At 36.1% G+C, this 140496-nt stretch overlaps 12 protein-coding genes, 1 long non-coding RNA gene and 1 pseudogene across 41 annotated transcripts; 6 read left to right on the top strand and 8 right to left on the bottom strand.

Moving 5' to 3' along the window:
* Window positions 1-7380: 7380 nt before the first annotated feature.
* On the bottom strand, window positions 7381-22525 carry LOC113069943 (cryptochrome-1-like). 3 transcript variants are annotated; one of them, XM_026243095.1, is made up of 15 exons: window positions 22342-22525; window positions 20236-20408; window positions 16206-16314; window positions 15880-16022; window positions 15389-15573; window positions 13894-13982; window positions 13545-13685; window positions 13042-13353; window positions 12414-12565; window positions 10293-10495; window positions 10059-10145; window positions 9410-9520; window positions 9216-9302; window positions 8927-9081; window positions 7381-8840 (listed from the first exon to the last, which is right to left on the bottom strand). In XM_026243095.1, exons 2-15 carry the CDS (start codon window positions 20391-20393, stop codon window positions 8832-8834), a joined length of 1941 nt encoding a protein of 646 aa, XP_026098880.1. In that variant the 5' UTR covers window positions 20394-20408; window positions 22342-22525; the 3' UTR covers window positions 7381-8831. The 3 variants fall into 3 exon arrangements, with proteins under 3 accessions (XP_026098880.1, XP_026098882.1, XP_026098883.1); XM_026243097.1 differs by having other exon boundaries at window positions 8927-9078; XM_026243098.1 differs by having other exon boundaries at window positions 9410-9514.
* A 2459-nt stretch (window positions 22526-24984) lies between these two features.
* Window positions 24985-45327, bottom strand: LOC113069942 (collagen alpha-1(II) chain-like). 3 transcript variants are annotated; one of them, XM_026243092.1, is made up of 54 exons: window positions 45012-45325; window positions 42743-42952; window positions 41382-41398; window positions 41229-41261; window positions 41102-41134; window positions 40870-40923; window positions 40584-40685; window positions 40400-40477; window positions 39576-39620; window positions 39347-39400; window positions 39122-39175; window positions 38967-39020; window positions 38801-38854; window positions 38663-38716; window positions 38145-38189; window positions 37983-38036; window positions 37828-37872; window positions 37482-37535; window positions 37268-37366; window positions 37121-37165; window positions 36919-37017; window positions 36712-36765; window positions 36492-36599; window positions 36355-36408; window positions 36172-36270; window positions 35976-36029; window positions 35300-35398; window positions 35133-35186; window positions 34704-34757; window positions 34528-34581; window positions 34311-34364; window positions 34175-34219; window positions 33976-34074; window positions 33439-33546; window positions 33273-33326; window positions 33129-33182; window positions 32970-33023; window positions 32771-32824; window positions 32080-32187; window positions 31793-31846; window positions 31597-31650; window positions 31319-31480; window positions 31089-31196; window positions 30697-30804; window positions 30459-30512; window positions 30001-30108; window positions 29728-29781; window positions 29288-29395; window positions 29139-29192; window positions 28924-29031; window positions 28517-28805; window positions 28183-28370; window positions 27530-27772; window positions 24985-26853 (listed from the first exon to the last, which is right to left on the bottom strand). In XM_026243092.1, exons 1-54 carry the CDS (start codon window positions 45103-45105, stop codon window positions 26707-26709), a joined length of 4476 nt encoding a protein of 1491 aa, XP_026098877.1. In that variant the 5' UTR covers window positions 45106-45325; the 3' UTR covers window positions 24985-26706. The 3 variants fall into 3 exon arrangements, with proteins under 3 accessions (XP_026098877.1, XP_026098878.1, XP_026098879.1); XM_026243093.1 differs by lacking the exon at window positions 42743-42952 and having other exon boundaries at window positions 45012-45324; XM_026243094.1 differs by lacking the exons at window positions 29288-29395; window positions 29728-29781; window positions 30001-30108; ... (5 more) ...; window positions 31793-31846; window positions 32080-32187 and having other exon boundaries at window positions 45012-45327.
* Window positions 45328-51083: 5756 nt separating this feature from the next.
* On the top strand, window positions 51084-60366 carry LOC113069941 (glutaminase kidney isoform, mitochondrial-like). Its single transcript, XM_026243091.1, has 18 exons — window positions 51084-51421; window positions 51536-51623; window positions 52908-53029; window positions 53559-53688; window positions 53780-53859; window positions 54897-55060; window positions 55463-55521; window positions 57250-57282; window positions 57376-57434; window positions 57543-57609; window positions 57690-57740; window positions 57853-58029; window positions 58206-58337; window positions 58425-58517; window positions 58624-58685; window positions 58764-58840; window positions 59276-59339; window positions 59412-60366. Exons 1-18 carry the CDS (start codon window positions 51249-51251, stop codon window positions 59599-59601), a joined length of 1821 nt encoding a protein of 606 aa, XP_026098876.1. The 5' UTR covers window positions 51084-51248; the 3' UTR covers window positions 59602-60366.
* A 1270-nt stretch (window positions 60367-61636) lies between these two features.
* On the bottom strand, window positions 61637-63208 carry LOC113069939 (SPRY domain-containing protein 4). Its single transcript, XM_026243090.1, has 2 exons — window positions 63012-63208; window positions 61637-62461 (listed from the first exon to the last, which is right to left on the bottom strand). Exons 1-2 carry the CDS (start codon window positions 63139-63141, stop codon window positions 61923-61925), a joined length of 669 nt encoding a protein of 222 aa, XP_026098875.1. The 5' UTR covers window positions 63142-63208; the 3' UTR covers window positions 61637-61922.
* Window positions 63209-63297: 89 nt separating this feature from the next.
* On the bottom strand, window positions 63298-68862 carry LOC113069940 (protein-serine O-palmitoleoyltransferase porcupine-like; annotated as a pseudogene).
* Window positions 68863-69114: 252 nt separating this feature from the next.
* On the top strand, window positions 69115-73139 carry LOC113069936 (carnitine O-palmitoyltransferase 2, mitochondrial). Its single transcript, XM_026243089.1, has 5 exons — window positions 69115-69500; window positions 70421-70501; window positions 70605-70711; window positions 70797-72101; window positions 72526-73139. Exons 1-5 carry the CDS (start codon window positions 69316-69318, stop codon window positions 72852-72854), a joined length of 2007 nt encoding a protein of 668 aa, XP_026098874.1. The 5' UTR covers window positions 69115-69315; the 3' UTR covers window positions 72855-73139.
* A 621-nt stretch (window positions 73140-73760) lies between these two features.
* LOC113069935 (protein mago nashi homolog) lies at window positions 73761-75376 on the bottom strand. Its single transcript, XM_026243086.1, has 5 exons — window positions 75149-75376; window positions 74737-74795; window positions 74526-74636; window positions 74337-74419; window positions 73761-73991 (listed from the first exon to the last, which is right to left on the bottom strand). Exons 1-5 carry the CDS (start codon window positions 75237-75239, stop codon window positions 73892-73894), a joined length of 444 nt encoding a protein of 147 aa, XP_026098871.1. The 5' UTR covers window positions 75240-75376; the 3' UTR covers window positions 73761-73891.
* Window positions 75377-75613: 237 nt separating this feature from the next.
* LOC113069933 (uridine-cytidine kinase 2-A-like) lies at window positions 75614-86955 on the bottom strand. The gene is made up of 7 exons (XM_026243084.1): window positions 86802-86955; window positions 81130-81289; window positions 80616-80712; window positions 79959-80101; window positions 79755-79852; window positions 78735-78783; window positions 75614-78470 (listed from the first exon to the last, which is right to left on the bottom strand). The coding sequence occupies exons 1-7, from the start codon at window positions 86904-86906 to the stop codon at window positions 78334-78336; spliced, it is 789 nt and encodes a 262-aa protein (XP_026098869.1). The 5' UTR covers window positions 86907-86955; the 3' UTR covers window positions 75614-78333.
* Window positions 86956-88045: 1090 nt separating this feature from the next.
* Window positions 88046-93672, top strand: LOC113069934 (calcium load-activated calcium channel). Its single transcript, XM_026243085.1, has 7 exons — window positions 88046-88242; window positions 88392-88469; window positions 88556-88615; window positions 88823-88869; window positions 88993-89060; window positions 89201-89345; window positions 93311-93672. The coding sequence occupies exons 1-7, from the start codon at window positions 88173-88175 to the stop codon at window positions 93407-93409; spliced, it is 567 nt and encodes a 188-aa protein (XP_026098870.1). The 5' UTR covers window positions 88046-88172; the 3' UTR covers window positions 93410-93672.
* Window positions 93673-95622: 1950 nt separating this feature from the next.
* On the bottom strand, window positions 95623-99223 carry LOC113069932 (uncharacterized). Of its 4 annotated transcripts, none has more exons than XR_003279829.1 (6): window positions 98999-99223; window positions 98838-98906; window positions 98421-98492; window positions 97618-97645; window positions 97305-97408; window positions 95623-96278 (listed from the first exon to the last, which is right to left on the bottom strand). It is a non-coding gene; the product is annotated as an uncharacterized LOC113069932 (long non-coding RNA). The 4 variants fall into 4 exon arrangements; XR_003279828.1 differs by having other exon boundaries at window positions 97305-97401; window positions 98999-99221; XR_003279831.1 differs by lacking the exon at window positions 97618-97645.
* Window positions 99224-99828: 605 nt separating this feature from the next.
* Window positions 99829-104839, top strand: LOC113069931 (aldehyde dehydrogenase family 9 member A1-A). Its single transcript, XM_026243083.1, has 12 exons — window positions 99829-99989; window positions 100324-100484; window positions 100845-100990; window positions 101258-101387; window positions 101489-101623; window positions 101747-101943; window positions 102204-102344; window positions 102672-102860; window positions 103374-103461; window positions 103596-103737; window positions 103987-104099; window positions 104256-104839. The coding sequence occupies exons 2-12, from the start codon at window positions 100334-100336 to the stop codon at window positions 104348-104350; spliced, it is 1527 nt and encodes a 508-aa protein (XP_026098868.1). The 5' UTR covers window positions 99829-99989; window positions 100324-100333; the 3' UTR covers window positions 104351-104839.
* Window positions 104840-105704: 865 nt separating this feature from the next.
* LOC113069927 (torsin-1A-interacting protein 2) lies at window positions 105705-121518 on the top strand. 20 transcript variants are annotated; one of them, XM_026243063.1, is made up of 34 exons: window positions 105705-105863; window positions 106098-106147; window positions 106617-106712; window positions 107236-107320; window positions 107473-107520; window positions 107800-107928; window positions 108346-108480; window positions 108964-109092; window positions 109486-109620; window positions 110103-110231; window positions 110624-110761; window positions 111252-111380; window positions 111842-111931; window positions 112099-112143; window positions 112438-112470; window positions 112724-112858; window positions 113341-113469; window positions 113870-114004; window positions 114495-114623; window positions 115083-115172; window positions 115340-115384; window positions 115680-115712; window positions 115966-116100; window positions 116591-116719; window positions 117184-117273; window positions 117441-117485; window positions 117781-117813; window positions 118067-118201; window positions 118693-118821; window positions 119281-119370; window positions 119538-119582; window positions 119878-119910; window positions 120164-120298; window positions 120401-121518. In XM_026243063.1, the coding sequence occupies exons 4-34, from the start codon at window positions 107281-107283 to the stop codon at window positions 121189-121191; spliced, it is 3666 nt and encodes a 1221-aa protein (XP_026098848.1). In that variant the 5' UTR covers window positions 105705-105863; window positions 106098-106147; window positions 106617-106712; window positions 107236-107280; the 3' UTR covers window positions 121192-121518. The 20 variants fall into 20 exon arrangements, with proteins under 20 accessions (XP_026098848.1, XP_026098850.1, XP_026098845.1 ...); XM_026243065.1 differs by having other exon boundaries at window positions 107233-107320; window positions 107473-107505; XM_026243060.1 differs by having other exon boundaries at window positions 107233-107320.
* A 161-nt stretch (window positions 121519-121679) lies between these two features.
* LOC113069930 (torsin-1A-interacting protein 2-like) lies at window positions 121680-125340 on the top strand. The gene is made up of 8 exons (XM_026243082.1): window positions 121680-121853; window positions 122521-122652; window positions 122753-122929; window positions 123017-123172; window positions 123281-123388; window positions 123569-123703; window positions 123869-123928; window positions 124029-125340. The coding sequence occupies exons 1-8, from the start codon at window positions 121787-121789 to the stop codon at window positions 124817-124819; spliced, it is 1626 nt and encodes a 541-aa protein (XP_026098867.1). The 5' UTR covers window positions 121680-121786; the 3' UTR covers window positions 124820-125340.
* Window positions 125341-126637: 1297 nt separating this feature from the next.
* LOC113069926 (uncharacterized) lies at window positions 126638-139327 on the bottom strand. 3 transcript variants are annotated; one of them, XM_026243057.1, is made up of 16 exons: window positions 139162-139326; window positions 138918-139039; window positions 138705-138796; window positions 138505-138629; window positions 138281-138369; window positions 138061-138176; window positions 131221-131337; window positions 129762-129869; window positions 129564-129601; window positions 129036-129125; window positions 128784-128861; window positions 128551-128675; window positions 128256-128314; window positions 127906-128043; window positions 127700-127728; window positions 126638-127443 (listed from the first exon to the last, which is right to left on the bottom strand). In XM_026243057.1, exons 2-16 carry the CDS (start codon window positions 139037-139039, stop codon window positions 127339-127341), a joined length of 1431 nt encoding a protein of 476 aa, XP_026098842.1. In that variant the 5' UTR covers window positions 139162-139326; the 3' UTR covers window positions 126638-127338. The 3 variants fall into 3 exon arrangements, with proteins under 3 accessions (XP_026098842.1, XP_026098843.1, XP_026098844.1); XM_026243058.1 differs by lacking the exon at window positions 131221-131337 and having other exon boundaries at window positions 139162-139327; XM_026243059.1 differs by lacking the exons at window positions 129762-129869; window positions 131221-131337.
* Between the last annotated feature and the right edge of the window lie 1169 nt (window positions 139328-140496).

Raw genomic sequence — 140496 nt, 5'->3', positions numbered from 1 at the left:
AAACCCCACTTGGATTTGCCACCTTTTCTTGTCAATGTAGGAATCAAAGAATTCGTCAATAGTTCAACATTCGTCGCTGTGCTGAACAGTACAAGCTTAGACACTGAAAGGAGTCATTAGTCATATAAAAGATGTGTTTTTTTTTTTCAGATGGGCTCTCAAAAAACTCTTCTTAAAATTGATTATCTAACATTCAGTCGGCCGTGAAAGATAATAAACTAAATCAAAGATACAAATGTTTGGGTTAGACTGACGTGTGTTGTTGGAGGGGTTGTTGGGAGGGGTCTGGACCTCTTCTGTCTTGTGGTTTTGGCTTGTGCTCAGAGCCTTTTCAGAGATTCAAGTGAGAGAGGTAGAGAATGGCCTCATTAGAGAATTGAGGAGGTCCATAATGACTGCAGGAGAACAGACGAGGCTCTGTTCTCTGTAATGAAGTTTGTGCCACAAATCAACAAATCTCTTCACAACACTCAATGCCAATATGACAGGAAGCATTATACTGCAGTAAAAGTAGAAAATAAAATAAAATAAAAAATACATGAAAAGAGGTAGTACTGATGTTCACATTTTGATTTGGAAAGTACAATTGTGATTTACTTCATGTTAATTCAATTGCATTCAAATTTACTCTATTTCATTGTCCAATTAAGCATGACAGCTCACATTAGATGTTCACGGTCATGAGTTCTTATTGAGGTCACCTCCAGGACAATCTGATTTTGAACAAGAGATACATCTGCCACTAGACAAACACATATTTGACATCATGCTCCAAGATAAAAAATGAGACTGACTGATGTATTTATTATAAATCTATTTAAATTCCAGACTTGGAATACACTTGAACTAATACCAAGTGTTAACTGGATACAGTTGATGTGCCCTGGCTATGCTCCGTCTCAACTGAATTTTAGTCCGTTACTAATCTGACACAGCAAAAGCGTTAACAAGGATACAGCAGTAATCAGTGTTGGGTGTAACGCGTTCAACGTATCTGAGCTCACTATATGCAGTCACCTGCGCGCAAACCCAAAAAAATAGATAATAATTTTTTAAGTCCAATTTTAATCGTTTTTGAAAGAAGTACTGCTATAAGGAATTTACTTCAGAAGAACAGCGTGATCTGACACCGCAATATTCAGCAGAATATATCATTTATGTAATTCTTACCTACATTAGTAAACGTGTTATTTTTACATAAACCTGTAAGGATTTTCCTAGTTGGGCTTTTCTTGCCAAACTGCAATTGTTTAACTTCTCTTAAGCTTTTTTGTTATTCAAATATGTTGTTTTTCAGAGTATTTCTATTTGTTAACCAAAGAAGGTTAAATGTTTTTATAAAAATGTTTTTTCATAAAAGTATTACAGTTGCAAGCTAAAAGGCTAAACTATTGTATGTTTGACTCAAACCGAAAGAATAAAGAGTTTAATTTCTATTAAGGTTTATGGGGATTTTAAGATGTAGCCCAATTAGCCCAATTTAATAATTAAGTTACTTATTGAATAACTAAGTTACTTTTCAGACAGAGTAATTAGTCAAGTAATTTAAATACAATACTGATGATGTAATTAGTAATAGTAATTCATTACTTTTTGAAAGTAACTTACCCAACGCTGAGTGTTATCTACTAGATTCAATAATTACAGAGTAAAACAGATTAGAATTAAATGTAACAATTTATTAACAGTCAGGTAAATATGTATTATGCCAATTACAAAGCCAATTCAATGATATCAAATCAATACAAGACAAAAAATTCTCAAAGATTAATTTAAGAGTAAGATGCATACCTGGCTTTTAGAAAAATACATGTTATGAAGGGTGTGTACACACTTCATGCTATGGGCTCATTCTCACTACAGTAATGTTTTGCCACTTCGCCTATGTACCAGAAATCTTTAAATCAGTCGTAAAAACATAAAAGACCTTATGGTTGTTAGGGTCTTGTAACCCCAAAAGTCACATACCTAAGTATTGGGGATGAAAACAAATGGTAATCAAAGACATCTCCCATATCAGAAGAACAGGTTTTGTTTTGTTTATTCTTGCCTATTCTGTTGATGCAAGAGTGAAACCACCTGAAGTATTTATAATGACCACACTTAAAACAGCATGAAACAAAAAAAATGTGTGAAATTCGCATGACTGAATGAGTCCTGAGGGGAAGAAGAGGGTGTGAGGAATCATGAAGGGAATGAGGACGAACCAGTGCATATGTGAAAGGTGTTTTCCCACATTTTCTCTGAGTGAGATGTGGGAACAGATGTCTGGATGTTAATCCACTGGGTGTCTATTGTATATCTCAGAAGATCAAAGTGTCTGAGGTTCTGTAATTCTTACAATATAGACTATATAAACCTAACCTAAACATAGGAGCCTAATAAAAATGCCAATTTAAAAGAAAGATTTTTTTTAAGCCTTCATATATGTAGTATAGAAATTAAATAATAATATAATAATAATAATATTAACACAACCCCAAAAGATAAAGGAATGAGCATTGTGTTGACACGCTTATGAGGGAAACTCCTGTTTACTCTTATACTGAAGCCTGCTTTGTTCACATTCTTGTAGCTGCACAAACCAATGGCACTTCAACATGCTAAAAGTGGAGGTTAGACCTTTATATAAGACAGCTCTGAGCACCCTATTCGTCAGAATCTTTCAACTGAAGCAGCAGCATGGCAGCCTACACAATGCTTGTTCCTATATCTCAGAGAACCGAAGTTACATAGCTGGGTGTTTCTTTTTGAATGGTCTCTCCCGTTGCATTGTCACACTTATTGGTAACACATCCAGTAGTGCTGTGCAATAAGCAAGTGCCAAACAATACCGCTCTGCAAGCCTGGCACAGACACTCATACTGAGTGCTCCTGTAAGCATGAACCAATAATGAGACCCAAGCCACTTACATTTATCAGCAACTTACAGTGCATTCAGGATATACTTTTTTTTAAAACCGGTATGTGTGTTCACCGGGAATTGAATATGCAGCCTTTTGTGCTACAAACACAATGCTCTACCACTGAGCCACAGGAACAGTTTAGGGTGAAGAATACATAACCCTCTCCACTTACAAAGGGGATGAGTTAAAATTAAGTGGATAAAATCCATGCCTGCAGAGTTGTTCAACTTGTAAATCCTGGTGAAAGTAGACGATAACAACCAGCTGGTAACTGCACAAATATCAACAATAGAAATCCCACTGGACCAAGCCCAGGAGCAGGGCATTCCTCTGGTGGTGGTCACTGACTCGCTTGACCCAAGTCCCAAATTAACACAGTATGAGGGCAAGCGAGATTAAATCTCTGAGCTCCCCTTAGAAATTTAACGACAAAGTTGTTTCTGCCAACTGACTGGCCAGCCACAAGAGAATGACTCGCCGCGATGGCTACTGCATATACTTTGAGCATGGAAGAGGTGCGCCCCTTATCCAGTAGCTCTTCTAGAAAGGTTAGCACTTGGGACACTTCACAAGAGCTCCTTGCTGGAAGAGAAGACTGACTATTTCGTCATGTAGACAGAGCTCTAGCCTCAAAAATTATCACATTGAGAGGCCAAATATGATTTGGCTGGGGATTTCAAATCATGCCCTTCGTTTGTGAGAGAAGGTCGTCCCCCAGTTTTATCGGCCAAGGGGCTGCTTATAGCAGCTGAATCAACTCTGGGAACCACATCTGATTCCTCCAAAGTGGAGTCACCAGGAGGACTGAGCATGTAACTTCCCTGAACTGTCTGTTGACCGGAGGAAGCAGAGCAACCAGGGGGAAGACATACAGGCAAGCACAGGGCCAATCGTGGGCCAGGTATCTCACTGTCTTAAAAAGTAGACTGGGCAATTGACAGTTAACGGCAGTTCATCATTGAATTCAGTGATGTCATCATTCAGCTCAGTTCAGTTAACCAGGAGCCAGACATCGGTCTGCCCTCGAGCAGAGCTCGACAACCTAGTTGGAGGCACTTGGCGTAACCACCTTCCTACTGGAAGTCAGTCCCAGGGGAATCCCCTATTGAAACAGGCCCAGAGGTATTCCAAGGGGCTATGGTCTGGAGCAGCAGTGGGTTACCCTGAGATGAAAACATCCTAGGGCCAAGCATAGTACAGAACATGAGCTTTGAGCCAGTACTGAAGGGGCCGCATGTTGAGCAGGCTCAGAGGAATCACAGAGGAAGCTGTTGCCATGAGGCTGAGCATCCTCTGGAAAGCCCTGAGGGGACGTGAAGTCCCTAATTTTAATAGTGCCACTAGTTGCTGAGCAGTCAGGGAGTGCACTGAATGAGAAGGATGGGCCCAGCTTGAATGGAGCTTCCATCGCTTGGTGTTGAGTGGAGAGAAGGAGAGCAAGCGCAAGATTCTTGGAGGGAGTTCTGGGCTGGATGAGAACTGAACCTCTCCTCTTCTTCTTCGCTCTGCAAAACCATCCATGTCCCTTAGGAGAGACTGGCGAGTCTGGGAAGGCATCCCTGATCTCTGTTGAAAAACCGGTCAAAGGTGGCACTCCAGCACCACCAAACTGGCCATGGCCTTGCTGATCACCTGCGCAGTGGCCTTAGTAGCATGCAAAGCCAGGTCAGTTGCTATGCAGAGCTCTCTAAAGTTATCAGAACTCTGGCCAGATTTGTCTACGATGCGGATAAGTTTGGTCTGGAACACTTGAAGCACCGCCATCCTGTGAAGCACTGAGTCAGCCTTGCCAGTCGCTGAGTAAGCCATGTTTGCTAGGGATTAGTCCCACATGGCTTAGATGGATGCACTGCATGGGCTTTCAACTCATGACATAGAGGCTTCCTCCTCAGATGCACCAAAGGAAATCAAGCCACTCACAACCGACAAGGGGTGCTGCTTCTCAAAAGTGAAGCATACAGGAGAATCACGATGTAGGGAAGAGAAACCGCGAAAGCAGAGTGGGTAGGACCACCTTCATTAAAGAAGCGGATCCATGAGTGGAGAAGGGCTCTTAAATGTGCTTGATGGCCACAGAGGAAGACTTCTTGCTTCTTACGCTGCTGGGGGCGCCTTCTATAGCAGCAAGCAATAGGCTAAGCTTTTTTCTTCTTTTTTTTTTACTTTGATTCAATATTTACATGGTCAATGTACAATACATTCCAGAAATACAATCATTTATCAGCAAGTCTGTAAAATATTGTATAACATGAATTTTGCTTCAAATAAACTACAGAAACAACTCCAAAGATAAACACACATGAATAAGCAAGAATAAACAAACCCGAAATAAATTAAAATAAATAAATAATTATTTTAAGAATAAAATAAAATAAATAAATAATTATTTTAAGAAAAAAAAATTTAATAAATAGATACATAAGAATTGTATATAACTGCATTGTTTGACTAGTGATGTGATCTGTGCTCCCTTGAGAGCCAGTCCACTTTCCATACTGCATTGAAATTAGAGTATTAACAGATGAAAGCCCCAAGACAAGACAGAACCTGCATCAGAATTCTAACCTCACCTACTGACACCTCTTCCATTCTGAAGGATGTACTCAACAAATATTTGTGTACCTTTAAGAGCTATCTTGGCATGGGCAAGATGTCAGTCTGGTGAGGTGAATCCAGGGCTTCCCGTTTCAAGTCACCCTCAGCAGACGTGAGAAAGTGATGTGTGTCCTGTGGGGGGACTCTCTTATTCTCAGACTAAACTCAGTGAGGAAGGACTAATATGACCTGAATGTCCTGCACTTCTGAACAGAACGCGGTCTCTCTGCGCCTTGTTAAGGGACAATGTTTGTTTTGTTTCAATGAGTTCTGAGAGGAGAGGCTGAGAGAGGGTGGAAGGGGACGGGGGTCCGTGAGAGATTCAACACAGTTGCTGTGGCAACTAGTTTTGGCCCCTTGAATACACTAACATACAAATCAGGGTCTGGACTGAGGTCCTGGGCACACAAAAAAAAAAAAAAAAAAAAAAACAACCGGAGCTATGGACCACTAAGAATAGAATGCAGGAAACGCTAGTGAGTTTTATTCTGATTCACTAAATCACGATGCCAGTTTCAGGATGGAAAAGAAAAGTTTTCCCATTGTATTATTTGTTGTACTTGTGTATTCAAAGCACATGGCAATCTAAAAACAAGAGTAGATGTTGCAGTGGCTCCTGGAGAGGCCAAATTTCCCTGCTTCTCGAAGGCCTAGGACATCTTTTTCTTTTTTTCCCCTTCATGTTGTGTGCCAAGCCTCTGATGGAGAACAAAATTGGGCTGTGTGAATGTGAATAGTCCCGACAGTTTCTGACAGTTACCTTTCTGAGAACAGAACACAAAACAGAAACAATACTGAATTTAAAATCATTAAAAATGTCATTGCTCAGTTTTATTTTATTTTATCAGTTTCTCTTATTGGTCAAATGACCTACTAAATCTTTGCAAACTGCATTACGTTCACAGAACAGCGACAGCTGCGTGAGAAAAACAAATTTGATTTTCATCACTTTTGTTGTTATTAGAAAAACTTAACAAATCTCAAAAACTACGTGGAAGTTTAACAAATAAACAAAGCGATGCACGGGACAAGCACGCACAATGCCTAAAAGCGGAAATTATAAGCATCCATGACGCCCTCCAGTGGTCGTAGATACTCATATTCCCACAAGATCTTCATAAACTACAAATAAATAAATAATGCAACAATAGAAAATACTTTTTTTTATATATATAAGGAACAAATGAGAAACTAATTTCCAGTTAAATGTAGTCATTAATTTTTGTATTAGTTTCCCTTTATTACATGCTTTCTTTATTTGTAACTTTCTTTTTCATTTTCCACTTATTTTTTATATTTATTGATTTTTTTTATTTAATTGTTGTAAGCTTTGTCCTCCATAATTATAATCTGGTCAGACACAAAAAAAGACTCAGAAAAAATCCAGTTCAATCAGATTTACTTTTACAACTGTTTATAGAATTCAAGGACAATATTTAGACTTGACATCAAATTTACTTCACAAAGGACATAAAAAAAAAAAAAAAAACTTAAATGGGGAGAAAACAGATATGTTCACTTCTGCTGTGACAAACTATTATAGCACAGATACTGTATATTACAGTCAAAAAGCACTGAGGTTTCTACAATTGTGGTATCAAAACATTCACATTAGAACTGAAAATTTCTGGTCGGGAAAAAATACAGATGTCACCGTTTCAAAGCAGATCCAGCTATACAAACAAATTAAGACCGAATAGCTACAGTCCAGTTCAGACATAGGTTGCCAGATCACCATGATAATCAACCGTACATGAGCTCAGGGACCCATTTATTTATATACAATAGTATATTCACAATAGTATACAGTTGTCATTGAGAATCTGTGTTAGTGACACTGTAAACGTTGTTTTGGATTTAGAAGTCTCAGTTGTTGTTGAATAAAAAAAAAAAATGTAAAAAAAAATTCAAGAATGAGCTTTTTTCAGATAGCATATATATTCCCAAATTGATAATTTAATTTAATTAGGCCTACATTTGTACTTTGCTTGGCAATATGGTAGAAAACCAACAGCTAAATTAAATTATGTTTGGTCTGTGGGGGCATTTGGTATAAAGCATTTGTGGCCAAATACAGAGGTTAAATATCCCCTATATTTAAATAGAAGAATCCTAATTATTGGTTAACCCATCCAGTTGCACACACAGTAGTGCACACACATACATGGTAAACAGAAATTAAGAACAAAAAACAACCAAACAAACAAAAAAATTACATGTATAATCTGCTAAGAGGTTTTAAGAGTCAGAGATACAACAGGGTGTCTTAATTTTCCATACATTTCTTTCCTAAAGATCCGTAAAGCTTTTTTTTTTCAAAAATGTACTGTAGTGATCAATGTTGAGCTAGGAAAATGTTCTTTTCCAGTGTCATTTCCTGGCTTTGGCAGAGTTTAGGCTGGCGTTTTGTATCAGTGTTTAAGGCCTGACCATGAAGATCAGCTGTCTGTGTGTATCGGCCAAGCATGACAAAGAAGAAGATACTGTCTCTAATCTACAGGTGCATTTAATGGGCCATTGTAGACCATTTAAAAACATTCAAGAACTGCATTCCAACGCAGCTCTGTCCCTGATAAAATTTACAGATGGGTTCAAGGTTAAAAACATGAATTTAAAACCAGTTAAGCAATATCATTTTATGTAAATGAATTTAAAATCTAGAAATCTTTAAACCCTATTTTAAAATGTCAGCTCTGCTGGTATTTAATATTTATTTATATATGGAATTTCTGAGTAAACACTAATACATTGAACTGGCAAAGAAAGAAACACCAATATATAAAATATACCTGTAGAAACTTTTCTGTTTACAAAAAGTCGCACGTACACCACTCTACTGATAATAAGTGAAATTGAAATCGGCTGGTACTGGTGCCAACCAAACTGTAAAAATACTCAAAATCCTAGCTGCAATAAGAGTTCAATGAAGCTCAGCTTTATCATGCTTGTTAAAAGCTGATAAACATATCCACCTTGGTACAGTATGGTTCACTCAACAGTAAATAAAACCCTAACCTGTGCAAAGATGGGCAAAAGAGAAAGGGGTTTGCCAAGGAAACAAGGAAAAATCTTCTTATGCTTGTTTTGTCTGTCAATAGATGTAAAATCAGTGACTTATTTTTAAAGCAACTGAATTTCATTAAATGATCAAAATATTAATATCAATTGAAAATAAGAAAAGGGAAAAAGATATGAGGAAAAGAAGGGAAAAAAGAAAAGAAAAAAAATCCCAAAACATGAGTTGTTTAAAGAAAACCAGATTTCAAGTCACTCCATTTCAGACTGTGCCTTGTTTTGAATCGGTTCTGCTCGGTACGATGATATGTCCATCTAACTCTTCTGGAAAAAGAACAGAAAAATATCGATCTTAATTACAATGTATGATTTCTTAACATTTATACATCAAGGATTTATGTTATATTTACCATACTTGACTGCTTCCCGCTGTGAACCGAAGTGACAATTTGCCGCTGTAACTTGTGAGAGGTGGGGAGGGTGTCATCTTCACCGTCAAGATCTCGTTCCGACTCTCGCTCCCTCTTACCAGTCACACTTCCTCCTGAGTGCAGCAGATGTCCTGCTGAACACCACACAGAATATTGTAAACAAACAGGAATATATTAGCACACTTAATAAAGCAACTTTTTAAAACATTTGGATATGTTGTGTTTAACTATGATATTCATGTAACACACAGTACACATTGTCCGTTACCTGAATGCTGTGGGCCTTTCATGTCGTGTGTGACATTACATTTGTAAATTCGACTACTGTGCCCGTTGTCGGTCATGTGATGGTATCCTGGAAAACAAGCAAGAGAAAAGAACTGTGTGAGATCTTATTTGCTAAAAAAAATGATTCACACCTGTAAATCTGTAAGCGTATTAAATTAGTGTGAAAGGTGACACCTGATTGCTGTTGCTGCTGAATTCCACTTGGTCCCTGCTGCTCTTCACTGTCAAATTTCAGCAGAATACTTCCACTCCTTTTTCCACTGGAACCACCTGATACAGCTGTTGCTTTCAGGATGTCAAAAAGTCAGCAACAAAAAAAATAATTTTTAGCCATAAATTAAAAATTAGTTCCCATAACTCAAGACTGTTGTAAATTATAAATCATTCCCTGTTTTAGTTACTGTACATCGTGACTACGAATTTAGCTAAATTATAACGAGTGAAGGGATTACCACAATGTGGACATGATTTAACTAAAACAAGGGAACAAATAGAACATTGCCACAAATTAGTATGAACAAATTCATAATTTGTGGCCGTGATATCTATTTTTATTTCCCCATGTCATGTGTGGGCATCTGTAAATCAGTATTTATTTATTTTTTAACACACATTTATTTGTATATTATATAATATATTACATTCTTCACTTTTTCTTCAATTATCAAATATATTAGAGATAAATTCCTTGGTTAAAAAATAATTGCTTTTAAATGAGCCAAAAAGTTGTTATTTATTAACCTTTCTTAAAAAAAAAAAAAAAAAGGCTGATAGGCTTTATTTGTCTGTAATTTCAAATAAAGTGGGGAAAAATGTAATTCACCTGGTGTTTTGGTCCCTGACTGCTGTTCCCCTGGCGAGTACGCCATCCCATTCCCGTTATGTGTGGATGGTACAGAGGCCAGAAGTCCTGGTAAAATAGAACGTAGGATTATCTTTTACTGCTATAATGCACAATTTAAGAATTTGCTAGAACTTCAGACAATTATACTCTTCTTTTCACTGATAAATGTGATTGCATGCAAGCTAGACAGTTGCTTGCTCATAGAAGACTTGCCGAGTCCTCTGTAGCGTGAAAGTTGTTGGTAGATCTGCTTCATCCTCTCGATGTTAAGGCGGCTCGCTTCAGCGTGGTTCACCATGGGTTTGGGGTAGTGGACGCCGATGATGCACTTGGCAGCAGCCTGCACAGAGTCTGGGGCGTTCCATGGGTCGTAGATATATTTGGCAGGGAAACCTCGGAGAATAGGTAAATATCGTCTGAAAGAACAAAGAGAGATTAAACCAGTCTCATCATAAACACGAGGAAGGTTACGCGAGATGGTTATTTGGTTTTGTACAAGTAGGTACAAAAAGTACAGGACAGTTTCTCGGATTACAAAAAGCGTCAGACTGCAGTTTCAGTTAATGATTAATTTACAAGGATCTCAATATGGTATTTTCTTACACATTTAACTGTGTAAGATCATAAACGTGAATGTATAGATATGTGCCATGTCATACTACAAATAAAACTGTCAGCACAACACCAAAACAACAAAAAAAGGAAGAGAAAAAATAAAATAAAAATAAAGATAAAAATCAGGCTGTACTGAAATCAGGACTTGCATCTCTCCTCCAGGTCCCAGGGACAGAAAAGGCCACCTACCTAAGGTGCTCCACCTTACCAGAGCGTAGGGACAGAGGGCTGCAGGAGGCACGGCTTGCAAACAGGTGGAGGCACTTTAAACTGGGCAACACGTCCCGCCTTTGCTGAGACACTACGGAGATTCCTACTACAACACGTATTAGAAAGCAGAGGCAGTGACCAGGCCCTCCCAATCCCTCCAGATCCAATGACTGAGCACCCTCCCACAACCCCATCCCCACCCGCTTCAACAAATCGAAACTCAGGGCTGAGTGAGAGGTTCAGGTTCGCTCCCAGCCCCTCGCACTGCCACTGATCGCTTTTGAGACGACAGTGATCCCAAGCCAAGGCAGAGAAACCTGCTAGCCGCCAAAGGAGAAACGCAGTATACTGTCCTCTGCTGCTGGGTGGCCCGCTCATTTTGCCAAAAGAGACCAGAACCCTTTTGCCAGGAACAGTTACATCCTGCCTAAACAAGCAAACAGCCAGAAACTCATTACATGTACAGGAGCAGATTTTAAAAACTGCTGGATGACCTACGGACCGTGAGTGACTTCATTGGAACAAAGGTATGACTCTCTCAATGCCAGGACTCTCGTTCTCTTGCATAGGCAGTGCTGCATTCAATGCCTAGAGGACCGCTAAACATTTAAAAAAGAGTCTGATAAGGAGGAGTTGTCCAAAGGTAGACTGAAGTCATTGGCTTTGGGCCCCACCTCCCATCATGCTCTCTGGGAAATGCAATGTGGCTCTCTATGCATTGAAAACAAGCCAGGCTTCATATATATTTTCCCTACCAAGCAGTTAAAATCCCTTTTGATGAAACGAGATGCAACCGAGCTAAAGAACAGGCTACTGCATTTCCCACTGATAAAGCATCAAGCTTCAACCACATTCACAGCTAACAGGTTTCCAAATGCATTGGCTAAGAATGGCTTTCGTCTTAAAAGCAATCAACCACAATTCACAAAGAGGAAAGGGAAAGCTGAACTTTTCACCCAATCCATGAGACGACCACAGTCAAAAACACAAAAACATACAAGGTTTGGCCTAACATGCATATGAGCTATGGTATATTCAATGACAGCGATGTTTACAAGCAGACAGCTGCTCCTTGAATGGCCCAATAATAAGGACAATGTGTTGGGAAAATAACATAATCCTGGAACACCAAATTCTGTAACTGGAAGGCCTTAGCTGGAAAAGTTAGAACACAAAAATACTACATGGGACATTTTTGCTTTCTTGACTTATTCATGTTATAATTCATCTCTAAACCTCAACTGATACTATTCTACATCTCAGTCAAATATACAAAAACAAATGAAATTAAAATTCTCATGAATGTATGAATTACCTTTCCAAATAACCCAGAAATTCTTTACATTCCTCTGATGGAGCTACTTTTAAAAAAAATGTTTCCTCATTCTGTTAAATTGTCCTTCTGTGTGGCTAATCTTTAATGCATTCTAGCATTTAAACAAGGGCCTTTAAGTGAAATGCAGGACATTCAGCCTGGAATGAGTGTGTATTTTTAGGAACGTTACCAACCTAATGAAATCGCCGTTAGGGTCGGTGCGCCTGCCGAAACCCACTGGACAGTAGCAATGAAAGAACTGTTGAAAGAAAGAGCTACAGGAGAGCCACATCCAGCTGCCTGCATTTACACTCCAGTCAGCATCCAACAGGAGCTCCTCGAACACCTGTCAATCATAACTACCATTATTCTCCAGCCAATCAGAGATGGTGGTTATTAAGAAGTCAATTAGGCCTATTGAAAATACTTTTACACTACAGTTCGAAACTTTGGGGTCAGTCTGTAATTTTTTATACTGAACTCTTTTTGCTTTGATGATTTTTTTCTTCTTAAATTTGCTTTTTATTTTTATTTTTTTTACATGGAAAAAAATACCTCCCCAACCACGGCTGATAAAATATAGGTCACTCTATTATCATTATTAGTGTGACTTAAACACTCAAGGTCTTTAAACTCAAATGTATCCATTCGGCATATTTTATATTCCTCCATAACATGGGCTGGCAACCTTTCTGACTTGAAGTGCCATTTTTAAGTCTCCCTTCAAACATGTATATACAATACTTCTTACAGATCATTCTAGGGCTCTGCTGTATGAAATAAAACATAAAAATATTTATCCCCCATGTGTAAGATCTGCACCTTCATGCCCTCTTCCCAACTGATCCACAGGTCTCCACGAGTGAGAAAACAAGCGACAGCATGACGGGCCAGGTGGTGGATCCAGCCCTCCTGCCTCAGCTGGGTCATAATGGCATCAATCCATGGAAAACCTGTCTTAGCTTCAGCCCATTTGGCTAAAGCCTCTGGGTTCTTGTCCCAGGGGATGCGCACACAGATCGGGTTGCCTTCCATCTTATCAAATCGTGGGTTGTTGGTGGCAGCAGTGTAAAAAAATTCCCTCCACAGCAGCTGACCATAGAGGGAGAGTGGAGGAGTGCTGGTTTTCTTTACCTGCAAGGAGAATTTCGCACAAATCTAGATATTATGTTCATTTTTACTTATTAAAAAACAGGATACTACCACATGATTAATTTACAAATAATCTTATCTACATCTTATCATAATCTACAATATATACCATTTTAAAGTACAGTATTTATACTAGTTTTACACAGATGGATAGTGTAGAGTCATGTCTGTACCTTCCTGTAGAGGTCTGTGAGTTTGAAATAGAAGAGACGGCAGGAGAGGCAGCCAAAACGGAGGTAGGGACTCAGGCCAGTCGGACTGGCTAGCAAAGAATTGGCATTCATTCTGGGTCTTTCAAAATTTGCAACCCAAGCCTGCAAAAACATTTAGGAAGGGAAAAGGTAAAGTATGTTCTATTAATGAGTCCACTTTGGACTAGTAATTGTTTGCTATTCATTTTCAATTTAAGTCTGTCCTAACAACACTTTCTGTTGTATTTGTTTTAGTTGTTAAACACCACCAGGCATATGGCCACAGGTAATCGGAGTTTGAGACCACTGATGTACATCTATATATGATCACCTTTCGCTCCAGATGCCTTTCAATCCTTGTTAATGCCTCTGTTTCACCTCCTGGCCAGACAGCAGATGATAGTCCCTCAATGTCAAATCCTGAGTCAAGATTATGTAGGTTAAAAAAAAAAAAACAATACTAATCTTGCATAACTTGGTGGGTTCTTGTATTGCAGTTTATGAAACTCTTGCATTTGTGTTAGGCCACAGGAAATGGATACAGTGATGTTATCATTTAGGTCTACTAGTTCATTTTAACGGTGACATTTATTCACCCTCTTCTGTTAAACACAAAATAAAATATTTTAAAGAATGTTGATAACCAAATAGCTGCTGGTAGCCATTGACTTCCAAAATACAGAAAAAAAAATGTAGTCTCTAAAAACACCACACAAAACGTTAAAACTTGTAGAGCTAAAACATTAATAGAAGTTGCTGGAGGGCAGAATGGTACTGAAGTCTGAAAAGTTATTCTTGTGGACCTGCTATGTATGAAGGCGATAGGGAGCTTTAGTCAAGATCTCATGCAAATGGATGCCCCATCAAAGTTCTTTTTTAATTTGAAGAGGAATCGATACAATCACTCATTACGCTAAGAAAATGAGCAAGAGCTGAGAGCAGCATCTGAAATAAGACAGCAGGATGTAAGGTTCTATAATGAAGAAAGATAAGGAAATGGTTCACCAAAGTTACAAGAAAAGTCAAAGGCAGTGCTGGAGAGGCCTATGTGTGAGCAAGAGCTGCAGAACATGGAGAACGGAAAAGCTCCTGGCATTAATGGGCTTATAGTTGAGTTTTATAAAGCCTTTTGGGAGGTGTTGGGTGAGAATCTCTTAGATGTTCTCAATATCAGCATAGCTGCGGATTCTAGCACAAGATTAGAATAATATCATCTGTACTGTAATTGAAGAAATCATTTGACATGTTATTACTTTGAAGCTGTTAGTACATATAATTCAGCGATTTTGTTATGTTAAATAAAGTTTGTTTCTTAAATCCTAAATCTCTCAGTGTAATTTTGACTGCTTATGTGTAGCAGAATTTTTATCAATACAGTAAACATTTTTAAAATAGCCGTGGGAACAAAAAACAAAAAAAACAAAGTGTTCAGCTCATATGTACATTGCGCAAGCTTATTTAACAACATTAGACAGAAAGATCAGAAAAAGCACACATACACTAGCCAATAGACTCTCCCCTCAAAAGAAAACAGGATATGAGTGGTCGAAAGTGAACAGAAGAAATGGATTAAAACGCCAGGTGTGAACAGGAATGTGTCTCCCATCTACTTGTGATCCGATCAACCAAATCTTAATACTAGGTGTAAACGGGGCTAATAGCTACCAGCAACTGATTAATTACAAACATTGTTCAAAATATATTTTGTGTTCAACAAAAGAACGAAATCTATACCGATTGGGAACAACTTGAGTTTGAGTGAATGATTAAACAAAATTAATTTTGGGTGACCTATTAACTTAGGCTCTTAATCTCATTTAGCTCACCTAGTTCTTCCAGCGATGGCACACCATATTTGTCCCCATGGTCTTCAGAGACAGGTGTGACACAGGAGCCCATAATACTGCTGGAGAGGGTTTCCACTGGCATCTCTGGCGGGTCCATTCGGCTGATCAGTGTCTGGAAACGTTTGTAAGTGAGGGGAGGCTGACCACCATTTAGTTCAATGATCCTGAAATGATGTTGAGGGTAAAGTGTCAGTGTCCTGTTTGCCACCATCCTTCCCACATGTACAATTCACAAGTATTAAAACTTTTTAAGATCGTAAGGAGACAGCAATTTCTCTATGTTCTTTCAAGAATTTCATTTCAACAATTAGCAAATAAATATCAAAATTAATGGTGCAGCTGACATTAGATATTAAACAGGTAGAAATCAACCTAAAAATTGATTTTTTTATAGTTGCACATTAGGCAGGCATAGGAAACATAAAAAAATTTACATTTTGGATATAAGGAAATAAGCTTATCAAGCTTACTTATCAAGGTTGTAAAGGGTGTGTGAAATCTTGACAATGACTTCAACACCAGCCTCCATCGCAAGCTTTTTAATAGCTGCATCCCTCTCCTTTCCAAACGGTTCTGAATCATACTCGAAGGTCAACCTGGATATTTTCCATTCCTGTAGGAAAGATCACAAACACTAGATAGTTACTCAGAAAAAGTTAATGCAGTGGATTAAACTAAACTGGAATTTGTCTTTCAGAAACGCTCATGAAATCAGACAAATGAAAGAAATACTTGTAAGTTATTTTGTGATGCCATATTTAGATTGATAGCGGTATTTTAAACCAAAGTATTTTACCTTGAAAAGGCGTGGAAAAACATTGGCTGGTTGACCTCGGATGACAAAAAGGCGGGAATTGAGTTTTCTTAGATTGGAATCAAGATCATCCAGGCACTGCAGGAGAAATCTGTCAGGAAAGAATTTAAAATTTAACAGTAGAATTATAATTAAAAACACTTATAGTTAAGAAAAGTAAGGTAAAGTCTAGAACATTTAAAAATTAATACAATTGAGCAGATGAGGTTTCTCAATCTGAGTTTCACCTAAAAAGCACTACTGACCAATCCTGACATAGAAACTATTGCCATCTACCATTTCCATCTACAAAGTCCTGTATAGGTAAGGCATCAGATCCACATTCCATGGACTGAGTCTAATAAGCCAATATGCACATATGTTTATAAAGTATTTTATTTAACATTTTATGATTGTGTACAATGGCTCAAATTCCAAAATAAGGTGTACAGTGTAGAGACTTGGTTGTACTGAGATGTCCTGATTAGACTTTACCAGTTCCTTGCCCTGAAATGTTTGGGAACTACTGATCTAAAGCAAAGCCCTGAGGCTTTACCTGATCAGCAAGCTGTCCCTTAAACCAACAGATGCTCTGAGTTTCCATTCACAAATCTGTTCATTCACAACCCGTTTAAAACATTAGGAGCTTAACTGCTATTTCCTCTCTACACATCTGCCTTACAAGCTGAAGGGACATTAAGTACTACAGCCTTTACGGAGAAACACTGCTCCATCAATAAACCAACATTTGGTGTACTTGAATCAAGAGGTCAGATTATTTTGGATTTCACTTAAAAATAAATAAATAATTCTAAATGTAAAAGCACTAGTACGATATTTAGTTAAAATGAAATAATATAAGAAAATGTTTATCTTTTTTCATATAAATATATATTTTTTGTATTCTTCCATATTTAACAAAGATCAATATTTTTCTTTTTAACATAAAGGAACACATTTTAGTACTGTGACTGTTTCTTGTTGCAACAAACAAAAGTGATGTTTTAATTTTAACTGCTCAAAGTCCTTTCAAAATACTTTTATTTTCCCCCCTTGAGAGACTTTCTCTGTAAAAGCAGAACCCTTTGCTCCAGACCAGTAACTATGAGTCTGCAATCATGTTAACCCAAATACAGTAGACACTTTTGAGTTTAAAATAGGAGTAAAGAGCAGACAGGACAGAAGTTTCCAAAAGACCCACGGTCACAGTAGTCTTACTCTACAGAGCACTTTCTTCTTTCATTAATGAGGTTATAGTATTTATCTGAAAGGCCCGTCCAAACTTCTACCTGTGTTTGTTATTAGGTCCTAGAGTCCTGACAGAGTCCACCGAGTCAGACTGTATGCAACCAAAGCCCTGATTAGAGAACAGACAGGGAAAAAGCTCCCTACGCTCCAGATACTGGCTGACCGGTCAACACACTAACACACGCAACTGCACCAACAAGACACACATATAAAGGGACACATTAACACCTACATTCGTGAAATCCAAAAGAACACAAAAACTAATAGCTACTGGGAGCACAAGAATGGAAAACTCAAACCTAATTTTTCTAACTCTGGCCTTTCATCCATTATACCTTATGTAACTGGCCTGGCCTGGATTTGCAGCATGCATGGTTTTCACCACTGGAAGGCATAAAATTAGCCCAGTGACCTCTTTTCAACCATAACAACACTCTTAGCACCTAGTCTTAGAAAAGAGCACACTTGTATTCCCTTTCCCCCAGAACACGTGAAAACAGACAGGAGACAATAAGGTTCAGTCTTTTAAAATAAAGTCTAGAATTACTGGCCATGACAACTAGTGAAAAACTATCCGTTCAGCTTCTAGGAATCCAAGATTATGGGCTACAGTTCATATTATCAGTTGCTAAACAAGATGGGTAACTAACTAGGTACACGTGCCTCATCCCTTAAGGTATATACATGTAGTGTGCTGAAGTTCAGCAAAAGCAAACAAATCAGGTCTGTTTCACACATTCTGCAGAGTGTGCACAATAAAATAACATTCCTGTTCCATGGTCATGGGTTAAAAATACTAAATAAATTACTACATGAACTGATTAAATGTAAATGTCTTAAATGATGTAAATGTAAACAAATAAATCCAGTCTGGAATTTTCTGATCAAAAATACAGTAAAAACAGTAATATTGTGAAATAGAAGTACAATTTAAAATGTGTTTCCTGTGATGGTAAAGCTAAAATTAATTCCAGCTGAATTACTCCAGTCTTTAGGGGTCACATGATCCTTAAGAAATCATCCTAATACGTTCACTTGGTGCTCAAGTAATATTCCTTATTATCAATTAAGAAAAATTGTGCTGCTGAATATTTTTGTGGAAACCATAACTTTTTTCAGGATTATTTATTGAATTGAACGATCTAATGAACAGCATTTACTAAGTATTACTTTGTAATACTGTATATGTCCTATAAACACTGATATTGAATAACTTCTAGAACTACTACAATTTAGTTTATATAGGGAGGGGTAATGTACATTTGCTTGAATGGCAAAAATAGAGAATGCTGCTTCAGTAATGCTTCTGCTGCAAGTGCAACATAAAAATTATAATGGGTGCAAAAATGTTTAATTTTGTCTGCCACTTACAATACATGCTGCAGACACAAGATGCATAACCTGGCCATTCCAGTTTCGCATCTTAAGTAAAAAATAATTATATTAGTGTTATGTGAATGTCATTACCATCCCAAAGCATAATAACATGAAACACTAGTTATTAAATCAATCAGTTAAATCAGTTCTATCGTTGTCGAGTGACCGGTCAAAATCAACTGCATGACATGAAGCCTATTTTTGACATGATGCACTGACAAAGTAGCACGTCTCTCTTGAAGATGTAATGATGCAGTGTAGCGTGTATTATAGCAGTGAAGACAAAGAATCCTAACAGCAGCTTACTCATTTACACCACTCTTTTTAAAGGCGACTTAGAGCAGAGAACACAATGTGACCTGCAATCTCCCTGCATTAAAGTACCTAAACTTGGTGCACAACAGGTGTTTTAAATAAAACTGCAGAGGCCACCTGAACACTGAAGCCGACAATGACAAATCCAGTCACAGTTGCTTCATCTTTTAATCTGGTGAGTTAGCTCTCTTTAACATTCAGTGAATCAGATCAGAACGTATCCAGTAGGTGAGGAGAGCTGAATGACAAGCTCTGTGAGCAGACTGTCTGCTTGTCTTCTGAGAGCAAACCATCTGCTGATCGGCGACTTGGCCTACTTTCCCCTTAACTGACTGTTATGGCACTGGATCAACCTGCATACATGGCCACGTGGTCAGATTACTTCATGTGTGGGTATTCATTGGTTTAAAATAGAAACACAAAGACATATCTGACTGATATATGCGAAGACAAAATCGAGATACTTTTAGTGAAACTCAAATTTAACCATTGTGTAAATCAGTGGTTCTCAACTGGTTTTGCTTCAGGATCCCAAGTTTACATGGGCATAATATGGTCACCCAACATAATACTAGAATTGTTTATGGTACAACCTTTAATTTTAACATTCATTCAAATGCACACAACATAAAGTGACATAAGATGGGAGATTAGTTATGGATTGTGATTTTAAAAAGTACCAGCTAAATGACAAGCATGTAATAGTAATGTGTGAACAGGAAAAGCCTTTCACTTCAGCAAGTTTCCTTGCAGTTGTTATATATGTCAAGGCTACTCAGCATTTTCATGTTTCATAACATATCACACAATAAAACCTAGATAGGGATAGTTTTTGTTTTTAGCTGCAACCACATTGGAGTGTGTGTTAAATAGTGGTCCTAATCAAAAACATTTATGAATTAAAAAAAATGTGCATAAAGCCAAGGCACTGCATACGATGGATCAATAGCATATTTTGTTTCTATCAGGCACTTCAAAGATTACACTTGATGTCTTTTACAAATTTTGGGATACTCATAATTGACAGAGACTTGCTTAATGAAACATGGGATGAAATTATGGTTTCTTATATTTCTAAAAGAACTGCACTGACCTCCACCTGTTGACCCCAAGGTTGGACGACCCAGCGAACCAGGGATCCAGGAAGTAGACACATCGAACAGTGTCTGCCCCACGTACTGCCTCCTGAAGTGCAGGGTTGTCATGGAGACGGAGGCCCTTCCGGAACCAGTGGATGGAATTTGGGGCCATGTTCACTGAGTCACCCTTCAAAAATAAATGAATAAATAAATTCAGGACAAATACATCCATTCTAGAGGCTTCTGATTAATTGGAGACAATGTCATTGGCAGCAGTTTTCATATGCTCTCAAAGAGCAAAACAAAGAAAGAAAAGAAAAGCCTTAAAACACATAAAAACATATACCACTTTTTTGAGAATTTTTTTAAACAGCCATTTAAACTGAAAAATAAAATAGATTAAAAAATACAATTACTCCAAGAAAGGACCCTAAGATAAAAATTGCACACTTTGTCAGCATCTTATTCTGAGCATGTTACTGTTGCCATCATAACTAAAACATATTGGGGACCATATCTAGAACATCAATAGTAATATAACCGAAATACAATTAAGTTACATATTATATGAATTGTCTGTGAGACTTTTCCATTCTTATTTTACAGACATTAGCATCATAATATCCTAGATTGAGGCAGAAATTGGGTTGTTATTTTTAACTGTTCCTCAGAGACCAATTGGTTAAGATTTCATTTTTTTTCCTTCCCATTTCCCCTTCATGACAGAGAATCCTTCAAATCTGGACTTAAAACCTGTCAATCTGACGAGTCATTCATGTGGCATTCAATTCTTGGCTTTTCCTCGGACTGACTCAGGATGTGTGACGTCTGCACTGTTCTGATTTACTATATATATATTCTTGTCATATATGGCAATGCCATACTGTCTCTCTCTCTCATGAGCGATGTGACATTCATTGAAGTCTACCTGTCAATCAAGAACATGTCTTCAGACCCTGCTCAAAAAACAACCATCATACACACATGCAAAGAAAGTCTCAAGGAGGCAGAGGATTTATCTTGATTAATCTATGCACGGATAAGCCTCTGTCTCTGAGGCAACCTATTGGTTGTCTGTGCTCTGGGAATTACAGTAGGCCACCTCTATTGATCCAGCAACATGTAACATCTGCTACAACTGTCCTGCATGTGCATAAAATTGTAAAAAGGTACTCGTCACTTTTTTTTCCCCAAAAAATATTTTAGCCAACAAACCCACATTAGTAATATATGGGAGTACGAAGAGGACAAACACTCAAACTTATGCATACTGACATACAGAGCACTAATGTAAAAAGCAAATGTGTAAAATAAAAGTTATTTATAGAGTACATGGTTCTCATTTAAATAATACAGGACTACTGTAATATCACCACAATGTGTTAATTTCCATGCAATCTCAGTTTAACACACATTACCTAAAAAGTGCATTTTATACACCAGCAACTATTACACTGTCACAGCAGGCTTTGTGAAACAAATTAATAGTTTTTTCACACATTGGTCTATTTAGAAATTTTGGGAAAATTTTGCTTCAATAACATGAGGTAGGACATCTCAGGGAAAAAAGGAAGAAGAAAAAATATTGATTTTGTACCAATTGCACCCACAAACAAACTCCAAAAAACATGCTGTGTGCAGGAATGGTAGGTCAGATGTTTATGATTGTACTCATCTCAAATTACCATTCATGACAAAGAGACCACAAAGACTGGTACATATAGCATTAGTAAACAAAGCAGTAAACGGTATAGACAAAAAAACAGGGCATACATAGTTTTGTTTTGCATTAAAACACCTTACAGGGGCGCGCTATGCTGCTCCACAGACACAATAAGCATCCTGGAGCAGAAATTAGGTCAATTCCGAGTAGGTGAAACTGGCGAGACATTATAGTTAAGAGTCAATGTATACATTTTGGCTTACCGGCTACGTTCCTAAAACTAAAATGAGATTTTCAAAATAACAACATTGAGACAAATGTAAGGAAAACACTTGAAGAAATTTCAACAGCAAAACAAACGTGGGAAATTGGGTCACCGGCGCGCGTTATGTAACGCGTTTTTTACAAGGCAATAATAAAGCCTACAGGAGCAAAATACACAGTTGTAACGCATTACCTTTAACCGTTATGTCAGTTCCGAAGACAGGGTCATCTCTTCCCGCGGTAAAGCGGGATTCTCAGAGCTGAGAATCTGTCCTGTTCCCCAATTCGGTCTGGCGCACAGACGGTCAAGATGACTTCTTGAGACGCTCGTGCGCCGCGCCTGCTCAGTTTGGCTCTCTGCTCTGTGTTCAGCTCAACTCTCTCAATGTGGATTTCCTAGTAAGAGCAATGGCGCTTCTGATTGGACGAGACGAGGTCACCTGGTACGCGGACGCTCACGTTTGGAAAGCATGGATAAGAGAGACGTGGTTGAGCAGATGGTGAGGAGGATTCATTGAACTGCGTTTATTGAACAGATACGCAGTTTGAAACATCGCAAATAAGACTTTGTGTGACAAAAGATAAAGTTTAGATACTACAGACTGCTTGCTGATTTCTATTAATGTCATGTATTTCCATTGACACTTTTGTTTGTTTCACAAATTACCATCTTTAATTGACCGTTATGTTATATTGGTTGGCTTTAATCATTTAATAGTATGAGAACCACGAGAACAAATCATAATTATACAAATGATTGTCACAAGTGTTGCCTTTTAATTTAGGCTACATTTCTACAAATATATAATGAAACAGGTTATAATATATATATATATATATATATATATATATAGGCCTATATATAATCAGACTACTTTTTGATTTATTTTAGGTTACTTTTGACCAAACTCATTTATATTTTTTTTATTAATAATTAAAATCAAACACTTTAAAATGATAAAATACTTTATTTGTTTACCTGCATGTACCATTGTAATATATAATATGTTACCATTTTTGTAAACCCAGTGGTCAAATTCTGTGTCTTCCACAAAACTGGACTTTCTGAGTGTATATAAGTGATAGGCTATTTTAGAAAGGAACATTTTAAAGATGAAAAAGGGAATTAGGCAGAATCAATAAATTATAAATAATGTATTGCTATTGTGTGTATAATATGTAATCAATAAAAAGTAACTTTAGTCTGATAACGAGTATTTTAAAATGTAATTTACTCTAATTACGGGAATCTGAATACATAATACAGATTAAATGTAATCATCTTTGCCCATGTGTTGGGGAGTCACACTATTATCATCATCTTTTCATCTTTTCTTAAAAGTAATAGTCAGGGGTGTCACGCACCTCATTTTTTGAAGGGGCGTTCCTGACAGTTCTTGTACATTTTCATAAGACTGTTATGATAGTCTAGTGGGATAATCTTATAGTTTTCATGTAATGTAAATTTTAAGAATGAACCAAGTTAAATTACAACTGAACTCGACTGTGGTGAATGGTGATGGCCCTGCATTTTCATGTATGGAAAACAGCATAATGTACTATTTAATAACAGTTTGTGCTTCATCATGGGAAAAACACAACTCGACACAATTATAATTCTGTTTGAATCACGTAGGCTAAACGACATAAATTGGATTCACAAAAATTAAAAAATGTTAATTTCATGTTATCACCACAGGTGACGTTTCAAGCCTTATGGCTCGTCATCAGACAATGAACACATATACTAATGAGACCACTAACAGAAATTACATCACATGAAAAACCATATGACACACACACAAAATAAAAAAACACTCGGGCAAAAAATTACATCAAGTCAAAACATAAAATACCAAGAACAAATCAATCTAACAAACACCTGATTAGAAAAAAAATCTAATGTCAACATACAAATACAATAAGCATCATTAATGCAGAAAAGGATAAATATCCTACTCTTTGTTAAGTGATAATTTGTTTAATATATAAATCTGATAGGCTTCACATTTCTAAAAGGAAATTGTTGATATCACCCCCTCTACAGGGTAATTTGACAGCTTCAATGCCAAAATATTGTAGTGTAGAAACCAACTGTTTAAATGTAACAAAATATTGTTTAATAGAGTTTTTTTGTTTGTTTGTTTTGTGTGTGTGTGTGTGTGTGTGTGTGTGTCGTGGTTTATCATGTGATGTAATTTCTGTAAGCATTTAAGGGCTCATTAGTATATGTGATCATTGTCTGATGAAGAAGCCATATGGTTTGAAATGTCACCTGTGGTGAGAACATGAAATACATTTTTTTTTTTTTTGGAGCTGTGGTGTGCCAACCTTACAATAGTTTCGCAATTTGTCTTGCCCGTCAGATGCGCAATTTTTTTTTTTTTTTTTGTGGTTAACCAAAATTCATCAAAAGGTGATGACATAAGCCACTACATTAATTTTGTACCTAGGCTTCAATAATCGTGGACCTTAATTATCACATGTAAAAATATAGTTTTGTGTTTTGTCAGTTTGAATGGGCATGATGCCTCCTGCTCAAGGTTTGACGCCCCTTCTACTGTCCCTTATGGTTTTGGAGCCAGCTGTGGATCTGGGGTGTGAATGTCATTTTATACTCTTTCCCTAATATGTGTTTCTTCTTTTTGATCTCTAACATGCTCTTTAGACTTTACAGCTATTTATAAGAATCACAATGATTATGATAATGATTTCAGTGAGAATGTGATTTGTTTTAGTGACTGACATGCTGATTGTGAGACAACTACATCCTCAATATACAGAGGTAGATTTTCCTCTTGTGAATGACCACACAAGAAGTCCACACAGTATGTGTACCTTGCAAAATTGTTTAAAAGGGAATAAAATCTAAATTTTACATTCTCACATACATACATACATATGTATGTATTATTAAATTATGTATACAGTAACTTACAGTATTTCCCATTTTCTAAAAGCCTTAAGGGTTCAGATGCCTGTTGTTATCATAGTTTAATTCTGTTTTATTTTTAGAAGTCTAAGGAAGCATGTTATACAAGCCTTGTCTGATACCTTGTAGGCTTCTATTTCAGAAAATCCAGAAACATATAGTACACACACACACACACACACACACACGCGCGCATAAGCAAAGTACTAGTTTCATACTCCTGTGCCAAATCCATACATTTAATTTGTTGTGCTCATGATGATTAAAAACACAATTAAAATCTGACTTCATAATTCCTGTTTTTTCCTTTATTTTCAATTTACATTAATTAAAATTGTAACAAAACCAGAACCAAAAATAGAGAGAGAAAAAAAAGACCAAGATCATAATAATATTAATTATAACAAAAATATACACACCCTCTCACACCCACACATCCTGTTCAGCGATCCTTTGGGAGCAAAATTCCGGCATTTCCAAAAGAGTCCCTCTGTCTTTTGATCATCCCGCATCGTTCCGCATCCTCTGAGCAGGCTGTGTGTGTTGAATGAGGCTAGTTAGGGAGTGGGATGGTCTGGGAATTGTGGGAAATACTGGCTGATAGATCAATACTAATAGCACCTTCTGTAGATGGACCGAGCCATGCCGGGGGGGTTTTCTTGACGCTTCTCGAACCCCAAGCTGCTCTCATTCACATCCAGATTTTAACTTAGGTTTTTTTTCTGTGTGAGGTAGCTTTTCTTGAAAAATGAAGATCATGCAAATAAACAAAAATAAAAACGGCTTCCGAATTTTTTTCTTTTCCTGCTGTATTGTTAAGGGACCAAAACTTCCTAGTTTGGGCAAAGTGGGGGAAAAATAATAGTATCATTGACACATACACACACACACACACACACACACACAAAAGGAATGGAACTGCACTTTACCCAAAATATTGGTGTGTAAAGGCACATGCTTACACACACAAACATGTATAATTGTGAAAATATATAGATCTGGCTGCTTCAGTACAGACTGAATCAAGACTTTTGTTACTATACACAGTAAATATTAACTTATTCCCTCCTCAGGTTTAATATTTTACAAAATCTTGCATAATGTGATGTTTTCTTCTGAGTCACAGTCAAGAGGCAGAGGGAAGGGTGAAGTGGGACCGGACATGGCCTTCTTTCTTCTTTAGTGGGAGGGACTACTGTGGTGTCCAGCCATGACGCTGTACAGCATCACCCATCCACCCACCCCCTGCAGGATGTGATGACATCAAGCCATGTTTCTGTCTTTCTTTGAATCTCTTAATCTTTTGGTTGTGCTCGCTCATTCTGTCCCCCTCATGGCTCCCGTCAGGAGGAGGTGCTGCACTGAGAGCTTGTGAGAAACATGGCTGGATTTCAGAGGGAGAGACTATTTGGGGCAATCCCATTCAAAGATGGTTTTCCTGCACACTAAACGTGGACAGCACGACTTTTTTATGTTTTTAGAGAAAAAAAACTTGCGTCAATTTTCAGATTCTTTTCTTCCATATTTCGTTTTTTGGAGAGTGTATAGCATCCTCACAGTTATTGCTCATCATTAGTATTTTTCCGTGTCTTATTTCATAATCCACATGTGTTATATTTTGTTTTTTTACAAGAAGCAGACTGCACCAACGTCTAGGCCAAACTCCTGATCTGCTCCTCCGATGTCCATGGGAGCAATGTCCACGATAGGCAGCCTGGATGTCTTCTGAGTTTTGTACTCAATCACAGTCTTGGCCCACTGACCTGTGTGCTTCTGTAAGACAGCAAAAAAGCCATGTAAGTGGATATAATGTATAAAATAAAAGTAAGTATATATATATATATATATATATATATATATATATATATATATATATGAATAAATATTTTTTTAATTGGTGTCATTAAGAATTTTTATGTTTTTATAAGAAGCCAGGCAGTTATTTGATAAAAAAATATTTTTTACAATTTAAAATAACAGTTTTCTATATAAATATACATTTTAAAATGTAATTTATTCCTGTGGTGGCAAAGCTGAATTTTCAGCACATGATGGGTCACATGATCCTTCAGAACTCAGAATAATACGGTGATTTTGGTGCTCAAGAAACATTATCTACAAGTTGAAATCAGTTTAATATTTTTCTGGAAACCATATTTTTTTAGGATTTATGGATAAATAGGAAGCTCAAAAGAACAGTATTTATTTTTAAAAAGATGTTTTGTAAAATTATGAATGTCTTTACTGTCACTTTTGATTTAATTTTGCTGAATAAAAGTATCAATTTATTCTAAAAACTCACACTGACCACAAACGATTGAATGGTATTGTATATAATTTAAATGTATTAATCTATTAATAAAAAGTATTTTTTAATTCATTTTCAACTTATTGATTTTATAACTATAGCCAGTATTTTTTGAAAATGCTATTTTATTGTGTGACTCACCTTGCAGCCATCCTCAAGTACTCCATATGTAAAGCGGCTGTTGCCCTCTGCTCTGATCTCCACATCATTGGAGCCCTGCAGCAGAATGGCCTTCTTCAGGTTGCCTGTGGCTTGGTCCATGTAAGCAACACTGTTCTTGCAGTGGTAGGTGAGGGTCTGAGTGGCCTCAGTAGACAGCAGTCTGAGGAAGTTCAGCTGGACGCTGGTAGTACTAGAAGTCTGGCTGCTATCAGCATAGCTGAACTGTTTGAGAAAGAGAAAATGTCTTTTAATACCTTTTTTAAAATACGTTCATTAATATCACTGAAAGAAAAGAGAGCTGATTAATTGTAACACTAGGAAGTGACACGGGGGAAGGAGAGAGTATTTCAGCAACAGCTCCTTGTCTCGGCTGGTTTATGATTGAATGTTACAGAGCCTTTCAGTACCATGGACCAACAGAAATTCAGAACTGTGAACAGCTCCCCAAACTAACTGCCGGAATTTGCAGGCACTCAAGCTGACAATAGAACAGCTGTTCATTATCAATTTCACATGTGCCTTTTGTTGTACTGCAAACTTTTAAACAGCTTTTTAATGATTTGTTTTGAGGTTTGTGGTCACTTTACAAAAATTTTAAGTGTACACCTCCAAAATCTAAGGATTATACTCACGTGGAATCCACCGTTCATGCTCTCTCCAAACCACACGTGCTTCTGCGCTTTGCTCTTGCTGCTCCACCAGTTCTTGCGTGGGATTTTGGGAGTGATGGGCTTCACACAGGTCTCTCCGGTCTCCATGTTGCAGAAAACTTTGATGGCATCAACACTGCTACCAAGGTTAGGATCCACCCAGTAGTCACCTGTGGATAGGGACCAAACACATTCAAGTGAGTGAGTATCATACACACAAGTGCACTTGACTGTTTTGAGCATGTGAATGTGATACCTTCTTACATTTTCTAATGTTAGATTGTCAGTGAATCTGTTTTTTTTTTTCACTTCTTACCGCTCTTCCATTCAGGGTGGCAGAGTTTCAGGTCTCTGCAGGAGCGTGCAGGGTTCTTGCGGGAGCCATCTGGGCTGCGGATGTCCTCGATCTGGCTGTTGATTGTCTTCAGTGTGGCGTCCACCTCCACATCATGTTGTCTTAGAGAGCTGGAGGCCTCGTCAGCACGCATGTAACGCATAGGATCGGGTCCCTTCTCAGACCGAGGGAACCCAGCGAAGGCAGACATGTCAATGCCAGGGCCAGGGGGACCAGGAGGACCAGGGGGTCCAGTGTTACCAGGTGGACCCTAATGAGAGCAGACAGGAAGACAAAATGAATCAGAGATCTTCTTTTCATGTCGCTAGACCTGATGTCAGTGAATATTTCTGGTTTTATGTGCATGTTTCAGAGTAAGATGCACTCACAACTGGGCCAGTCTCTCCAGAGCGTCCACGAGGTCCAGGTGGTCCAATGGGTCCAGGCTGACCATTATTACCGTCCTTACCAGCTGGTCCAACAGGTCCTGCAGGTCCCTATTGCAAGTAATATGGGTTGAACAGACCATTAATAATCCATCTGAGCATTTAATGAAGTTGTCTGTCCTGTTGTCTCAGTTTAACTTGCTGAGAGTCACACTCACTTTAGCGCCACTAGGTCCAGAAGGTCCAGCAGCACCCTGGTCTCCAGGAGCACCCTTTTTTGAGGAGACACAACAGAAGTGTAAGCTGCTATCTCTACTTTACAACTGCAACTTGTTTATAAAAACTAAGACTTGTAAAAGAGACTCACAGGAGGTCCAGGCAGACCCTGCAGACCGGTGAATCCTCTGTGTCCCTTCAGACCTCTTTCTCCAGCTTCTCCTGCCTCACCCTTATCACCACGAGGTCCTTGAGGTCCCTGATGCGGAGAAATGGAAAAGCTTCATCAACATGTGAGCATCTAAGTGATATACAGTAAAGCCACAAAAATGACCTGGTGTGACTTAATTCATATTTTTAACCTATGTATATCTATATATATATAAAAATATAAATAACAGGTTTTGCCTTATAACAAAATGAAAAAATAATGTTTTTCTGAAGTCGTATGGTCAATTTACTGGATTTTCTTTTTACTCATATAGTGTATGTGTGATTAACACATTGATACCGGCTATTCAAGATTTTTAAGGCCTGATGTGTATTTTTAGTGTTCTGTTTTGTTCCACACGCTTCATAAAATGTACTTACAACAATGCCTCTAGCTCCAGCGAGTCCAGGGGGTCCAGCAGGTCCTTGTGGGCCCTTTAGAAAAAGGAAAGAAGATGGTACATAAATAATGAATAAAAATCCTTTATATAATATAAGTGCTGAAAATTGCTACATCTCTAGTTTTTAGCTCAGGTCATCACAAAATTCATATTCATATATATATTATGTTGAAGTCATGCATTCTTGTAAGCAGGAGATATAATCTGTATACAGTATAACTGAAAATGAGATTTTTGGTGTTGATGTACTCACATTCTCTCCTCTGTCTCCCTGTTTGCCAACTGGACCAACGGAACCAGGGGCACCAGGTGCACCAGGAGCTCCAGGAGCACCGATCGGGCCAGTGTTACCACGCTCACCCTTGAGAAGCACAAGTAAAACACATTCTATATTATAGCTGGTCGGAAATTCATCTGTGCATTGATTAAACCAACATTTTAGTCCAAAAGTCATTTTGAAATTCTTTTTTTTCCCCAATAAAAAAAAATATGTTAATACTATAATTTAGTAATACCAAAATAGTTACACAATAAAGTAATTTCACGAGAGTTATCAGAAGTTTGGACCCCAGTGTATGTGACAAATAGTAATATATTGTTTACTTGTATGGAATTAAAATTATCTGGTAAAACTGGACTGCTTTGTGATTTTACATGATCAGAGGACAACAAAAGAATGTTATTATTATATGAGTTTGTTTGTTTCTTCACCTTCACACCAGCAGCACCATCTCTACCAGGTGGACCGTCAGATCCAGGATTACCCTGAGGACAAACAGGAAGGATGAGTGAGATCTGGTCTTGATATGGTCTTATAATTCACAATGTGGAGTAAAGTGTTCACTGACTTCACTTTAGATGTATCTCTGTGTGAGTTCAGATTACTGCAGTGTAGTTTTGCCTTGTTTGCCACTGATTTTATCATGTTATGCATGAATGTGTTCTTTACCTCACGTCCAGTCTCTCCAGCAGGTCCACTCAATCCAGGAGGTCCAACAGGGCCAGGAGGTCCACGATCACCAGCAGAGCCAGAAGATCCCTGTTTACCAGGCTCACCCTGTGGAACATATCATTTTTAGTTAGTGTCAGATTAGGAACAAAAGATATTCTTGTGTAATAATACAACATTTATTTAGAGAAAAAAATCTTTAGATAAATGTGATGTAAGTGGCACCTTGAAAATACATTTTTGATATTAATACTTAATATGAATCACTTTCTAGATCTTATAAATATAACCCAAAATTCTCTTCAAAAACGTTACTTGAATTTAAACTGTGTTTGAATGAAGATGAGAGGTTTTCAAATAGAAATGATGTTGCTCGTGAATCTTTTTCTTACAGAGGGTCCTGGAAGTCCTGGGAAACCTCTTTCACCACGCTGACCAGGCAAACCAACAATACCACGCGTACCAGCAAGACCAGAAGGGCCGGAAGGACCATCAGCACCCTACACAGGAAATATTGAGAGAAGAAATGTTAAGAATGCAGTAAAGAAACAATTAACCTTTACAGAATATACCTGTACTTTCTTTGCTAAAATAAGTTTGTATAAATGAATCTGAGACTTACAGGAAGACCACTCGGTCCAACCTCTCCCTTCTCTCCAGGAGCACCAGGAGGTCCACGCAGTCCAGCATCTCCTGGTCTGCCTGGGAGACCGGCATCACCACGAACTCCCTTAGGACCATCTTTACCAGCAGGACCTACGGGGCCAGCAGGACCAGGATTACCCTGTGAAAGAATAATAAATTAAAAAAAAGATAATATAGGAGGATAATATAGTCAATCAGTTTAATTAAACTATGGAGAAACCACAGAGATCTGTCTGTGATATTGAGGGGCGTTACATTGGGGCCAGGTGATCCGACTCTTCCTGCAGCACCTGGGAAACCAGTGGCACCCTACAATGGAGAAATATATTATTATTAAGAAACAATTTAACTCAATGCAGTCAAATATTTTTACTGTCAAAGTAACTGGTAAATACTTCAAAATGAATTGAAAATGATTACTTATGACTAACTGACTTATTAAGTAACTCACAGGGGCTCCTTGGGCTCCGCGTGCTCCCTTAGGTCCTGTAACACCAGTTGGGCCCTGAAATCAAGCAGTGAGCACTGATGAGCCAAATATAATCATTTAATCTGTGTAGAAACAGCACAAAGTATATCCATTATGCTTAACTTTTAATTTAGTTAGAAAATCGCAAAGATTTTAAAGATGTCATGTGACGGTAACCAAAAAACTGCCTCTTTTAACCACATATCAGTGTAAAACTGATTCACAAAATGCCTCAAAGTATCAATAGATAGTCAGACAGAAGCACTAACCACTGGGCCGGGTGCTCCTGATGGTCCTTGGGGTCCAAGGGATCCAGCCTCACCTTTCTGTCCTGCTTCACCAAGCTCTCCCTTAATTCCAGGCTGGCCATCAGCTCCCTAAAGAGTGACATTGACAAAAGGTTGTTATCCGATTGGGCTTCCTTATGACTACATGCTCTAATTTCCAGTTTAATACAAAAGACTCTCCCTAATTGATCATTGGAACCCTTATTTTACATTGTAGCCATAGAAAATTGTACATATAAGTATAACTAACTATAGAGTACTGAGTTATGTAGCACATCCACTGGGTTTACAATATATGTGAAAATGACGGCATTAATTAACAATGTTTTGCTTATCATTTTATTGATGCTTATTAAAATGCCAAAATCCTGAGATATTTCTCTTATGAGAATATTCCATTCTAAAAATGAATACATAATCTATGATGGTGTTAGTGCCAATATTTGTATTGTAGAATACCTTTACATTCAAAATATTAATACGTGGTTGTTTTTTACTGCTTTTTTACGTTTAATCTTATGTCTACAGAATTGCTAAGCCATTATTAGTAATGTTGCCTTATTAGAAGTCATTTTTATTTTGGAGTAAAAACTGTTATGGGAAAAGATCTTTTATGATAAATGACAGTCTATGATATTAGCACTGCAGTAAAATGGAGGGTTTTTGTACTTACAGGAGGTCCAGCAAATCCAGCAGGTCCAGGTGCACCAATCTCACCACGATCACCCTGACCGAATGATAAAAGGATGATAATTAATAAGAAGAAACCTAAAGATAACCTTTGACAAAACTACCAACTCCATTCATTCTTCCATTTGCTGTCTAGTTGTAATAAATTACACTAATCACATTAAAACAAATGTGTTCCTTACAGGGGCACCGCGAGCACCAGGGGCACCAATTGAGCCAATGGGACCAGTTTCACCCTGTGAGAAAAGACACAGTGTCAATAAACGAGAATTAAACAATCTGCTCAATAATTTTAGCAGGCAACCATTGGTAGAAGACCACAGTAAGGATGAGACATTCACCTTAGCACCATTGGGACCAGAAGGACCAGGTGGACCAATTGGACCAGTTAAACCCTGACAAAACATGACAGAAACATCATCACTTATGACGAGCAAGAGAAAAGCAAGCAATTTCCTTACATCTGTTGTCTTTATAGTACTTACTCTTGAACCATCTTTGCCAGAAGCACCTTCAGGTCCTTTCTCACCGGTGTCACCCTAGTCAAATTAGACAGACGGTAAGTCATTCAGTAGGTTAACATAAGTAATATGACATTACGTTGATGTGATCACTCATAAGATGGATTGTACCACTTTTAAAGACACTTACTCTGTCACCTTTAGCTCCAGGGATTCCAACAACTCCTCGCTCACCAGGCATGCCCTGGAGGCCAGAAGTGCCCTGAGCTCCTGGAGCGCCAGCTGGTCCAATTGCACCCTATTGGAAATCAAGCAGAGATGTAAAGGGGAGTCTGAGAGGTGGCACAGTCAGTGAGATTTTTTAAAAGTAGGCTAATTAATACTTTTATTCAGTGAGGATGCATTAAATATTGTTACAAAATATCGATTTCCAATAAATGGTTTCTATTTATCAAAATACCTTAAACGTATATCACAGTTGCCACAAAAATATTAAGCAGCACAACTGTTCATCACTGATAATAATAAGAAATGAGTATATTAGAATGATTTCTAATGGATCTTGCGACAGTGTAGACTCGAGACTGGAAAAATTCAGCGTTGTCAACAAAGTAAGAAAAAGGTTATTCAATAATTTGATTATTTAAACAGCTTAAGATTTAAGAATGGAACAGATTTGATGGAACAGTAGAGCAAAATCTCACAATAGATGTGATGTGGTTCTCACCTTAGGTCCATCGGTTCCGGGAGTTCCTGGAAGTCCTCTTGGTCCCTGGGCACCCTGAGTGCCAGCACTTCCTCTCTCACCAGGGAAACCACGTTCACCCTAAGAGAAGCACAGACAAGAGTTATTTTTGTGTAATGACACATTACTACTGATTTTCAGTAGTAATTTGGAGTCTTGTTAATTAAAGATATAAACTCACTCTTGGTCCAGTGGGACCAGCAGCACCACCCTCTCCAGGAATACCCTATAAAGAGAAAGAATAGGAGAGAGATTCAGCATAATACTTAGACACTAACAAATGGAAAATTATAATAAATATCTTAAGTGATCCTCACCTGGTCACCAGGTTTACCAGGCTCTCCAGGGGCTCCAGTGGGTCCTGGAAGACCCTGTACAAAAACAGAGTAATTCTTAGATAAACCCTGATCCCATGATACCATGATTATTATTACATATAAATAATGACTCCTTGTTTGACTTCCGTAATTCAAAAAGAGTGACCTTTTCTCTTTCAGAATTGAATAATATATTTGAATATCAATATGAATGTACCTGGAAGCCAGATGGACCAGGCTGACCCTGCTCTCCTCTCTCACCAGCTACACCCTAAAAGCACATTGAAAACACAATTTAGTCTCCAAGGAAGTGTTTCAGACCATGGTCAATTATTGACTGACTTAAAGACTGGAGATCATAAGACATTGTGAGTAATGTGACGTAATACTCACGGCAGGGCCAGGTGGACCAGCAGCTCCAGTCTCTCCATCTTTTCCAGGCAAACCCTAATAGAAGAAAAAATAAAGAGAGAAAAATGAATTTTTTCATTTTCTTGGTGCTAAATGATTTCAAGGCACAACTTTGTGTGGTTGCTAGGGTGTTCTGAGTAGTTCCTAGGTCAAAACGGCCCAACCCAAGTGAGTGTGATATTCCAGTTATGATTTGGGTTCCTTCTTGTAAGTCTGTAAATCTATAAGACTTCATCAGCTGTAAACGAGATTGATATTTGGTGTAATAGTGATGTTTGGTGTATGCTTATGAATAATTGTTTCTTATCAGTTACTGTATTTCATAGAAGTTAGTCTGGAGATCTGGTATCTTCTGACATACATATAAGGCCAAGTAATTTGGACATGCATGTCTATTGAGCCATGACTTACTCTAAGACCGGGGCGTCCAACAAGTCCTTTCTCTCCAGGTTTTCCAGGTTCACCCTGTGAGAGAGATATGATCCAGTGAGGTACAACACATACACTTCCCAAACATTTTTAAGGACCTTAACATGAACATTAGTAGCTGAAATGCAGAAACACTCCAATGGTCTCACATTGATTCCCTTCGGTCCAGGGAATCCCATCACTCCAGGCTGACCACGAGCTCCCAGAGGCCCTGGAGGACCAGGGCGTCCATCTTCACCAGGGGCACCCTATAATGAATAAAATATGTTCAGCACTGAACTGAAATTTGCCCTGAATGCATAGTTTGCAGCATTTAGTATCTAAAAAAATCAATCCCAGTGGATATTGAGTCAATGTATACCATTCGAAGGTTTGGGGTTGGAAGAATTTTTTTTGTTTTTGAATGAAATCTCAGAAAAAAGTCAGTAAAAACATTAATATTATGATTTATTGTTCAAATTTAAAAGAACTTATTTCTATTTTAATATGTTTTACAATGTAATGTATTCTTGTGATGGTAAAGCTGAAATATTACTTCAGTCTTCAATGTCGCATGATCCTTCAGAAATCATTTTATGCTGTAATGGTGCTCAAGAAACATTTACTTATCATAATATTTTTTCAGGATCCAGCATTTATTTGAAACAGATATGTATTTTGAAATTTTAATTGTCTTTACTGATATTGATTAAAATTAATTTCTTTCAAACAAATCGTTTTGATCCCAAGCTTTTGAACAATAGTGTAAATCTGTTTGCAGGCTGTACCTATTTACTGTTACTAGAAAAATGAAAGTGCTTTAAATTATATACAGTAGATACTCACAGTTGGTCCAACTTTTCCTTGAGGACCAGCATCACCAGGGCGTCCAGTGAGACCCTGATAGAAGAGGAAACAGTCAGATGAATGGTCAAAAATCATAAAAGCTGATTTTAGATTGTAATGTCTGCAATAATGATTATCTAAATTGCCCTGAATAATCTCTTTTCAGGTAAATCCCAGAAATACCACAGTCACTTACTCTAGCTCCAGGAAGACCAGACTCGCCTGAGCGACCAGGATCTCCAGTTGTTCCTTTTGGCCCGGTCAAACCTGGCACACCACGATCACCAGGAGCTCCCTATCATAGTACAGAACATTTGAGTTCAGAGGAAACACGCAGGTTGATTAGATGAGTAACCAACTTTGAGTCTAAATCACCAACCTTTGCTCCAGCAAGACCATCCTGACCAGGGAATCCACGGTTACCTGGAGCTCCCTAGAAAATAACAACACATACAGGCTTATTATTGTGGTTCTTTATCATTCAGTTAATCAGTAAATCTAAGATAAGAAACACACTCTTTCTCCAGGAGGTCCATTTGGTCCGGCAGAACCAGGCTCTCCTCTTGGTCCTCTCTTGCCTTCCTCTCCAGATGGCCCAGGGGCACCCTGAGGTCCTACAACACCCTGTGTAATTAGGAAAAAAATATAACTGATTAGTTTGCTAGAATATTTCATATGATTGTAACTGCTACAATAGAAAGGACGACTGATGATAAGTATAATGTTGATTACTTACAAGCTCTCCCTTGGGTCCAGCCTCGCCTTTAAATCCTGGCATACCAGGGTCTCCCTGTTTAAACACAAAAGTGTTTTTTACTAGTACAATGGCGAACCTCAAATGGCAGAATAATCAATAACCTGTGCTCTCCCGATCATCCATAGGAAATTACTAATAGATGTCTGGGAAACACTGAGAGCATTTTAACTGTACATGATTACGTACAGATTGTCCTTTTGGCCCAAGAGGTCCAGTAGATCCCTGAGGTCCTGGCGGGCCACGGGGTCCTGGGAAACCAGGGGCACCAGCGATGCCAGGAGCACCCTGCCAAAGAGAAACATGTTCACATTAGATTCACTGCAACAGTGTGACAGTGTATACAGAGAAATGAGTGAAAGAGAACAATAAATTATATGGATGTACTCACAGCAGATCCTTTGGCACCAGGAATACCATCAGTACCAGGGTTACCCTGCAGAACGTGAACATTTCATTTAAAAATAATGCATATTTTTAGACTGATAAAGAAAATCAAATAAATTTTGCTCGTCATATTGTCTGTAATATTACTCACAGATGCACCGGCGGGTCCAGGTGATCCAGGTGTACCGGCCTCTCCACGTTGTCCTTGTGCACCCTCAGGTCCACGAGCTCCAGTGGGACCTGCTTCACCCTGCAGGAGTGAACATCATATCTCATTACCAAGGATCTGTGCAAATCAAAAATGCTTACATTTGAGAATGGGCTAAGAATTCCCAGTGAGGTGCTATAGATGACTGATATTTTACCTTAGAACCAGGGGATCCTGGGAAACCTGGAGCACCAGCAGGACCAACAGGGCCCTGAGGACAGAAACATCAACAAATGATCAAAGAGGTGTGCATATTTCCTACTTACTACGAAATATTTGTAGTACATATTGAGTGAAATATAAATTGCTATCGTTAAGTTTAATTATATATTATATCTACATGATATCGGCAATCGTCCACCTTGATATCTCTATTAGTTATCAGTAGCAATAGCATTAATGTAGTTACATTTTCAAAACAGAATGGAAACCATGATTTTAAGTGTATTTAGACTTCTAGCATGTGACAACCTGCACTTGAAGAAGTGAGGAAATACACTTACAGGAGAACCAGCAGGACCAGGCAGACCATCATTACCACGGGCACCCTGTGGACAGACATAAGTAGATCATTACCGTCTGAAGCCACTTTCAGCAGCAGAGTTTTTGATCATGTATGGTACTGTTAATTAGGCCAGTTATGTGAGTGTCCACTTACAGCAGAACCAGAAGGCCCAGAACGACCTCTCTCACCGGGCAGACCACGTGGACCCTGAAAGAAGAAAAAAAGAAACCAGGATGGAGAGTGTGAGATCCATGTCAGTGTTAGACAACTACAGCTAAATTAATCATCAGGCCATTTCTGACTCTAGGAACTGACCATTGGTCCAGGAGTACCGCTCTCACCATTAGAACCAGCTTCACCCTGGAAGAAGAGAGAGGAGACTGATTACACGTTAAGGTCGTATAATTTTAGGTCAATCAATTTGCTCAGACATAATAAATGATAAATGTCTATTATAATTCCGATGCCCTGTGAAATCTGTGTGCATGTTATTATATATGTGCTTTTTGTCAAATATGAGTATAGACAGTAGTCATAGTGTAGTGTATCTGTTAAAGTTGGGTGTAAATGAGCAGGTAGTGAATCTCCATTTCTCAAAGGTTTTTATAGGAGTACTTCTATTTTATAACATCTTTATCATTTAAAATATCTATGCAGATTTGCAAACAATAATGTCTTAAAATTACATAAACGTAATACATGTATGTTAGAATTCTGATGCCCTGTGAAACATTTTTGTCAGATATGATTATAGGCAGTGTATTAAGATGAATTTTACGTAGTTTATCCATCAGAGTCGGGTGTTTTGGCTTACTGTTTTCATGTTGCTATACCTTAGCACCTGCAGCACCAGCCTCTCCTTTAGCTCCATCCAGACCCGGGTGTCCCTACAAACACATTCAATGGTTAAATGCATGTATTTATACGGAAGTAAACATACAGAAAAACATTTAGTTCCAGATGATGCTCACTCTGTGTCCCTTGATGCCAGGTAGGCCAGGGGTTCCAGGGAATCCACGGGCTCCCTGTCACATAAATAAAAAGCATATTTAGTGATTATGTTCAATCTTTGTAAAAATGTGATTATATTAAACTGTATGACTATTATCAGAACACAAACAAGTGTATGCGGTTTACCTGAGGCCCTGTGGGTCCACGCTCACCAGCCTTACCAGGTTTGCCAGCCTCACCCTGGAAAAAGAGTGCACAGAGACATTTGTAGTTTGGATCTGTCAAGCATTCAACATCTGGAAAAGGCTGTATATAGCATTCCAGAGGCAAAAACTACTCACATCACTTCCAGGTTTTCCAGGGGGCCCCGGTGGGCCACGGGGTCCAAGGGCACCCTAAAAAGTAAACCAATTGTTATAAACTGATTAAACTGTATTGTGTTCTCTAGTAAAGCAGACTGCAAAGCCATGCCATTCTCTGTGTGCATCTGAATGCGTCATCTGTGTGGGCCATGTAATATGTGAGTATATAAAATGCTGTATGTGTGTAAGATTTGGGACACTCACAGCAGGGCCAGGTTCACCAGCCTCTCCAGGGTTGCCTTGGAAACCTTGTGGGCCCTGGAATGGAAACAAATGACAGTGTGGGATTAGGAGTTGGTGTTGGTGGGTGCTAACAAATTACTCATATGTGTCTCGTCAATGGAGCTTCTGTTGAGAATGTAATCAGCATTATGTTGTATTTATTCTGGAAATATGACATGATTATGAATATGAATGATGTGTGTTTACTTACAGGTGCTCCAGAGGGGCCCGGAGGACCACGGGGACCCATTGGACCCTGTAGAAACAGATAAAGTTGAAATGCAGCATGGCAACTTTGAAACAAATAAATGAAAACAGCATGACTATGTTGTATTTTCTAATCATTTAAGATTAATTATGTTTTATTTGTGTGTGATTTATTCTTAGAAACAACATTTATTTTGGATATATGTTTATACTGTATGTGACAAGCTTTGAATCTGTGAAGCACTGTAAGTTTCTGAGAACAGGTGGCATTTGATAATGTCATTAGGGGGCACTAAACATTAAAAACAGGTAACAGCAGGTAACTCTCCTGATATTATTCTTTATGTTGCAGAGTACAATACTTTGTTTAAACTTACAGTCATAGAGATCTTTATGTACAATTATAATGCAGCACCTTAAATTTATCACAATGCTCAAATATTGTAACTTCAGGTAAGTTTTATTAATTTGTGCATGTTGTTTTTGCTTCTTCTTTTTTTGTATGAAATGCTTTGGCAATATGACTGAAAAAAAGTTTGACACGCAGAGCAAAATTTTTTATTCCATCTTGAAATGAAATATAATTCCAGAGCATTAGGCAAGGGGGCAGAACAATTATAGAACTATATATTATAATAACTATTAATATTTGTATTATTCTGACAGATCCATACTGGCCAAAATAATTACTTATAAAATACTGACTTATATATTTATATAGAGTTTCTTTTTCAAATTGGTTGCCCTTTAAACCAGAAAAAAAAAATCATAAAAGTGATTTAATATACATACAGATATGTTTGTGTTTGTGAACACTGTTTTTCTCACCATTGGTCCCTGCATCACACCCATCGCAGCACCTCCTGCCTTCTCATCAAAACCACCAGCCATCTGAGCAGCAAAGTTCTGCGCACACACACACACACACACACACAGAAAACAAATTTACAGTAACCCCGCAAAAGGGCAGACAATAATTTAGAGAGAAGATAAAAGGAGAGGAAAAACATACTCCTCCAAGTCCAGGGGGACCATTAGGTCCTGGGGGTCCAGGGGGTCCTGGGTTTCCAGGTGTACCAGGCTCGCCATCTCTCCCCCTTGGTCCGGGAGCACCCTAAGAGTTGGGAGTAAAAATAAAAAAACAAGCATATGAGTGGAAAAGAACAGAGCTTAACTAAAGCCTTTTCACATGACAGCATCCTGCAGAGTGTGTCCACTGCCCCCTTCATGTAACCGGACTACTGCTAATAAGGTCTGACATCACTTTACCAAACAAGTCTGAGAAAAAAGTTACTTACCTTCTCACCCTTAGGTCCTTTCTCGCCACGTGTTCCCTGGTCTCCTGGGGGTCCCTGAAATCACAATAAGAAATGTTAAAAAAAAAAAAAAGTACAGTTGTAGATATCTGAAATGAAAAGAACAACAGTCCATTCAAATAAACGTTCTGGAGAGCCCCCTAGTGGAGAGGTGCAATGATGTGTGACAAATTATTCAGAAACCAACTACCAAAGTTTTTATGATTCATCTCACCATTGGGCCAGCAGGTCCTCTTGGTCCTACAACCTGCAGAAACAAACAAATAAATATTATTTTACAACTCCAGTTTTTAGCAAAATCAGAACAAAACACAAAGTTGTTTACTGGTGAAATGACTTACATCTGCAATATCGCCTGGTTCTCCTTTCTGTCCCTGTGTAGAGTAAAAAAGAACATATTTAAAACTTATTATACAATTTACATAGGTATTCAGTATTCCACCTTAAGAATATTATGCATTTCTTAGATAAAGATAAAAAAGTCAAGGTCTCACCTTTGCACCAAGTGACCCTGTTGAATCATGTCACAGGAAGAAGAAGATAAAGACTGACAGTTAGACACAGGAGGAAGTAGTTCTACATGTATTCATTCAATTAGCAAGTATTCAAACATACCAAAACAACCATTGTTGCAAAATAACAGTATTGACTACTTGTAAAATCTGAATCATATGTTCATAACCATACTGCTGGCTCATCATTAAAAAACTAAAGGTCACCAAAGGGTCAGAAAAAAAAACGTCTGTGAATGAAGCAATCAGCTAATACTGACTCATAAGAACTAATGAACAATTACTCCCTGCAGAAACTTTATAGCTGAAAAGACCAACTCAGCGGCACCCCACTAGGCCGTGTACCAAAACAGCATCATTCTCTTCCCAATCCGCTTTGGTTAAATTGTTAAAAGCAGAATATGAAGGTGCAAGCTCATGATAAATTTAAAACATGATAATGCATTATGCTTTAAATTAGAAGCAATATTAGGCTATATGCTGCTCAGCAAATTAGAATAAAATATTTAGTGAAAACTCATTCTGTATCAGTGTCATAAGCTGATTACAGTGAGCTAGAGTACATTAAAAGGAAAACATTTAATCATATTTTGTTAAATATGTTCATCTTATTATTTATATACTGTTCATTTTCAAACTTTTGTGTATATCAGTGCCGCAGCAACACATTTTGAAAATGAACAGTATCAGCTGGTTCACTGAACATGAAGTGAATGAAAAAAAGTAGAAAGAACACTTCTTCATGTTTTGTTAATAAGGCCCATTCAAAGACTCCTTGTCTTGTTTTTCAGCTTTTTCTGAACTAAAGCAGTATAAGGCCAAGATGAGTCCACTTTCAAGAAATGTATTGTCTTTTTTGTGTTAAAAACTGAATATCAATCTATTTGAACTATTTATGTCCCTCAGTGAAAGCATAAAACAAAAATGCTACAAACAAAAAAAAAAAAAAAAGTCAAATCATCATCCTCGGAATGAAATATAAGTTAGCTCAAAACATGACCAATATACAATCATAAATTTCCTTTTTTGAAGAAGTGACCAAATATCTTGTCTACAATTAATGGATTTCACAGCAAACTAGCATCAAGAGTAAACCTACTATCAAAGTAAAATGTAAAGTGGACACATTTTAGCCATAATTTGCACTATAATGCAAACGAGAAACTTAAAAGTGTTGCTTTCTTCCCTTTAAATGTTTGCTTTGAGTTCTGAATGCAAACACATGACCAACTAGGTGTAGTCTAGTGGTATGTGACACTTTTGCCATGGTTACAGAACTCAGAGCAGATAGCTAGCAGGACAGGTATGAGAAGCAAAGAGAGGTGTATGAGCAGAGAGCGGACCGATAGGTTCGTCGGTGTCAGCTGGGCAGATGGGACAGCACTCTCCAGGTGGAATGATGGGATTGGTACAGTCTTTCAGGTCCTCACAGATGACCTCGTCACATAGCACTGCCCCTGCATCACACACACAGACACGGCACGCTTCTGGCTTCCATACTGCACGGTCTGCATACTGCTGGCCATCTTGGATGCAGCCCCCAAAGTCTTCCTCTGCAGCCACCAGAAGGGGGCGACAGAAAGGAGTGCATGGGGGTAAGAGACAGGTGAGCGACAAAAATATAAACTTCTTCCTGAAAAAATTTAGAAATAATTTTAGATTATATATGTATACATGTATATGTATATATTCTTAATTATATATTAATTAATTATAATTATATAATTAGGATATTCTAAATTGTATTTATGTGTGTGTGTGTGTGTGTGTGTGTCTATATATATATATATATATATATATATATATATATATATATATATATATATATATATATATGCATAAACAAAATTCTAATTTCTGTCCACCTGGTAACTGGCGTCTGGTTAAATTTACATTATACATTCACCACAACACTGGCTAGTAATATTTGCAGGGTGTATATCTGACACCCTGGTGTAAAATGTGGGCTCCTGTAGTCTGCGTATTTGTAACTGAACCCCAAATCTACTTAACTAGCCATGAATGGGGCTTTCTCAGAAACAGACTGGGCTGCATTGACAGCCTGGTGCCCTATGCAAACACACACCTCTTGAAAGCTCCATCTGGATCTAATGGTCTTACTTACTACCAGGGCAAACACACCCTCATGGGTTGGAAAGGACTGCCCTTACACACACAGAACCCCTTGATCTGTTTGTTTTTCAAATATTCATATGCAAATGCAATTTGACTCAAACTTTCAGCCCTGGTGCACATGAATCCAGCAATTATAACTGTTTAAATCTGAACTGTAAATATGGAAAATAAATTTTTACAGGATGCAATTATAGTCCTGGCCTAAGCAAGCAATTCTGTGTAATTAACATTTCCTTTTTTTACTGAGTAGTGAGACATTTAATGAGCACAGTGAGAACACAATGAGATCATCACCCTGGTCATTATTCTTCTATCCCTTCAGAGTTTACCCAGTATCACAGATGAGACTCTTCCAATATGCTTGTTCCTCTTTGAGGTTGCCAGTATGATATTTTGCCATTTCAAACAACATTCCACAGACCCCCTCCCTATCCACCCACCAAACCTAGTTCCCCAAATCTCCTACTAATTGATGTAAAATCCCCTGAACGTTTTTGCTTCCCAAACCCTTTGCATGAGTGCTAATGGTGCACCGTTTGAACCCTTGTAGGAACCTTTGCTCCTAATCTTGAGTGAAACAGTGCTCACACTCACACTATGGATGTATTAATGGCATATATATGGAGTTCAGTCATTATAATGCTGAAATGGTTGAACATAACCTTTTACATTGTAGTAATAAAAACTAAACAAAACTTGAAGCATCATTTGGTGTTCCTCGGTTTGCCACACTGGCTTAAGTTCCAATGAAAACTCTAAAGACGGTCAATCTTTTCTCCAGGTATCCCGTTATGAAGAAAATAAACACTTTAAATAGCCTACATAATGAAAACTGAAAAATGGATGAATTGAAAACTGAAAAAGTGATAAGTAATGAGGAAAGTATACATTTTGTAACTATAATGATACAGGTCCTATCCAGCTGTTGCTATAGTAACCTCAAGAGAATGTATCTTGGCGAGCATCAGTTTTGCGCACTGATTGACTTGAAGTCTAACTTTTGTGGCTGCTGAACCATTGTTTAGAAACGTTAATGCAAAATGAATACGTAGATACCTAACCAATTTTGTTCTATAACTTTTAGCAAACTTAGAAATCTAATACACACAAGAGTCTGAGCGTGTTAACCTGTCGCGCAACCTCAGCATCTGTCGATTCTGTCTGCACTACGAGCGAGAACCAGACTGTTCACATCAATGGAGCGCGATTCAGCAGCGTTTGCGCTTTGACGCGTCGCGTCGCTGGTTCGCAGTGTAGACTGCAATCAAACTTTGGATATTTGCACACGTAGACTTAAAATACAAGCATGCGGTCTTATATTTATAAAAACGAGCCAATACATTCCACATTCCAAAGGAGAAACGAGCAAACCAAAATGATCCATTCCATACCTTTCTCTCATGATGTCACCGTAGCAACACCACACAATATTTTAGCAGAATACTTAGAATTTCAATGTGAAAAACTCCAACTTACGGTCATCTTCTTGTTGACATCTTACAAGAGATAGCAAAACGCAATGCGTTGCTACAAGTAGCAGGAGAGTCCGTGAATCCACTAATCTGAACATGTCTAAAGGTAAGACATGCAGGTCCTCAGGGGTCAAAGTCGCCGAAGAACCGGCGGAGCGGGAGCTCTGTGCTCGCGGGGAGTGTGAAGGTGGAGGTGGATGTATTTGGGAGGATCCGACGCCAGGCACACACAGACAGAACCCACCGCGTCAGTCAGAGCTCCGCGGTTTAATGTCCACTGGTGCATTTATGAATCTTAGTATATCCCAAAAAGTGAGTCCATCCCCGACCCCCAGGAGCGCTGAAATACGAGTTAAATCAGCCCCCAACTTCACCACACCCCATTTGGAAAGATGAGGGGGGGGGGGGGACTCCTCTATCTCAAGAACAATTCTATCCAAACCCATCCACCCCTCCCCTTATTGCCTTTTCCTGGCAAGTGGTGGGCTTTCTCTCTGTGCTTTTGTATGAAAGTTCATCAGAATGGCCTTTGCTCAGAAAAGAGACTTGGAGAACCAGAATAGGCAGAATAGGCTGCAAAATTCAAAGATTTGGACCCACTAGGTGTCACATGACCATTAGAAACTCAAGATAATGTCATGAAGCATCAAAATACAGATATATAATAAAATACATAAGAACCAAGGGTGGTCACACATAAGGTGTGAACAACATCAAACCTGAAGAATCAGATATAATTGCAGTTTGCATTTTCAATAATACTTATATTCCAAAAACCATGTAACTGGTGCTATGGTGAACATCTTGATTATGGACATCCCACAAATCACTGTGAATAAGATATGAACATTATACAGCATATTGTCTTTTTGATTCAACAATGTCACAATTCCAACTTACCAAACTTGTACTAACCTTAACAACTAACAAAAGACAAACCTCCAATATTTGGCACAACCTGACTAAATTTAAACATTATTTCTCCGGTAGAGCAACAGCTGCTTCAACTGCTGAGTTATTGTTATTACAGTCCAAATAAATGTCCTGTTCAGGCAAAGCAGTAACTTGACAGCAGCTCTTTGTTTCACAAGCAATTTGTTTCTGTTAAAAGTAAAACTAAATCTTCAATGAAACCAAACCTAAAGCTAAAACTATTTACTATCATTTTCATTAACTGAATTATGTCATGGCAACTAACTGAAATAAGCTTTTCACTTGAGGTAATACAATTATTAAAAAAAGAAAAAAAAGTTAAGCTAACAAGAAATGTACAATATAACAAAAAAAGCATAAAAGCACATTAAAGTTACAAAAGTAAACTAAAATATAAAATATTACTGAAAATATAACAATAAATGATCATTTAAAATGTTAATAAATACTACAATAACTTACAAAAATAACACTGTTTGTGTGTATTTTTCTCAAATATTTCACATCTGTTGAAGAAAAACTGATCTTTTGAATATATGACTGTAAAGTGGGTTGCTTTTAAATGGCAACTTATATTGTTTCTAAAACTAGTAAAAAAATCATTGTTGTTCATGTCTTCCCCAGTTTTGTAAAGTTTATTTCCTTTATGCAACTGTTCCACAATTAATTCAATACAATAAAACATCTACGATCATCAATCTCACTGTGGGAACAGAGGAGGAGAGAAAATTTGAAAGTATAAAAGAAGGAATACGGATACTGGAATCTCGGCCTCGACCTCGGTGTGAGACATCCTGTGTATGCAGATGAGTTTTTTATACAGTGTGCACATATGAAAATCAGTGTGTGTGTTTGTGGTTGTGTGGTACATGAATGCATGTCTATTAGTTTTATGAAGGGATATGTGTATGTGTGTGTACTCATCGGTGCGACTGTGGACACAACCTGTTGGATGTGTGTGTGTCCGAAATGAGCCCTGACTGTGTGCTCTGTAAGACACACACACAATGCAGCTCTGTGTGCAGACCTGAGGAATGTGAGAGAGCACTGGGCAGTGGGGGAGAGGAGAGCCGCGGGTGTGGATGGAGGGAGGGTGTGGAAAGGTAGAGGGATGAGGAGAGCAGAAGAGAGGTAGCCGTGGCACGGCGAGGCTCCAGAGGTGTGTAAGGTGGCTGGGTTGCTGTGGATCAGATGATGTGGGGCCAGCCGATTAGCACGAGAACCGTGTCGAGAGCAAAACACTGACCGTAATTGGCATCAGGCTTTAGAAGGCGATTCGTGCCTGAAGATTCAGCACCTGCCAAACTAACTCTTAAATGGGAGGCTTTTCCACCATTCTTTGAAGAATAATGGTGAATAAAGCTGAATTAAAGGAATGGTCCAACCAAAAAAAGAATTTTAATTTACTCACCATCATGTTATTCCAAATATTCTGTCTTTGTTTGGTCTCATAAAGCTTTCTATTTATTCTCATAACTTCTGAGATAAGCTATGGCAAAACAGAGTTGCTGGTGTCCTGGAACGGAGGATTTTCTGAATGAAAGGTCCCTGTTGATAGAGTGATTTAGTACACAAATGGGTTTAATTCATGCAGGACACCACCGTCTGGGTTTAATAGCTCCCCTTTGACTTTATCCAAAACTTAATGTTTCAGCTCTGATCCAGCATTTACTATGTGATTTAATCAAATTCTTGATCAGGGGTTTTCAAACTGTGGTTCAGGGGTCCCCAGGGGGCCTCAAGGGGGTGCTAGGGGGTCCATGGGAAAAGGTCAGGATAAATGCATACAAAAATATAACTTCTTTTCAGATTTATATATCTAGCAGTATTGTAGTGGGCAGACACATGATCAAATACTTTCCATAAAATATTCATATTCATTATACCCATTCATTTATATTACACAGTAAAAAATATGTCACAGTACAAATTGTATATAATATTTGTTTTTATATTATATTATATTATATTATATTATATTATATTATATTATATTATATATTATTATATTATATTATTTGGGTATCCTTGGCATTAAAAATATTGAAAATATTGCACTAGATAACTGAGGCTTTTGGAATATTTCCTCAGGTGTGATTTAATATCATGAGCTCTGTGCAAAGCTGGTGCTTCATGCAGTATACCTTCAGTGGAACCAATAGTGTTTACCAGTTCTGTGCCTTAGAACAAACAAATGTACACACACACACACACACACACTCAACGATAACTTAAAACAAACAGTTCACCTCTGGGCTCTGCATTCTTAGCAGCTCCCTGGTACACACTCAAGGGTGAGAGTTAAGTCCTGAGAACTGGCCTGAGAAACTGACCCTGTTTGTGTACATGCAATCCAAGTGCTTGACATTACATCTAAATATTTTTTAAATACAAAAGAACAATAAATAAAAATAATTAAATAGAATATATAGTTTTAAAGTAAAGTAAATTACTTGTATAAGCATAAATAAAGACAGATTTTAATAACAATTTACATTACTGTACTACACTGCTGTTTGAGGTCAGAAAGATTTGGTTTTCTAAATAAATCTATATTTTTTTGGAGGGAAGAGAGGGGGTTTAAGATGGAGCAGGTAGACAAAGCCAGCATTCATGGACACAGTGAAGGAATGAAAAACATTCTCCACCAAGAGACGCATGGTCATCAGTAGGACATGGGTTAGGGTGTGCACGTGTGTATGGATGTATGTGTGCCAGCACGAAATGATATGATATGAGGGGAAGGGGTGTTTGATCTAATGTTAAGTGGGTATCATTTTACTCCAGGCTCTGGTTAAAAGGAGCCCTTGCTTCAATATCTACCAGCTGCAGTGGAGCAGGCAGAGAAAAAGATTGGGGAGTAAGTCTAATGGCACACACTTTCAAAAAAGGTAGTAAAGCCGTCACTGGGGTGGTACCTTTTCAAAAGGTGCAACTTTGTGCCTTTTTTATCCCAAAAGTGTGCATAACAGTAATTTAAAATGTACATATTACCTAAATTTTATATTTTAGTGCCTCAATGGTGCAATTTAAAAAAAAAGGTGCCACCCCGGTGACAGCATTAAAAAGTAAAAGGTTCAATTCCTTAATGTGACCGTATGTATGTGATAGGTCCCCAAAGACAACAGTACAATGACCCACACAGCCTCTCTGGAATGCATTCATTCAGAGTTCACTGGGAATTATGTCAGTGTAGAGCTCAAAAAAGAACACACTTATTTTTACACTCTTCCACAAACTGAAAAAATTGAGACTGTACATAAACCTCAAGTGTAACTAAAAGGATAAGTCTCAACTGACATTCGGCTGTGGAAAGGTGAGGTTAGTCGGTATGCTGGAGCTGAAGTCTCCGTTCACAGAGGTGAGTTGGTACGGTCTGCCCTCTACAGGCAAAAAGGCTCCTGGACGGACACGGAACGCAAAGGTGGGTACTGCCTGCTGTCAAATCACACACTCCTCATTTTAGTCTAGTCGGATTAATTAAACTTAAACAAATACATTCAAAAGTGTACATTTAAACTGTTGTGTTTCTGTTTTAGACAGAAAAGTTAAACGGACACTTGTGCATCAGTTTTCAGTCTCAAGAGTTTTGAACTGTGTAGCTAAGCCAATGTCCAGCAGGGGGAGCTCTAATCGAATAAGCCGATTTAGTCAAATCACTTACAGACTATATCAGCTCATGAAATGGTTATGAGTTCTTGCAAAGGCTCAAATGTGCAAGAACCATGAGCAAGGTTAAATTAATTGGATATACTGATACCCGGTTTGATGTGGCCAGTGTAACGGGGCCATTGGCCAATGGTGCCCAAAGCCAAGGTCGACTGCGAGCCATGAGTCATGCTGACCCAAGACTCCGAAATTACTTGTGGAATTAATTGTGAAAATGTAAGTATCAACATTAATAAAACTTTACAGGTAAGGAGTGCTTCGTGAATGTATAACATGACCTCAGATCAGATCTTCTAGCTGTAACAGGATCAGTCTGGTTTCCTCTGTCACTCCCCACCATAGATTCTCTGCCAATCAAAACTGCACAGCTTCCAGGGAGACCCCACTGACCTCACAACCCCCTAAAAGTGAAAGGATTTGCTTTTTTATTTTTAATTGTTCATTTTCTATATGTGCAATCCTTATAAAACTTTATTTTATTTTCTGACCGAAGATTCTTTATCGCTGTGTATTCCTGTATTTCCGATAGTTCATCCTTGCAGTGTTTAATATTGTTACAGCAATAAACATAACAAGTATAGTAGCTACATTTATGCCTATATTTATTTGTACCTATATTTATATAAATTCAATTAATCTAAATAAAAATGAACTGTTATTTATAAGCTTTTTTTCCTTCTGGTGGCTGAAATTGAGTTTTTGTTCAATATTATAAAGTTTTTGCAAGGAATATAAAAACGTAAAAACTCATACACAGGCATTTTTTTCTTTCGTTGCTTGAAATATAAGTGCGTTCTAACTGTATTCTATCAGTCTTCATCACGCAGTGAATGCTTTTGGACTCTCAAGACATGTTTTTGTTTGTTTTTTGCAAAGATATGTCAGCTCTATCGTCTTTAAATCCATCACACATACAACACAATAACATAATGTCGGTGAATTTCTTTACATTGTAATCAATGAAAAATCATAACTTTTCTATTGTCTTCTTTTTAAAGAACTTCAAATGTTGCACTTGAACCATTCTGGCGAAAAATTGCTTCTGCTTGTGAGCAGCTTGTTACAGTACTGATTTTTGATTGGCCAATCGCCGCTATTTAGTTTGTGAATTATCATAAGTAATTTAGAGAATTTTTACATTTAATTTGCATGGTAAGTTTTACATAATATACGTATTATGATTTATCAGCCTTTTCTTTTACCTTTAATTCTTTTACCCTTCAAGTTCAAAAGTAAATGTTGGTTATTTCTGGTAACGTTAATGCTTATCTCTGATTTTGTGTCAAAGATTTTAAGCATCAAAATGCCCAGGCTCAGTAAGTCTGCCCTAAGTTGCATACATAGCTAGTTTCTACTATTGACATAATTTACATATTCGTCTGTTCTGGGATCCACCAATGACCCATCTCCTTTTTTTCTCCCACCGCCACGCCCCTAACATCTTGTCCTCACCTGCCTATGATTCCTCGGTTACCGGCTAAATTTGTCAACAGAAGTCACTCCCGTGTCTCGTGGGACGATCAGGCAATCTGAACCACTAGGAAGGAATTCATGAGCAGAAGACACGCGCTGTTTATTCAGACTGTTTTAGAGATCTTAAAGGTCGCTGTTTTAGAAGTACAAACTTTCTGGATTGATTATGCATTGTGTTAAAACCCTACGGGCATCCAGAACTGGTATTCTGTTCATTAGGAACACTAGAAATTTGGACAGAAGACACTCACCTGCTTGGCTGTTGCACACGAGCGCATCTCCAGGACAGCATCCACGCCATCAGCACGTGATCACAGAGACGGACGCCGCGACGTACAGGTAAATCCTCAGAGAGGCGTTACCTGCTGGCTCTGTTGCCATAAAGATAATATAAAGGCATTATAATAAAAAAAAAAATACATTGCTTTCTGTATTGTTTTGTGTTTTGGACAGTAAGAAGAATGTTTCTGGGTTGGAGGACATGTTGTTCTACACTATCACTCATGGAGAAGAGAAAATCTCAGTGGGACGTTTCCTGGCTGTGAGTTGCACTGATTACATTGTGCATGTGTGTGATTTGGTCAGCATGTACTGTAGTGACTCACAGTCAGAGGGAAAGGGAATAAAATACATGATGTAAACGTCAGGTACCCACATGCTTTACATTTAGTAAATTATGAGTTTATATTACAGGGAGGAATACATAAAAATATGTAATCTGTATTTCCAGACAAAGTATATTGCACCTTCTTTGTGCATGTGTGTGTGTGCTTGCTTCAGTACACATGCCACCCAGAAATAGACACTCATTAAAGTGTTAAGAGGTGTGTTGTTAAAATTTATGTGCATGGGGTTGTTATGTCTGTATATGATGGTCATCTCCACCATAGTTGCAGTTTAACAGCTCAAATGCTATATATCACTGACCAAGAAAAACATTGTTCCTAACAAATGATTGATGGTTAACTCTTTCATTTGACTAGTGTAAACACTGTTGCACTGTACCATAAAAACGTGATATTTCTAGCCTTTGATTAAAGAAATTCATGTTACAATTATTGTAAATATACAGGGCACAGGCCATAATTCTTCATTTTTTTTTATTTTATCTTACTATACCTTACAAGTGTTTAGTTTCTGTTTATGATGAAGTAAACATCAAATAAAAAATAATAATATATTTACTGATTTAATATATATTCCTAGTCTTATTGCGAACAATTTATCAATGTTAACAAAAAATCCTGTTTAATAATATCCTGTTACACTTGCAAGTACACTACCACCCAAAAGTTTAGGTTCAGCAGGATTTTTCTTTTTTTTATGTATTTGAAAGAAGTCTCTTATGTTATGAAATATTTGTACAATTTAAAAAAAGTTTTATAGAATGTTTAGATAAATTTTACAATGTAACTTATTTATGTGAAAGCAAAGCTGAATTTTCAGCAATTGAGACTCCAGTTTACAGTGTCACATGATCACTCAGAAATCATTTTAATAAGCTGATTGGGTGCTCAAGAAACATTTTTTGGATGTTGGTGAATAAAAATATTATAAAAATTGTATTTCTATAAAAAAAACGTACTGACCCCAGACTTTTGGACGGTAATGTAAATCAACTTAAAGAAGTAAAATAGGGTACGAATGCTGTTTCATGTTGATTTTAAAGGTCTCCATATCATTTACACGTATAATAACTTCCTGAACTCATAGTTCATCCTTAAATTTGTGCAAAAATGTTCAAATAATAATTGTCCTCTGAACAATTTAACAATTCATGATTTAATTGTTCCAGTATTGAAATATGTGCTCTTGTATTTCTTAGGCACTCAGGAGCACAGGCTTGCTGACCTCTGACCCCCGTTTGAAAGACTGCATGCGGCAGATCAACCAAGCTGTCCAGGAGTCTGTTGGAACAGCAATGATGGACCAGGAGCTGTTCAGAAAGTAAGTGTGAAACTGACTTTGCAATTCAAAGCTAGAGAGAGTATGTGTTTGTGTGAGATTTTTGTGATATGCTGTAGCATCACTTACTGTTTATGACCTGCAGCTGTTATGATATACACACATACTCATGCCCCTTACAGATAAATTATATCTCATTGTTCTTGGAAGACTGGAAACACAAGCAGTCAGTTCATCTTTCACACATACACACATATCATCACTTACAAATTCTTGACCTGACTTTCTGTTCTCCAACAGAGGTAAATACAACAAGCCACCTGTTGAGTTGTATGTTTGTGTACATGCGTTCTGCTGGAGCGTGTGTGGCTGGAGTTAAGTAATGTTAAGCAGCGATAATGTGTTTGTTAATCGTGTGAGGCACCGCTTAAATGGCTTTTAAATCAGCTCTGTCGGTGTTAATAAACATGGATCAAATATCATGTTCGGTCATGCACAACTTGTTACAGATCACAGGTGGCTGTTAAGTCACAGTTGTGTCACATGGGCATATGTGTGTTTCTGTTTCTAGATGTGTTGGCAGTAACATAGTCCTCCTGACTCAAGCTTTCCAAAGGAAGTTTATCATTCCAGAATTCGAAGCATTTACCTCTCTCATAAACCATCTGTATTATAACGCACAGGCTCAGAAAGGAGGGAAAGTAAGACATCGATTTTCCTTATCACTGTTTCTAAAGCACAATTACAAACACATTTGTCAACACCTCTATGTCTATGTGTGTGTTTACGCAGGTAGCAAACTACATCCCACAGTTAGCTAAGTTCAGTCCGGACCTGTGGGGAGTTTCTCTGTGCACAGTGGATGGTCAAAGGTAAAATATACTTTCTTTAGACTGTCTTTACTCACATCATTGTGATGAGAGAAGGGTCCAGAATGAACTTTTTGGTCCACCTGTACATACATGTATAATTGTGGTAAAAAAAATAAATGAACATAAAAACATTACCGTTAAAAATGCTGGGGTCATTTAGTTTTTTTTGTTTTTTGTTTAAATAATATTGTTCATCGAGGATGCATTAAATTGATCAAAGTGACAGTGAAATATATATAATAGATGTATATGTAATATACATGTAATGTAATATTTCATGATACAAAAACGTCTGTTTGTGTTTTATTTATTTTTTTATCATTATGAGAATATGAAAATTCCACAAAAATATTAAGCAGCACAACCATTTTTAGAGTTGGTAATAATATATATATATATATATATATATATATATATATATATATATATATATATATATTTTTACTTAAGCACCAGATGAGCATATAAAAATGATTTCTGAAGCATCATGTGACATTGAAAACTGGGGGAATGGCTTTTTAAAATCTCAGCTTTTTCATCACAGTAATAAATTGCATTTTAAAATATATTAAAATAATAAAAAATACAGTTATTTAAAATTGTAATGATATTTCACAATATTACAGTTTACTGTATTTTTGATCGAGAGATTTCTTTAACAAATCTTTCAAAATTGTACCAACCACAAACCTTTGAATGATAATATATTAAAACAATATTTGACCATATGTTTCTCATAATATATATATATTATATTTAAATAAATAGGATTAATATTTAATTATTTTAGTTATTTTATTGTTATGTTTGTCTTTCAGTCTCAACAACATTTTTTTTAAGTGTTGTAATGAATTCGATTCTTTGACAGTCTTTAAATCATGGATATATCATTTACATCAAATCTATCATATTATCATATTATATAAATTATGCTTTCTGATTTTTCTGGACCCTGAATGATAATTTAGTTTTTCTTTTGCTTTTCTCTCTCATTTCCCTCATTGTATGTTACATTTGTTCTATTTCCCTTTCCCCAGGCATGCTATAGGAGACAGCAGTACACCATTCTGTCTGCAGTCATGTGTGAAGCCTCTGGAGTATGCGCTGGCTGTGCACGAGGCTGGCACTGAACAAGTGCACAGATATGTGGGGAAAGAACCCAGTGGCCTCAAATTCAACAAACTCTATTTAGATGAAGAGGGTGAGAATCGATCACATTCCATTTTATTTCTATTGTACATGCTGGCTACAGTAGAAATAAGTGGTCTTGAGTAGTATTTGGACACTTAAAACGACACGTATATATGTCAGTATACTTATGTTTTATAATCATTCTCTTATTTGCCCTGGACAAAACTGCAGAAGTTCAAACCAATGGCATTGACTCAAAATTAGCGACATCACAGGCTTAGGGCATTTTATTGCAACACAATGTCAGAGTATAAGAGGAAGCTGTAAAACAGTTGTCAGTTGTCAGATGTCGTTTCAGTATGAAACTTATCATTGGATTTCCTCACCTCTGAGGAACATTGCATCTGCAGTTTGTACTGAATCTGACACTGAATTTTGTTACCATTTGTAAACAAATTTGTTTGTTTCCCAGATAAGCCCCATAATCCCATGGTAAATGCAGGAGCCATTGTAATCAGCTCTCTCCTAAAGGTACTTTTTAATTTAGGTTTAAGGTGTATTTTATTTAATATTTATATATATATATATATATATATATATATATATATATATATATATATATATATATATTTATATATTTACACTGACACAAGCCTTGAATAGTTACTTCATATTTAGAAGCATTGTTGCATGTTATTGATATCAGAAATTATTGTTATGAAAGACTAAGTGCTCTTAATTGGACAAAATGATATTTCTGTCCACTTGACCTGGTTTTAAATAGCTGATAAGGTGTGTGTTTGTGTGTAATGGGGGAGTGGGTTGTCCTTTTGGAAATGGCAAAATAAGAGCAGCTAGTGGTCAAGAGGTGTGGCTTAGCAGCCAATCAGAAGATGTGCTGAGAAATATGCCTTTCAGCGTTTAAAAAGACTGCAAAGGAAGATTAAAAGTTTTCAGTGGTTTAAATTAACTGATATGAAAAAAACAATACCTAACTGCATGCATAATTAAGGGACTCCCCACTTTTTCTCCATGTTTCTAGTTTGACCTATGTCTTGAACTATGTTACACAATATCACTGAGCACAGACACACAGGAGTACTTTTTAAAATTAAGACATCTCACAGCTGTGATCCCATAGCACTGACCTTTACACATGGAACTCACTTTGGACCTCGTCCACACCTTAACATCAAACCTTAGGACATATGAAACTCAATATGTGGGGAACTTTGTCCCCAGTACCATTTAGGGACATTTAGTACATTTAGTTCATGTTGAATCATTTGGCTTTATATCTGTCCTTTGAGCATGTTTACTGCAGCTATGTAATGAAAATTATGTCTGATCATGATCATGTCCACATTTGCAAAATCTTTTCTTTGACAATAAGATTTATTCTCATTTAAGATGCTATTTACAGTTTTACATGCATAATATATATTCAGCAAGCTCACAACCTTTTATAGATTTCTATGGATTTTTATAGGATAAGACAGTTTAGATTTCATATCATACCACTCTTTTCTGTGCTGTCCATTACTGCACACGTTTGTGCACACTGCCACCATGTGTCTGAATACTGAACTGTAATTATCTTTGGATCAGTCCCAAGGTAAACTTTGTCACTCACTGGAATCACTGTTAGCTCTTTTTTGCTTGCCAAAATAACTTATTTTATTTATATGGAGTTCATTTTTAGTACATTTGACTAAATGTGAAAAATTACAGTGGGAATGTTGTGAATGTTCAATGTGTTTAAGATCTGACTCTTTCCTTCTGGATCTTTTTGACTGTCTGTAGAGCTGTTCAGTTTTAGCATTAGCCGTGAGTTAGCCCTCAGAAATTTCGAATGGGTTTTGAAATTTTGGTTTTGTATGAATAAGGCCACTAAAGACAGACTACAGTATACTTAAAATGTGCACTTTGTAATAATACCGAATTAAACTTTATACTTTAAAGTACATTTGGAATCATTTTTAAATACACTATTTTGGTGCTTTAAAGATTTAAAAATTATTTTAATATTTTTCCTTGATTAGATATTCCGTTTGAAGTGGATTTATTTTAAATACACTATATTGAAATTACAAATTACATTTAAAAATAATTTAATTTACCATTCAGCAATCATTTAAAATCAGCAATTAAGTGTCTGAAAACATTACATTCTGTTCATTTTTAAAACTATGGTTTTAAGTGTTTTTCAGAATAGTATTGCTGCTTCTCTCACTTTCTCCTTCTTTGTCTCTATTAAAGCCTGGTTCCAACAAGGCAGAGAAGTTTGACTTTGTGAGTACTGCAACATCTCTACCATGTGAACTATCTCAGGTGTTTGTCATTGTCTCGCTTGTTATAAAGATAGATTTTCTGTTTGTGGGGCAGATGATGGATTATCTGAATAGAATGTCTGGCAGAGAATATGTTGCGTTCAGTAATGCGACGTGAGTTTTAAATATAACCTCATTATTTATATCAAATTACACTCTTTAAGAGCTGAACCTGCAATTCGTTGCATACTAATATATGTACCGATATTTAAATATTTAAAGTTTCCAGTCAGAGAAAGAGACCGGTGACAGGAACTATGCAATTGGCTATTATCTCAAAGAGAAAAAAGTGAGTGTCTTTTTTCATAAGCATATTGAAAGGATTTTTATTGCTATCTCACCTGCTACTCTTCATTTTTTTTCCTGTAGTGTTTTCCCAGTGGAGTTGACATGATGGCAGCCCTTGACTTCTACTTTCAGGTAAATCAGGTGTCATTCTGACACATAACTGTCTTTAATAACGGTACTTGCTATTATTGCTCATACTAAATCACAAAAATGTTTCTCTTTAATGACTTTATTTCATTTCTAGCTGTGTTCTATCGAGGTGACATGTGAGTCTGGAAGCGTTATGGCAGCCACATTGGCTAATGGAGGCATCTGTCCAATCACAGACGAGCGTGTGCTCAGTGCCGAGGCCGTCCGGAACACTCTCAGTCTCATGCACTCCTGTGGCATGTACGACTTCTCCGGCCAGTTTGCCTTTCACGTGAGTCTCACACACACACACACACACACACAGCAACCTAATTGCTTGCTGAATTCCTCAGTGTGGTAAAGTACAACAGGACTTTACAGCTAGATGAAACTATTTCAGTAATTTTCTTTAATTCTCAGCTAATTACTTAAATAAAATCAGTGTTATTGTTTGTTTCTCTTCCTCAGGTGGGTTTGCCTGCCAAATCTGGGGTGTCTGGTGCCGTGCTGCTCGTGGTTCCTAATATCATGGGGGTTATGTGCTGGTCTCCAGCTCTTGACCGTGTTGGCAATAGCATCCGAGGCATCCACTTCTGCCAGGTACTTTTCCGTGACCTTCACTTTTGTGTCTCTTTCTATTTCTTTATTTTTCTCCGGGGCCATTAACTGAATTTGTTTCTCATTTAGGAGCTAGTGTCCCTCTTTAACTTCCACAACTATGACAACCTGAGACACTTTACAAAGAAGTTAGACCCTCGCAGACAGACAGGCCACGAGAGGGTGAGACCGCGGACCACATTTTCCATTTCACACAATGCTAACAAAGAAAAACTGAAAGATGAGAGCTAGCTCAGAGTTGTGATGAATCATTATATTTATAATACAGAACAAGTCTGTGGTGGACCTGATGTTTGCTGCTTACACTGGTGATGTTTCAGCTCTCAGGAGGTAAACGTTTTCTCTCTTTTATTGAAAAAAAAAACATATTGAAACCTTTTCACGAGAAGATATTCATTTGTTTCACAGAATCGCTCTCTCTGCGGTTAACATGGAGTTGACTGACTATGACACCCGTACTGCCTTACATGTGGCCTCGGCGGAAGGTAATAAGGCCTTTTGGTTTTTGGTGTATTTACGCTACCGTTTAAATGTTTAGGGTCAGAAATTAATACTTTTATTCAGCGAGGATGTATTAAATCGATCAAAAGTGAGAGTAAAAACATTTATACTGTTACAAAGAATTTCTATTTTAATTAAATGGCTGCTCTTTTGACTTTTTCATTCACTGAAGAATCCTGAAAAAAATATTTCCAGTTTCCCCCTTTTTTTTTTTTATATAAAATAAAATTAGAATGATTTCTGAAGGATCATGCGACACTGAAGACTTGAGTAATGGCTTTCAAAAATGTAGCTTTGTCATCAGAGGAATAAAATACATTTTAAAATATATTAAAATGCAAAACTGTCATTTTAAATTGTTATATATATTGAAAATTAACAAGTCATTTATTAATAGGTCTCTAAAACTCTGATTTCAGGGCATTTGGATACGGTCAAGTTTTTAACGCATACCTGCAAAGTCAACCCCAATGCAAAGGACAGGTACGGCAGAACTCCCCTCTGTTGCACTTTTTCTGTTTTTGTTTCCTTTATTAAAAAGCATCTGTTCTTCAGATGGGGGAACACACCTCTTGATGACGCTATGCAGTTTGGGCACAACGCCGTGGTCAAGGTACTACAAGAGTACCAGAGCATTTACACACACACACTGATGCCAGAGGAGCTCAGCGCAGACACGTGTCCCGATTCCACCATGGACGCAGACGAACTGAAGAGCATGGAGACTCTGGAGGGTCTAGTATGAGCAAGAACTACCATGAACATCCCAAACTTCAGTCTCTCATGACTTCCGGAGAGCATGGGTGTGAGATTTATGTCAAAGCCTGTGTAAGGACATGCTGAGCAGGTGCACGCAGGTGTTACAGAGATAGTGCTTCAAACCAAAGCTCTGCTGTATGTAGACCTCAGCTAGCTTCTGTTGATGGTTTAAGATGGTCATTGCTGTAGTCTCTCAGACCTCCATCAGTCTAGTGTGGGATTATGAATCTACCAAGTTCTTCCAGGTCATTTCTGGTACAGCTCCTCAAGGATAGTTTGGTTTTTGATTGGACCAATTTAGAAATGCAGAAGCTTCCTTTCCCTTCACATTTATCACTGCATAAGTATTTTTACATAAAGCACTTAACTTAGCCTTCATAACTAGATGCCAGATTCACAAAACTTTCTTCAGATTAAAATTCTTTCTTAACTGCTATTTTCTTCTTAGTTACTGACTGTATTCTGTATTCCCAAAATACTTCAGAACAATCTTTAAGAAAAGAGAATCTTAAGCATTCTTAAGACTAGATGTAAGCATTCAAATTCTTAAGAATGTTGTTTAAATTCTTAAACCCCTAAAGATGAGATGTTTAATTTAATTTTTGGGGATGTTTCAAATAATAAGCATTTATAAAATGTAGCTTTTTGCAATATAAAATACAGTATTTTCCGGACTATTAGTCGCACTTTTTTTCACAGTTTGGCTGGTCCTGGGACTTACAGTCAGGTGCGATTTATTTATCAAAATTAATTTGACATGAACCAAGAAAACATTACCATCTACAGCCGCGAGAGGGCGCTCTATGCTGCTCAATGCTCCTGTAGTCTACAATGAGCAGCATATAGCGCCCTCTCGCGGCTGTAGATGGTAATGTTTTCTCTTGGTTCTTGGTTCTAAATAAAAACGACTTATAGTCCAGTGCGACTTATGTTTTTATCCTCTTCGTGACGTATTTTTGGACTGATGCGACTTATACTTAGGTGCGACTTATAGTCCGAAAAATACGGTATATTCAAATACAAAAAAGTTATTTTAAATTGTTATAAGATTACATTTACATAATTGCTTTTATTTAAAAAAATGGATTGTGAATGGCTTTCCATCTAAAATGTTAATAGATGGATAAATGCATATTAAGATATATCATAATAAAAATATATATTATTGAAATTGTTATATTATATAAGGCAATCACAAGCAAACTACAGTAGTATACAATTATAAAACATAAAAGCCTGACATTTTAAGGAATGCTGCCCTTAAAGATGTTCCTAAGAAAATGTTTGAGAACTCAAATTGAAAAATTGCAAAAAATTTCAATATAATTATTCAAAAATAATCTAAATCTTTTGGAATTTATCTTAAAAACTTTCTTGACTTCTTTCATAGGAAGATTTTGTGACTCTGTCTAGTTTACGAAGTACACTACTAATGTAAATTAAGCAGGCTATCTTTTAAGAAAGGCATGCATGCACATAAAAAAGTAATTATGAGGAAACCATACTGGAAAAGTCATGGTCATATTACCTTAAGGAAGTTAGCAAACCAGTACTCTTCATAATGTGAACTTTGACCCAGTTGTCCCTATGACAAAGCTTTCCATGTCATTTAGATTACTAATAATCTTCAGCTAAACATTATGAGCAAGTATTTGTATATTTGAACTATTTTTAAGATGTTTGAATTTCCTAATATTGTTAATAGACATTTTTGTATGGTATTGTATAATTTAAAAGACTTTATTTTAATGTAAGGCATGAAAGCTTTAACTGAACCCGCTTGGGAAGCATCTGGTGTGTATTTTGCCAGAAATGAATGTATTTAAAACTTGGTACGTGGACTCACTTTATTGCTGTACACAAAATTGAAAGTTTTGAAAAAAATCAAATTAAAATAAAAGTTCAGATAGTTAAAGGAGTGCATGTGTTCCATATGAAAATGGAAGTGTAAGGTGGACAGAATTACATGAAATGAGGCATGAAAAAAAATGGATGTATAAACTGTAAATAAATAAAATCACTGGTAAAGAATGTCTTTTTATTGAAAAACTGATGCAAAATGAGAAATGACTTTTAAGCATATCAAGTGTTTATATGTGCATATATGGATTTATTAGTTCATCTGCATCACACAAATAGTAGACTGTGAGGATGTATTCACCAGCTGAACAGACAAATCTTGCTCAAATCTGGTTTAATGGCAGTAAAAAAAACAGCTATGTTCCCACTGATTTCCACAGTCAGCCCCTACATCTTCTCTATCAATTAAGAGGCATGTAGCATCCATGTGTGAATGAACAAGAGTCACTAAAGCCCTGGTGGGATCTCCAGTCCTGAGTGTGTGAGTATCTCCCCATCCCAGAGTGCAAACGCAGGACAGATGGGCGCGCGGAACTGTGTTTTTATTGTGTACAGCACTTCAGCTTTCTGGATGTCCACCAGACTGAGCTGTCCAGCCTCGTAGTCCAGCAAGAGCCCGACCCGATCGGGATTCCCTACCAATGGCACCGGGACCTGTTTGCCAGTGGTCATAGCAAACCATTTCCTCTGGACAAACGCAAACACCCAGGAACTGGAATTGGTGCCAACGCATTCATCACGTGATGTCATCACCTCGGCCACACCCACCCGGAATTCATGGGACTTTTCCACCGTGACCTCCCAGTAGTGCCGTCCAGAGTCAATCTGGGTGTCAGCGAGAACCACAGCCCAGTCCCGGAATCGGAGAGGGGTGTCCTGCACGAGAGTGGGGTCCACACCAAGCATTCGATAGATCACACCCGTGTCCTTCTTAAAAAGGTCCAGGCTGCTGTGAGCTGTCTGCTCATCAAGCTTAAACTGCAGATCTGTTATAAATAAATAAATAGACAAATGAATAAGGATGGTTGGGGACTTGGGGACTTCCACTGCTCTGAATGGGAGATCAGCCTTATGGTTAGGTTGTTACCTAGTACCAAAGTGCAACACCTCTTTTGTTTTTTTTTGTTTTTTGTAAAAGTTAGAAAAAAATTGAGATATTCTGAAAGCATGTAATTGCATGAAGAAGATACCATATTTATTAATAATCCCTGCCACAATTAGTAATAGCAATAGCTATATGTGATATTTTGCTGGCATCATGAAGAACTGTAATATGGGAACAGATAAAAGTATTGATGTGAGAGAACATGTTACATGATAACAATGTCCTATTAAATGCTATTTACAACAGATTTTATATATCTTGTGTTCTGCATGTTACATTACTGAGCTTCCGTGCAACATCAGGTGAGAACTAATAAAAAAAAGGAGATGTTTGGCGTGAAATTATAGCTTGAAATATTATTTCAATTCCTCTGACCTCCCGGTTTGACTGGAGTCAACAGTGAGGTGCGTGGAGAGCATGCGTTTACTCACTGTTTCCTGCACTGGCACTAATATACCATCTCCGAGCTGTGAGAGTTTTTCCGCGGCCGTGACCGAGTACGGACCCTAAAGATCTGCCTGTCAAACGGCAAAGAAGAGACATGCACGAGGACATCGCCATGTTGTCCAACTTGGGGGTTTTAATTCGGTTTCTGTCGCAAGGTTGCGCTGTCTAAATGCTTGCGCGCTGCTGCCCCCTACTGTAAAAAACACAGCGCTACGCACATACATGAAGGCTGTGTATATGAAAAAATTTTATTATACAGAGTTTGGCATTAAGACATACAAAATGCAGTCAAAATTATTTATTATCCACTAGGATAATAAAAGTATAGGGACGGATTAACAGCAGGGTGATTCAGGGGAAAGTGTGTTGAACGTCTAAACACAATAAATCAATTTAAAAGTAATATAAAAACACACCTGAAATGAATCAGCAGTGTGATGATTGATTGTTGATCTGTTTGGCACTAAAAAACAATCCATCTAATTTAATGTGATGATGATGATAAATACTGTTTACTACCAAATAGCAGTAATAAAATAACAAAGATTAAAATAAACACACTGAAAACAAATACAATAAATCTGTAAATTTATCCTTTAGCCCATTTCTTGTTTCTGTTAATAGATAAAAAAAATCTAATATAAGAAACTAGCAAATACTACAAATACTTCTCATTTGAGTGTCTCAAAGGGTTTCAAAGTCTCCCAGAGACTTACAGTCACCACTTCATAAAAAAATTCATACAAAAGTGAGAATGTGAACTATGTCATATGTTAATTCAGAGGCCTATGAAGATGAAGTTACTATAAATGAAGTTTTATGGCATGTTGTCACACATGACACCTGTAAAGAACAAATCATTACTCCATTTGTGGGCCGGAAAAAAACAAACCAGCACAAATGCACCAAACCAAACTTGATTTGTGCTTTTTTACTTTAGAGCTTCTGTAACAAGCGATTAGAATATTTACCTTCTTTTCAACCTAAAAAGTAATCATCCGAAACCATCAAACAAAACCAGCTACAACTACAAGATGTCTTATCAAAATCTTGATCAATTCATTAGCAATGGCTATAAGTAAATTTTCACACTTGAGGATTGCTGTGGTTTTTAAAAAAGTCTTGATGCTTCTTTGTATTTAAGGTAGTTTAGAAAACTTTAAAATAACCTGGTACTTTTTTAATCATGCCACGGCGGAGTGGATCAATATTACCTGTACATCCCTTTTTCCTGGATTTGAGGACTCTGATATGCAGTCACGTTCATCCAGATATCACAGTGATGCCATAAACGGCCATAATTTCTCTACAGGAAAGCCATATCAAAAATATACAATTACAGTAATTGCTATTCTCCCCCAATCTCTCCTTGTCTATGTTGTTATCAGTATTCAAAGAATAAGGCGATGCAGGACCCAAAGGCCAAAGGTCAACCAATGGCTTGTCCAGCTCAGCTGTGTCCATTTCTCAATGGTGTGGCTGGCCATGCTGTCCTGTGAACAAAAGAAAATCATTTATGTCATGTAACAAATCATTAAAAATAACTTGCGCAGAAGGCAGGGGTCATAACATTTCAGGAGAAGTAAGTTGTACCTCATCAGAATCCGTGTCATCTGTGCTGGAGCCAAAAATTGAGCCCAGGTATGTTAAATGTAGTACTGCTAACATTCTAAAGGCCCCATTAATTAGATATACCCAAAATTCCTAGAGGAAAAAAAAGAGGTACAATTTTTTTTTTACAAATCTTTTGAATATTAATATAAAATGGTTAAAAAAAAATGGCAAAATAAAATATTTTTTAGTAAAGTCTTAATAATTTATTTGGACTTTTCATTTTTTTTAAAGATATTCACAAGCACATGTGGTTCTATAGCCATAATGACACATACAACACCTTTTTATGTCGGTGTTTGCAGTCAGATGGGCATCTTTTGGAGAGGACACATGCATTTAAAATGACTGACAATCTTTTCCTAAGCACTGAAACACAGATAAAGGCACAGTCCATTAAACACACAACTGAGATCAATACGTTGAAAAGATGTGTTTGTCAGCAGAACTGCTAAACATAATGCGTTTGAACTGAATAAAACATATGACAGAAGTATTAGATAATGTAAAAAACTGAAAACACAGTGAATTCAGAAATAATACATGTTTATGCTTAAACAAATACACCTGAACTGATACTCACTGTGTTCAGTATATGTTATGAAGCCTAGTGTAAATAATACTGCCCCGATGTGGAAGCTTAGACCCTGTAGGCACATAAATATAATATTGTACTTACACCTGAGAAAGAATGCAATCAATTCAAATGAACTGAGCCAAAATGCACTCACATGTAGCAGGGTGCTCACTGTGTATGTCAAGATAACGGCTGTGAAGCTCCCATAGATGAGAGCTTTCCTAAACACATCTAAAAAACAAAAAAAACAAGGAGAAATGTGGCTTACCCATTTACATGGAGGTAAAAGAATAGACACAAAAGCCTGATCTAAATAAAATGATGTCATTCATGTCTTTTAAGAGGTAAAATACATATTACATATTTAATTTATTTCAGAGTGAATTAAAACCAATAAGCATGTATGTGCATTAGAACAGTATATTAAAAACTATACAAAAGCATACTTGAGTAAAGTACAAAGAAGTCAAATAATAAAAATAAAGAAATAAATGCATACATAATTAGTTAATTAATAAATAAATAAAAACACGTACAGGTGTTGAGCCAGCGGGACATGGGCAGGTTCCAGGAAGTGACCACTTCAACCATAGACCTGGGAAACTCCACGTTTAGAGGCTTAGCGATTGTCAAGTCCCTGAAAAAACAGAAATTGCATTAAAAACTGAGAAAAGAAATGATGGATGGTCATGAAGGATTGATCAGTTCTGGGTTTGCCAGCCATTTGTAATTAGGGCATGTTTGTCACGTTCACTCTCATTTTTGCTACAGGTATGTCCTTTATTTAATTTCTGACGCTGATAGTATTTGAATCTGTATAGTTAATACAAACCACTTAAGATTGTCCTTTTCCTCTGTGAAGCCTGCACCTGCCAGTGTGGTGGTCATCTCACCAAGGTAACTCACAAAGTAATTACTGAAATGGAAGGACAGGGTGTTCTCATACGCCTATAGCCACCTGATGAGGAGAATCACAAAGCTGAAGATAATCACAGATTACAGATAGATCCGCAGAGACATTAAAACTGTTTAAAGACTTGTGCATTGCCTACCTTTTAATAGAGCCCCTGCATTGAAATACAAAATGAAAAGCATTATTAAACTCAATCCAAAATGTATTTTATAAACGGACAGAAGCAGATCAAAATAAATGTCATTCTCGAATCTAGAAGAATTAATTGTTTTAAAAATAAAGTACATTTAGCAGACGTATAAGAAGCCAAGTGTTTTTAACATTGATAACAACAACAAATGTTTCTTGAATACCAAATCAGCATATCGGAATTATTTCTGAAAGATCGTGACTCTGAAAGTAAAATTGTTTTATGTTTGTATGAAAATGAGTCTTTATTTCAAATGATTGAAATGTATAACTGTATGAATAATATAAATAGGACAATACCTCATCTTTCACTTCTTACTGAGGAAAGAATATAAAAAACGGAAAAGTCAAATATAAAAAAAACTAAGTCATAGACAGCAACACAACAATTAACATTAACAGATTTGATATTAGAAGTATAGAAGAATCAGTCCATACTTTACACCTCATTGCTCACTGAAAAATGACATCATTTTACTCAACTTAAACTTATACTCACTTGCGGAGCAGCTTGTCTCCAAAGACCGGGATGAAATAGGGAAAGAGATAGGGTGCAATACAATTGGAAATTACCAGACAGAGCTGGCTCTTCACACAGCTGAAGACTGACTTCAAAAACCAGGAGACGCTCTATGAAAAAAGATCATGTAGATAATGTAATATAGATACATCATATAGCACCTAATGCTAGATTAGAATCAAAGTCTGCCACTTTGAGACTCACAAGTTTTCGACTCTCTACCGCATCTGTGTAGCTATTGAAGCTGATCCAAGCCCTTCTGTATACCCCAGAAGGAGGTAGATGAGGATAGTGATGGACAGGAAGGGTCCACGGCTGCTCGAGTGGCGACACAGGAAGAGGATGAGGTAGCAGAGGAGGCTGAGAAGCACCACCCAAACCATGTGCAGCTCGAAGAACAGGTAAAGACTATAAAAACCACCTGCTACTGTACTCAGGTGTTTCAGGAAAGAGGGCAGACCTGAGAGAGGAAATACAGCTTAAACATAATATGTAACATAAGATAATTTAATTACTTTTTTTTATATATTTAACTTTATTATTAGGATTAATAGTTCTCACAAATATGACAGTTCTATCAGTTTTCTCACATACATGTTTTTTTTTTCTTTTTCATTTTCTTCTTTCCATGCAGCACAAAAGAACTTATTTATAGCAGAATGTCCAAAATGTTTTATCACACAATGAAAGTGAATGGTGATTGCAGCTGTCAAGCAAGTTCCTCACACAAAGCTACTGTATCATATGGCTTCAAAAGACTTGACTTGCTGCTTTTATATTTATTTTGTTATTTTATTTTTTCCCTTTTTGGGGCTTAAAAACATCTGGAGACTATTGTCTTGCATGGGTGTAACAGAGAAAAGAAAGTGTTTAGAATGACATGAGAGAGAGAGAGTAAATAATTTTGATTTTAGAACCATTCCTTTATTGGATTAAAACATTACAGTACATTTGATGTGTTGTATAAACCCTCTTACCCAATCTTCACAACAGCCTACACACTAGGCAGATGAGTAACAGCTGCCAAACTTGTTCCAGACCGTGCTGGACAGTCGGAAGCAAGCAACCGGATCCCAGTTCCTGGAAGAACTGCTGTTTGCTTAGAACTCCCATTGCTTTGACTGTTAAGACACTGAGAAATAAAATAACATAAACAAGATGTTGTAGATTAATAAGCAAATCAGTAAAGTCAGGGTATTTGGTCTGAACAATGACAGATGCTGTGGGCAAGCCTCAAAGTTAAAGATAAGCTCAAGGCTGAAATGAGGTCAGAGCATAGTGTTTGTATTAATCTCAGGGTTAATAGCTGAATCCCATGACACATATGATTCCAACAGCTTTTAGAAATAGATAGGCCTACTGCTTTTAGAATTACATAATAGAAATCTATACTCGTCAGGATGGAAAAGAAAATCATCCTTGTTGGTACTTTATTAGTTGGTAATATTAGTTGGTTGGTAATATATTTATTATGATACATAATGCTGTGCTGTGTAGCAATGTCCAAATGAGCTTACCTCTGCAAGATGTTAAATACACTCACACCGCAATGCAGACAGCATGCACGGTCTGAACGGCGTAGATGTAAGCTATATTTGTAATATCGGCGACAGGTGCTGTTATCCTCTAAATGGAAATTATAATAGCTGAAATGTACAATTTGTTGGATGAGCGCTTCACCCCCACTATCAACTCAGACAACGATGAACCGCAGCAGAATACGTCTGTGGGTCTGTAAAATGTTAGGTCTTGTACACATTCTCTTTTAGTTACATTAAATTAAAATATAGCTATATCATTTTCTACTAGGTTCTAATCTAAATATGGAGAATTGTGTCGCGCTTCCGGCACAATTGGTCCAAATGATGCTGGCTATGCAACTGATGGATGATACCCATTGAGGCGGTCTGTCGTTCATGAATTTACAACATCCCAAAGAGACATTCTATGACCAATCATCTTCCTGCTTATTTGTGTCTGAACCAATCATATGAAAGGATCAGAACAAAAAGGCGGAGCTTGTGGTCTCACGCTTTGATAGCACGTTGAATATGAATATGAAAATATGAAAATGTAATAAATACTCGAAATATAAAGACTAAGATTATTTGTATACATTTATATAATTAAATGTAAATATAAAATATGAATTTTGTGTTTGTTTGTGAGTTGCAATTTAATTTACGCAATGACAAATGCAACTGAATATTAGATGCACAACCTATCAGCCTACATGTGTTTTGTATATAAATGGCCTGTTTGTATAGATCTGACTTTTATTTTGAAAAAGATGATAGGTGGTGAGGCGGGAGTAATTAATTAAATATTAAAATAGTTCAAATATTTGCCGTAAATTTTGTCTTGCAAATCACTTTTTTTTACGTTTGTTTCTATTTCTTTTGCGACAGGATCTGTCAGACTGCATTGTTGAGCTTTAAGAAAAATACGCAGTTCATAACTTCTTAACCAAGTTGTACGATGGCAGGTTTGCTCTCAACGCAATATAATTCAGCACTGAGCAAGTTAAAACTGTTCAGGAATAAGCCTGCCCTGTCAATTCTAACGAGCACCCAACGTAAATACAGCAGTAAGGATGGAGCTGGGGTTGAGTTTTTACACAGAAGTGTCGTCCCGAGCATGCACTACCAGAAGAGCTTACCAAGGTGAGAGAATTACATAGAATCACACATATGAACCACAACATATTATTCATTTTTGCCTGGATTTGATAATAAATCTTTAATGTTGAATTAGATTTTAGCTGGAAATGGCATTATTATTATTATTATTTTTATTCTACGAAAGTTTTAGGTCATAATAGAGAATGTAGGTGAAAGTACAAAGTCTACGTTTTGGTTGCAAAGGAAAGGAGATGGGGACATGGTGTTACACATAAATATGCCCCCTTGCTTCAATTTTAGTTCCCTCAGCACTGGTCCGTGGTAAATTGTAGAGGCCTTCAGAGAAATAAAATAAAATGTACTCTCATCGTCTTGGCCTTTTGATGGTGAGGCTGTATATACTACTACCTAATATTTTTTTTTATATTTAATAAAAAATGTAAAAAAGAAAAAAAAAAGAAAAAAAGTCGCCTTTGACAGAAAACATTATTACATCATAGAAAATATAATTACAGTTAACTTTTTTAATATAATAATATGGTGAAAGCAAAAAAGCCATTACTCCGGTCTTCAGTGTCACATGATGCTTTAGAAAACTTTTAATTATATATATATATATATATATATATATATATATATATATATATATATATATATGTATATATATGTATATATATATGTATATATATATATATATATATATATATATATATATATATATATATATATATATATATATATATATATATATATGTATATATATGTATATATATATGTGTGTGTGTGTGTATGTAAAATGTCTCCCAATACAATTAATATAAATAATATGAAACATAATAAAAATGTCAAATAATTGTGTACAGTACATTACAAATCATTATATAATATTTGTATAATTTTAATGTAGTAACTTTTAATGGATATGTTTCTCAAAATATATACAGTTAACTTCTTGTTTACAGATTGCCAGTCCCAAAACTGGAAGACACAATACGGAGGTATCTGGCAGCTCAAAGACCCCTGCTGAACGATGAACAGTACAGGCAAGCCAAAAGTGTCTATATCATTTTTTAAATGTCATATTCAGATGAACTTTTAATGTTTTAAAAATGTTCTGCTGAATTCTGCTTCCCTGAAATCCATCAGTAATACAGAGAAAGTAGCACAGGATTTCCAGAGTGGTGTAGGTAAGCAGTTACACGAAGAACTTGTGGCCTTAGACAAGAAGAACAAGCACACCAGCTATATATCAGGTGGGAGATGAAGTAACAAATAATAACAATTGAGTACTGTTTTTTTTGTTACAACATTAATACATTTCTCCTTTTTTTCTTGCAGCTCCATGGTTTGACATGTACTTGTCAGCTCGGGAGTCTATTGTGCTCAACTTTAACCCCTTCATGTCCTTTAACCCTGACCCCAAACCCGAGTACAACGACCAGCTTGTGCGAGCCACCAACATGGTGTGTTCAGCCACCCGGTTCATGAAGACCCTTCGTGCAGGTCTACTCGAGCCAGAGGTGTTTCACCTTAACCCTGCCAAGAGTGACACAGACAGTTTCAAGAGGTTGATCCGATGGGTGCCCCCCTCCATCTCATGGTTTGGAGCCTACATGGTGAATGCCTATCCTCTGGATATGTCACAGTACTTCCGCCTCTTTAATTCCACACGAATACCCAAGTACAAGTGCGACCAGCTCTTCACAGGCGACAAGGGCCGCCACCTACTAATAATAAGACGAGGCAACCTATATGTGTTTGATTTGCTGGATCGGGACGGCAACCTGATAAAGCCTGCTGAGGTTCAGGCTCACTTGAAATACATCCTAACAGATCCCACACAAGCTCCTGCGTTTCCCTTGGGCGTTCTAACCAGTGAGAATAGAGACACCTGGGCAGGGTTAAGACAGAAACTACTGGATACTGGAAATGGCGAAGCTCTACATTTAGTAGACACTGCTTTGTTTTGCCTCTGCCTGGATGAGGAGGTGATGAGAGACCATATTCACATTTCCCACAACATGCTTCACGGAGACGGCTGCAACCGCTGGTACGACAAGTCCTTCAGTATCATATTGGCTAAAGACGGACAGGCGGCCATTAATTTTGAGCACTCTTGGGGTGATGGCGTGGCCATTCTCCGCTTCCAGAATGAGGTCTTCAAGGACACCACGGAGAAGCCTTTGGTGGGGCCTGGATCCCAGCCTGCAGCGGTGGACTCTTCCTCTGCAGTACGCCGAATAGAGTTTAAACTCAATGAAGAGTTAAAAGCTGGAATCACGAAAGCAAAAGAGAACTTCCAGGCTGCGGTGTCAAAGCTCACCATCGACGCCATGGAGTTCAAGAAAGGTGGAAAAGAGCAACTTAAAAAGAAGAAGCTCAGCCCGGATGCCATCGCACAGTTGGCTTTCCAGATGGGCTTCCTACGGCAGTACGGTCAGACGGTCGCCACATATGAGCCCTGTAGCACCGCAGCCTTTAAACATGGGCGCACAGAAACCGTCCGTCCCGCTAGCATCCACACAAAGCGCTGTGCCAAGGCATTCGTCGAGCAGCCCGGACAGCACACTGTAGAGCAGTTACAGGGCCTGTTGAATGAATGCTCTAAATATCACGGACAACTCACTAAAGAGGCGGCAATGGGTTAGTGCAGCACTGACAACCTGTCAGTTGTATTTATGAGCTGTCTTATGATTCTAGGAGGACCAGACTTATTTTTGTTATTAAAATTAGCCTAAAAATAAAAAATGCCATTATATTCATTGACACATTGTTTCAAACCAATATGACTGACTTGCTTCTGTTGTTCACAAAAGAAGATATTTGTAAAGGTTTTTTTTTCATATAATGAGTTAATGTGGTCCAAAACAGCACTAGACCCCACTGATTTTCATTGTATGGACAAAAAAAGACATGCAGTCATAAAGGTTTGGAATGACTTGAGCGTGAGTAAATGATGACCATCCTTCCATCCTCATATATTGTTTGAGAAGGGTGGGCATCAAATTAGATCTTTTAGTTCACTCTCAACGTATATATTTCATCATCATCATCTTTCTCGATCTAGGTCAAGGCTTTGATCGGCATCTCTTTGCCATGCGCTACCTGGCTAATTCAAAAGGAATGGCCCTGCCCAGTTTCTTCCAGGATCCAGCATATGTCGCCATAAACCACAACGTTCTGTCGACCAGTACTCTCACCAGCCCCGCGGTCAGTATGGGCGGATTTGCTCCTGTAGTGCCTGATGGTTTCGGAGTGGGATATGGAGTCCACGATGATAGGATCAGGTGTAACGTGTCCAGCTATCCTGCCAGAAATGTTCATGAGTTCCTTAAGTGTGTTCACAAGTCTTTGGAAGACATTTTTACAGTCCTTGATGGAAACCCCATTCACTGAAAGTGCACTTAATGTGTTGAAATTCATTGAAGCACTTAGTAGGTGGAGTAGTCTAAATTTAGCCTTTGACATTTCAATTTTACTTTTATTAGATAAGGACTCAATATAACTGTTAAAGACACAATTATTTTTTAAAGCTGATGGTAGAACTGATGTTTTGCACTGTGCAGACAGACAACTGTGACTGCTTGATATTGAACTCATGCTTAAATGACTGATCCAGAAGCAAAAATTAGTCATTGTAATGGGGTATAGGTAATAATGTGAAAAGCTAATGTCCTTAAATGTATTTGAAATATTTGCAGTGTATTTCCCCTCAAGTTCAATGAGCAGCTTTATGTAATTAATATAATTTAAAGACCTGTCCAGTGCCTTATAAGATGTAACAACAAATGATTATGAATACTCTGATTGTAAATATTTGTAACATGATTATTAAAAAAAAGGGGTAAGATTTTAGAAATATATATATTTATTTATTAATATTTAACAGTACAAGATTTTACTTTTAAAAATCTTTATAAAAAATATATATTTTTTTTTTTACTTTACATTGATAACAAAATCCTGGAAAAAGATACGCTTCATTTAACACAAGACTGGAAATTTAATTGTGCCATTAAAGGAATAAATTGTGATTTAAAATATTTTAAGTACATTTAAAATAATATTAATAACTGTATTTTTTATTTTAAAAAAAAATAAATCAGCCTTGGTGAGAATAAGAGACATTCAAAAGCATAAAAAAAAAAAAAAAGTTCACGAACCCCAAACTAAAAACCTGTAGTGTACATATTGTACCTTCTATTTGACAGCACGTATTTGTAGTGTGCAAATATTGACATTAAGGTGTTGAAAAGATATTTTGAACTTTAAAATGTTCTTAAATGAAATGTAAAGCATATCAACAGTTGAACAAGTATTTATTTAGAAAAAAAGAAAACTAAGCGAAACCACCAAGCAATATACAAATGTTGAAAATAGCTCAAACAAGAACTAAAAAATGACTTTCATCCAGAATAAAAGCAATCGGGTAGTTAGATGGGCTTGATTTTGAAGTGGAGGCCGATGAGACTGAATACAAGGCATTTGAGGTCCTGGACCAGGTAGTAGAAAACTCTGAGCCCTTCTGGGTCCCTGATGATCAAGATCACAAATATTATCAGTCTTATAATACAGAGAAGAAACAGTGAAACTGCAGAGTGCTGCATTAATTGAGAGTAGAAAAGGGAAAGCAATATATTGCATGACAATACAGAACAAATTAAGCAGAAAAGAACTGCATTACAGTAAATCACTTAGCAGATGCTTTTTATCTTAAATAATTTGCAAATATGATGCATCACAAGCAATTTATCATTCAAAAGCCAATAATGCTTGTTTTACTGCAATGCCAGGTTTCAAGATTGACACAATAGGGCAGATGTGAAAATGCAGTAAAGCAGTGTAAGCAAGAGGAGGTTGCTTATGAAATATGCTTACTTGGACTGGTTGACATCAATTAAAGATCCAATTTTGGAAGTTGTGAATGAAATGTGTTCATCACCGATGACAATCTCCAGTTCCTACAAAGCACAAAGAAGAGCAATTAGGATGCAGAGTATTACACCACACATGGAGACCAGAGCAAAGGTCAAATAAATGAAAGCAAAAATATATATCCCTCCAAACCTGACGTCCGACTCTGTCTGGAGGAGGCCACAAGGCATCGTCTTCTTTTGTGATCTCACTGTCGTCAATGATTCTCTTTAACTCTTCCATCACGCTTTTATGAACATATGCCTGAAAGAGAGGAAAAATACCTAAGCGTTACAAAGCCTGCTCTTCAACAAAAATTACCTAACATTGGTTGTATTTGGCGTCATCACGCAGCTGACTTTACCTCTTTTCGGATCATGACGTCGTTCTTGTAGTTACTGTTGTTTGCATATCTCAGTTTGCCTGAATGAAAACAAAATGCATATCATATTATATAAACTCATATGTTATATGAAAGCTTCTTTCTTTCTTCTTTATTTAACCGTCACTGAAATATTATAGCGTAAAAAGAACAAATTCTTAGCAGAAACTAAATTATAAAGGAAAACCGGCAGTTTTCTCAAATGTTAGCTAACATATTAAATTGTTTTTCTACACAAACAGTCCCTCTACTTTTCTGTTACTACACAAATTAACCAGTAATAAAACTTCAAAAAGCTCTAGAAAAAACGTTTTCGGCCTAGTAAAAAAGCAAACACAGATTTCAATAGAAAGGCTGTTAGCATATTAGCAAGCTAAGTTGGCGCCTGACTTACCGTCTGGTCTGAATTCAAATTCCAGAAATTCGTGGCCGAATTTACCTTTATGGCCCACATAGTACCTCAAATAAAAGTCACTCGTGGACATAACTGTGCACAGTATTTAAGAAAGGTACAATATACCTAAATTACCACACGCACACTTTTCCTTCAATAAATGGCTTGAGGAACGACCGATACGGAATCGCATGCGTACTACTACAGGTCGCGGTGTGACGTCAGAGACCGGTCGCACAATGATGATGATGCTGCAAGTAGGCCCAATGCGACCTCCCCGAACCTGTTTTGCGTTGTTGTATGCTTTCATGTTATCTTTGTTCTAATCTAAACCATTGTGCAATTCTGTCCAGCTTGCAATAAAGTTTGTAAAAGAGAGGGATTTACTCTTTAAAGTCTTTTTTTGTTTCTGATGCAAGCAAATGTGATTACAGCCATGTATTCAACTGAGGCAAAGAACACGAGGAGTAGAAAAACCTTTATTTAATGCAGCTTTGCTGTCAATCACTTTGTTATACAAATTCCTGCAATTCTTTACACATGTAAATGTGATACAGTTATCATGGATTTGTTTAACCACAGAAACACTTAAAAAGAAAAAGAAAAAAGCCAGTCCACAGATTACAGAGTAACATTTCAAGAAAACATGTTATTAATATTAATTGCAGTGTCACAGAAATACTGTTTTAAAGCCTTGCAACTGTAGTTTGTTTGGTCCAGCAACACAAGCATGCAACCTTTTCTGATTTTATCATAGTTTTGGCTTTCTTTGCATTTTGTTCCCATTTTGCAAGCACCAAAACTCAAAGGCAACAATAATTAAACATATAATGATACATCATGCAGAACACCCTACTTTTGAAATCCCCTCCGAAGTCACCCCACTTTGCAACAAGACAATCTGTTACAGACTAGGATTTCTTTCTAAATCAACAATAATGCAAGGTTGTCACATATTCTGGTAAAATCAGTATTTGCTATAATTACAGACATTAGTGAGGGAACCAAATTAACTGACTGCACGTTAAACAACGTAATCATCTTAAATCTTTGGAATCCCTCAAATTTCTGAAAAACAGTACTATGTTTGCATCACTTTCTGTCAAGTAGGGTTACACACTGGGTGTGCAAGCTGGTAAGATAGAGATGATAACAGTTATGAAATAATGATTTTATTCACGGCTGAACTGTGGTTGTGTGGGGAACAAAATAGTAATATGTACTCCATTTTAAAAGCTGGTGTTCAAATCTGTGCTAATATATTAAAACCTTTTAATGAAAGGTATGAATATCACTGTTTGACAGCCACAATGTTTGATTAACCAAGTGTTGTTTAGAGAATTAATATTACAATATTTAGCTAAAGTAATGGCATGAAAATAAAATTAACAGTCTGTAATTTCACATACAAAAACTTTATGTTTGCACAAAATGTTTTGCAGTGTTTTCAAACTGGCTCTTTTTTAAGAATTGTGTTATTTATCTATGAACATATTGACTGAATCACACATATAATGCCCAAACAAAACCGAGGACCAGACGTCAACAAAATATTTATAATAGTTTATGCAATTTTTTTTAATTTTTACATCTGGCTCAGCTATGAATGATGACGAATCTGATGAAATTTAATAATCTGACAATTAAATGGCATTATCTGCAAAATTATCATACTCGATCAAATAAATATTCACATCATTCAATAAGTGATTATTTAGAATTTGTACATAAGAATAGTAAATGAGTAACCCTGTATCATAGCAGCAATGCGAATGAAGCTAATCAGAAAATAAAATATAGTCAAATGAAAACAATGTTAAATAAGAATATCAACGATTAACCAGTTTTTTGTGAAAGCTTCAAGTTTCAAGATCAAAAGGGAAGGTGCATGGGGTATTTTCACAGTCAGGGTCAAGTTTAAAGGTTAGATTGTCCAGTTTCACATCCCTGAATGGTTTCAGAGTGCCTTAAAATGGCTTCAATCTGGCTCTAAGATGCAGCAAAACTGAGCTACAGGGGGAAATTACACTGCCTGAAATGTAAAAACATTTACTAAATTAACAGTAAATGAACTCTTTGGTGAGTTTTGTCAAAGACTGAGTAAAAACATTGCAATGGATAAATATACTGAGATTGCATTTCAAGTAAGCACCTCCATTTTTCTAAATGCCTTGCACAAGAGAGTCATAAACTGTCAAATTGCATTATTAGAGTCAAGGGTACAGTGCATAGTATATGAACATAAATCTCTTAACAAAGAGATCACTATTCATTCTAACACTCCACAGCAATGCTGCAATCAACCACTGGGCTTCGTTTTAAAGTACATGACCATGTTTAATGAGGATCATCTAGCATCTTTGTACATTTTCTAGAAGTACCATGTTTGTAATTCAGAACCAAATATGAATACATGCAATAGATTTAGTTCTGCTCTAATTAGGAAGATTAGAGCCCTTTTTTTATAGGTGTGGTCTCTTCTGTATAGACTCAATTTAAATGCAGATTACGCTCTTGTCTCTTTAGGACAAAAAGTGAGTTATTGTTTTTATTTGTAGTAACTTCACCCTGAGAGGCCTGTTGTGATGTAGCAACACTGCCTGAATTGTTCAAGTGAAATAAGATGAATTAACGTTCATTCTTTTGCCATTTATCCTTCTGATCATAGATGGACATTTTACAAATAATCCCAGAATACTACAGACTTATTCCATCACTGTGAACCAAAAAGAAGGGATGATTTTAAAACAACATTTTCCAGTGAAGACATTATTTAAATAAAAGGATAAAAGTTACAGATAAAAAAAAAAATCTAAAATTTTAGACAACAAACTAAAAAATAATATATATATTTTTTAAATAAACAAGGAAATAAATATAGGAAATATCCATTTTGACCTTTTTTTGACAATCCCAGAACTATCATTTTATTTATCTTTCTAATTCCTAAAACATCAAGTGTAACCAGTCTTAAAGTAAACCCCCCCAAAAAGTAGAAGAACAAGGAAGAAGCAGAATGAAATAAAAAGGCAGACTTTGAAATTCTTGAAATCTTTCATGATTCTTTTTGTCTTATAAAGTGTTGGCTAATTAATAGAATGCACAAGCAATCCTTCTTTCCTTTTGCATCCATCGATCACATATTCATTCTCTCCTGCATTCCGGACATCCTGACGGAGGGCTGGTCAGTGCGGCCTGCTGCTGGATTCTGAGGGATGCCGTTTACGAGGTGTGTTGTGGCCATTGAGGTATCCGTTCAAGCGTTTTGTCAAACCACCATTCAGAATATCCTGAATGTGTTGCACTATCAAATTTATGGCAACTAGAGAGAGAGAGACATTAACATGGAAGAACAAACATCAATGAAACGTGCCTTAGCAAGGCATTGCTTAATGAAACGGTGTCAGTTTATTATTTTTTTTTTTACTATACTAGAAGTGTGGCCTTGCTTGGCACCTTCAAAACATTCCTATTTTCAAAACAATAAAAGTTATATCATAAACTGTTCCAAAACATTTCCATATCAAAATATTTGTGTCTCCTCTCTTCCATGTTAAAGTTTGGATAAACACATTTAAAGTCTCACCCAGATTATCGGCTCCCCGTGGAATGATCACATCAGCATACTTTTTTGTCTGAAAGAAGAAGAAAAAAAGAGAGAGAGAAGCCCTGAGAAAAAAATTCTCAAGTCAAGACGGTGATCAGCAACAACATTTCCATTGGGCAAATATTTCACCACCCACTAGACAAAATGCCAGTGTAACAGTAACAGTGTTTGAAAAAAAATTAATAGAAAATACATGAAGTCAATAAATGCTCCTGCTATATATATATATATATATATATATATATATATATATATATATAAAATAAATATTACCATTTGCATAAAAAAGTCAATTTATAATATATTTGCCAAACAGCACAACAGAGAAATTAACATGGAAAAACAAAAACCATGTCCAGCTGTTTTACATCTTTTTTATTATTTTTTACATTCTTTTTAATTTTTTTTAGCAAGGATGCACTGAATTAAAATGACAGTAAAGAAATTTAAGATATTAGATTTCTATTTCTAATAAATGTTGTTCTTTCATTTTTATTCATCAATGAATCTGCAAATAAGAATCATATGAAGACTGGAGTAATGGCTTCGCCAAGACAGGAATATGTGTGTGACAGCGTGCATTTTTAAAATATAATAATACATAATACTCCACTTTGCCATCACGGGAATGTGCGTGTGACAGTGTGCATTTAAAAAATTTTGTAAAAATAAATAATACTCCGCTTCGCCAACACAGGAATGTGTGTGTGACAGTGTGCATTTAAAAAAAATGTAATAATAAATAATACTCCACTTTGCCATCACGGGAATGTGTGTGTGACAGTGTGCATTTAAAAAAAATGTAATAATAAATAATACTCCGTGTTTTCCATCACGGGAATGTGTGTGTGACAGTGTGCATTTAAAAAAAATTTATAATAAATAATACTCCGCGTTTGCCATCACAGGAATGTGTGTTTGAGTGTGTATATAAAATAATTACAAAATAAATACAAAACCAAACACAGATCATATATGGTAGAAAAGTGTCAAACTCACTGGCAGACAGAACTCCTCGAAGGCAGGCTTGACAAATGTTATGTATTGGCTTAGCACTTTCTCTAGGTCACGACCTCTCTCACTGATGTCTCTCAGGACTGTGAGCAGAGGGGAATGACATAAGGGTAAGAGAGAATCAAACGGCACTGAAATACATCATCCTATCACTACCACAATATGAATAATCGTCAAGTCCTCACACACCTCTGCGCGACAGACGTGTATCTGCATCCGTATCCACAAACAGCTTCATTTGAAAAAGATCTCGGATTTCTTGCGAATAAAACATAAGAATGCCCTCAAATAAAACTACATCTGCTGGATAAACAGTTACTGTCTCTTCTTTCCTGCAAAAGGTAAGCAAAACAAAAGTGCATCAGGATGCATGAAATACCTGAACAAACAGATTACATAACACAAATCAAGATAAGGCCTGTTTGAAACACAATGCTCAAGTACTGTAGCAAGTAAGAATATCAACAGCAGCTACATTCTGCTCTGTGTTTCTGCTACTTCCTGTAACAGCTGAATATGTGCACCGAAATAAATATATGCTGCTTTTGTGTGTGGTTTGAAACTCAAATAAATACAAAAATGTCCACACATAGAAACAATGCAATGCTAATAAGTTAAATGGATCCTTCACCCAGACTGTCATCATGTAGAAGATTCAAAAAGGTTGTAAAATGAACTCAATAAATTGGTCTAATCAAAGTCTTGAAAAAATACAAATGCTTTATATGATGAACTGATTTAATTTAGTCCGTCTTAAGGGTTTAGAACGACATGATGGTGAATAATTAATGTCAGAAATGTCACAAACTATCCCTTTAGGTTATCCAAAATGTGGTCTGAACTGACCTTGAGTGGGTAACAAAGTCGTAGACAGGAATTTGGACAGTTCTTCCCTCCATGATATCACAAAGGGTTTTGACTATCAACTCATTATCAAATGCATCTGTGGGACAGAGGAAAAGAGGATCAGACAGACAGCACACAATATGTTCTAAGGTTTCTTGACCAACAGGTAATGGGATATAAAGAACAAGCAAAAAAAGTGAAAAGTCACTTATGCTGCCGCAGAATGAGTGAGTGTGTGTAGGTGGCTGAGTCAAGCAAACACTCACTCTGACACACGCACACACACACACACACACACACACACACACACACACACGCAGAGAATGATAGAGAGAGAGCTGCCAAAGTATACAGACTGCATCAACGGTCGTCTGAGCTGTATTCTGCTCACAGTAACACACAATAAACAGAAGTATTTGGCAATGCAAAAGTGCACAAATGACTATAAATCAGGCCAACAAAAATCAATCTAAATAGAAAATGAATGATGTTAATATAAACTTAAGTCTTTTACCTGGGTGGTCAAAGTTGAATTGTCCTTTTAGAGCCTTGGTCTTCTGTTCAGGGGTCAGTACCCTGTAGAAACTATCCTGACTGAGGATGGCCACCTGCCTCTGGTGATGGTCGATCTTATTCTGACCAAGAAGCTCCATAATCTTCCCACAAACTGATGACTGAAAAAAAAGACAGGAATTGTAGTTGAGTAAATATGTGCTCTAAAGCAAGTTTCAGTTAGTAATCTTATTTCATACGGGGGGAAAAATGACAAAATGGGCAACGATTTAATGTTAAGTGAGTAATTTCTGTGAGAGGCCACTAGAATCAGATAGGGAACCAAAAGCCGGTCCTTATTTAATAAATACATAATAAAATAAATAAAGATTTTGATTATTTTCATGATTTTTGGTTCTGTTCATGTGCCTCATGCATGTCTAGTGAAGTCATTTAAAAGTTTTCATGAGGGCTGCATTCAAATGTATCATAGGATTTTTATGATCATCAGCCAAGCAAAGTGGCAACTAAATTCAATGCCATAGATGGCCCTGTATTTTCTTGTATGGCAAACAACAGATTTATTTTATTTTTTATTCACATTTGTGTTCCCCTTACCCATTTTAATTTATTTGGTTCATAATTCAAAGTATATAATTATGAATTATGAACCAAATGAATTTAAACCATTAGCATTGGACACCATATGGCTAAATTGACCTTATCTTTGCTATTGGAAGCATATTTTGTGACACATATTCCCTAATGTTGACCTTTTTCACTAAAGACTGACATTTTAATTATTGATTACATGATAAAAATTTTTTGGAAGTATTTCCCTCCACCACCAGCATGAAAAAACTCTTTGGTTTTTGCATGAATCACATGGGCTAAATGACAGAATAATACATATTAAAACGACTGTGAATGACTCAAGTGTTGTAGTTTTTTTTATTTATTTTTTTATTAAATACCACAATATGATATTTTATCACATTATTTACAACATTATTAGCTGCTACAAAAGTAACATATATTTTAGTAGGCCATACTTTAAAAACATTACATGCATTCAGTACTTTTTATTTTTAGTTTGTTCTTAAATGTGTATGTAAAGTTATTTATAGAAATTTAGTTTTCAGTAAATCATTTGTATTAATCTAACACTGATCTGCACATCATTCATTTTAACCATCTCAAACCAAGAATGAATGCAGTTTTATGCTGAACTGTACTAGTAGGCTATTACAACTCACAGGGTTATGTTATGAGTAGTATTGTCAGTGGTGTTTTGACATAAAACAATGGCATACATTAAATTCAAATATCACAAAAAATTCCTGAAAGTGCCCTTATTGTCAAAATCTAAAATACACAACCCCCATTCAAGGCATAAACACAGATCTTTACATAACAGAACTGGCTGTGTGATTGTACAACAGGACTTAGATACCGTCTTCTGCGTCTCTAAATTCCTAAACACTCTCGTTTCGCAGATACAAAAAAATATGCCTATTAAGAAAACAAAACAAAGAACAAGGAGTATAACCCAAACTCACAGGTGAGACATCCGGTAAAAAAAAAGCACAAACCATGAGCGGTTATGAGAAACATAAGCAGGTGCTTGCTCACACTTTCACTGAGAGATTTCTGCACCCCGCCACAGCTTGACAATTTCTGCTATACTGACTCCCCTCATAAAAACTGATATATTTTCCAAAGACAGCCTACTAATGGGCTAAATATTCTGTAATATCTGACCAATATAGAGGACAGAGATACACTCTGATGAGCAAAGCAGAAAATAGAGAGAAACAGCACTAAAATGTACAAGGTGCACCTTTGAAAGCTGATCTAACCATGATGATATGAGAAATATTAATACTTTAGCACAACTTTAATACAAAATGCATTCACATACAAAGTCCAAAAATCCTGAATAAACTTACTGTCATAGTCACTCGATGTATGATATGTAAACAGACTAAAAGCTACTATTATGAAAGAACAGTGAGAATAACACCATCAAATAAAACTGAAAAAACAACATGTCATGAGTTCAGATAATTAGATCACATTAAGAGTCAACCACACGTCAATAAAAAGCCAAGCACAAGACAGGTGGAGGCAGTGCAGGGATATGCAACTGAATCCTGCAGAGTCTGATGAAACTGCTGCATCTAACCTATGTGTATGTGCTCAAAAGTCTTACAAAGCTTTCCTTCACCAGCTGCAATGCTGAGTGCCAGTCCCTCAATCCATTTAAAGCATAAGCCATAAACAGTCCAAGCTGTCCCAGGCCCTGTGTAAGGAGCTATAACAAACATATACACCAAGCATACATTTAGCAAAAACAGCTAGTGATCTGCTTTAGGGCCTATATTATCTTCAACGCATTTCTGACTTAAGTGTTACAGAAATAACACACAAAATAATCCGAGCACAAACACAAGGACTGCATGAAGTTTCTTGCCTCACAATAACACATATAGTCAAGAAAACAAGGTTTTTATAATACCTGCACCAGGTTCTACACAAAGTTACACCAGTTTGACATGCTGTGTCCTTAAACCACAATGACACTCGAACATTTAAATATAATGTTGCACTTGTAGTTAACACTAACTGATGTGCATGTCAATTAGACACTTAGCATGTTGAACAATGGCCAGTAAAGCAGTTGTATGATTTACTTGTAACACTCTATAATAAATTCCATTTATTAACATTAGATAGAACACAAACTTCATTAGTTAACATGAACTAGCAATAATTCTAAATAAATTCTAAAGCATTTATTAGTAAATATATTTAATGGACTTTATTGTATTTATTTTAAGTAATGTTAAAATTAATAAATACTGTAAAAAACATCATTGTTAGTTCATTTTAGTTAATGTTGTGACTAGTTGGACATTATTGTAAAGCTTTACCAATTTATTCATGCAGGAGTGCATGCTAGGAACTGAAGTGGATTTTTAAGCTAGGTCCAATCACACTGGCTCCACCACCACAAACTAAACCACTTTTCTATCTTAGATTTTTATTTTCGTGTTTCCAGACAAAATATCAAAAAAATCTTAATCCAAGAAGGATTTTCTAGACTTTCTACAGACGTAAAAATAATTTTCTTGTTTTCAGAAAAATAATCTGCCAGTGGGGTAAGTACAATAATATTATTTCAAACAGAAAACAAGAATATTATGCTTACCCCATTGGCAGATTAAGAATTTTAAAATATTTTGAATAGAAACAAGACCAAAAAATCTAAGCTAGAAAAGCATTTTTTGCAGTGTATTATGTAATAATTACAAATTCTTCCACTGGGTTAAAACCTTGACGAAAGAAGGAAAAAAAGAGCTCAAAGACTTCTTTGACATTTGTTGGTACACTGTGCCCAAGATCCATCAACCTCCAGCCAAAGTAACTTTAATCCTGTACACATGCTAAATAGCCTACAGGCAAATAAAGACAATCATTTACCTTTGATTCATCAGGTGGATACTGCGCAAGTTGTAAACCTCATAACCTACAGAAAGAAGGAGAAAGAAGCCATAGTCCCCAGAAGTGAGTATGTCTGCGCTGAGGTGGGAATCTCTGTCACTGGCTCCTAAACTAACCTAGCAGGACAGCCAAAAAACAGCTGCTTCTGTTGCTGACTAAACATTTCCCTGATTAATTCCCAAGTATTTTTGTTCACCCAAAAAGCAAAGCTGGCATTTAGAAATGTAATGCGAGTGCTACCTAAAGTGCACCTAGTGGGCTGGGTTGTGATTTATTCTATCAACGCAAAGACATTTCTAGCTGCATTAAACATAGAAAGGAAACTTGCTTCAGTCAATTATCTGCTCTGGTTGAGCAGTTCCAGGATGTAAACAAACTGGTGTCCTTAAACAGCAGACCAAGAGCATAATATATTAGCTCCGGACAGAACACTGAGTGCCAACAAGCACATCCACAGACATTATAACGTACTGCTTGAGAAAGTCTACTGAGAAATTAGATAACACAATTCTCCCACGCAGTGTGGTAAGAAAAACTTGCACACCTGACAGCTGGGAGATACAGGAGCCATGACATAACCAAACAAGATAATCAAACGGTAACAGAAAGGAACAGACACATTATGTACAGAGACATTTTAAATAACGACTAAACAGAGATCAGTAAAACATAAAATGTAAAAAAAAAAACATTGCTGTAGTATTCCACATAAGGACTTAAACTTCATCATAATAGGCGTATCCAGCATGGCCAATAGTAGAGTAAACAGAAATCATATAGATAAATCATAAATAATATCGCACAAACACAAACAATGATGCTATAAATATACGCTAAAAATAAAACAAAAAAGTTATTAATATATGTAATATATTAATTTATAATATATAATAATATACCTAGACTGAACGTATTCATTTAATTTTTTTCATATAGATAGATAGATAGATGGATAGATAGATAGATAGATAGATAGATAGATAGATAGATAGATAGATAGATAGATTGTTAGATGTAATAAAAAGTTTAGTTTTCCGTTTATTTTTTAACTATATTATTTATTTACCTACTCGAAGTATACAACACGAAGATATTACCTACAAATATTTCAATGAAGCACATCAAAAACATTTTTTTATAAAAAACAAACACGCTTCACTGAAGGAGCCGCTTGACGCATCACTGCGTACTCACGCACGCCGCCTTTACGCACGTAAATGAGGTAAGATGTGACACATTAGCTGTGCCGCTGACCCAAATATCGTTATCCAACAAAAGCTCCGTAGTTACTCCTCTATATCGTCCAAAACCAGTAGTTATTTAGGTTTAACGCTAAACACACACACATATATAAACTTATCTCGCTTTCTTGTATCATCACGCACCGTTAGCTCATGAAACAAAGAGACCGTTTGTCTTTGTGCGTGTATCATAACTGTTACGACTAGCAAGGCATCCTCCGGCGCGGACAGGGTTTTAATCACATATAGCCTAACCGCAAAGTTAGACTTTCCTCACAACACATTGTATATTTATCTAAAGTAAAGCTGTAATTAGGGTGTTCGACAAATAATGGTATTTTAATGAATCTGATGGAATGTCAGAGGATTGTGGAGATTTACCCGGCTCAAGTGTCATGCTGTTTCCTAACAACAAAAGACAGTCGGAATTTGCATCGACACAACAGAGCCTGATCCATTACAATCCTGATACTTTTCTCAAATGAATTAAACTGGATTTAGAGCATTTTAGGTAAAAAATAATAACATTGATTAAATGCTTATTAATAAGTTAGTAAGTTCACCATCGCCATAGTTCATAGCGCTGGGAGCTGTCTACATCAGGAAAATGACCAACATCCTTGTTTATGAGGGACACATACCAGCGATTTATAATATTCTGTATAACTGTTTTAAAAATACTATCCCTATTAATTTGCTTTTTTTATGTAAATGACTAAACTTGATTTACAAATCAATAAACTAGTCAAATAGATAACGCCTTAAATTCAAATAGTCTATATGTCAGTTTTTACATCGGACATGTCAAACCATCTCTGGTAATAAAATAAATGTGCACATTGATGATTCCATGAGCCACGCGGCAGTCGGTGTGCTCTCTCTCTCTCTTACACACACACAAAACAAACGATAACTAATATTTCTATGTGAGGTAAAGCAGAATGCCAACCTTGCCGCTGGCAGTGCCTCCGGCTACCCCGATGAGGAAAGGCTGCCTGACAACATGCTCATTTTCGGCTTGATTGTCCAACGTGCCGTCTCTGTCTCCTGCCATGCTGTCAGTGCGCACACTGAGGCTCGGACTGCTTTTACCACACAAGCAGCGGCGCTCCTCCTCCCTCTTCCCTTCAGATGTGTCTAACCTTTTCCTTTGGAGCGTTTGTGTGATGTTACATTTGTTAGTAGGAATTAGCAGAGCTCTCTCCACTCAAAGTACACTCATTAAAACACTTTATAAAAGTGTTATATACATGTGATTACTTTTTCATGTATATGTAAAATGTACAATGTCCTTCCCACAATATTTTTTACAATATTGTTTCTCCAGCTCTAGAAATTGATGGTGTGATGGAGTATTGGCTGTTGAATTCTATTATTTTTAAGCAAAATGAAATCATTTTAGAGTTGGTTGGATGTTTGGATTTTTTTTTTAATCAAATCTTCAAACTTTTAAACAATTACATAGTATAAAGGCAAGACTCTAATATACTTAATGTTTGTTTGTATGTATGTATGTGTGTGTGTGTGTGTGTGTATATATATATATATATATATATAATATTTTAGTTTATTATATTACGCATATATAACACCATATAATGATATATGATATCATATATATGATACATAATGACATGAATATAAAGTATCTTCATATTAAAAAAATAATTTTGAAGGAGAGCACAGATTCATAGTCCCTACCTGCTTAATTTCAGTGGATATGAAATTTGTCATGTAACATTAAATTGTTCAGTTAATATTATTATTATTATTATTAATATTACATTTATATAGTGCACTACATTGCAAAGCAATCTTAAATATCTGACCAATATAGAGGACAGAGATACACTCTGATGAGCAAAGCAGAAAGAGAGAAACAGCACTAAAATGTACAAGGTGCACCTTTGAAAGCTGATCTAACCATGATGATATGAGAAATATTAATACTTTAGCACAACTTTAATACAAAATGCATTCACATACAAAGTCCAAAAATCTTAAATGCCTTTTTTTTTTTTAAATCTCACCCTTAAACAATTGAAATCCACAAGCAAATGTTCATTACTATAATTTAAAACGTTTTTTAAAAATAGGTTTTAATCAATTCGTCATCATTTACCTTTCTTGCAGAAATATAATGCCGGGTCACTGCCACTAGTAGGAGGAGTGGAGTCATGAGTTCATAGTGCAGCCACATTCAGCACCCACGAGGAAGCCGGGCGCACATTGATGATATCATCACAGTACTGCTGACGCTGCTGTAGTAGAGCTTGTGGCTGACCTGAAGTGTTATTAGTATCTTAAACGTTTTTCCAAAATGAGCACAATGTTTGCAGATACGATCCTGATTGTGTTTATATCTATATGCACAGCATTATTAGCGGAAGGTATGTACACGCTACGTTAGAATTGAGTTTTGCATATCAGAAATCAGTCAGCGAAAGGCCAGGAAAATATCCGAAGCTCAGCAAATACAGGACAAACGCACGAGCTCTTGTAGTGCTGGATAACAGTTCGCCTTGCTCTGTTTCTACAGGAATAACATGGGTTCTGGTATACCGCACAGACAAATACAAAAGACTAAAGGCCGAGGTCGAAAAACAGAGTAAAAAACGTAAGTTATATGAACGAGACATGTTTGTTCTTTGATTGGATTTTAATACATGTGACCAATGATTACAATTCTGTAACATGTTATAGTGGAGAAAAAGAAAGAGACCATTACAGAATCAGCTGGGCGTCAACAGAAGAAAAAAATAGGTAAGATCATTCTAATGATTCTTGCTTATTATTATTTATGTAAATGATGATGATTATTACTATTAACAGAAAGTAAAATAATACGTATTACAGACAATTCGTAAAAAAAAAAATATTTATGTTATTGTTAACAATTAGTAAAAATGCAATTGTTATTCTTGTGCAACATAAATGGAGCATTGTAAACTATAATGTTGTATTCAACAGAGAGACAAGAAGAGAAACTCAAGAACAATAACAGAGACCTGTCAATGGTATTCGAATATTTTCCACTGCACTTCTCAAATTTATTTTTCATAGTTATTTCTTATTCATTCTCAAAGTTAACATAGTTTACACTTTGTTTTGCAATTGTGTTAAAGATATTTTAATTGCAGGTCCGGATGAAATCGATGTTTGCCATTGGCTTTTGCTTCACTGCTTTGATGGGCATGTTCAATTCCATGTATGTTGACCCATTCAGTGCTTCATCACGGAGATGCTTTGTTATAAATGTTCAATAATATTGTAGGTTAAAAGTGGTATGATTTGGTAAAGTTACCTGGAATCAGAACTTCACTTCTGTGTTTTTGTTTTTAATTTCAGCTTTGATGGTCGTGTTGTGGCCAAACTTCCGTTTGTCCCGTTGTCATATATCCAAGGCCTCTCACACCGCAACCTTCTTGGTGAAGATTACACTGACTGTTCCTTCATCTTCCTCTACATCCTGTGCACCATGTCAATTCGCCAGGTAATGTTTATCTATATATATATATATATATATATATATATATATATATATATATATATATATATATATATATATATATATATATATATATAATATTACTTCAGTGAATGGAGCACGATCCAAGTTGTAATAATGTAATGGCAGTTTTGAGGGAAGAGTTTTCCTGCAGTTGTGTAAGATCATCTTGGCTGTGATGCAACCAATCTTAATAATGGTAAAAGCATTTTGTGCTATGTATGTTGGGTAGCACTGATTTATCTCCAAGAAGGCATAATTGTGGTTCCACAGGTAAATTAAAGCCCAGCCACTCTTCAAGTAATCTCAGAATTTTACGCCAGAATGGCTGAACACAGATCATATGAAAATAAGTGGCCTCTTCTTCCTTACATTTCCAGAATAGATTATTTTCAATTGGTTATCGGCTAAAATCCATGCCGATTGTTGTCTGATTTTCGTCCTTTGCTGGAGCAGCTGATAGTTTCCCGGGTTGGGTCCGTTGCTGGAGTGGCTGAGAAGGCTCGGTTTTCATTAATAGTGCGAGAGCGGCCTCTAGTGGCTGAAATCACTGACAGCACGTGCTGTCTGTTCAGACCATAGACCAGGGATAGGCAACTTCGGTCCTGGAGGGCCACTGTACTGCAGAGTTTAGCTCCAACCCTAATTGAACATACCTGAACAAGGCAATCAGTGTTTTCGGGATTACTAGATAGATACAGGCAGGTGAGTGGCCCTCCAGGACTAGAGTTGCCTATCCCTGCCATAGACTGTATAAAAACATGGACGTAGTGTCTGTGACGTCACCCATAGGTTTCCGAAGAGAGTTTTTGAAACCGAAAGTGGGTGGAGCGAGCAGTCGCCATCTTGGCAGCACGTCACTCTGGGGTAATCGAAAATGGGCAAAAAGGCGGGAGTTTGTTGCTGAAGCCACACCCACCTAGCACGACGGTGGTGTCAGCAGCGCCAATCCACCTCTGACTCTATTGGCCACGCCCTTGATTATGCAGAACTTTAAGGCTAAATATAAATAAAAAGGATGAGTTATATAAAAAAAATTCACCTCGCTCACAGTTGTCATGAAGGGCAAAATTTTCTATTTAGACCAAAATAATTTTTTGCACCAGGCTGTAAAATATTTCCTGCTATAAAGTTGGGCATTTTAACATGGGAAGTCTATCGGACTGACACCCTTTCGCAGCTAGCCTCAAGCGGTCAGTTGATGAATTACATTTTTAGTCACGAGAGAGAGTGGGAGGTTCCTGCTCGGTTCAAACACGTGACACTGCATGCTGAACAGAGAGAGAAACTTCAGACAGAAACTCCTGCCCCGCATAACAGCGCCATTCACATAGTTTTCCATTAAATTACATTATATTCACCCTGAATCATTGTTTATGTACATAATGAATTGTATATTGAGCATTTCCATCGAAACGTTTGTCTCTAATAAAGTCTGTATGTTTAATTTATAGAGCTATAATATAGATCGCTCTTTCCGTTTGCTCCTTTTTTTTAATCACGAACTTCAAATTCTTGAAGTCCATTTGTGTCCGTTCGATGAATAAATAAACTGTTTTAGACCGCTGCTCGAGTTGAATGCGTTGCAAACGCGTGAGAAAGAGCATCTCATCACATGTAAAGAACTGTAAAGGCAACCCGTCAAAATAAAAGTCCGATTTTGAATTAGAATGTAGAATGTACATGTGAAATGTACATGTGTACATAGCCTACTGCTAAAATGAAACAAACTGTATTTTTAAGGAATAATCACACAACATTTATTCAATATTTCAATAGTAAATCCCTTTGTTTGCAACAAAAAAAAAAGTTTGTTTAATTTTAAGTAATTAAAAGACATAAAATTTATGTTTCATGCCTTGATTTGATAACAATAAAAATGTAAATAAACACAGAATTTTTGATGGGAAAAAAAATCATTAGGCTTCTTTAAGAAAAAATAAATTAAGTTGTTTTATGCGTTCAAATAATTAGACGTGCTAAAACAGAATTTGGTAACTATAAAAAAAAATATGGTGAGAAAAAATAAAACATTTCATAGAGCCCTAATTATGTATTTTTTGTTAAACTTATTAAATTGATTTGAAAATGTATAAGTTTCATGATTTTATTTAATTAGACTTATTTAATGATTAATTTAACTATTAAAAAAGGAGTGGAGTAAAATTGTAATGGAAAAAATAGAGAAAAATTCCTATTCCAGGAAAATTAAATAACAGAAATTGGAAATAAATAAAATGGAATTTATGAAAAATTTAACAGATTTCATAGGGCCTTATTAGAGTGTGGTAATTTCAACATTTACTATTACTGTTATTATTATTAGTAGTAGTAGTAGTAGTAGTAGTAGTATTACTACTACTATTAGTATGGTTCAGTACGGTTGTATTTTTTTTTTTTTTTTGTAAATAAAGCACATTTTTTTTATTTCAGTATCCATTTTAAAAACTATCGATTAATTAATTGCTATCGGCCAGTGTGGTCCAACCTTGCTATCGGTATCATCAAAATCCAATTTCGGTCGATCTCTACTATTTTGTAATGAATTCATTTCCCTCTTGCTTCCCTTATGTTCTTACCCACATTAAATAGAATATCCAGCCAGTCATTATCATGAATATGAATCCCTAAATCCTTCTGCCATATTGTTTTCAGGTTATTTCAAGTATTGCAAGTTACACTTGGCATTAATTTGTAACACAGAAGCAGTCCATAAAAGCCCATATGGTCCATATGAATTATAGCCTACTTGGTAGAACCTTCTCCAACCGTGAAGCCAAAATTTTTGCCAACACCTTCAGTCCACATCAGTAAGGTTTTATGGTCTAAAATGAGCAGAATCAGTTAAAGGGGTCATATGATGCTTTTTTTTTTTTAAGATCATTATTTTGTGTAACAGAATATGTTGACATGCTTTAATGTAAATAAAAAATAAAAAAAAAACATAATTTTTCAAATACTGTATATTATTGTAGGTCCTCTATGCCCCGCCTCTCTCAAACACATCATTTTCTACTAAGTGATTGGACGATCACCGCAAGCACTCGTTGGAAATGTAACGCTTCTTTCAAAATAAATGTAAAGACAGGTAATAATGTCCTTAGTTTTACCATCAGTTCAAGCCCAAAAGGGGAACAGAGTTGCGTGCAGACACATTGATAAAGCTCCTATTTGTTTGCAGTACACAGATGGTTAAGACTGCTGACTCCACTGTTTGACCATATCTCTCTCTCTCTCACACATACACACACACACGCATTCGATGCTTGGACACTATTGCAGATAAACCCCGCATTTGAACATTCAGTAGCAATACTTAAACTGATAACAAAACATGCTTCCAGTAGCTGATTCAGAAGCGCCAGATTGTACGTTGCTGTCCTGTTGTAAATAATCTTAAAGATTCCTAAATGCATCTACTTTCAGGAGACCGAACAAAGTGCTTTTGCTTTCACCTAGATACACACAGCATCTCCCTGACATGGCTGCTTCAACACTAACTGCGGTTACTGAAACCATGCCTTCTTTCTTTGCATGAACATTTGGGAGGCATTACGCAAATATTTCCACATAGTGATGTAGACATGTAGGGGCGTGTTTGAATGAGCCATTTTAGGGGGGCGTAGCAAAATCTTTACTTTGATAAAGAATATTTCTGGATAGTAGTAGTCTTTGCAACTTTACAGATCTTCTTCATGCACCAAGAGCTTGTATCACTCCAAAGAGTAAGGAACAAGAAATCGCATCATATGACCTCTTTAAATAAATGTCATTTTTAGGTATCAGTGTTATCAATGCTTACATAAAGGTATTAGGTAACACTTTAGCTTCCAATGCCTCTGTTAAAAGACTTCTGTTAAAATTAGTCAATATGCCAACATGGCTTTGACACTGTTCATTCGTGTAATGCATGCCCTAACCTTTTCCACTGAATACTTGTGTTCTTTCAGAATATCCAGAAGATGTTGGGTCTCGCCCCCTCCCGTGCTGCCACCAAACAGGCCGGAGGGTTTTTAGGACCTCCTCCACAAGCTGCCAAGTTTTCATGAACATTTGTAGACCGTGAGATACCTACATAAAAAGATCAGACACTCAGCTGTACATTGTTTAAACAGCACTCAATGTGAAAGATTAATAGTCAGGTTGTGCAGATACCGACACCTTATGGTGACCACAGAAGTCATGTGCATGGAGTCTTTCTTTTGTTTGTTTATTGTTGTTTTTTTTATCTGGTAAATTTATAATTTGTGTAGTCACATTTCTAACTATTATAATTTTATGATTACCTACAAGCAATATTAATTAATATAACGTTCATATTTAGAATTTGAGAGAACAGTTTGACCCGTGGATTCTTAGAACATTTATCTCTCTTTTTTTTATTGTCTGTATAAAAGGTTTTATTTAAGTTAAATAAAGGATTTTGTTTAGACATTAAACCTTTGTGCATTTGTTCCTCTGTAGTTTTTATTATGATTATTATTTCATATTCAAATTGCATTTGTACTGGATTTAAAAAAATGAATAATAAAGGAGTTTTAAAGTTCTAATTTAAAAATAAATATATAATAATAGTAAAATGTTATGCATAATAAGGCATAGACCAGAGTCATTGTTTTGCAATTCAGAGTAAAATTTTAGCCTTCCGCAATTGTCCTCCACAGGACATATTTTTGTAATATACCTACCAGTAATAATGCTTGGATAGTTGCTTGTTTAGGTAAGTGTGCAAAGAGCTTACATTTTACATATGCTATAGAACTGATGTTCAACATTTCATTGCCAAATTTAGTAGTGCAGAAGACTAAAATATATGTGCTGACGAGTGCATAACTAGAGAGAGGGAGGGACAGAAGAACAGTTGAGTGCTACATGAACAAAAAAAGTCATATGAAGCTGTGAAGATGTCCTCCATGTTATAAAGTTTTTATGTCCCAGTTAAATTCTGTTTCAAGCTGGAAAGAGTTGACTGTTGGAATACACTTTTGTGTATTGTTTTAGGTTCATGGCAATACAACAACTCAATCGTGCACATCAAGCGAAAGACAAATATCTGGATGTTTTGCGCAATTATTGCCCGGCGGTGCTTAAGGTAACACTGGTAGATCATTTACACCTAGCCTTTGTGTAATCAATTCATGGAATCCAGGCCATTTTAACTTGAGCACTGTTGCCAGATTGGGCGGTTTTGAATTTGATTGTGCGGGTAAAAAAGCTAGGGCTGGTGGACAAAATTTGAGCTGGTTTGGGGTCAGTTTGGCGTTTTACAAACCTGCAAGTTGTTTAGGGTAAAAAAAAAAAAAACAAGCCCAAATTCTGCACCCAAACAGTCTTCACAACGTTATAAACAGGTTCTGATGTTGATGTGGACTTCGCGAGGCCATAGGCTTCTTTTAGCCAATCACATAGGTTTTAGCCAATCACTTTTTAGTTTTGACTGTGCAAAGAAATAAGTCAAATTCGGACGTATTCGGACGGTAGCTAATTGTTTCTCATGGGGACCTCTGTAAAAATAAATGAAGGCCTACATATCACCCCCACCCAGCAAAAACTCGTTGAAAAGACGTCGAAAAGACGTCATTGGCAGTCGTCTAAACAACGTTAAAATTTAGTTGAAAAGTGAAAGGTGAAACGACGTCTTTTTCATGTCGTCAAAAAGACGTCTATAAATAGACGTCCAAATTACGTTTAAATGTGGTTGAAAAGTGAAAGGTGAAACGACGTCTTTTTCAGGTCGTCAAAAAGACGTCTATAAATAGACGTCCAAATTACGTTTAAATGTGGTTGAATAGTGAACGGTGAAAAGACGTCTTTTCCAGACCTAATTACAACCATGAATTATTTGTCATATTCCTAATTAGTGAAAATAAGACAATTCACAGTATATTGACACATTTATTGACACATTACATCTTTCATGTAAAATCTTGATCACATCTTAAGCTTCTTTTGATTAAACAGACCGTAAAAACTGTAATATTGTGAAATATAACTACAGAAATAATTGTTTTCTATGTGGATGCATTGTAGAATGTAATTTATGCCTGTAAACTGAAATTTTTAACACAATTACTTCAGTCTTCAGTATTACATGATCTTCAGAAATCATTATAATATACTGATTTGCTGCTCAAGAAACATTTCTGATTATTATCAGTTTAAAACCGTTGTGCTGCCAAATATTTTGTGGAAACCATTACATTTGTCCATATTTTTTTAATAGACCTTGCAAAAGAGTAGTATTTATTTAGATTTTTTTTTATATATATTTAAAAGGCTTTACTATAAACTTATCAAATTAATCCATGTTTCTGTATAAATATATTTTTTCAAGACAAATAAACTATGACCAATTATAACCACATTAGAACAACCAAAAATTTTAATTCTGTCATTAATTACTTACCCTCATGTTGCCCCAAACCCATAACACCCTTTTGTGCAGAACACAAATTAAGATATTTTTTTAACAGATGCCTTGTGTACAAAAAAAAACAAACAAACAATAACAACAGCAAAAATAATCTATTCAGAAATTATGACTCCCCAATGGATTTTCACAAAAGCACCAAAAGCGCCAGCTCTCACGCCAATGCAACACTGATGCATCATGGTGCTTGTGTGAATGTGTTATTTTATATAAAGAAAATAATCTCAGATTTCATTAAAAAGTTCCGCATTTGGTTTCAAGGATGAACAAAAGTCTGGTTTGGAACAACATAAAGGTGAGTGAGGAAAATCTTTGGTTAAACTAACACATTAGGTAAATGGGGTTCCCACAGGGGCACCAGTAGATCTCTGCCTGATCTCTGATCTTCTGCTTCTTCTGCTCCTTCCTCCATCCCAATTCTGGATTAATGAGCCACGGCAGATGTTTCCACTTTGAATGCTTTAGCCTCGCTCTTTTTTCTGCAGCATCTAAAGTGAGAAAGAAAACCGTAACTAAAATGTAAATTAATAATAAAAAAACAATGTTTGTCCAAAATGTACAAATTAAAGTGTACTCATTCTTTATGAGGGATTATTAACTAATCAGTATGTCAGGGGTTGTCAGCTCTGGCCATTAAGGTGAGACTTAGGTCTCTGCAGAGTAAAAGTGGGCGTTTATGACTTTGTGGGTGTTTTCAAACTGCTGGGTGTTTCTAAATCATGCAATCAAAATGATCCCCCTTACCTAAACCCCACCCTAAACCTACCGTCACTATGATGTCAGCCAATCAGGTATCATGGTCTAAAAACACCCTGATCTGGTAACTCCCATTACTTTAGTACAGAGACATATGCTTGGCTTAAGGTCCACTGTCATGCAGAGTTTACGTCTCAATCAGCTTCACAGTTTGCCAAGTTGTGAATATATTGTGTACACAAATGTAGGTACTGGTAAGCACTGTGGCTCACTATACACTGGTGACTATCTCTGTCCTCATTGTACAACATCACTACTGACATTAATGCACAACAATAAAACTGATATCTTACTTTAATGCTATTTACAGCACATTATGATGAATACTTTATTACATGTATGTGCAAGATTTAATTAATAAATTAATTGGAAATGTTTACTAGATTAGACATTACCTGTCTAGTGATATGTTTATGCTGAAATATATTATTGGTTTGTGTTTTAAAATCTATTACGTGTTTTCTTATAGCGAATTATCAGTGCACCGTAAAATGAAAATAGTGATTGAGGCAGCCGTTCACCACTGAGTACTGAGCAACGGACCTGAGTGAAACACACCCAGAGTTTACGTCCACACCTGATCACACTCACCTGTCTGTGACTTATAGTTAGCAAAACTGAAGACCTTGATTAATGTGTTCAGGTGCACTGCACTAGGTTGGTGCAAAACTCTGCATGTAAAAGGACCTTGTGAGACAATGTTGAGATCTCCTGCAATATGTTCTGAACATTCACTATAAAGAGACAGAATGACTTACAACACTGGTGTCCAGTCCTGGGCTGGAGGACCACCGTTCTGCAGAGTTTCTGCTGATCCTTGATCGGCTGCTCAGGTCTGCTTAACTGGGGTTGGAGCTAAACTCTGAAAAAAGAGAAGACAACCAATATTATAATGTTAAAAAGTTAAACAACGTTAAATAATTTGATCCATAAATATGCACAACATCTGAAAATGCACAAAGATGAGAAGAAAGAACTTTCAACATTGAAAAATAAGAAGCAATATTAAATCACACATGCATTTTCTTTTCTTCTTATTATTCCTCTTGCAATAAGTTTATTCACAATTACCTTGTGGTTTATCAATGATTTTCAGTCTCTGAAATAGAAAAGATCCATCAATGATGAACTATTATTTACCCCGTTTATATCTGCGAGGTGTTCATAACACATTTTACCAGTGTGTTAAGATCAGTAATTATGACTGTCGAATGTCAGACTTGACTCAATGTATTCTGCCCCCAAACATATGATTAGACTATCAGTCGAATATCGGCAAGATTCAAAAATTCTGATTCAACTATGAAAAACCTTAGTCAAGGACACCCCTAGAAATTTCAAATATTACTATTTTACTGTATTTTAATCAAATAAATGCAGCAGTGGTGAGCATAAAAGATTTATTTTAAATACATTTTTAAATAATATTTTCTATTTCTCTTCCACCTTTATTTGATCCTCTAACTTTAACACTCACTATTCTAATTCTATTCTTAAAAAAAATCTAACTACCTTTCTAATCTTTTTGTATTATATTTTCTTTACATTTATTATGCAATTGTATGTGTGTGTGTACGAGTAAAGACCTCTAACTAGCTTGTTCTACTCTTTTTTTTTAATTCTGTTTTCTCTTTATTTATTATATTATTTAAAATCCCATGCTATGTGTACCGTGTTAAGCTAACTGAGACTTGTTATAGCACTATAACATTGCTTATATATCATTGCTCTTGTTTTTGATTGCTTCCACTGTCTTAATCTGTAAGTCGCTTTGGATAAAAGAGTCTGCTAAATGAATAAATGTAAATGTAAATACATGATAAATCTGACCCTTAAACGTTTGAATAATAGTGTATGTCTGAGGTATTACTTACTAGTTATATGTTTCATAATGTCTAAAAATGTTCTTCAGCTGGATACAGGCACGGCCATCAGCATGGAAGAATCTAGAACATAAACAATCTGTCATTCTGTCAATCTGTCTAAGCCAACAATATTTATTATACAATGCCATGTTTATTATAAATAAACTATAGCAGAGGTGAAATGCAGAAAAGAATATTAATTTACAGATTATACAAAAAAATTAAAAGAATAATAACAGAATTTAAAGTTTTAGGTTTACTAATCGATTAATACTCTTACAGTGTGGACATCAAAATAACTAACATGCAAACAAACACACACACACACATTATGAAAATATTATATAAACACACACATATATAAGAAAATTACAGATTCATGCTGATGTAGGCGAAATATATTGTGAAAAATGCACATAAAGTTACCTCTTGTAGTTAGCATTACAGTTGAGATGCTAACGGACTTTTCATGAAGACACTGACCATTTCTATAAACTACATTTTCAACGAAAGCGTGTCATTTACATGAAAGAAAGTTTCAGGGACACTTTTATGTAACATTTGTGTAATTTAGGGATTAAACTTACCTGAAATTAGTGAAAACAACCATGAGAGACAGCGTCTGTTCAGCTGCTTGACGGTTGAGCTGAGCCCCGTTTCCATGGTGACTCCAGTACAGCGCGTGACCATCAAGTGTTTTCAAAATATATTTAAATATATTTAACAGTGCGATCAGACATGATGTCTAATTTCTTCACTAGTTTATGTTAATGGCTTTGTGGTGCGAAATAAAAGTTTTTTTTTCTGCTGAATTTGGACTAAAGCCCATTTACATCTATTTTTGGGCTAAATAAAAAAAAAAAAAGACGTTAAATGTCGCTTTTTGGGCTTAATTTGGACCAAATCCGACGGACCAAATGAAGACCAATTTTCAACGTCGCTTTTTGGTCTAAAAGATGGCCATGACGGGCCGACTTGATTTAGACCAGAAAACGACGTCCAAATGACGTCTGGTGCTGGGTGGGCCTCATTTATAAAACTGATAAAATCATGAGAAAGGTTTGATTGTCATATGTGTGCAATACCTAATTAAGTTACTTTTTCCTATCACTTATATTGGGCAGTTTTTTTGCATTTCAAGACTGTTGACAGTGAAAATTATGCATTTTTTTCGCGGGTATTAGTAAATTACTTGATTGATGTTTTGATGGTGACCGCATATTTTAATCATATTTGGTATATTTGTCCCGATTTGATCTATGAGAAATTTATCTAACGTTATTATATTTTGTCTTCATTATTTTGTTTAAAGGAGTTAAAATGTCTTTTCACAATCCTGACTGACATATTCTATCGCATTATTTTGACAGTTACAAGTTTTGGGCGGTTTTGTTGAAGAGGGCGGGTTTTGTGAGCTAGCGGTTGGGCTGGAAATCGTCTATCCAATCTGGCAACGCCGATCTTGAGCAATCACATGCTTTAAAGTCGAAAAAAATTGTGGAGACCACCGACTTTTGCTCCACGACCATAGAAGGCGAACGATCTGCTTTTGTGCAGTAAACGGCTTGTGTTAAAAAGGTAAGATGATTTGAATGACTGTTTAGTGCATCGCATGCATTTCTGTTAACATTCTTTTGTCGGAATCAGTCGGAAGCGTTCTTGTTTCCACGGACCTTTCAGTGACCTGTAACGGGGCGTTTCTCTGTTGTGGCAGTGATGAGGATTAACCAAAATGCACTATAGACTAACGTTAGTTATTATTCGAATCGAAATCTGTGCAAGCTTAAAACTTTAACGTTGCACTCTCTGCATAACCATTGCACGTTGTCGATTAAAACGGACACTACTGGAAACAAAACTATATCGCCAATAAGCATAGACATTGACCGAGCATTTTTTACATGGTTCCCAGACAGACCAGAATGGCTCAGCAACCACTTCTGTCGCTGCCCGAGTTTCACAACGTTTCCACCGGTGCTTTGGTGGTGAAGGAGCCGCTGAATTTCTGGGGAGGAGCAAGAGTGAAACCGAAGGACACAAAGAACTCTGAACCAGTATACGAACCTGCAACTGGTATGATTTTTGTAAACCGTAGTGAATTTTAGTTTTAGGTTCCGTGCATAATTTTTTCTAGATTACAGGTCTGTTATATATTTACGTGCATCATGTCACTGTAAACTGTCCGTCAATCATCACAGTCCTCAACTACGGACACTCCGTTCACACATGCACAGCCTATATATATAAATATTATATTACAGTAAATCTGTTGTCCTTAGATCTCAATAGTCAATTATAAGAACAATACTTTTAGTATGTGAACTCTTAATCTGAAAATCTAATTGAATTTAATGTTGGAGCATAACAAAAAAAGTTGTGCTCACAAACAGCCCTTCCCTCCTGTATGTTCAATGCATGCACTTCTGTTCCCAGGTCGTGTGCTGTGTAATATGATTCCCTGCGGAGAGGAGGAGGTAGATGAGGCCATTAAAAGTGCTCATTCTGCATTTCTAAAATGGAGCAAATTATCAGGAATGGAGAGGGCCCGGATCATGCTGGAGGCTGCCAGAATTATTAGAGTAAGTGCATGTAATGCAACAGTGCAACAGTCCGGAATGGCAAATCCTATTTGTTTATTTAATAGGGGAATGGCTTTTTAATGATAATTGTCGTACTGTACACACCAAGCTTGTGGAATGATTGTCTATGCTGATCTTGTATTTAAATGTTCAACAGCAAAATTGCTGGTGAAAACGAACATATGATTCTGCAGGGAAATTATGTTTTGATGTTTATTATTAGTTGTATGATTCTACCAATTAACAAACTTCTCTTCTTACATGCAGGAGCGCAGAGATGAAATTGCGAGAGCAGAAGTGGCCAATAATGGCAAGTCCATCACTGAGGCTCAGGTGGATATTGATGTTGCTTGGCAGTGTATTGAATACTATGCTGGCATTGCCCCCACTTTGTCAGGTATGCTTGGATACTGACTAAGCAACTCAACAAGGTGGCTGGTCTCAAAAGGGAAGTATGTATGTATACATTGTATCTAAGAATGGTCTTTATATACTCAGGCCAGCACATACAGCTTCCAGGAGGTTCTTTTGCCTATACCAGAAGGGAGCCACTGGGAGTGTGTGTTGGCATTGGAGCTTGGAACTACCCATTCCAGATAGCTGCCTGGAAGTCAGCCCCAGCCATGGCCTGTGGTATGAGAAGATAGCTCTATGTATCTTTAATTTGTGGCCGGATTTAGGTGCTCTATACTTTTCTTGTCCCCCCCCACCCATGTCATATTCTCTCTCTCTTATGGAAACGTATTCTCCTCTTAGGCAATGCCATGGTGTTTAAACCATCTCCCATGACCCCAGTGACCGCGGTCATGTTGGCAGAGATCTACAAAGAGGCAGGTGTCCCAGATGGACTCTTTAATGTGGTACAAGGAGGAGCCGAGACTGGAGGACTGCTGTGTCACCATCCCATGGTGGCCAAAGTGTCCTTTACTGGCAGTGTTCCCACTGGAAAGAAGGTATAGCATGAAAACAAAATAAACCCTAAGAAAATTATTACCATTAATGCAAGGTGATATTAGCTGTAAATAGAAACATTTTAAACCCTTATCAGCTTTCAAAGCCTCAACACATGATATAATTCTAGTTAATAAAATTTTGTTTTTTTTTTAGCATTTAGTTTAGATAGTTAGATTCACATACTGGTTTTCTCCTACTTTATATTGGGGACATATGCACATGTTTAAAATGCATTTTTAATGTAATTTACCCTATAAAGGTTATGGAAATGGCAGCCAAAGGTGTGAAGCAGGTGACTCTGGAGCTTGGAGGAAAGTCACCACTGATTATCTTTAAGGACTGTGAACTGGAGAATGCGATCAAAGGAGCACTCATGGCCAACTTCCTCACCCAGGGAGAGGTGTGTTGAAACACATTTTTTTATAGACAGAAAGACAATTTTATAATTAGTTGTTTTGTGTCAATGAAGGCAAGTGCATTGCATATCACTGATTTTCCTAGATGCTTTTAGATGGCCCAGATGGGGCTCAAACCCAAAATCCTCAGCTTTCAGTAGGCCATCAGGCCCACATTTACAGCTTCATTAGTGTCCTCATGCACTAATGTAGGACTTTAATGTATGTAAATTTGAACACACTTCTAGAAGACAGAGATCCTTAATAAATAAACCAAACCTGCAAAGGATGACAGTATGGTCACTGCTGATTTTATTTTTTTTTTTTTCCAGGTGTGCTGCAATGGAACACGGGTGTTTGTGCAGAGGGAGATCATGCCACAGTTCTTGGAGGAAGTGGTGAAGAGGACCAAGGCCATCCCTGTTGGGGATCCCCTGTGTGAAGAGACACGCATGGGTGCCCTCATCAGTAAACCCCACATGGAAAAAGTGCTGGGCTTCATCAAGCAAGCAAAAGAACAGGTTCTGCACTACAGTGATTTTAAAGTCGACATAAAATTAATTTATTTAGCAAATGCATGTTATAGATTTTGTGAATTATTGGTCTGAATATGTTTTAAACTTTTTTTTTTTTTTTTTTTACCTCAGTGTATGTTTAATCTAAAAGTCAACTCAATCTAACGCTGAAAATTATAAATTTCTCTCTGGTTACATATGCCAGACATATCCAGTCATCTCCTCTGCATAAACCCCACCCCTTCACAATTTACTTCAAGCTTACATCTTTTTTTTTTTTCTTTTTACAACACCTATATCTCAAAGTCCAGTCTACAACTGATGCATTGAACCAAGTCCCTGTCCTACTTTTCTTTTTATTTTCTGAATGTCTGACTCAAATATACCTCACAGTATGAAAGACAAGGTCTTTCACTTCTTCTGTTTTATCACAACTATCACTACTGTATTCCTGTATGTTTGTTCAAATATTGTTCATGCAGGTAAAAAAAAAAACAACTTTTATTGTTATTGCTTTAGGGTGCAAAGGTTTTATGTGGGGGAGAACGATTTGTTCCCACTGATCCCAAACTGAAAGATGGTTACTTTGTGTCCCCATGTGTGCTGGGTGAGAAAGCCATATTATTACCTTCATATTCATTTGTATGTTATATGCTTTAACTTTATCTCAAAACCAGCTTGATTCTGAGCCACGTTTTCTTTATCTTTACTTACTTGGACTTTATTACAATACAAACACAGACAACTGCAGGGATGATATGACCTGTGTGAAGGAGGAGATCTTTGGCCCTGTAATGTCTGTTCTGCCTTTTGACACAGAGGACGAAGTTCTCCAAAGAGCCAACAACACAACCTTTGGATTGGCGTCTGGAGTCTTCACCAGGTGACTCCACCATCCAGCATTAATATAATATAACATAACATAACATAATATACTTCCTGGTGATGCCTGTTGTTTTTATACTAAGCTGATATTTTAGCATTTGTATTTAAAATTTGTTTAGTATGATTATTCAGTTGTTTTGTAGGAATCACTATCATTTAGTTTTCTTGTAACCAAATCAGTTATCGACAAAGTAAACTAGCTACCTTAATATTAGATTTAACATCCTCCTGTGCTCTGTTTTTGTAGGGATATAGCTCGTGCCCACAGAGTTGCTGCAAACCTTCAGGCAGGAACGTGCTACATCAACAACTACAATGTTGGCCCTGTGGAAGTTCCTTTTGGGGGCTACAAGATGTCAGGTACTCCAAACTTATCGTTTCATGGCTGATTATTGATGGTGTCATATACAGGAAAAACTAAACCTAAATCTGTTCAGCCAAGAGTTTGAGTACACATAAGTATATTTGGTAAAAGCTAGAGAGATCTAACATATTCATGTCCTCCATTTCTTTTAGGGTTTGGAAGGGAGAATGGACAAGTGACCATTGAGTACTACTCTCAGCTCAAGACCGTTGTGGTGGAAATGGGAGATGTGGAAAGCCTCTTTTAGGCTATTGTGAAGTTAACCACCAGCATTCCTGACAGCAATGTGATTTCCAAAGTTCTCAGATCTATAGCTATAAGAAGTTTGCCGTTTTAACATCTTTAAACATGTTATAACTAACAGTCCTTTACTTGAAATGCAGCCAAGAGATACACTGCTACTTAAATAGTCTCTGTTTCAGACTTCCAGATTGTGTTGGTATGATATTACCAGCATTTAAGAACACTAGAACAGGTTTAACAGTTTCAGTTCTGTGACAAACAGTTTGACAGACAGAATTCCCAATTTTCAAAATGCTAATTGTTGAAAATGCCATGTGCCTTCTTATGTTTTCTACTGCAGTTATATTTCACAATTTATTGTAGTCGTCTGGTGTTAGAATGTTTTTCATCACTATCTCTACCACTCAACGCTATGAATTTTTATTAGTCTGGTGGTTGACAAGTTTGTAGTATTTCAAATAATAAAAATACCTGGATTTCAAAAGCAAAAAAATTGTCCTTACACTTCATTTTTATGTAGCTTTTGTCTGTGGTGTGAGAAGTTCCACACATTTGTCCTTATAGACAATGATGGGAGCTATTGTGAATGAAAACATGAATACTTTAGATGTGTAATAATATCTGGAAGGGTTTTCTATAATTTATTAAATTCTGTTTATTCCTCAGTTAAATTAAGATAAGATGAAAACAATGTCACTTGAATCAAATTGCTGCAACATGTATGCTTAATACATGCGATTGAAATGAAGAACATCAGTGGGAATAATACTACTTTAAATTTTAATTCCTTTTTTTTTTTTTTACAAATTTGATTAGTCCCAGAAAATGTCTATCTCTACCAAGTTTATTTATGACACAGATGATGTTTTTCAAAGGGATATTATCTCCTCAAAGGTAAAAAAAATAAAATAAATATTATTAAATTTATAAAACACTTTTGGATTGGATTATATGGAGTAAATGATAACTTTCGCTGAGAGGGCTCATCATGGGTAATTTTGAAAATGAGATTGTAAACTGTATTGTAAATTGAATATTTACATTGAAGAATTATTTTTACATAAGACTAATTAACTAATTAATTTATATAGACCGAGTTTGTTCTAGATATGTTTTAAGTTTAATAGTTTTTTGTGGCTATGATTTTTTTATAAGAATAAGAATGTCAGCAAATAAATGAAATTGCTTTTAGTGATTTTATCAAGCCCTGTATGATTTATGAAGTTATAAATCAGTCGTACAGTCGGTATTTTTTTATGCATTGTGGTATTAGGTTTCAGACAACACTTAAATGTCTGTCGCCTCAAATAATCTGCTTTTACTGTCTATGTAAAAAATGCCCTGAAGGGGTGGATTTCTGACACAGGGCCATTTGTCATCCCTCTTCCAAATACTTCCGAGGGAAACAAATGAATAAGTCACACAGTTCCTCGCACCACCCGGAAGAACAGTGGCGCAGTTACACTTGGTGACTTGTCTGAAAGGGCGAAATATAATCTATGATTGGTGACTGCTGGGTAAGTATGTTTAAAAAAGAAAAGAAAAAAAACCAAGAAGGACAGGTTTAAGAGCTATTCGTTATACGTGCCACAATTGCTTTTTAGCAACCGCGTTAACGTTAGCTGTATTTCAGGTTATGTTCCTCCTTTATTAACTGTTTAAATATGACTATATTTTCGTCTCACCAGGGTAACTGTGGTTCACATGTTTGTTAATGTTTTGTTGTTGTTTCTACATTCTGTCCATCTCAGATGCCCTCCACACAACAGCACACGGATACAAGAAGCTAACCGTATACGTGGTAAATATATCAAATGTTAAATGAAATGAAATGTTATGTTTAAATATGTAAAGATGTATAATTTTATTGAATGTAGACTAATTAGCCTAGATTTCTACAACAGACATTTACACATTCGAGAAAACCAGATTCAAATTCCTGTTTCTTTTTTTCGGCATATTAAAGATTTTTAAAATGGGATAACATAATATTTGAATAATATTTAAAGGAATAAAACTGTTAAGTTGGGTGAATGTAAGATGAAGTTGATTATATTGCTGCACTTGCTTTTATCGTGGAGAGTTCCTGCCCAGACCAGAATCATAAAGATAATACAAACTATATGCTTACTGTCAATCATTTTTGTCTGAAATGGTCCTAACAGAATGCTTTACAGTGCTGTTCACACTCTGTGGCTGCACACAACACTAAATACTTAAATATTTCTGACACACAGAGGACACATTAACGCTTTCCTGTCAACTTTCAGACCCTGTGCAGAAAGAAACTGACCCTGGGTCTGAGTCAGGAGATGGTATAAAAGAGAAAAGTGTGAGGAGCAGTGAAGTGGAGGAGAAACAAACAGGTATGTTTACACATCATATTATTAATTTTTAGAGAGATTACAGTGGCTACATTTAGTTATTCTTTGTCATGTAACAAAACAAATACTTAGAGGAAGTAAGTTTATGAATTTTACAATAGGACTGTGTGTTTAATCAAATTTTATTGTAAATTATGATTTGGGATTCCAGCAATTTTGAAATCAAGATAATTGCAAAAATCTATTATTGTGCCACATTCTGCGTTGCAGTGATACAGCTGTATTAAAACAAAAATATATATATATTTATATATATATATATATATATATATATATATATTGCATTGTATATATCAAATTCACATTTAGTAGTTTTACAGTAAGTTGTGGAGATGGACTTCAACATAGTTCATCTTATTTTTTCATATTAAATTTATTTTCATATTATTTATTTAAATGTGTATCTCTAATTAAAATGTGTTTGTGGTAATGCTTTATAGTGCTGTTTACGTTCAGTTATTGCACACAACACTAAATACTTTTCCTTGTCTGACACACAAAGAAGACGACTGAGAACCAACCTCATTCTGTCACAGAACATAACAGAGATATGGACAGAGAAAAGGACAGTAAAACAGAGAGAAAAGGAGGTATTTTGTCTTAGAATAAAGCATTTGTACTTGCTTGCTTTCAAGTGTTGTAATATTTAATTAGTTTTGAGGATGGGACCAGGTCAGGAATCAGATTTAACAGCCACTGACAACAAAAGAGTTAAAAACTTTTCTTCTGCTTCTACTTCCAGGCCCGTCAGGTGATATTTTGCCAGATAATGCACGTAAGGAAGATGATGGTGGGTCTGGTTTTGCAGGAAATTATTAGCATGCTTTTTTGACTCAAACAGAATTAATACTTGTCAAAATTTAAGCTGAACAGGAAGATATGAGAATGTTAGGAGTTAGCGATCAACTATTATACATTTTTTTTGTAAGATAAAAATGATTTTGATTATGATTTTCCATGTAATCAAGCAGCCCTAATTACAGATTTGTTTGTTATGATGCTTTATATGTGCTGTTTATGTTCAGTTATTGCACACAACACTATATACTTTAACTTTTCTGATACACAGAGGACACAGGAACGCCTTCCTGTCAACCTCGAGACCCTGTGCAGAAAGAAACTGACCCTGGGGCTGAGTCAATACATGATAGAAAAGAGGAAAGTGTGAGGAGCGGTGAAGCTGAGAAGAAACAAACAGGTATGTTTACACATCATATTATTAATATTTAGAGAGTTTACAGTGGCTACATTTAGTTATTTTTCATCGTGTAACAAAACAAAGAAAAAAAATATGCAGAGGAGATAAGTTTATGATATTTACAAATAGGACTGTTTGTTTAATCTAATTTGATTTTAAGTTATGATTCGGGATTCCAGCAATTATAAAAAAAAAATAATAATAATTGGAAAATCACGTTGTGATCATGAAATATAAATATGCAGGGAGTTAGAAGTCAAGTGTTAACTTTTTATTAAATGTGATTTTTGTTTCACATTGTGAATTTGTAATATTCCACATTCCCTTATAGACAACATAACTGTGGCTGCTTTAATAACCAAAACATATTTGGTATGCTAATATTTGTTTCCATTTCCATCTTTCAAATCAACACAGAATCCCTTCTTAATATCCCAAAGACTGAAGATGAAGAAGAAGAAGAAGAAGAAGAGATGGCAAGCGATAAACATGAGGAAGAAGTGAAGAGGGATGAGAACGTCCAACCACAGATCACTGTGCCAGTGAATAATAGTGAGTTGTTTTCCTCTCCTCTCTGACCTTATAAACACATTACTTAACTACTTTTGCAAAGAAGCAGACAATATTTTACATTATTAATTTATTTTCTCACAGAAACATTTTGGACTGCAGCTGTTGTCATTCTGTTTTCTATATTGTTTATTTTCATTAATAAGTCAGAACAGTGAAAAATATTAAAATGTTATAGTAATCAGGTGAATAATATTTGAATCACCCATCTGTAAAAACTTTGCGAATATAGATAGGAATAAAAATGGAAAGTTGGGTAAATTTAAGTTGGAAGTTGATTATATTGCTGCGCTTGCTTTTATCGTGGAGAGATCCTGCCCAGACCAGAATCATAAAGATAATACAAACTGTCTGCTACCTGTCCATCATTTTTGTCTGAAGTGGTCCTGAAAGAATGCTTTACAGTGCTTTTTATGTTCAGTTATTGCACTCAACACTATATACTTAAACTTTTCTGATACACAGAGGACACAGGAAAGCCTTCCTTTCAACCTCCAGACCCTGTGCAGAAAGAAACTGACCCTGGGTCTGTGTCAAGATATGATAGAAAAGAGGAAAGTGTGAGGAGCGGTGAAGCTGAGAAGAAACAAACAGGTATGTTTACACACATTTAGAGAGTTTACAGTGGCTACATTTAGTTATTCTTAGTCATGTAAAAAAAAAAATATATATATAGAGGAGATAAATTTATGATATTTACAAATAGGACTGTTTGTTTAATCAAATTTGATTTTAAGTTATGATTCTGGATTCCAGCAATTATAAAAAATCACGTTGTGATCATGAAATATAAATATAAAAATATAAATATGCAGGGAGTTAGAAGTCAAGTGTTAACTCTTTATTAAATGTGATTTTTGTTTCACATTGTGAATTTGTAATATTCCACATTCCCTTATAGACAACATAACTGTGGCTGCTTTAATAACCAAAACATATTTGGTATGCTAATATTTGTTTCCATTTCCATCTTTCAAATCAACACAGAATCCCTTCTTAATATCCCAAAGACTGAAGATGAAGAAGAAGAAGAAGAAGAAGAGATAGCAAGCGATAAACATGAGGAAGAATTGAAGAGGGATGAGAACGTCCAACCACAGATCACTGTGCCAGTGAATAATAGTGAGTTGTTTTCCTCTCCTCTCTGACCTTATAAACACATTACTTAACTACTTTTGCAAAGAAGCAGACAGTATTTTACATTATTAATTTATTTTCTCACAGAAACTATTTGGACTACAGCTGTTGTCATTCTGTTTTCTATATTGTTTATTTTCATGAATAAGTCAGAACAGTGAAAAATATTAAAATGTTATAGTAATCAGGTGAATAATATTTGAATAACCAATCTGTAAAAACTTTCCGAATATAGATAGGAATAAAAATGGAAAGTTGGATGAATGTAAGATGAAGTTGATTATATTGCTGCGCTTGCTTTTATCGTGGAGAGATCCTGCCCAGACCAGAATCATAAAGATAATACAAACTGTCTGCTACCTGTCCATCATTTTTGTCTGAAGTGGTCCTGAAAGAATGCTTTACAGTGCTTTTTATGTTCAGTTATTGCACTCAACACTATATACTTAAACTTTTCTGATACACAGAGGACACAGGAAAGCCTTCCTTTCAACCTCCAGACCCTGTGCAGAAAGAAACTGACCCTGGGTCTGTGTCAAGACATGATAGAAAAGAGGAAAGTGTGAGGAGCGGTGAAGCTGAGAAGAAACAAACAGGTGTGTTTACACACATTTAGAGAGTTTACAGTGGCTACATTTAGTTATTCTTAGTCATGTAAAAAAAATATATATATGTAGAGGAGATAAATTTATGATATTTACAAATAGGACTGTTTGTTTAATCAAATTTGATTTTAAGTTATGATTCTGGATTCCAGCAATTATAAAAAATCACGTTGTGATCATGAAATATAAATATAAAAATCTAAATATGCAGGGAGTTAGAAGTTAAGTGTTAACTTTTTATTAAATGTGATTTTTGTTTCACATTGTGAATTTGTAATATTCCACATTCCCTTATAGACAACATAACTGTGGCTGCTTTAATAACCAAAACATATTTGGTATGCTAATATTTGTTTCCATTTCCATCTTTCAAATCAACACAGAATCCCTTCTTAATATCCCAAAGACTGAAGATGAAGAAAAAGAAGAAGAAGAAGAAGAGATGGCAAGCGATAAACATGAGGAAGAAGTGAAGAGGGATGAGAACGTCCAACCACAGATCACTGTGCCAGTGAATAATAGTGAGTTGTTTTCCTCTCCTCTCTGAATGTACTAACTTATAAACACATTACTTAACTACTTTTGCAAAGAAGCAGACAATATTTTACATTATTAATTTATTTTCTCACAGAAACATTTTGGACTGCGGCTGTTGTCATTCTGTTTTCTATACTGTTTGTTTTCATGAATAAGTCAGAACAGTGAAAAATATTAAAAGGTTATAGTAATCAGGTGAATAATATTTGAATCACCCATCTGTAAAAACTTTCAGAATATAGATAGGAATAAAAATGGAAAGTTGGATGAATGTAAGATGAAGTTGATTATATTGCTGCGCTTGCTTTTATCGTGGAGAGATCCTGCCCAGACCAGAATCATAAAGATAATACAAACTGTCTGCTACCTGTCCATCATTTTTGTCTGAAGTGGTCCTGAAAGAATGCTTTACAGTGCTTTTTATGTTCAGTTATTGCGCTCAACACTATATACTTAAACTTTTCTGATACACAGAGGACACAGGAAAGCCTTCCTTTCAACCTCCAGACCCTGTGCAGAATGAAACTGACCCTGGGTCTGTGTCAAGACATGATAGAAAAGAGGAAAGTGTGAGGAGCGGTGAAGCTGAGAAGAAACAAACAGGTATGTTTACACACATTTAGAGAGTTTACAGTGGCTACATTTAGTTATTCTTAGTCATGTAAAAAAAAAATATATATGTAGAGGAGATAAATTTATGATATTTACAAATAGGACTGTTTGTTTAATCAAATTTGATTTTAAGTTATGATTCTGTATTCGAAGAAAAGATAATTGGAAAAAGCTATTAATTGTAGCGCATTCTGCTTTGACAGCTGTATTTCAATAAATTAATAAATAATATCTTTAATATATTGCATTGTATATGTCAAATTCATATTTGGTCATTTTACAGTAGGTCGTGGAGGTGGACTACAATATAGTTGATCTTATTAATTTTCATATTATTTACCTAAATGTGTGTGTATGTCTAATTAAAATGTGTTTGTTATAATGCTTTACAGTGCTGTTTATGTTCAGTTATTGCACACAACACTATACACTTTTCCTTGTCTGACACACAGAGAAGACGACTGAGAAACAACATCACTCTGGCACAGAACCAAAAATAGACAGGGAGGGAGAAATTTGCCGTAAACCTGAGAAAAGTGAAGGTATTTTGTCTTAGAATAAAGTCTATTATTACATGTGCTTGCTTCCTATAAGTGTGGTTATGCATAAACAGTTCTGAGCATGGGACCAGATCAAGAATCAGAGAGGAATCCGATTTAACAGACACTGACAACAAAGTTAAAAACTTTTCTTCTGCTTCTACTTCCAGATCTGTCAGGTGATTCTTTGTCAGTTAATGAACCTAAAGAGGATGGTAGGTCTGACCATACTTTTTTGACTCAAACTAAATGTATTATTTTTAAAATGGTTGCAATTTGAGAATATTGGGAATTAGAGATCAACTATATATATTTTTTTATATGATAAAAATAATTGTGCTGAAGATTTTTGCTGTAACCATGCAGCCCTAATCACATATTTAATGTTTGTTGTAATGCTTTATAGTGCTATTTACATTCAGTTATTGCACACAATACTATATACTTTTCCTTGTCTGACACACAGACAACAAAAGAGTTAAAAACTTTTCTTCTGCTTCTACTTCCAGGCCCGTCAGGTGATATTTTGCCAGATGATGCACGTAAGGAAGATGATGGAGGATGATCAGATTTAACAGGACGTTGTGATCATGAAATATAAATATAAAAATATAAATGTGCAGGGAGTTAGAAGTCAAGTGTTAACTTTTTATTAAATGTGATTTTTGTTTCACATTGTGAATTTGTAATATTCAACATTCCCTTATAGACAACATAACTGTGGCTGCTTTAATAACCAAAACATATTTGGTATGCTAATATTTGTTTCCATTTCCATCTTTCAAATCAACACAGAATCCCTTCTTAATATCCCAAAGACTGAAGATGAAGAAGAAGAAGAAGAAGAAGAGATGGCAAGCGATAAACATGAGGAAGAATTGAAGAGGGATGAGAACGTCCAACCACAGATCACTGTGCCAGTGAATAATAGTGAGTTGTTTTCCTCTCCTCTCTGACCTTATAAACACATTACTTAACTACTTTTGCAAAGAAGCAGACAGTATTTTACATTATTAATTTATTTTCTCACAGAAACTATTTGGACTACAGCTGTTGTCATTCTGTTTTCTATACTGTTTGTTTTCATGAATAAGTCAGAACAGTGAAAAATATTAAAATGTTATAGTAATCAGGTGAATAATATTTGAATAACCAATCTGTAAAAACTTTCCGAATATAGATAGGAATAAAAATGGAAAGTTGGATGAATGTAAGATGAAGTTGATTATATTGCTGCGCTTGCTTTTATCGTGGAGAGATCCTGCCCAGACCAGAATCATAAAGATAATACAAACTGTCTGCTACCTGTCCATCATTTTTGTCTGAAGTGGTCCTGAAAGAATGCTTTACAGTGCTTTTTTTGTTCAGTTATTGCACTCAACACTATATACTTAAACTTTTCTGATACACAGAGGACACAGGAAAGCCTTCCTTTCAACCTCCAGACCCTGTGCAGAAAGAAACTGACCCTGGGTCTGTGTCAAGATATGATAGAAAAGAGGAAAGTGTGAGGAGCGGTGAAGCTGAGAAGAAACAAACAGGTATGTTTACACACATTTAGAGAGTTTACAGTGGCTACATTTAGTTATTCTTAGTCATGTAACAAACAAAAAAATATATGTAGAGGAGATAAATTTATGATATTTACAAATAGGACTGTTTGTTTAATCAAATTTGATTTTAAGTTATGATTCTGGATTCCAGCAATTATAAAAAATCACGTTGTGATCATGAAATATAAATATAAATATAAAAATTTAAATATGCAGGGAGTTAGAAGTTAAGTGTTAACTTTTTATTAAATGTGATTTTTGTTTCACATTGTGAATTTGTAATATTCCACATTCCCTTATAGACAACATAACTGTGGCTGCTTTAATAACCAAAACATATTTGGTATGCTAATATTTGTTTCCATTTCCATCTTTCAAATCAACACAGAATCCCTTCTTAATATCCCAAAGACTGAAGATGAAGAAGAAGAAGAAGAAGAAGAGATGGCAAGCGATAAACATGAGGAAGAAGTGAAGAGGGATGATAACGTCCAACCACAGATCACTGTGCCAGTGAATAATAGTGAGTTGTTTTCCTCTCCTCTCTGAATGTACTAACTTATAAATACATTACTTAACTACTTTTGCAAAGAAGCAGACAATATTTTACATTAATAATTTATTTTCTAACAGAAACATTTTGGACTGCGGCTGTTGTCATTCTGTTTTCTATATTGTTTATTTTCATGAATAAGTCAGAACAGTGAAAAATATTAAAATGTTATAGTAATCAGGTGAATAATATTTGAATCACCCATCTGTAAAAACTTTCAGAATATAGATAGGAATAAAAATGGAAAGTTGGATGAATGTAAGATGAAGTTGATTATATTGCTGCGCTTGCTTTTATCGTGGAGAGATCCTGCCCAGACCAGAATCATAAAGATAATACAAACTGTCTGCTACCTGTCCATCATTTTTGTCTGAAGTGGTCCTGAAAGAATGCTTTACAGTGCTTTTTATGTTCAGTTATTGTACTCAACACTATATACTTAAACTTTTCTGATACACAGAGGACACAGGAAAGCCTTCCTTTCAACCTCCAGACCCTGTGCAGAAAGAAACTGACCCTGGGTCTGTGTCAAGATATGATAGAAAAGAGGAAAGTGTGAGGAGCGGTGAAGCTGAGAAGAAACAAACAGGTATGTTTACACACATTTAGAGAGTTTACAGTGGCTACATTTAGTTATTCTTAGTCATGTAACAAAAAAATATATATATGTAGAGGAGATAAATTTATGATATTTACAAATAGGACTGTTTGTTTAATCAAATTTGATTTTAAGTTATGATTCTGTATTCGAAGAAAAGATAATTGGAAAAAGCTATTAATTGTAGCGCATTCTGCTTTGACAGCTGTATTTCAATAAATTAATAAATAATATCTTTAATATATTGCATTGTATATGTCAAATTCATATTTGGTCATTTTACAGTAGGTCGTGGAGGTGGACTGCAATATAGTTGATCTTATTAATTTTCATATTATTTACCTAAATGTGTGTGTCTAATTAAAATGTGTTTGTTATAATGCTTTACAGTGCTGTTTATGTTCAGTTATTGCACACAACACTATACACTTTTCCTTGTCTGACACACAGAGAAGACGACTGAGAAACAACATCACTCTGGCACAGAACCAAAAATAGACAGGGAGGGAGAAATTTGCCGTAAACCTGAGAAAAGTGAAGGTATTTTGTCTTAGAATAAAGTCTATTATTACATGTGCTTGCTTCCTATAAGTGTGGTTATGCATAAACAGTTCTGAGCATGGGACCAGATCAAGAATCAGAGAGGAATCCGATTTAACAGACACTGACAACAAAGTTAAAAACTTTTCTTCTGCTTCTACTTCCAGATCTGTCAGGTGATTCTTTGTCAGTTAATGAACCTAAAGAGGATGGTAGGTCTGACCATACTTTTTTGACTCAAACTAAATGTATTATTTTTAAAATGGTTGCAATTTGAGAATATTGGGAATTAGAGATCAACTATATATATATTTTTTATATGATAAAAATAATTGTGCTGAAGATTTTTGCTGTAACCATGCAGCCCTAATCACATATTTAATGTTTGTTGTAATGCTTTATAGTGCTATTTACATTCAGTTATTGCACACAATACTATATACTTTTCCTTGTCTGACACACAGACAACAAAAGAGTTAAAAACTTTTCTTCTGCTTCTACTTCCAGGCCCGTCAGGTGATATTTTGCCAGATAATGCACGTAAGGAAGATGATGGAGGATGATCAGATTTAACAGGACGTTGTGATCATGAAATATAAATATAAAAATATAAATATGCAGGGAGTTAGAAGTCAAGTGTTAACTTTTTATTACATGTGATTTTTGTTTCACATTGTGAATTTGTAATATTCCACATTCCCTTATAGACAACATAACTGTGGCTGCTTTAATAACCAAAACATATTTGGTATGCTAATGTTTGTTTCCATTTCCATCTTTCAAATCAACACAGAATCCCTTCTTAATATCCCAAGGACTGAAGATGAAGAAAAAGAAGAAGAAGAAGAGATGGCAAGCGATAAACATGAGGAAGAAGTGAAGAGGGATGATAACGTCCAACCACAGATCACTGTGCCAGTGAATAATAGTGAGTTGTTTTCCTCTCCTCTCTGAATGTACTAACTTATAAATACATTACTTAACTACTTTTGCAAAGAAGCAGACAATATTTTACATTATTAATTTATTTTCTCACAGAAACATTTTGGACTGCGGCTGTTGTCATTCTGTTTTCTATATTGTTTGTTTTCATGAATAAGTCAGAACAGTGAAAAATATTAAAATGTTATAGTAATCAGGTGAATAATATTTGAATAACCAATCTGTAAAAACTTTCAGAATATAGATAGGAATAAAAATGGAAAGTTGGGTGAATGTAAGATGAAGTTGATTATATTGCTGCGCTTGCTTTTATCGTGGAGAGATCCTGCCCAGACCAGAATCATAAAGATAATACAAACTGTCTGCTACCTGTCCATCATTTTTGTCTGAAGTGGTCCTGAAAGAATGCTTTACAGTGCTTTTTATGTTCAGTTATTGCGCTCAACACTATATACTTAAACTTTTCTGATACACAGAGGACACAGGAAAGCCTTCCTTTCAACCTCCAGACCCTGTGCAGAAAGAAACTGACCCTGGGTCTGTGTCAAGACATGATAGAAAAGAGGAAAGTGTGAGGAGCGGTGAAGCTGAGAAGAAACAAACAGGTGTGTTTACACACATTTAGAGAGTTTACAGTGGCTACATTTAGTTATTCTTAGTCATGTAAAAAAATATATATATATATGTAGAGGAGATACATTTATGATATTTACAAATAGGACTGTTTGTTAAATCAAATTTGATTTTAAGTTATGATTCTGTATTCGAAGAAAAGATAATTGGAAAAAGCTATTAATTGTAGCGCATTCTGCTTTGACAGCTGTATTTCAATAAATTAATAAATAATATCTTTAATATATTGCATTGTATATGTCAAATCCATATTTGGTCATTTTACAGTAGGTCGTGGAGGTGGACTGCAATATAGTTGATCTTATTAATTTTCATATTATTTACCTAAATGTGTGTGTATGTCTAATTAAAATGTGTTTGTTATAATGCTTTACAGTGCTGTTTATGTTCAGTTATTGCACACAACACTATACACTTTTCCTTGTCTGACACACAGAGAAGACGACTGAGAAACAACATCACTCTGGCACAGAACCAAAAATAGACAGGGAGGGAGAAATTTGCCGTAAACCTGAGAAAAGTGAAGGTATTTTGTCTTAGAATAAAGTCTATTATTACATGTGCTTGCTTCCTATAAGTGTGGTTATGCATAAACAGTTCTGAGCATGGGACCAGATCAAGAATCAGAGAGGAATCCGATTTAACAGACACTGACAACAAAGTTAAAAACTTTTCTTCTGCTTCTACTTCCAGATCTGTCAGGTGATTCTTTGTCAGTTAATGAACCTAAAGAGGATGGTAGGTCTGACCATACTTTTTTGACTCAAACTAAATGTATTATTTTTAAAATGGTTGCAATTTGAGAATATTGGGAATTAGAGATCAACTATATATATATTTTTTATATGATAAAAATAATTGTGCTGAAGATTTTTGCTGTAACCATGCAGCCCTAATCACATATTTAATGTTTGTTGTAATGCTTTATAGTGCTATTTACATTCAGTTATTGCACACAATACTATATACTTTTCCTTGTCTGACACACAGACAACAAAAGAGTTAAAAACTTTTCTTCTGCTTCTACTTCCAGGCCCGTCAGGTGATATTTTGCCAGATGATGCACGTAAGGAAGATGATGGAGGATGATCAGATTTAACAGGACGTTGTGATCATGAAATATAAATATAAAAATATAAATATGCAGGGAGTTAGAAGTCAAGTGTTAACTTTTTATTACATGTGATTTTTGTTTCACATTGTGAATTTGTAATATTCAACATTCCCTTATAGACAACATAACTGTGGCTGCTTTAATAACCAAAACATATTTGGTATGCTAATGTTTGTTTCCATTTCCATCTTTCAAATCAACACAGAATCCCTTCTTAATATCCCAAAGACTGAAGATGAAGAAAAAGAAGAAGAAGAAGAGATGGCAAGCGATAAACATGAGGAAGAAGTGAAGAGGGATGAGAACGTCCAACCACAGATCACTGTGCCAGTGAATAATAGTGAGTTGTTTTCCTCTCCTCTCTGAATGTACTAACTTATAAATACATTACTTAACTACTTTTGCAAAGAAGCAGACAATATTTTACATTATTAATTTATTTTCTCACAGAAACATTTTGGACTGCAGCTGTTGTCATTCTGTTTTCTATATTGTTTATTTTCATTAATAAGTCAGAACAGTGAAAAATATTAAAATGTTATAGTAATCAGGTGAATAATATTTGAATCACCCATCTGTAAAAACTTTCCGAATATAGATAGGAATGAAAATGGAAAGTTGGGTAAATTTAAGTTGGAAGTTGATTATATTGCTGCACTTGCTTTTATCGTGGAGAGATCCTGCCCAGACCAGAATCATAAAGATAATACAAACTGTCTGCTACCTGTCCATCATTTTTGTCTGAAGTGGTCCTGAAAGAATGCTTTACAGTGCTTTTTATGTTCAGTTATTGCGCTCAACACTATATACTTAAACTTTTCTGATACACAGAGGACACAGGAAAGCCTTCCTTTCAACCTCCAGACCCTGTGCAGAAAGAAACTGACCCTGGGTCTGTGTCAAGACATGATAGAAAAGAGGAAAGTGTGAGGAGCGGTGAAGCTGAGAAGAAACAAACAGGTGTGTTTACACACATTTAGAGAGTTTACAGTGGCTACATTTAGTTATTCTTAGTCATGTAACAAAAAAATATATATATGTAGAGGAGATACATTTATGATATTTACAAATAGGACTGTTTGTTTAATCAAATTTGATTTTAAGTTATGATTCTGTATTCGAAGAAAAAATAATTGGAAAAAGCTATCAATTGTAGCGCATTCTGCTTTGACAGCTGTATTTCAATAAATTAATAAATAATATCTTTAATATATTGCATTGTATATGTCAAATTCATATTTGGTCATTTTACAGTAGGTCGTGGAGGTGGACTGCAATATAGTTGATCTTATTAATTTTCATATTATTTACCTAAATGTGTGTGTCTAATTAAAATGTGTTTGTTATAATGCTTTACAGTGCTGTTTATGTTCAGTTATTGCACACAACACTATACACTTTTCCTTGTCTGACACACAGAGAAGACGACTGAGAAACAACATCACTCTGGCACAGAACCAAAAATAGACAGGGAGGGAGAAATTTGCCGTAAACCTGAGAAAAGTGAAGGTATTTTGTCTTAGAATAAAGTCTATTATTACATGTGCTTGCTTCCTATAAGTGTGGTTATGCATAAACAGTTCTGAGCATGGGACCAGATCAAGAATCAGAGAGGAATCCGATTTAACAGACACTGACAACAAAGTTAAAAACTTTTCTTCTGCTTCTACTTCCAGATCTGTCAGGTGATTCTTTGTCAGTTAATGAACCTAAAGAGGATGGTAGGTCTGACCATACTTTTTTGACTCAAACTAAATGTATTATTTTTAAAATGGTTGCAATTTGAGAATATTGGGAATTAGAGATCAACTATATATATATTTTTTATATGATAAAAATAATTGTGCTGAAGATTTTTGCTGTAACCATGCAGCCCTAATCACATATTTAATGTTTGTTGTAATGCTTTATAGTGCTATTTACATTCAGTTATTGCACACAATACTATATACTTTTCCTTGTCTGACACACAGACAACAAAAGAGTTAAAAACTTTTCTTCTGCTTCTACTTCCAGGCCCGTCAGGTGATATTTTGCCAGATAATGCACGTAAGGAAGATGATGGAGGATGATCAGATTTAACAGGACGTTGTGATCATGAAATATAAATATAAAAATATAAATATGCAGGGAGTTAGAAGTCAAGTGTTAACTTTTTATTACATGTGATTTTTGTTTCACATTGTGAATTTGTAATATTCAACATTCCCTTATAGACAACATAACTGTGGTTGCTTTAATAACCAAAACATATTTGGTATGCTAATGTTTGTTTCCATTTCCATCTTTCAAATCAACACAGAATCCCTTCTTAATATCCCAAGGACTGAAGATGAAGAAAAAGAAGAAGGAGGAGAGATGGCAAGCAATAAACATGAGGAAGAAGTGAAGAGGGATGAGAACGTCCAACCACAGATCACTGTGCCAGTGAATAATAGTGAGTTGTTTTCCTCTCCTCTCTGACCTTATAAACACATTACTTAACTACTTTTGCAAAGAAGCAGACAGTATTTTACATTATTAATTTATTTTCTCACAGAAACTATTTGGACTACAGCTGTTGTCATTCTGATAGCTGTGGTTTGTGCATTATGTCAGCGTAGTCCTGACTCAACTTCATCTAAAACAAAGGAGGTTAATGTGGTGGACCTGTTCAATCAGGAAATGAAAAAACTTGAGACCACCTTTCCAAATCAGCATCCAGAGCTCTGGAGGAGGAGCCTTATTCATCTCAGGCGCCACCTAAAGATGAAGAACCCTACTGAACCCGTCAGCCTGATTCTGACATCCGACCGCAGAGCTGAAAAGACACTTGGTTGCCTGGCCCTAGGCTTGGCCAGAGCCTTTTCTACTGCCCATAATTCTTCAGTTCTGAAGATTAATGGCAAAAACAAAGCATCACAAGACAGCGATCAGGTCAAGCTGGACATTGATAGTGAATTGAGAAAAGCCTTTGAGGGTAAAAAGTCTGCTGCAGTTATCCACCATTTTGAGGAGCTTCCTCCTGGATCTACTCTTATCTTCTACCGTTACTGCGACCATGAGAACGCAGCTTATAAAGATGTCTTCCTGGCCTTTACTGTAATGCTGGATGCAGAAGTGGAATTGCCATCCAGTGTCAGTCTAGGAAGAGTTGAGGAGATGGTTCAAGAGCACATAAAAAACAAGTTTGTCTCCTCTGACAAGTCCGCTATGTTTAATCAAATGGATGTTGACAAACTAGGTGGACTGTGGAGCCGAATTTCACATCTCATTTTGCCAGTGGCTGCAGAAAAGAAATTTGAAGAGCAGGGCTGTGGGGATTGGGACAATTCCACAAATTCCTTTTAACTTTAAATATTGGTCTCATACTTTGGATACAAAAAATATATATAAAATACATTTAGGTATGTGCTGCTGCATAGGCCTGTTTTCTTGCTTTAACACTAAATTACAACTTTTCAGATTATGAAATTTCTAAAAGGATCAAATTAAGGAAGTTTCTACATTTTTAGCTCCTCTTTATTTGTTATATGTAGATCTGTTTGCGTCTAAATTATGTCTTATATTAAAGTTATTTTTAATCTGTAAATTTGGTTGGCCACGGATGGACGTTATAATTGTTGTGTGATTTGATTTTTCTTTTGTTAGAGAAAATAAACGTGCCTTATAAATCTATCAGCTCTGCATTGATTCCTATTTCCTGTTTCTGGTTGTTAAAGGGTAGGAATAAACAATAATTAATTCTGGTGCGGACACTAACCATAGACTTTTTAAAAACATAAGTTACTAATGCATTTACAGAAGCGAAAGTGTGAATGTCAACTATTTCCGGGAGAGAAGTTGTGTTCCACTGAAGTCGCTCCGACGAAGAACATCAGTAATGTTCCGTTTTCCGGTTTCGACTGCACAAAAGTAAAAAGTTTGAGTGGTGTGATATAAAACAATGGACTCAGGTGATTCTAAAGATGTATCTAACAGGAGGAGAAGCGCCAGACAGGCATCCAAGACAGGTTTGACTTTTTAATACTGAAGCTGGAAACGTAAAGGCTCGCTGCTTGCTTTTAGACTGTGTGCTTGTGTCTGCAGACAGTGTTATTTGTTATCAATAAATGAAAAAAATAAACTATTTCAAGGTTGATATCTCCGTACATTTCGTGTATTTTTTGTGATCGCGTTAAACCCTGCGATTTTCTTGCAGATGGTCTCATACGTGTCTCTATGCCTGTCATGCTATTAATAATACGGAGTAAAAATGTTGTTAACTTCCAAAGCTAACGTTACTCTCTTTTTCTCTCTTTATCGTAGATTAAAATGCTTTTTATACAATCTTTTGAATTGTTTGCTAACAAGGCTAACATTTATATATAATATATATTTTACTTTTTAATATCCACTATTTAGCTTGAGCATATGAGCTAAAGAGCTAATAGTTTCATTCTTTTGATAATGTAATTTTAGTGTATCGATTAGATAACATTATATAAATATGTATTATAAGATTATTAATAAAGTTCAGTGTATAGTTGCTAACGTCACTGTTTACGTTAAAATAAAAAAAAAATATTGTCAAGCTCATAGTCTGAGTCGGTTTCTGCTGACGCACAAGATCAAATACTTAATCTTACTTTTGTTGGCATGTTTCTGTAAGGTAGTTACCCAGCTCCTTTTCTGTCATAGGTTTGTATAGTGAGGAGCTTAAGCCCAGACCTCCACTAAAAAGATCCCGGAAAATGAGGGAAGATGATGAGGCATCCAGAGCTTTCAATGGATCCAAGGAGCCCAAAAGTCTCACTAAGGACGATGATGATGGTATGTGAAATTAATAAATGTTTCTGTCTTGCATTTAGTTTTTTGGTCACAACATTTTTTATGCTAATGTTTGTGCTAATTTCTTTATAAACCAACACAGAATCCCCTGTCAAGATTCTAAAGCTTGAAGAGAAGACGAGGAGTATAAACGTGAAATGTGATGAATTAAATCAAACAGATCAAGCAGATGTGGAGATGAGTGAGATTAATCTGGAAAAAATGGATCAAGAAAACTCCGATATGGACATGGAGTATGACCACAAGTCCAGTTTGAAAGGTATGATTCTATATGAGGAATTAGCATAAGTGTGATAATATTAAATATAAAGTAATATTAAGCAGGGGGTGATTATTCCTTCTGTAGGTTCCTCAGACCAGCCTGGGACAGAAAAAGTGTATCCTGGCTCTCTATTGGAAGAAAATCTGGAAAGTGAGGTGTTGCAGAGCAGTCAAATGTCTATTCATCTAAAGAATGAAGAAAATTACAGACCAGTCACGAAATCTGGAGGTGAATCTGGAGGTGTGTTATCATTAATGGAATTACCTTTTGAATTAAAAATAATGCATACCACATCAAGCCTGTCCCCCATGTGCACGCCTTTGCTCACAAGTATCTTTTTCATTGCAGATCCCTCTAGTTTGGGCGCTGTTCCATTGGAAATTCACCGAGATGCTTATAGATTGAGAAATAGGAATAACAAGAACTATCAGAATCCCATAACGGAGAAACCCAAAAGTTTGTTAAACATTTTTATTATATATATATATATATATATATATATATATATATATATATATATATATATATATATTACAGTAGCCATATTTGTACTGGTAAAAGTGCAAATTATGATGCTTGATCATGTACTTTCTGTACAAGTTAGAATTGGTATTCATTAATTTTTTTGATTTGAAGGTTATGTTCGTACTAAAGATCCCCCTGGTCTTGATAATTGGAAAAGATACCCAGCAACTGAACCCCTTAAGAGTAACATCTACCAAACATTTAAATATCCCATCACTGTTCAAACCGCGAATCACAAAAACACAGGTAAAAAGAAAAATGTTTTGTATTTATCACTTTTATTACTCTTGTCTATTTTATTACTAAAGATAAATGATTAAAAAATAATAATAATTTTGTCTCATGTCAGTAAAGAAAAATCTATAATATTTAAGAATTTGTAGATCATAATGATTTTACTTTGTCTTCAAGAAATTAAGAATTTGCAGAAACCAGTCACCTCAAAAGCAAGTCCACCCTCCACCCCTAAAGGTATTTTTAACTCCTTCATCCATTCCTTTATAATTAAAACAGACTGATTTGTCTCACATTGCACAGTGTTTTGTTAATTCAGAACTTAATGTTTTTCTAGTCTGGACGTCGTATGTGTGCAGGCTTCTTCTGTGGTCTCTGATACTGACAGGAATACTGGGTTTGGGCTTTTTGGTTTATCAAAAGTTCTTACGCTCATTGCCTCAAAATGATGTGGTCAATCCTAAAACAGTAGATACATTTGATCTGAAGTTAACAGCTCTAGAAGCTCTTTTTCCCAGTCAGCGCTCAGTGTTCTGGAAGAGGAGTAGGAAACATCTTAAAAATCACCTGGAGATGGTCAACCCTTCTGAACCAGTCAGTGTAATTCTGACTGCTGGTCTTCAGGGTGAAAGGACGTTGGGCTGCCTTGCTCGAAATTTAGCCATGGCGTACTCCGCTACCCATAATGCTTCGATCTTAGAAATCCAAGGGACCACCAAAAGCACACAAGACAGTAAGCAGGTCAAGTTGGACATTGATGAAGCGCTGAGGGAAGCATTTGAAGGTGATAAACCTGCAGCTGTTGTGCACCGTTTTGAAGAGCTCCCTCCTGGATCTACGCTTATATTCTATCGCTATTGTGACCACGAGAATGCTGCTTACAAGAAGGTTTTCCTGGTCTTCACTGTGATGCTTTCGGTGGATGAAATAGCCCCGATGACCAGTCTAAGTGCAGTGGAGGACATGGTATATGAGCAGATAAAACAGAAGTTTGTCATCTCAAACAAATCCACTATGTTTGATCAAATGGATGTGGATAAACTGAGTGGACTGTGGAGCAGAATTTCTCACGTCATCCTGCCAGTGGCTGCAGAAGGGAAAATTGAACAGCAGGGCTGTGAAGCATAACCCTATGGAAAACCATAAGAATGCATCACTCTGTTGGGCTGGATAAGTCATTTTGTAGTTTTGAGTTAAACTGGTCTAGTTCATGGATGTGCGGACCACATTAATGTACATAGAGGATCTTTATTCCAAAGAGGTTTTTAAAATGTATCTGTTCATAAATGTTTTATACAAATGGTTTTGTATTTGCTTACATTTGGGTTCTTTGTTTCTTTTGATAAAATGTGTGTGAAGGCAGACACTTGATCATATAAGAATGCTATCTTGATCATAAAAGAATGATGCATTTTGAATATAGTAAGCATTTGGCTTACAATATAAATTCACAATTTAATATTTGTACATTCCTTCCTAAGGCCAGGTGCAGTTAATGATTGAAGCTTTGCACTGATTTTTGAAGTTAAACTGAATTGTAAGCTAGGCTCTTCTTGCCAATCAAAGTTTTGTTTGGGTTTGATGTTATATATACCTGTGTGAGTGTGTGACTAAGATTATAATAATTAAAAGTGAGTCTATATTTCTTATCTTGTTGTGAGTATCATTTTCTTATTCTTTTTTTTTTTTTGTTGTTGTAATAATTCCTGTTTTATCATTCAAAAGTTTGGAATGAGATTTTCAATTGTTTTTGAAATAAGTTTTTTATGCAATCAAAAAGAAACACAAATATTGTGAAAAATTTAGCGATTCAAAAAGTAATTTATTTCCGTGATGGCAAAGCTGAGTTTTCAGCAGCAATTACTCGAAGCTTCATTGTCACAGGATCCTTAAGAAAGAATTCTAAAATGCAGATTTGGTTCCTAAGAAATATTTTAATTATTACTATTATCATTACAGTCAATGTTAAATTGTTCTGTAATAGTTTCTTTAAAAACGGGGAAAATCTTTTTCACTCCAACCTTTTGAACCATAGTGTATAATTGTATTGCTTTTAACCACATCTGTATCGCAGGATTCGCAGCAGTCTGTGGGAATCAAAAATGTTACAGAAAATCCCTTGGTTATTCAAATACTTCTGATCCTTTTTACCTCTTAGTAGATGTACTTTATAGTTGTAAAACAGTGATTTTTATGAGTTATAGTTATTAATCAAACTAATTCTTGATTATTTGTTGTCAGCCAGACCGTCCAACAGTCTGATACTTCATGATAAAAACTGCATCCGCTTTTCAGCTGTATTTTATAGGTAAAAAAAAATGGACTTAAAAGTTAGTTTCAAAATGTACTGTGAGCACAAATACATGGTAGCTGAAAGAAAAAGCAAACTATTCAAGTTATAGAAAACCACAGACACACACATACACGTAAGCGCGAGTGCAAATTTGACTTTGTCTGCAAGTGTTGTGACTCAACACTGTATTGCTCTGTAAACACCAAGGGAAGATTCATAACCAGATATCCATAAGTTCAAAGTTCATGTAAGCACAGTTTCATTGTTTTACAAAAACAGTTAAGGTCTGAACTTTTATTTGAATTGTTGTCAATTAAGCATAAAAGTAAACAGGAAACAGTGTTTCCGCCAATCAATACATTTTTATTGTTGATGAATGTGAGACACATAAGGAAGTATAAAATATTATTCAAACTGTTCAGTTAATTTTTAATTATTTTTTATAGCAGTATTGCTTCATCGTAATTGCGTAACTGTTTTGGTGTCAAAACACTGAAACAGACACAACCTCAGTAACAATTTATGTGGTGATGAATGAATATTTGTATGGATATATCTATTTTATTATAAATAAAATATTTGGTGAACGTTGTTCCTTAACACACATTTTCAAGTATAAGTGTAATTCATTTGGAAGAGAAACCAAAATGAAGATTATCAATTAAGTATTTTTAACACCACTGTACTGCTTCACTTAACTTAAAATAATAAAAAACATCTACAAATACATACAGATACATATATACAAATTAATATTGCTCAGTAAATTACATGATGTGTAAGAACAAAGTAAAAAAGGTGGAATCTTATGGCGAGTTCACTATTAACAATAACTATAAAGACAACAAAAATTTTAGCGTCCACAACAACGCACAATGACGTTCAGTTTATTACAAATGTGCACTGACATTTTGTGATCTGCCAATTAAAATAATCAAGCTCTTAAAATTTGAGTGGGTTTTGATTGGCTGTCAATATTTGTCATCGTTCATCAGCTGGAGAAAATCGATGTGAAAGTGATTCCAACGATATTGTCCATCTGTTTCGTTATCGTTATAACTGTGATGCGGACTTCTTTATTATACAATCAGAACAAAGACAAATGTAACTGTTCTTGTTATAGTTATTGTCAACCTTAGTGTGAACAGGCCACACAAATTTTAAATAAATAATCATAAAAAGCCGTTGAAAGATGATGTGCATAATTCAGCTACTTATCTGACTCCAATATAATTATTCTGAATAAAGTTGTTATTCATATGCCTTTAAAGGGTTACCGATGTGCTAGGGCTGTAAAAAGTTGCACCCATATTCGCTTAATCATACAAAAGTACCAAGAAAACAATCACTTCCTTCAACAATTTTTCATTTTGACCAAAGACACTCCTGTTATAAGAGCAGTTGTATACATTGCATTAAACACTGAAAAGATGATGAACATAAAAAACCATGGGGATTTCTGAAAATAAAAAAGAAAAGAGGTTTAATGTGTAATATTTAAGGTAATAATATCAGTGTGTATGCATGGTTATATTAGTGAGTTCCTAAGATGTTGTGGATGTTGAAGATGTTGATGGGTCTGGTGCCATAAAATATTTTTTGAGCTGCTATACTCTGTAAAGTGTATGTTTTAGTCAAATACATGTGTAATAAGCAGCTTGTGTGAATGTACACAAATATAAGATATACGATAAGAAAATGTAAAGTTCACTTACCCTCTTTTCCAGATTACGATTCTGATTTTCTGCAGACATACAAATGCAAACATTTTTTTTTTTTACTGTGAAAATCATGCATAAGAAAGTACACACAACTGTGCCTGGGTGGGACTGATAACATTCTTCATAAATCCATAAAGTCTATTAGGTTTGTGTGTTAATCTCACTAGTGCCTTGAGTCAGTTGGTACCAAAGATACTTACTTCTTGACTGGTATTTTCCCATCTGTTCAAAGTAAACTGAGCCGAGATAAAGCATGAACTCCCAAATAACAAAAACTCCCATTAATGATGGCACCCAGAGCTCTTCAAAGCGCCATATTTCAAAGAATATTGCAGTTGCTACAATAAAAAAACAAATTGGAAAAAAGAGGATTATAACCTAATGATTCATTATTATTTAAATCTGAATTAGCTTTGAATAAGTTTGCATGAGAATATTTACAACTACACCAATCTCCAAAATAATGGAAAGAGCAGTATATATACAATGAACAAAATCTTTACAAAATACTTGTTTGCACCATTAAAGAATGTGAAAAACTGAACCTTACTTGTAATGATAGAATTCATTAGGCCAATCGTTATGATGGAACAGAGCCAACACCTCCTTCTGTAAATCAACGGTTTTAGACCATTAAATTCAAAATGATAATTCGAAAGTTCTTACATGTAAGTGTCTAGATTCTTTCAAACTTAGTTCATTCAAATCTTTCTTGTTCTGGTTGAATGTGTGAGACTTTAGTAGACCGTTATCTGGACTAAGGTCAATGGCAGACAAAACCTGTTTGGTTATTTCAGCAGTTCTGTCAGGTGACAGAGACACTGATATGTGTAGATTACACTCACAATTCATGGCTTGGTCCACAGTGAAGGAAAACGCTGAGAGTGTGCAGCAGGCTTGAAACCATGGCAGCCACTGTCAAAGCAGTAAACACAGTCTGCAATCTATCACACTCAAACACACACTCATACTGACACACAAACATACACAACAATGGAAACATTTATTAGATGTCAATTGTTGTCTTTAGCAAATAATCAGTTTAGTAGAAGTTCAGTCTAGTAGAAAAAAATCTTACTTTAATTAGTTTTATTAGTATGAAGATGACAGCAATAATTTTGGAGGCTGGTTCAAAGACAGACGCAATCATGGTGGCCTGTGAAGAGAGACATAATTTGCCAAATTCTTAAAGTATGTTACATTTTTGAATTAAGTGGTGCATTATGACAGCATGCATAACAGTTATCAAGATTTAAAACTCCATCTTATTATATTAATGACTTAAACTGAATATATTTAGTGCATTCTGCAGTTTTTTTGGCACACTTACCATTTTCGACACTGGTCTAATGATCATCAGGAGAGAGGAGCCTCCAAGAAAACACAGTCGACTGAATAATAACAGTGCTAAAGCAAATCTCTAATGTGTGTATAGACAGACAGAAATACACATACAGATACAAACAAATAAATTAAAATATGTACAAACATGCAAAGTTAGAAAACAGATAATCATGGATGCATATTTTAATAACCAGAGCTTGTAGATTCAGTGGTTGAAAATGATATTCATGGAGACCAAAAAGTGGCAGAAATGCAAAATCAGTGAGAGAGGGGCATGCTAGAATGCAAAATCTAATTACATCAGTTTTTTGACTCGATTTACAATCTGGACAAGCTGATGTTAGTTGGTCAAAGTCAGAACCAATCTGAATATTTGAATTGACAGATTACATAGAAAATTGAATAGTGTATGAAGTTTTCAAACTTTACAGCAGGTGTACGTTGCGTAGTGTTTTAAAATCTGTTTAGATTTTAAAAGTCGAGTAATGTAGCAGCATGAATATATTCTACATACCGTATATTGTGCACACTGAGGCGGCGATGCTGGTGCAACTTAAGAAAATGAAAAGAAAATTGTTATATGTAAAACACAAAATATATATATATATATTGCAAGTTAATACCACCCCTGCAGTTGTTACAGTTGATGTTTGAATTTGGTACGTTTTGTTTTTTAACTGGGTTTTTATTTTTATTTATTTTATTTTTTTACCTGTAACATATGAGTCTGCATTTGTAAATATTGTTGGGCTTGCAGTTGGGTTTTTTTGTGTACTTGTGGCTTCAGAGGTCCGTGATGCAGTCTGTGTCTGTGACATATCTGTTAGGAATATTAAAAGCATCAAAGAGCCGCAGTATTTCCTCAGCAGGGGTGTGTATGTGTGTGTGTGTGTGTATGTATAAAAGTTTGTGAACCCTTTAGAAGAATCCCTCCATTTAAAATAATCAAATTTTGTTGCTTTGCAGCCTGTAATGTAGACGGATAGACTCACCTAAAGGATTATTAGGAACACCATATTTGACCCCATTTTGCGTTCAGAACTGCCTTAATTCAACAAGGTGCTGAACGCATTCTTTAGAAATGTTGACCCATATTGATAGGATAGCATCTTGCAGTTGATGGAGATTTGTGGGATGCACATCCAGGGCACAAAGCTCCCATTCCACCACATCCCAAAGATGCTCTATTGGGTTGAGATCTGGTGACTGTAGGGGCCATTTTAGTACAGTGAACTCATTGTCATGTTCTAGAAACCGATGAGCTTTGTGACATAGTGCATTATCCTGCTGGAAGTAGCCATCAGAGGATGGGTACATGGTGGTCATAAAGGGATGGACATGGTCAGAAACAATGTTTAGGTAGGCCGTGGCATTTAAACGATGCCCAATTGTGAAAACATCATGATGGATCCATGTTCTCATTCTGTTTATGCCAAATTCTGACTCTACCATCTGAATATCTCAACAGAAATCGAGACTCATCAGACCAGGCAACATTTTTCCAGTCTTCAACTGTCCGATTTTGGTGAGCTCGTGCAAATTGTAGCTTCATTTTTTTTGTAGTGGAGATGAGTGGTACCCAGTGGGGTCTTCTGATGTTGTAGCCCATCCGCCTCAAGGTTGTGCGTGTTGTGGCTTCAGAAATGCTTAGCTGCATACCTCGGTTGTAACGAGTGGTTATTTCAGTCAAAGTTGCTTTTCTATCAGCTTGAATCAGTCGGCCCATTCTCCTCTGACCTCTAGCATCAACAAGGCATTTTCGCCCACAGGACTGCCGCATACTGGATGTTTTTCCCTTTTCACACCATTCTTTGTAAACGCTAGAAATGGTTGTGCGTGAAAATCCCAGTAACTGAGCAGATTGTGAAATACTCAGACCGGCCCGTCTGGCACCAACAACCATGCCACGCTCAAAATTGCTTAAATCACCTTTCTTTCCCATTCTGACATTCAGTTTGGAGTTCAGGAGATTGTCTTGACCAGGACCACACCCCTAAATGCATTGAAGCAACTGCCATGTGATTGGTTGAATAGATAATTGCATTAATGAGAAACTGAACAGGTATTCCTTATAATCCTTTAGTTGAGTGTATGTATGTGTGTGTGTGTGTGTGTATGTATATATATATATATAGCCCTGCACCCCTATTATGTTTTTTTTTTTTTTTTACCTGTACAATATGATTCTATAGTTGATGCTGTTGTTAATATTGTTGGGCTTGCAGTTTGATTTTTTTGTATATTTGTGGCTTCAGAGGTCGGTGATACAGTCTGTGTCTGTAACATACCTGTGAGAAACATTAAAGCATCAAAGAGCCGCAGTATTTCCTCAGCAGGGGTATATATATATATATATATATATATATATATATATATATATATATATATATATACTGTATATATATATATATATATATATATATATATATATATATATATACTGTATATATATATATATATATATATATATATATATATATATATATATATATATATATATATATATATATACTGTATATATATATATATATATATATATATATATATATATATATATATACTGTATATATATATATATATATATACTGTATGTATATATATATATATATATATATATATATATATATATATATATATATATATATATATATATATATATATATATACAGTGATGCCTAAACGTTTGTGAACCCTTTAGAAGAATCACCCCTCTTTAAAATAATCATTTAGTTGCCTTGTAGCCTGAAATAAAGCAGACCCATTTTTTGTTGTAACCAGCTGTATTTACTCAGTGCAACTTATAACATCCAAGGTTTTCTTTTTCTTTTTATTCAAGTTTTTTTCTTCCATGAATTTCTTCACTGATAAAATAGATATCATTAGAAATACAATAGCGAATGTAGATTCTACAGCGTCTAACACTTCAGTTTCATCCATCGCACCCAAAGATAAACTGCAGTGCTTTACAACTATAGGACAGGAAGAGCTAAATAAACTTATCACTGTATCTAAACCAACAACATGTTTATTAGATCCTGTACCCACTAAATTACTGAAAGAGTTGTTACCTGTAGCCGAAGAACCGCTTCTCAATATCATTAACTCGTCGTTATCTTTAGGTCACGTCCCAAAACCATTCAAGCTGGTGGTTATCAAGCCTCTTATTAAGAAACCAAAACTAGATCCTAGTGTAATGGCAAATTATAGGCCTATTTCAAATATTCCATTTATGTCAAAAATTTTAGAAAAAGTTGTGTCTGCTCAATTGAGCACCTTCCTGCATAAAAATGATCTGTATGAAGAATTTCCTGCTCCTTGCGTCAGATCAAGGCTGCATCTAATTTCTAGTCTTACTTGATCTTAGTGCTGCGTTTGACACCATAGATCATGACATACTCATAGATAGATTACAAAACTATACAGGTATTCAAGGGCAGGCTCTAAGATGGTTTAGATCCTACCTGTCCGATCGCTACCATTTTGTTTACTTAAATGGGGTGTCATCTCATTTATCATCAGTAAAATATGGAGTGCCACAAGGATCCGTACTAGGTCCCCTTCTATTTTCAATATACATGTTGCCCCTTGGTAATATTATTAGAAAATACGGAATTAGCTTCCACTGTTATGCTGATGATACTCAGCTATATATCTCAACGAGACCAGATGAAACTTCTCAATTATCTAAGCTAACAGAGTGTGTTAAAAATGTAAAAGATTGGATGACAACTAATTTTCTCCAATTAAATTTGGATAAGACGGAGATATTAATTATTTGACCAAAAAACACTACACAGAATCTTGTAGATTACAATCTGCAACTAGACAGATGTACTGTTACTTCCTCTACAGTCAGAAATCTGGGAGTCATATTAGACAGCAATTTGTCTTTTGAAAATCAATTGAATTTCCAATGTTACAAAAACTGCATTCTTCCATCTTAGAAACATTGCCAAGCTACATGTTATCTGTTTCTGATGCAGAAAAGCTAGTTCATGCATTCATGACCTCTAGACTGGTATATTGTAATGCACTTCTAGGTGGTTGTCCTGCTTCGTCAATAAACAAGCTACAGGTAGTCCAAAATGCAGCAGCTAGAGTCCTTACCAGGTCAAGAAAATATGATCATATTACCCCAATTTTACAGTCTCTACACTGGCTACCAATTAAGTTCCGTATCAGTTACAAATTATCATTACTTACTTACCTATAAGGCCCTCAATGGTTTAGCTCCTGCGTACCTAACTAGCCTTCTACCACGCTACAACCCATCACGCACCCTAAGGTCACAAAACGCTGGACTTTTGGTAGTTCCTAGGATAGCAAAGTCCACTAAAGGAGGTAGAGCTTTTTCACATTTGGCTCCCAAACTCTGGAATAGCCTTCCTGATAATGTTCGGGGTTCAGACACACTCTCTCTGTTTAAATCTAGATTAAAAACGCATCTCTTTCACCAAGCATTCGAATAATGTATCTCTTAAATTGTGAGTGTAGTTGCATCTTATCAAATGTGCATTTTTATTCATTAGCTTGGGTTAAACTAATTTTAGTTTGTTGGATCAGCAGCTATGCTAATGATGTCTCTATTTTGTTTCTATGTTTTGCCACGGACTAGGATTTACACAAGCTCCAGTCTGGACCCAGAACACCTGAGAAGAGATGATGCTGATCATCAGAGGACCTCAGATGATGCTAACCCTGAATCAACAAACAAAACACAATTATTGCTACATGTGTGACTGCATCATATAACAATTATTAATGAATAATATTAATAATGTTCATCATCTAGCTGACTACGTCTTGTATTAATTTTTTCTAAAAATCCTGTCAAACGTGCACAAACTGACAGTCACCACCATAAGCTACTACTAAATATTGTAGAAACATTATTTTCTATAAAGTTACTTTGTAACGATTCGTATAGTAAAAAGCGCTATACAAAAAAACTTGAATTGAAAACTTGAATTGAATTGAACAAGTGAAAGATATAACACCATCATATCAGAAAAAAAATCTAAATCACTGAGAAAAAAGCATCATCCCCCTCCTAAAAATGACTGGTGACTCAATGAGTTGTAGACATCATTACAAACTGGTTGAAATAGCCTGGAGTAAACTGGTCAGAGAGGCGACCAAGAGGCCTACAGAAACTGAGCAGTTGCAGGAATTGATGACAAAGAGTGGTCATTGTGTATATGTGACAACAATATCACAAATTCTCCACAAATGTTGCCTTTATGGGAGGACTGCAAGAAAAAAGCGACTCCTCAAGATAGGCCATGCAGTCACGAGTGAGCTTTGCCAAAATGCACCTTGAGGATTTTGAGGCCAGATCGAAAAAGTTGTTGTAGTCAGATGAGACTAAAATTCATTTGGCCTCAACACCAAATGATATGTGAGAAATCCTATACAACTCACCATCCAAATAACAGCACTGCTACAGTAAAGCATGGAGGTGGTAATGTCCTGTTATGAGGGTGTTTCTCTGCAGCAGGGACTGGAACACTTGAAAGGATAGAAGGAAAAATTGATGGAATACCATCAAATTCTTGAGGAAAATCTGCTGCCCTCTGACAGAAAACTGTCAACGGGGCGAAGCGTTTATCTTCCAACATGACATTGACCCAAAACACAGCAAAAGCACACAGTCGTTGAAGGAGAAAAAGGTGAATGTCCTTGCATGACCTAGTCAGAGCCCAGACTTAAACCCCACTGAAAATCAGTGGAATGACTTGACTGCAGTCCACAAACACTCACAATAAAATTTAACTGAACTGTGGGCAAGTCTAGATGTGCAAAGTTGGTAGAGACAGAGCCATATCCTCACAGACTAAAGGCTGTAATTTAAGCAAAATTACCTTATACGGTATGTTAGTGTTATATCTTTCACTTGGATGTCACAGCTGGATAAAACAAAACATTGTGTGTCTTCAATTCAGACTGCAAAGCAACAAAATGTGATTATTTTAAAGGGGGTGATTATTTTCTATACCCACTGTATTGCCCTCAAAAGATCATTTAAACCCATTATTGTGTTGAATAAGAAAAACATCAAACAGACATCACAAAAAGACCCAAAAGTAGACAAAGAGAACCCAATCAAACAAATGAGTCAAAAATGTTTATTTGTCTTTTATTTATTGAGAAAAATGATCAGGTGTCACATATCTGTGTAGCAAAGGTATATAAATATCTTTGCTTTCAGTATCAGGTGGTGGTGATCAGTCCTGCACAACAGTTCTTATCTCGGAATGTAGTGTCTTCCTTTTTCCAAAAATAACACTTCTCATTTAAACCAAAAAGTTATATATTGGACACATCTCTCCACAAAACATTTCCTCTGCCATTTCCACGTGATCTTTAGCAAACTTCAGAATCTGAGCAGCAGTGTACTGTAGTGTACCCTGGGGTCCTTTGCAACCTCACAAACTATTACATGACTTGACTTTGGAGTGGCCTTTGCTGGTCGACCACTCCTGGGGAGGGTAGCAGAGGTCTTGGATTTCCTCTATTTGTACACAGTCTGTCTGACCGTGGATTTGTGGAGTCCAAAGTCTTTAGAGTTGGCTTTGCTTTGTAACAGCAACTCTTTTTTCTGAGGTCCTCGGAGATCTCCTTTGTTTGTACCATGATACACTTCCACAAACATGATCAAACTTTGATAGATTCCTTTTCTCTAAATAAAACCGGGCAGGCAATGACACCTGATAGTCATCCAACTGATTGATGCACAGATGGACTTATTTTCACCTTCAAATTAACAGCTAATCCTAGAGATTCACATACATTTGCCACTCACAGATATGTAATATTGTATTGGATAATTTTCCAGAATAAATAAATGATGGTGAAAATTTGGTCTAATTTGTTTTATTGGGTTCTCTTTGTCTACTTTCAGGATTGTGAAAATAAGAAAGGCAAATTTATGCAGAAATATAGAAAATTTTAAAATTCTTAAAGGGGGGGGTGAAATGCTCGTTTTCACTCAATATCCTGTTAATCTTGAGTACCTATAGAGTAGTACTGCATCCTTCATACCTCCAAAAAGCCTTTAGTTTTATTATATTCATAAGAGAAAGATAGTCTGTACCGATTTTTCCCAGAAAAACATGACCGGCTGGAGGCGTGATGTGTGGGCGGAGCTAAAGAATCACAAGCGCCAGTAGGCTTGTTCGTTGAGCGCGTCTGGGAGCTGTAACATTACCGTGAGGACAAAACCAACCAAAACAAACCATGGCTAACAGTCAGATTCAGCGTATATTTATGATCCAGAATCAGATCCAGAGGCTGAAATTTAACAAAAGCAGCAGCAACAACAGCGTCTCTATGTGGTATGTACTGAAACTGTATATATATTTGCTTAGCGGTTTTGGAAAATGACTAAGTTCCACTTTGTCGTCTTTTTTTTTTTTTTAAGCTGTACATGTTGGAAAGTGAAGTTTGATGACAACATCGCATGTTGTTTACTTGATGTGCTTACGCGCCGATAGCAAAGTTAACAACACAGAGATATTTGAAGCAGTTCTCTTCCGGCAGAAGTGCCCTTAGGACCCATATAAGGAAATTCCGCTCCATCTAATGTCACACAGAGCCATACTCGAAAAAAACTTTCCGAAACGTGTGACAAACCGGAAGAGGTATTTTGGGAACAGAAATACTCCTTCAAACGTACAACTTAATTTTTGAAACTTTGTCCATGTTTAGCATGGGAATCCAACTCTTTAACAGTGTAAAAAACTCAGTATGCATGAAATAGCATTTCACCCCCCCTTTAAAATGATTCATAAATGTTGAAGCAGCACTGTACATATGTGTTTATATATATATGTGTATACACACATATATATAAAAAGGGAAGTCGGAGAATATATACGGGGAATAATACACATCAGGGAAGTCGTGGCCTGACGGTTAGTGACTCAGACTCACAATCGAAAAGTTGTGAGTTCAAGCCTCGGGCCGGCTTGTAGGTGGGGGGAGTGCATGTACAGCTCTCCACCTTCAATACCACCACTTAGGTGCCCTTGAGCAAGGCACTGAACCCCCCCACTGCTCCCCGGGTGCCACAGCATGTGTGCGTGCGCGTGTGGTCACCATACTTGGCTGAATGTCACTTTCACTTATTTTTATATATATAAAAAAACCTTTTTATTTTTATTTCCAGCAAATGTTGTTTTAACATAAAGAGTTGAACAACTGAGACACATGAGCAAGATTCACATTGTTGAACAGAAATGGAACAATGAGTCCATGAAAGAGAGCCACATTAGTGACCGAACTTCTTTGGTGTCCTTGTTAGTGTGCCTTCCTTCCATGCCGGAAATACTGGCTCAAATTCAGCTGGGAGTAACTGAGTGGAGTAGAATTGGATTTATTAGGCATTAGGACTGCAGATGTGGCCAGAGCAATAAACTACACTGCCCGTAATACAAGACCCCTAAGACAGTGCTACAGATAGACAAGAAGGACAGCCGATCGTCCTTGCAGTGGAAAACCACAAGTCAGCATGTGTTCCTCCAGAACTGTTCAAGAACTTGCAAGTGCCTTGGTGAAAAGGTGAAGTAACATCTCACAGCAAGAACTTGTAAATCTAGTGCAGTCCTTTAGGATGCGATGCAATGTAGTACTTAAAACAGCTGGTGGCCACACAAGATACTCACTGTGACTTTTGATATTGACCCCCTTTGTTCAGGGACACATTATTAAATTTCTGTCAAATGCCTGTGAAATTTGTTCATTTTATATCTCAGTTGTTTACATTTTTATTTGTATTTTTGTCTTAATATTTACAGGTTAAAGAAATTGCTGGACATAAAAACAGTTGAAAGTAAGAGGATGTTTATTTAAAAAAAATATTCAAATCTATTTAATTACACAATGTGGTGAATAATTAATCAAATAATCACAAATTAATTGCACATCAAATTTGCCTATGAAATTACCCTCAAAAGATCATTTATTCGTATCATTATTTGATTCAACATAAACTGTGGAACACATATTCTTACCTATTGGACTTGTTTGTGTACTGTGACTGGTGGATTCAGTGGATGGTGGAGCAGTCGTCGTGAGTATGATTGCCTTCCTTAGCCAAAATCTACCAAATATTTCAACGAATGCAGCTCTGAATAGAAATTTGAAGATCAGAATTACAAACTAAATGCAATTTAAGTGTAAAGATGTTAAAAAGGTTATTGTTCGTCTTATAAGGCTGCACAGTAAAACTACCTGAAGAAAAACAACCCAGTCTCTTCGGGGGTCCACAACACTTGAACTGCCGTTTTTTTTTGGTTATTATTATGAGCCACAACACGGCCCTGATAATATATCCATATCATAAACAGTGCAAGTCAGTTTAAGGAATTAATTGCTATAACATTCAATTTAATTTACAAAATAAATTATAAAGAATGGATTACTAATATGTGTAATGGGTGCAGGGCAGTACTCACATTACAGATGAGTTCGCTGTCCTGCAGGTTAATCAAATTAAATTTGCCAGCAGATTTACAAGTATCACACGCACGAGCGTCCAACATGAAACCTCTGAATCGAGTCGGATTAGCCGAAAGCGAGACTGTGGTCAAGTGAGAGATTTAGAATTGACACATCTGAAAAGCCACTATAGATTAAATAAATTGAGAAAACATACCAGTAATGTTCCTTCCCCGTAAAGAATCGGTCACTTCTATATATTCTGGTTCTATCTTGAAAGGGGCTTCTGTGTTTTGTGCTGGTTGACCACTGGAAAAATAATAATAATAATCCTGTGATGATTTATCCAGTAATTTAATTCACATTTGCGTTAATCCTAAACGACAACGCAGTGAAGTGCGAAATAAAAAATACGGGAAATTCCACCTACTTGTGTTGGATATTCATTCCTTGACATTGACTCTCCAATAAAGATCCATCGCTGTAGCAGGTGATGGACTCCAGCATGGTAAATCCAAATAAAAGGAAAAGTACACCGCACGAATTGTACATCTAAATTGGCCAAAAACAACGAAAACAATCACAGAAATGTAAAATACAAACGTTTGATCATGTTGTTAGATTCTTATGAAGTTTAATGGTTAAATTGCCATTAAGATATGACAGTAGCTTACGTTGTTGTGTGCTTTGCTGATCAAAGAGAGGAATAAAACCTTGTCTTGTTGTCAGTCGACTCTATAACATTGCCCTTTGGCTCAACGTTAAATTAGCTGAAGGCCCTCTTTTGGCCAATCCAGGTATTACGATAAAATAATAATAGTAGGTGTAATAGCAAATAGCAACTTTTATTCTGGGTTAATAATTGTCCTGCCTCCGTCAAAACATGACGTGCACAAGGAAGTACACCTTACTGGATAACTGATGATCACAGTTCTTTATAAGTATAAAGTAGTCATGAAGCCACAGATCAACAACAATGATACAGGGCCAATACTTCCTTCTCTAACTAAAGTTTTTTGGGTTAAATACAAGTGAGTATGTTGTAACTCTCTAGGCTGAATGTGAGAAAAAGTTAGCTCTGCAAAAATCTGTCCTAAATTCTAAGTTCATGTCGCAGTCCTATTTAATGAATATTACAGTCCAACATTCTCTGATAAAAGAAAGCTGAAGACTTTTAGGTTCAGTTCATCAAGTTTGTGTAAACTCAGATTTTGTACAATACAAAAATCAGCACACCAGAACCAGAATCCAAAACAGAATGTGTAACATTATTTTCCATCTAGAAGACAGCCCTGCATCTTGAAGAAAATCTATGATGATTTGCCCAAAATTCAATTCAGTTCAGTTTTAATTGTATAGCGCTTTTTACGATACATATCATTGCAAAGCAACTTTACAGAAAATTAAAGTTTCTATAATATTTAGTAGTAGCTTATAAGTGGTGACTGTCAGAATGTCATAAAAATCAATTAAAGTGTTAATCAGACAGACAACGAACACTATTAACAGCAATTATTATGATGCAATCAAACCTCATAAGCCTCATATTTTGGTAGTTCTGTTTGTTTTTTCAGTGTTGGCATCTGAGGTCATCATCTCTTCTCAGGTGTTCTGGATCCAGACTGAAGTGGCAAAATAGAGAAACAAATAGAGACATATTGTAGCTGCAGTTCCAACCAAGTAAAATTCATTTGTTTAACTCGAGCTAAAGAATAATAATGTGCATTTGATCCGATACAAATGCGGTACAAGATTGTGAGATGCATTATTTGAATGCTTGGCCAAAGAGATGTGTCTTTACTCTAGATTTAAACAGAAAGATCGTGTCTGAACCCCTGAACATTGTCAGGAAGGCTATTCCAGATTTTGGGAGCCAAATTCGAAAAAGCTCTACCTCCTTTAGGGGGCATTGCTATCCTACTATCATACTGAATTTTGTGCAGTGACCTGTGGGGGCAAAATTAACTTACTTACAGAACTGAATATTCCACTTTGTAAAGAAGAAGTTT

This window comes from Carassius auratus, unplaced genomic scaffold (assembly GCF_003368295.1).
Source record: "Carassius auratus strain Wakin unplaced genomic scaffold, ASM336829v1 scaf_tig00002576, whole genome shotgun sequence".
NCBI lineage: Eukaryota > Metazoa > Chordata > Actinopteri > Cypriniformes > Cyprinidae > Carassius > Carassius auratus.
Note: the sequence above shows the minus strand (reverse complement) of the source record. Positions and strands in the feature narration are given on the sequence as shown.

Bases quoted from the DNA above. Each gene is read 5' to 3' on its own strand.
- LOC113069933 (XM_026243084.1), bottom strand. From the start codon at position 86,906: ATGGCAGGAGACAGAGACGGCACGTTGGACAATCAAGCCGAAAATGAG. The intron at 78,784-79,754 runs GTGAGTTTGACA...TTCTTCTTTCAG, and splicing joins TCGAGGAGTTCTGTCTGCCA to ACAAAAAAGTATGCTGATGT. The intron at 78,471-78,734 runs GTGAGACTTTAA...CTCTCTCTCTAG, and splicing joins ACGGGGAGCCGATAATCTGG to TTGCCATAAATTTGATAGTG.
- LOC113069934 (XM_026243085.1), top strand. From the start codon at position 88,173: ATGAGCACAATGTTTGCAGATACGATCCTGATTGTGTTTATATCTATA. The intron at 88,243-88,391 runs GTATGTACACGC...CTGTTTCTACAG, and splicing joins CACAGCATTATTAGCGGAAG to GAATAACATGGGTTCTGGTA. The intron at 89,346-93,310 runs GTAATGTTTATC...GTGTTCTTTCAG, and splicing joins GCACCATGTCAATTCGCCAG to AATATCCAGAAGATGTTGGG.
- LOC113069943 (XM_026243095.1), bottom strand. From the start codon at position 20,393: ATGGCCCCAAATTCCATCCACTGGTTCCGGAAGGGCCTCCGTCTCCAT. The intron at 16,023-16,205 runs GTAAAATACTTT...TCTTTCCTACAG, and splicing joins TTTTTCCACGCCTTTTCAAG to GAATGGAAAATATCCAGGTT. The intron at 9,521-10,058 runs GTGAATTACATT...ACATCCTGAAAG, and splicing joins GTCAGGGACCAAAACACCAG to CAACAGCTGTATCAGGTGGT.
- LOC113069939 (XM_026243090.1), bottom strand. From the start codon at position 63,141: ATGGCGATGTCCTCGTGCATGTCTCTTCTTTGCCGTTTGACAGGCAGA. The intron at 62,462-63,011 runs GTGAGTAAACGC...TATTTATAACAG, and splicing joins TAGTGCCAGTGCAGGAAACA to ATCTGCAGTTTAAGCTTGAT.
- LOC113069926 (XM_026243057.1), bottom strand. From the start codon at position 139,039: ATGTACAATTCGTGCGGTGTACTTTTCCTTTTATTTGGATTTACCATG. The intron at 129,126-129,563 runs GTATGTAGAATA...TACACACATTAG, and splicing joins CTCAGTGTGCACAATATACG to AGATTTGCTTTAGCACTGTT. The intron at 127,444-127,699 runs GTAAGTGAACTT...TTTTATTTTCAG, and splicing joins ATCGTAATCTGGAAAAGAGG to AAATCCCCATGGTTTTTTAT.
- LOC113069942 (XM_026243092.1), bottom strand. From the start codon at position 45,105: ATGTTCAGATTAGTGGATTCACGGACTCTCCTGCTACTTGTAGCAACG. The intron at 32,188-32,770 runs GTAAGTACAAAA...GTCACTCTTTAG, and splicing joins CTGGATTTGCTGGACCTCCT to GGAGCTGATGGCCAGCCTGG. The intron at 29,396-29,727 runs GTAAGTACATTT...TCTCCGCATCAG, and splicing joins CTGGAGCTAGAGGCATTGTT to GGACCTCAAGGACCTCGTGG.
- LOC113069930 (XM_026243082.1), top strand. From the start codon at position 121,787: ATGGACTCAGGTGATTCTAAAGATGTATCTAACAGGAGGAGAAGCGCC. The intron at 121,854-122,520 runs GTTTGACTTTTT...TTTCTGTCATAG, and splicing joins CAGACAGGCATCCAAGACAG to GTTTGTATAGTGAGGAGCTT. The intron at 123,389-123,568 runs GTTTGTTAAACA...TTTGATTTGAAG, and splicing joins CATAACGGAGAAACCCAAAA to GTTATGTTCGTACTAAAGAT.
- LOC113069935 (XM_026243086.1), bottom strand. From the start codon at position 75,239: ATGTCCACGAGTGACTTTTATTTGAGGTACTATGTGGGCCATAAAGGT. The intron at 74,796-75,148 runs GTAAGTCAGGCG...GTTTTCATTCAG, and splicing joins ATTTGAATTCAGACCAGACG to GCAAACTGAGATATGCAAAC. The intron at 73,992-74,336 runs GTAAGCATATTT...CTTGATCATCAG, and splicing joins ATTGATGTCAACCAGTCCAA to GGACCCAGAAGGGCTCAGAG.
- LOC113069931 (XM_026243083.1), top strand. From the start codon at position 100,334: ATGGCTCAGCAACCACTTCTGTCGCTGCCCGAGTTTCACAACGTTTCC. The intron at 101,388-101,488 runs GTATGCTTGGAT...TTATATACTCAG, and splicing joins CATTGCCCCCACTTTGTCAG to GCCAGCACATACAGCTTCCA. The intron at 104,100-104,255 runs GTACTCCAAACT...CATTTCTTTTAG, and splicing joins TGGGGGCTACAAGATGTCAG to GGTTTGGAAGGGAGAATGGA.
- LOC113069927 (XM_026243063.1), top strand. From the start codon at position 107,281: ATGGACAGAGAAAAGGACAGTAAAACAGAGAGAAAAGGAG. The intron at 114,624-115,082 runs GTATGTTTACAC...TCTGACACACAG, and splicing joins AGCTGAGAAGAAACAAACAG to AGAAGACGACTGAGAAACAA. The intron at 119,371-119,537 runs GTATTTTGTCTT...TTCTACTTCCAG, and splicing joins TAAACCTGAGAAAAGTGAAG to ATCTGTCAGGTGATTCTTTG.
- LOC113069941 (XM_026243091.1), top strand. From the start codon at position 51,249: ATGCATTGTGTTAAAACCCTACGGGCATCCAGAACTGGTATTCTGTTC. The intron at 51,422-51,535 runs GTAAATCCTCAG...TGTTTTGGACAG, and splicing joins ACGGACGCCGCGACGTACAG to TAAGAAGAATGTTTCTGGGT. The intron at 58,686-58,763 runs GTAAACGTTTTC...TTTGTTTCACAG, and splicing joins GATGTTTCAGCTCTCAGGAG to AATCGCTCTCTCTGCGGTTA.
- LOC113069936 (XM_026243089.1), top strand. From the start codon at position 69,316: ATGGCAGGTTTGCTCTCAACGCAATATAATTCAGCACTGAGCAAGTTA. The intron at 70,502-70,604 runs GCAAGCCAAAAG...GAAATCCATCAG, and splicing joins CTGAACGATGAACAGTACAG to TAATACAGAGAAAGTAGCAC. The intron at 72,102-72,525 runs GTTAGTGCAGCA...TTCTCGATCTAG, and splicing joins CACTAAAGAGGCGGCAATGG to GTCAAGGCTTTGATCGGCAT.